Source organism: Leptidea sinapis, chromosome Z (assembly GCF_905404315.1).
Source record: "Leptidea sinapis chromosome Z, ilLepSina1.1, whole genome shotgun sequence".
NCBI lineage: Eukaryota > Metazoa > Arthropoda > Insecta > Lepidoptera > Pieridae > Leptidea > Leptidea sinapis.
In genome coordinates this window covers 25,255,538-25,383,845 of record NC_066312.1, presented here as the reverse complement: position 1 = coordinate 25,383,845, position 128,308 = coordinate 25,255,538, and the positions used below count along the sequence as shown (strand labels likewise).

Below are 128,308 nucleotides of genomic sequence, written 5' to 3'. Positions count from 1 at the left end.
TATATTGAAGCCTCAATTGTTCGGGCTTCCCGAGAGATTATTCAAGTATACAACCACATTCCTTACTCGTTGTCGACGCATATTACTTGAACTCGAACCCCGTGAACAGTGGAGATTCCCAAGGCACAAGGATCTCCTACACTATTATATGTTGCTCGAGGCAAGCATGTATCGTTATGCAGATAACAGTACCGGAGATGCCATCTCTTATACCATACCATCTTATACCATCTCTCTCGAAAAAATTACCAGATTCGAATCTCTTCAGATGGTTACGGATTTGGTTGAAATTAACCTTCATCAATTGAACCCCATAAATTACTCAAGTTTGCACGTTAGTTTTGAGTTACTTAAAAAAATATTAAACTTAATATTAGAATACTGAATCTCCGCCAATTCTGCGTTCAACTGGTAAGCAGAATCGAATGGGTTTGAAGAACCTGGATTCATTAAAAGGGTAGGATATTACTTCAAGCCGACCCACATTCTAGCGCTCTATAAAGTATCGGCTTGAACAATTTTGCTGCATGCAATCCAGAGCTGTCAGAATGGGTGAAATCTAGTACTTATGTATGGCCCGATTACTTTAGGCTGCGTAGAGACGGCGTCGCTTACTCATGTTTCTCCTACCACATTTATTGGGAGAATTGTTACGAAACGCTGTTTGATTTGATCCCTGCTGCTCAATTTCACCTTCGCACAACTTTGGAGTGAACTTGGATAGTTTATTTACCTTCAAAAAACAGCGTACATCTACCTAAAAGGAAGACAACACTGCTCTAATGAAACATGAGACTGTAAGGTGGAGGTGTTCAGTACCCATCAGGTGACCCATTCTTATAAATTGCGAAAACCTTCACTGTCTCAAAGAATACTCCTACCGATTTATGCAGTTAATAATATCTTTAAAATAAACAGCAAATCAAAGTTTAACACAAGCTGTTCTTTGTTAAGTAAAATAGAGTGTGAACTGTAATAACTTCTGCTAAGTGAAGTACTTAATAGACAATAGTGCTATAAATAACTTTACTTCAAACCGTCTTACTTGAAAGCTTTAGAACAGTGTTAAGTTATACTTAAGTACTATCATTGTAAACTATTTTCTCGCAGGTCCTATTTATAGGAAGTATTTGTATTTCTTAGTGAATTTGCTATTTACTTCGAAGTTCTTTTTAAGCCATATCATAAGCTTTGTGATAGTTTGAATAGTATTGTGTAACGTTAAAAGAATATTTATTCTACTTTTCCGACTCTCGGTATACTTATTGAAAAATACAATGCAGAAATTGAATATCAAAACAATGTATTCTGTGTTTGTATCTGTCAATATCAAACACTTTTATTTAAAACAAGCAGATACCCGCGACTTCGTCGTTCATAAAATTTGTTTTTTCATTTTTTATTTGAGCTATAACTAAGTTTATATTTTACCTGCTGAGAAAGTTGGAAAGACATAAAAATTCTAATTAGTTATTCATTTTAAACTTTTCTTTCAATTTTTTTTCTGAACGTCGGGGGACACATCAAAGGATAAACAAAATTGTTGTTTTTATTTAATTCCAAGCATTCTCATATTAATTCACCTTTTAAATCTTCTCTGGACTTCCACAAATAATTCAAGAAAAAATTAGCCAAATCGGTCTAGCCGTTCTCGAGTTTTAGCGAGACTAACGAACAGCAATTCATTTTTATATATATAGATAGATTCGATTTTAAATTCACTTACTGAACGTCACAATCTATTCATTTGTATTAAGTGAATGGTTATATTAATTGATGTTTTATTCTATATCAGTCAGTGAAAGAAACTCATACGTCACATCACATCTGTCTATCAGAGGAGTGGGTTGGCACCCCGCTCCATATAAAACGTAAGCTTTTACAACATTCGGGGCCTTCAGTGTGGGCCGGCAAGAAGTAGAGTGCTATTGATCCCCAGTTCCTTCGAAAAAATTTTTTTTAGATGACAGCGGAATAAGCAATCGCTCGCTTTTAAGGTGCTCAAGAAATTGTATTAGAAATAAGTTTCTTTTTTATGAATATGTAACGACCAATTTCTACAATTCACATAAAAGCTGCTTATCCACCAACCGATATATGAAGTGAATTTATTATTATATTTTTTTTTACCTTGTCATGAAGTATATGATTGAAGTCGGACATTTTTATTTGTACATAAATGAAATAAAACACCATTACTTGTATTGTTCAACTCAAGTTTACACTATCAGCGTAAACAATTTTTACCTTAAAAATATATTTGATTTAATTTTTTAAATTGTTTGTTAATAAATTGTAATTAGAGTGTAAGAAGCTCGCTGAGTTTGATGCGCTCATTCTTCTCAAGTCTGAGGCATACTTCGTGGAATGGGTGGTAGTTTTTGACTTTTAGTAAGTGATATCACATCATATTTTGAATACAAATATTTGAATATGAATTTGTACATTTTTTATAACCCAAATCCTTCTGCTAAGCTTAGCCAATGCAGATCCAATTATTTTGTTTAAAATGAAGTTGACTTGGAAGTCTCGGAAATGTCTGGCTGATATTAATTCTGGCTTTAATTGAAGAAAGAAGCTGTATATATTTTCTAGGAGACTTCAACGCCCACCCGGGTACTAGATTTGGAGGGGAATTACAGTCTATTTGTTTGGACCATTCCTTGCTTTGTATATATCGAATTGTTATTAAAAGAATACGCATACTTACACCAGTGAGGCGCGCGGCAGTAGAATGTGACTCGATCATTGTGTGGCGACTGGTGCTGTCCGCAATACTATCAGAAGCTTCCACGTCGAGTATGAGGTTTACTGGTCGGATCACTTGCCCCTCATGATAACTTGTGAGATGAATGATATTATAAGTAAAGTTAATTTAACAAATACGGACTCCTTGGAATCAAATGGGGGGTGATATTCATTTTTCTCATATTGATATTTACAATAAGTATTTCCGTGATATATCGTCATTGTGATAACTGCCAGAATTAGATTAATTAATAAGATTGTATAAAAATACGCAATTATTTGTATACTTTTTAGTGCACATTATATCTATTGTTTTGGAATAGTGTTTTTGAAGGCAGTTGTTTTTGTGTTAATTTTTTTTATAGACCTGAAATTTGGTTGGAACTATCACATCAAAGATAGTCACCGAAGGCGACACTAAATGCCAGCGACCTTGAGCGATATAAGTTCACCGCTGCCGGTCCGCCATCTATGTAACAAAGCCAATATTTTCAAAATTCTTGCGTGGAAAACAGTTTATATACTTACAATCCTCGTTATTCACTACTAATCTGAATAAATGAACCTACACAAAAAAGTACAACCTATAAGAATAACTTTTATGAGAGAAGTACCAAAAAAATACGTCACGCCATGTCAAAAAACTTGTTTAACTTCAAAGAAAAGTGGTAGTTCAAAAAGGCTCGGCAGTGTTAACTATAACCAACAGCAAGCATTAGCAACCTACAAATAAGACTTAAGGATCTGTGTTACAGGATTAAGTAGTGTTCATAGCTCGAAATGCTATACTTTCACCACAAAACTTGTCTGAAAACACCATGTTTGCGTGTTTTCTGCTTACTCTTCGCCTTAAATATATTATGAGTGGTGGATCTATATCTATATGACAGTATGGTAAAAGTGCTAAGACCTTTAAGAACAAACTGAACTAACTCTCTGTCACACAGAGAGCGTTTATTAAAAGCTACATGAGATATTGTTTTTAATTAATATTTCTTTCCATCTATGAAACATTATGAACGTACGTGAAGAAATGAACAAAGAACTATTGATTTCAATACTATTTCATTAGAGAATTAAAAAAACATAAAATTTAAGCAGAGTTTTATCAAGTGTTTAATTGAATATTGGGCTATAGATAAAATGGTACCATAATTGTTAAGACATTTATAAAGTTACATTGTGATTCGTGTTATTCATATAATAAATAAAACTTTGTTGAAATGGCTATTGATGAGGATATTACCTGTAATAATCACGAAGAAGCTGATACAAAGATAATCTAACATGTGTGTAAGCTGCATGCATATGCAAAAAATAAACGTTCTTCTTAGAATTGCAGGTACAGAAGCATTAATTATCATACTTAGAGACATGGATCATCTTAAAAGCGATGAAAAACGCAGCGTTAAATTTTTTTTATGAAGTATGGGAGCACTCAAAGAGGTACATCAATGTAACAAAATTACACGTGGAATTAAGTTTATCTTTATGTTCGAGTTTACCTGGTTTTCATGTATTAACAGGATGCGTTACAATCCATTGTTTTTCAAAAAGGCACCCTTTAATATATTGATAAAAAATAAATATTATCAAAAAGCATTGCCAGACCTTCGAGTATATACGCGCATATTACGGTTCGCGTGATGAAATTTTGCCAATTTTAGAAGCAAAATTAATTCTTATTTTTCATTTGTTTGCAAAATTTATGGATATAAAAATATAAATGCAGAATGATTTCAAAAATATTAATATTGTGTTATCACACATTACAAGGCCAACACTGAAGATGAACCTTTTTAAAAACATTAAAATATTATATTTTATTATTTGCGATTCCCCAGCTCTTTGACTCGGGATCGGATGGACGCTTAATGAGGATACGCTAGATTTTCTTGGTTCGATGGAGACTGTATGCCGCAATTAGTATTCGACGCTGCTGTTCATGATAAAAAATAATGGAAAATAGAAAATGGATGGTTGGAAATGTTACTGCAGGTAAATAGAAATAGTTTTTACTTAATAACTGCTGCATTCGAATTTCTTTGATCAAATAAATAACTTATATATTACTTTTCGCAGATGAAGCAGAGGTAACCGAATCGAACACTGGTAAATCCGAAGAAGGGTCCTTTAGTTCTGATGAAGGAAAATCCACAGAAGATTAATCACAATTTATTTTTGACGTAGAATGAATTAATTTTTTTCTCTCTATTCTTAAATACATTTTTTATATTTTTTGCAAAATATTTTTGCAGGCGTCTGGCAATGTTAAGGCCCAGACTAAATCGTATGGCTTATTTTTTCTTTTATTCTTTAAACATAAAACAAATTATTATAAAAATTGCATTTTGCCTCTAACATACTGTTGGAAAAAATAAATAATATTTTTAAAGTTTTAGAGGTTCAATTAGCCCCGCTACTAACGAGCCAGGTCTGCAGATCCCAGTTGGGGTATAATAGGAGAGCTATGGAACAAGTTTTCAGCTTGCCTCGAATTCCTACTTGGTGCCAGCTTTTGAACCATAAAAAGTTTGTTAAGTTCTGGCGATCGACAAACTCTTTAAACTACAAAAAGAATGTACCTGTGACAGTCGAAGGTGAAAATGATAATGTAAGGTTGCGAACTAATTTTCACATAACTTCAGGGTCAACCCGATATCGGCCCGGACTGCTTGTACGCCCAGTGAGCGACTTACTGGCAATGTATGTTTAACTGCTAATGACATGGCTACGGTAGTTTGGAAGATGAAGAGGGGGAAATCATCGGGCCTCTACGGACTAAGTCTGGAACATATTCTGTATGGTAGTCTATAGGCATAGTCTGCTGGTGCGTCAATATAATGCTTGTATAAATTTTATATAATTTTATAATATTATCTTGTATATATTTACCAAAACAGCTTATCAATACTGTGGTAGTTCCAATCCCAATGAACAGAAAGTGTGACCTCTCTTGTGTCAAAAACTACAGACCGATTTCGCTGGGCACTGTGATGGGGAAAATACTGGAAAGTATGATTTATACAAGTCTGAAGTAAAGCATCGAGTTAAATGATGCTCAGTTTGGTTTCCGACCCGGTCTCTCGACGGATTCAGCAATTTTCAGTCTTAAAGCAACCATTAACCATTACGTCAGCAGAGCTACATCTGTTTACGCATGCTTTCTCGATTTGAGCCGTGCTTTCGATCTCGTAACTTACAATTTACTGTGGGAAAAATTATACGCCTCTAATGTACCAACGAAAATGATGAATCTGTTGGATATTGATACACAAACCAAGCAAACAATGGGGCGACGCGACCTCTAGCGAATATAGGCTAGAATGTGGCGTGTGCCAAGGAGGTTTGACCTCTCCCGACCTTTTTAGCCTGTAAGTGAACGACCTGATTGCGGAACTGAGAGACACTAGGGTCGGCTGCACATAGGCTCCACATGTATGAATAACTTTAGCTACGCTGATGACATTGTGCTTCTAAGTCCCTCAATTAGGGGTCTCCGTAAACTGTTAGGGATCTGCGAGCGCTATACACAGAATACGGGTTAAAATATAACGTTAAGAACCAAAAAACCAGTGGGAGACTCCTTTGCACAGGCTGCCGGCTAGATTATGAATACAACAACGGCGCCTATATCTGTTGTGAAGCAATTATGTGTAAGCATTACTGTGTTTCGGTCTAAAGGGCACCGTAGCTAGTAAAATTACTGGGCAAATGAGACTTAATGTCTTATGTCTCAAGGAAACGAGCGCAGTTGTAGTGCCACTCAGAATTTTTGGGGTTTTTCAAGAATCCTGAGCAGCACTGCATTGTAATGGGCAGGGCGTATCAATTACCATCAGCTGAACGTCCTGCTCGTCTTGTACCTTATTTTCATATAAAAGAAAGACAGTTGCGTTGGTGTTCCGTTAAGGCAGAGGACCGGAGTCGATCCCCGATGTTTTCTTGGATGGAGAGAAACTCGAGATAATAATAATAATAATAAGTTGGGCGAACTACACCAGGTGTGCCATCAACAACTTCAGGGTGCAATTCAATAATGCGTATCGTATCCTAATGAAGTTGCCTCTATACTGTAGAGCTTTGGCCATGTTCTCCTAGGCCAGTGTACCGGATTTCTATGCGATCATGAGATCGAGTATAGCAAAATTCTGGAGCCGGTTGCGAAAATCCAAGAATGAGATCCTGTGCACGCTGGCCGTATGTCTGGATTGCTGAATTCTCAAGCATTGGCGTTCGATACACCAGAAGGCTTATAGAAAATAAATAGACATGAATACAGAATGGTATATTAACTTATTTAATTTTTAAATCTAATTGTATTATATAATTGTTCTTTATTCATATATTAATGTACTTTTCACTGGATGCATACCTCTTAATAGAGATATTATTATTATTATTATTATTATGTTGTGCTCATTTTATTTGTATGGGTATGGCACTGTCCAACTTTATCAATGTTTCCTTATAATGTACAGGGTGGGCCAAAAGAAGTCATCCGATGTTGTTTGGCTCTGTTTTTTTCTAAATGAAAAACTTCGATTCTGTTTTTTGATTATGTTTATTTGAACCTTTATAATTGTATTGGTCAAGTCGAGAATATGATATCGGCCAAATGGGCGCCGTCACAATTGATTGCCCTACGGGCTCGTTTTATGACATTTTTCATCACTTCAGCGATAACTTTGGGCGACAGATTCTCGCACTCGTGTCGAATGTTGTCCTTGAGGGCTTCCAGAGTCTCGGGCTTGTTCACCTAAATACGGGACTTCAAAAAATACCACAAAAAAGTCTGAAACGGTTAAATCATGCGAACTTGCGGGAAAGTGCAAATCGCCAAAACGAGAGATGAGGCGACCCGGGAACGGAATATCGGTTATGGCTCGCGCAGTGTGTGCCTTTACTCCGTCCTGTTGGAACCACATGTCCTGCAGGCCTAATTCGTAAAATTGCGGCAGAAAAAACTCGGACATGGCCTTATAGCGCGCAGCGTCCACTGTTGTTGTTTGGCCAGCGGCGTTCTCGAAAAAAATGGCCCGATTACTCCTCCAGCGTGAACAGCGCACCATGCAGTCACTTTGAGCGGGTGTAATAACTCCTCGTGCATCACTCGTGGATTTTCGGTGACCCAGAAGCGATAGTTTTGTTTGTTCACGTAGCCGCTGAGGTAGAAATGAGCCTCATCGCTCATTATGAATTTGGTCGAAAAATCGTCCACTCCTTCCTCGAGATTGAGGGTGTCTTGGGCGTAGGTTACGCGCGTTTGACGGTCGTCAGACAGCAGGTGATGCACGGACTGGACTTTGGACGGGAACATGCGCAGATCTTTGACCATAATTTGCCTTACGGACGTCCGGCTGATGGCTGGAATTGCGTGGCACGTCGTCTGGTCGATGTTTCCGGCGACAGCTTGACACCCTCGGCAACAGCGGCGATATTATCAGCAGAACGGGCCCTCCGAGGCCGGCCACTCTTGGCATCGTCTCGTGTGGTTCCATACTCTTCAAGGTTGGTGGCCAAACGGCACAGCGTTTGCGCAGTCGGTGTCAGATGACCGAGGAATCAGCGACGGAATTCGCGCTGCGCCAACAACACAGACGAATTGTTACGCAAAAATTAGACACAATTATTTCGCGTTATTGGGGAGTGTATCGCTCCATGGCTTGTTCACTTGTATTCTGCATCTATCTAGTCCATAAATGTCAAAACAGATTTGACATTGGCGGCCATTTGCAAAACTGAGAGCATCTTCCAATAGGGTGGTTTCTTTTGGCCCACCTTGTATAATAGGTTTATCAGTTTGGTTTTGTTTCTATTTGTTGTGTTAATACTTTACCCGTCTTGTGGAAGTTCATATTCTGAACGTCAAACCGCACATGCATGCATACTATTTAAAATTACTATTTAAATTATTATTTTAAACATCGAATCATACTCATAGTGCAATGCAAATTATAAGCACTGATCGCAATAACTTCAGATTTACATTAAGGTACAGGTTATATTTCAAAGGCTGAGCGACAAGCGGTGCGTTTTTAAGCAATCAAAAGTTTTGAGCAATCCAAGCACTCTTACAACAAAACCTATGCATCAAACAGTTTCAGCCCGTCAGGAAAGTACATCACAGCCTGATATTGATTTTTCGAAAGAGAAAAACATCGGAAAATGAATTTAAGCCCCAATTCGACAATTTTCGAGACGAGATTTTAAATATAATAAAAGAATCAAGTAAAAAGAGTGAAAACATGCATACCAATAATGCCGACACATCAGCTATTAAAGAGCAGTTGAGTGATATAAAAATCACAACAACAGAAACAAAACAGACAGAAAACAAAAATCTAAAATCAGATGTAACCACACGGAAGGAAACTGTTAAAATGAATGAAGAAAAAATAATTGAACTCCAAAATGAAATACAGGGATTAAAATTGCATTCTACACCTACGCTACCCACACAGGCTTCTTTGCAGAGCAACAGCTATGATGACTTATTCTTAGAGCTACAGAAACGTACTGAGCGAAAAAAATATTGGGCATTTAGTTCAGGAGAACAACACTTAGAAAACAAATTAGCTAAATTCAAATGTTTTTAATATTTACACCTGTAAAACCAGCTATATATTACTAGCAGTTGACCGCGACTTCGTCCGCGTATAATTTCTGATTTCCTATGAGATTATTTTCCTGCCGGAAGGGCAATCAAACTTATCGAAAAAAGTCATACCTCAAGTAAAACCGTTCATAGTCCATACCTAAAGAGGTCGCTATTTACATTTATTTTCGGAATAAAGAGCTAACAGACTATTTTTCCCAACTTTTCCTGTTATAAGCCTCCGCATACGTACAATTGGTCGTGAAAGAAACAATTTCTGCGATATACACAGGCTGTTTTCAAGGTTTGATTCCGGCTTTATTATTATAATAAGATTATCGATTAGCATAATTTTTTAACCAGAAATTGTTGCTATGTTTAAATTGCAATTGATAATCCGATATATGGAAAAAAAGAAATGGCAGCCCTATTTTTTTTAAACTTCCCTGTAAACAACATTTGTTGTTCTTCTTTCGGGTTGAAGAAAAATCTGATGAACTGGAGCACGCCACATACAATTACTGGCAATGCAAGAAACAATCATTTCTGAGATCAATACAGGCTAGTTTCAAAGTTTTGACCTGTGCTTTATTAATTGTCATCGCGTAGCATTTAAGTTCAGCAAATTAAGCAGTTTAACCGGTAATTGCAACGTTTCAATTGAAATTGGTAATCCGATGGTATCAAGGGAATCCTAGCGATAAAGACTGTTTCCCCTTCGCTGACGCCAGTAAAAATGGTGGCTTCGATCACATGTTTATGCAAGGTCTTGACCTGAAGTCTGGTTGCATTCCAAAGTATGGAGGGCTTAGATTGCGCATTTAATTAATTGGAGCGCAAAGTTTGAGGTATAGGATGTGAAGTGGTATTCCTGGTGGCTCAAGAGTGTGAATTAACTCTATAGGATAATGCACAGTACCATCGACCTCCAAGACAGTGTCTAAGGATTTATATTTTATTTGAACTAACTAAAAAATTATTAATACTGTTGACTGAGTTGTTTCTTGGAGAAAGAATAGCTCTTTCTCTCAGCCACGCAGCGCAATTTACTCCAGATTGAACAATATTGGGGTAGATTCTGTCCGTTAAGCTAGTCAGATCTCTCACAACATGACCAATATCACTGGGAATGTTTATTTTACATCCCTCCTCCAAAATGTTTCCATCACCAATATCTAGCAACAAATTGGAGAACTCCTCCGTCTTTGAATCATATTGAAGATAGACATCCATATTTACTTTTAAGGACAAAATATTAACTTTAGGCCATAGAACTGATGACTTAATGCAAGCCTTCACTTCATCTGCACGTAACCCTCGTGAGACAACAGGCAACGTCTGAGGGAAGTCACCAGCCAATAGTACCGTGACTCCGCCCATAAGTCGGTTACAATTCCTTATATCTAGGAGAGTCCTATTTAGAGCTTCAATGCCTTTCTTATGGGCCATAGTACACTCATTTCATACAATAATTTTGGCTTCTCCAAGCACTTGTTCTGCGTTCAGTTGACTTGTTCCGTCTTGCGTCCATCAAGCCTCTTCTAAATGACTCAGTAAATTTGAAGTTGAAATAACTATAGAAATATAGTTACAACTTTTCAATACAAACATTACCCCCCTATTTACTACCCTTAGAATGGGATTTCCCAAAATGACTTATACAGATTATTATGATTTAAAGCTTATTATCCTAAATGTCGATTTTCACGTCTCTAACTTTCAAAATATAGGACCCGTTAGGGGTGAGCACCGGCGTCAACTCAGGGCCACACGTTCTAAGCACGATTGGAGAAATGCCTTTCGGCCCACTGGATTTCCTGACGTCCAACGAAAACAGAGCTCGCCGAACAGTTTTCTGTCTGAACTGTACTTCAGGCATTCTGCTGCTCTGCGTTACACGCGGTCAAATAGATCGAGCTGATACTGAGATGCGCCAGACCAGACCTTTGTGTCCAGAGCCGCAACCCAAGTTCGATACGCCTGTTTTTTGCATTCAGATGCTGCTTTAACTGAACCAGGGCTTTCATCTGCCACCGATTAGGCTCCACCGACAGGGCTCGATATAAAAATATCCATACCCTGCAGCATCACGTCGTCAACTGCAACGACGGCACTGGGATCATTCGAAGGCAAACAAACCTTGTCCCAAGGCTTTGATGCAAGAAAGGAACGCATCCTATCCCAATCTACTGACTGGTACTGCTAAAAAATCAGAAAAGAATGATAAATCATCGGGGCAGATCCAAGTCCATTTGCATTGTTCTGGATTCATGAAGAAGGAATTCCTTGAAGTCAGCCAGCATATCACCTCGGGCGTTCTGATTTCCATAACCAAATTGCCCCACTCTCAACAAATCGCCACTATGTTTCCCCAGTTTTGTTTCATTAAATCTATTCAAAGTACTCCCAGCCTCTATACAAAGTCTAAAAGTCAAATAAACTTTATTCAATTTCGCTTAAACTAAGCCCTTTTTCAATAGTCGCTATAAATATATCTTTTAAATTACTGAATTTACCATATTATGTTGGAACTCAACGGCCACTGTTTTCTATCAAATTGAGTATAGTATATTGGCTGTAATATACATAGTAAATTGTTATTATTATAACGGGTACTCAAGATATATATTTTATATATTTGATGCCGATATTTCGATCCAATTGCATGAATCGTGGTCACGGCGAAACTGCGCTGGCGGCGAGAAACACTTGACACATTGACAATTGACACTAATAGTACATCAATCTGTCCACTTGGCGCCTAGTTCGTTTTGGTCTTTGCTTCCCTAATCCACGACACACACTACTGACGACGCGGACGTCCATACTTCCGGATCTTTTTAGTGCATTCGTACTGCAAAGAGAGACCACGTGATTCCATGTTTGCGCTAGCCTAAAACCATCCTCCCTATTAAAATTGTTATGATGCTTTTTAATTTCTAATACAATGTTGGAGTTCCGCGATAATAACAGATTAAAAACATACATACATACATATTAAATTAGTTTGTATGGTGCTGCATCCCATATATGAATCGTGTTTAAATAATATAAATTATTTCATAAAAAGTAAAATTGAATTGAATTCATAGTTTGTGTAAGGATGTTTTGTGTACATAATGGTATTCGCAGTTTTCGAAACACTATTTCTAGTCTGCCGCAGACACCTCTTCTACAACCTTCTCGAACGCTGTTAGCGCATTTTCCGGTGAGGAAAACGGGTTCCCTTTAAAAAGAAGTCCTACCGTGCTAGATCAGAGGGCCTACCATCAACTTTTAATAAGCGATGCGATTCCGATGCAGTTTAGTTTAGGTACCTAAACTGAATTACTGAATGACGCTTGGATCGCTTATGAAGAATGAACGAAATAAATCGTCTGTGGTCCGCGGTGTGAGAAAGAGATGACGCTCTACAGTCGTTGCATAAGTTTGTCTCTCTTAATCGAACCATGATATGATCTTAGTTTTTTTTTGCGTAGAAAAAAAAAACATTTTAAAATTGCGCTTTATAGCATCATATTATAAACCATTAAGTCTTTTTTTGTACTTATTAAATAATAGTAATATAAATAAATATAGTTCTTTGAATTAGAAATTAAATGTTTGCTTAGGTATTATCGTCAAAATAACGAGTTATGAATGCACCTCCATTGATGTTTGATTTGACAGGACCACAGAGTACATTTTTTTTAATTCGTTCTTGCGAACAGGCTATAGCCCGGGCCCTTACTGCCTCGTCTTCAGTATTTTAATTTTTGATATTTATTTTCAGTATTTTGTTTTACAAAAAAGTTCAATAAAGTATTCTCATCTCATTTATCATCAATAAAATTTTCCTTATCTGTATGTTTTCACTATTTTTTAAAAGTTATTAACAACATGGCTCATTTTCCACTGAGGAAGTAGGAACTTTTTTCGAATCGCTCACTTTGACACATAAGCCATCCAGATTAGGTTGAAATATTACCTCATGGTACGAATGAATGAACGAACTAAATCAGTTTGCGATTCAGTTGATATCATTATCGACATTCAATTGACATCATTGCGATTTAATCAGTTGATTTGACGTCAGCCTACATTAGATAGCTCTAATCACGTCGTGGTACGAAATAGCAAAGTAGTTCATTTTAGGTTGTCAATTGAATCGCTCTTGTGATTCCTTTGGTGTTGCAAGAGAATGTGGGCGGCGGTGATCACTTAATCACCAGGTGACCCGTACGCTCGTTTTTCCTCCTATTCCATAAAAAAAGGCCCGCAAGGAAGGTGACCCGTACCTCTGATGGTGTGGTGTCCAGAAAGTGAAGCAGTAGCCCGGCAGTAGTGTAACTTAGGCCCTAGCTCTAAACCGGAGCTTTGGATAACACCTTTACGATGCGCTTTTGTGTCATCAACTGCCGACCTAGGTACTGGAGGGTTTTGTGAGGAGCTTTGCTGTTGCTCAGGGGCTAGAAAGCCTTGTCAAGCTCGAAACTGAGCATGGTATATTACCCATAGCCAAAAATGGATATCGTGGCGCTCATAGTTCTAAAGTGGTTTCCACTATTAACAATTTACAATTGGTCATGAGTTACCACACGATGATGACAATGGCAATGGCAGTATCTGAATGTAAATAAAAATTCAAAAAATCTTTACTGTAGACCATAGATTGGGAATCGTCTGTTTAATTTACTGAAATTACGTATGCTCATAAAAATAGAGCCCCTGATAAATAGGTACTTTCAAGAAACTCACATACATATTTTTTGAAACGGCAACAGGAAATTATACATACTTTTAGTCCTAGACACATCTGAGTCAAGATGTGAGGTCTTTTGTCAGGAGAGCTGCCATTTTTAAATATACAAAGGTTTCAAGTGATATTTTCGATATAAATAAAAGAAGTGTAACATTAATTATTTATTTTTATATTCAATAAGAATAATGTTATAAATAAAATCTCAGATCAAATTGTAGAAGTAATTAATTTAATTAAGACTAGTTAGACTAGTTAGTTTTACATAATATAAGTTAATAAGAATAAGGTTTGACTAATTAAATTTTATACCTTCATGTACTAACATTATTGTATTGTAATCTTTAATATTACTTTAATAAGGTTCATATTATAACACAGAATATCTTTAAATTGTAATACAAAAAGCAGTAAGCGTCTTAACAAGTATTTTTTCTATTCTATTGAGACCAAGTATAACTTTTATGTTTGTAAATAATTTTATCTTAGAGACTTTATACACTACACAACTTATAGTAAATGGCAGAAGAAGCCTTTAAATCATTTAAACTACTTAATCATACGTATGATTTCCAACTTTTATCTTCGTAACTTGAACATTAATATTTATTTGAAAATTTTTAACTGAAACTAATTTGTCGTCCTAAGGACAAAATTTGTACTTTTTTTAAGATATAGATAAAAATATTTTTTTAGCAAAAAAACAACCGACTTCAGAAAATACTACTCTAAAACAATAGATATAATATGCACTAAAAATTTTATTGCGTATTTTTTTTTACGGAATAGTAGGACAAACGAGCGTTCGGGTCACCTGGTGTTAAGTGATCACCGCCGCCCACATTCTCTTGCAACACCAGAGGAATCACAAGAGCGTTGCCGGCCTTTAAGGAAGGTGTACGCGCTTTTTTTGAAGGTACCCATCTCGTATCGTCCCGGAAACACCGCACAAGGAAGCTCACTCCACAGCTTTGTAGTACGTGGAAGAAAGTTCCTTGAAAACCGCACTGTGGAAGACCGCCACACATCCAGATGGTGGGGATGATATCCTAATTTGTGGCGTGTCGTACGTTGTATTTTTATACAATCTAATTAATCTAATTCTAGTTATAATTTGTGTTATGTTTGGAATCGGTGTCCTCCCGCCGCCGCCACACCCTCGCCTCTCGCCTCGTCACGTTGCGCATGCAACACAAGCACATCTCATCTACAACTATGTATGTTCGCTGACACCAACTGGTGTTCAATAATACGCTCTGCCTATGACGATGTAGTGCCACACGATTATTAAACCCAATGTTCTGAGCAGCATGAAGTCTAAGAAGGCGCAGCTATGGTACCCTCCTAGTAGTCATTACGTCTTCATCCCAAAGTCTTCGTATTTAATGCTATACAAATTACCAGATGACAACTTTGTTTACATGACGATCTGCTCAAGCAATTTCTATAACTTTTTAAATCATATTTCGGTCATTGATGGGCCTGAAAGAGGAACCGTAGAATACATTCCAGCTTCAGGTAAATTCTAAAGTATCCGGTAAATTTCGCTTAACTAGTTACATACTCAAATTCTCAAGGACACGCAATTACATTTTATCTTTTTTCGGAAACACAAAACTATAACTCCATTTCAAAGAAAACATAATAATTAAATTATTTTCTTATATAATCAGACTTATAACTATATCAGCCAATGTTTACGTGTCTTGGTTCCATATTGTTTGCACGTCAATCCCACTATTTATTGAACGCCACTCGTATTAGTGTCAAGTGTCAATATGCTAAGAGTTACTCGCATCCGAGTTCTGACCTAGCCTATCTAACTGGATCGAAATAATAGGATATTGTGTATACCTATCTGTTATATAATAACAATAAATAGAGAGATTATTAGTATAATATATACGCATATCAGTAAAGCTTATCAGTAAATGGAATAACATGAAAATAATCCGCAAGTCTATGGACAAAACGCTGAAAGGAATGAAAGCAGGGGTGGGACAGACGCCTTAAAGTGACGTTTTCAGAAGACTGTAGTGCCATCTGTTAGTTGGCCCGAAAATGAAAGCTTTGGCAGCTGTCACTCGCTTTGAAACCTTTCAACTTTTCTTTATTTGTGTTACTGCCCACTGGTCATAAAATGGCGGCTACGCCTAGCGTTTGCACATGTATGTAGCTCTCGTGTTCCATTTTGCATATTTACACTACTAAATCTATCCTCTATATTCTATGTTGTGACAAAATTAGATAACTAACTCTACGCGCAATTTCAACATGGTAAACAATTGCAATACCTACATTAAAAGGTACAGTTAGTTATTTAATTGCGTCAGAACATTAAAAATGAATTTTATAATTTGGAGCTTATATATAGTTAGTTTCGTGGCCAATCTACAGATGGCGCCAGCTTTCAAATAGACAGCTCATAATGCGTAGAGAGGGCTCTCTTTTCCCTACATATTATTATACTCTTTGAATGAAAGCCATGAACATTATAGATTATGTGTGTTGCGTATGTGCCATGAGAGCAATAAATTTATTACAAACATTTTTAACTCTTTTTAAATACAATTCATTACTAACTTACTTAACTGTGTTAAAAATTGGTAACAAGTAAAATTAATAGTTAATAAATATTGTCGACAAATTAAAAATATACTTATCAATGCATTTGATTTGACGATTCTCCTAGATTACAGCAATTTTCTAACGTTTACGACATTCGAACTTTTATTTCTCGTTTCTTCGTCCATTATTAGGACTTGCAAAGTGTTCAAGCTCATACACCCATTTTCGTTAATCTATAATAATTAAATATCAAAACCATCTTTGCAAGATTTTTAGATGACATTGTATGTCATCATCACAAAAATGTCGTTACTTTTATAGGATTAAATAATGATACTTATAATGTACATACAATATATTAAGAATAAAATATATTTTATAATCAATAAAAGATTCTATTAATAAATAATCTTTCCTTACATTATCATATTAATATACATAAAATTTAAGTTTCTCGAATTAAATAATTAAGCTTTTCTCGAGTTAAATAGTTCAACTTAGTTTAGGTTATCACTTCAGTCGGGCGTCCCGAGTCGTTTTTTTTTTGGATTGGATGGACAAGGGCTGACTTCCATGAGTCAGGAAGTACGCCTTTTGAGAATGAGTGCCGGAATAAACGCGTTAGCACTGGCGTCAACTTCTGAGCTGAGGAACTTCCGATACGTTCTGAGCACAATGGGAGGAATGCCATCCAGCCCGCTCGACTTCTTTACGTCCCACGAAAACAGAGCTCGCCTTTGGTAGACATTTTTATTATGATAAAAAACATTTTTTTATTATGAAAAAAACCACGTCGATCGAGTCATCTAGTTATTGAGAAGTCTCTACGTAGGTACTATTCAATCATAAATTCTATTCCACGTCAATTTTAATTTCGAACATAATATTTTACTAAAACAATAATTTAAATCTGAAATAATCGTTACCAATAATTTGTACACGGCTATAGTAGAATATATATCAATAAAATTATACTATTTCATAAAAAATACATTGAAGAATTCCATACTCTTGAATTTTTTTTCAATGTGTTTCTTGTGTAGCGAAATTGACCTCCCCAAAAGATTCTATCGTGTTCAAAAGTCCTCCAATTTTATTGAACATTACTTACTACACAATACCTTAATACGCTTAACATTCTATAAAATAGTTTTCGGAAAGAGTAGAACAACTTCAACCCTATAAATTATATAGAAAAGTAAATGATTGTTAACCGTATAATAAAATCATAATTAATTAGTAAAAAAATTGTTGAATTGTAAATATTATATTAAATATTATATTATTTATACTGAGTTTCTTTTATTATTTTTTTTAAACAGCTTTCCAAGTTCTGATTAAATAAAGGTTCTCTCAGATAATTAGATTTCTCAAAGTTTGATTATATTATAAGTGAAAGTTGGTATATCGTAACATACAAAGACTCGCAACTTTTTACAATGGCCACATACTTATCTAGTAACTTACAAAAATATTTTTCTATTACTACGTGTTTTTTGCCGTCGGATTACTTTAACATTCTCTTATTTCGAATGGAATTGATTTTAATCTTATTATATATTTTTGTACACTGGCTTTCCTCAAATGTTCTTAGTTGACTTAGAACGTTGCACAACAATTTGCTCTTATTCTTAAATATAGCGCTAAAGTAAGACTCGTTGTCGAGTCATGTAAGTTCAACGAAAGCACTCTGTATATATATTCTAAACAGTTGATATTCGTTAATCGAATCGTGTATTGACAATATGAAAAAATCTGACAGCGAAATAGAGATCAATCATCATTATCCAATCCGAGGAGTTCTGCTTGTAGGCGGCCTTTGGAGCGACAGCACGCCGTCAAGCATAGAATACGCATCGCAAGACGGAACTGCGGACTCAACGATATCAATATTAAGATTTTCCAAAATGAATTAAGTATTCCGAGCCATACCATTCCAAAATGCAACATGGGTATCCTCAACTCCTCTCCGGTAAAGAACTCGTAGGTTCTAACACCGGCATAGGGCGTCCAACTAAGCCAAAATGTAGTGACCATTACAAAACTCATACAATGACTCGGGTTGGATAAATTCTCTGCTAAAGCCGTCGCGTACTCTTTGTCGTGAATCGGTGTGCCACTGTTCAACTTACGTTTCATTGCAAAAATATAAAAATAGTTATGAACTATAGAAATAACACTGGGACCCAGAACCAGCATACCTAAAGTAGCGGTATACGCGTAAGTCGTTCCCCAATCCAGCATACATATGAGTGTTTCTTTATCAAAGCTCGCATCCTTCTTGTATCCAAGAAGTGGAGGACAGCAGAGCATCGCAGCTGATACCCATGTGAAGACCATCCAACATTGACTTCTAGTACGCGTTTGTACCTGGACAATAATTGTATTTGTTTGTATTAACTCACGAAAACAATGTGTGTAATTTTAGGAATAAATATGAATACCTATCCGCATAAATATTCTAAGCAAATTGTAAATAAAACAGTATTAGGGAAAGGCTACATTAAAATATTTTTAGCATACTGTGATCTGACAAAGTTTGTTCTTAGTTTCACTTTTAAAACTTATATCAAATTAAAATAGAATAAAATACCCCCAATAACTCGTCTCATAAAACGTAATATTCATTCTTTTTAAATATGCGTAACTATCAATATTATATTACATCAATAGAATGGACATAAATTTTGTTACAATTTATAAAGATCTACCGATGTTTGTATGTTTCTGGATTCAAATTTCGAATCAACTTGAAACTTTGATAATGTCCCGCAAATTTTATAGTACTTAAATTCAAATATACAAAAATATTTCCTTAACCGAAGCCCAAAAAAGATCTTCTGCGTGCTTTTTATTTTATCCGGGCAGGATGTGTATAATTGCATGAACTGGGATTGTGCTGTACATATAATCAAAATGAAATCCATGTCTTCATCAACTAAACAAAATGAATATAGTCTGATAGACAGGTGAGAAAAACACAAAGATCAAATAAAAACAGTCGGATAAGTCCAATACTCACAAAACCGACGATAAGACCGACAGTGGCCATTCGTCGCTATGTTTGTATATATTATGCGTTGTGAAATGGCTGAGCAGATTCTCTCATCTCATGGATGCTTTAAATTACATTTGACCACGTCCTTGCACAAAATACCCTCCGCTGTTGTCATTGAATGACCTCAACGCGCATAATGCTCGATGGTTTGGGTCATGCCCCAGTGTTTTCGCAGGGCAAACTCTGCATATTTTTGAATTGAGTAGTTCCCTGGCGTGTATAACCAGAGACATACCTCGTGTTCCTATTATTCATCCATCCTACCCTTTGGGGCAGAGTTTGTTTCTGTTCCAATGTTTCATAGCAAAATCGGTGGCACATCAAAGTTCTGGTCAATGTGTGAGTTAAAATTATTAATAGTAAAGCTGTCACAAATAATCAAAAAGGACCAAAATTGTTAATTTTAGATAATTTTGTGGCATGCCCATCTGAGTGAAATCTATGCATGTCATCAAAATAGGATAGCAGCTTGGTAGTAACGCAATGGCGCTAGCCATTAAAAGCAATTGAGGAAGCATGGGACATGGAAACTGTCATCATACTGACATTTATATATAAACAAGAATAATTTTTGGCGAATAGCTTTCTAAATTTTCAATAGTAGCAATATTTATGACCAAATAAGTAAATGAAAAATTATTACTTTTTGTATTTATTTCATAATGACTAATATTTTACTTATTTGAGAATTTTAATCAAGGGTATAATAAAAATCATGCATCTATCTACGATTATAACCTTCAAGTAAAAACACGTTGGATTCCCACACAACAAGCTGTGTACACGGCACTAACCTTTTAAAGTTCAAATCTTTATCTTCCTGTCTAGCTATAAGTACATCTACAGTAAGGCTTATTAAGGAAGTAACATAAATCAAATACGTGCCAACAATGTATTATGCTTTTGAAATATTATCGCCACAATAGTCATCAACTGTTAATTTAAAATGAGTTGAATGACCGCGTGTCTCAATTTGATTATCCTTTAAATTGCCTAATTATCTATTTTGTCTTAAGAAATCGAATGTGTTTCCAATTATGGATTTAAGGCATTCTGGCTCATATGACAATGCAAGCAAAATGAATACTTATTATGTATGACCAGTCTGTGCTTCAGAATACATTTGGATTTTATAATAAGATGTATGAATGATAATTACTGCATATTAATTTGCAAATGACACTACATAATAAATACACAATGCGTCTCTCTACTAATCTGTATACAAAAATGCAAAGTTCAATTAAAGAAGATTATGATGGATGTTCTAAAAGATGTCATGTCTCTGCTAGGCCTAAAAACGAGCTTACACTTCATTTGCTAAGTCTCCAATATGTCAGTAGAACCAGATAACCGTTGTAACCAGTTGTAACGTGCTCATGCATAATAAATAAAATGATATATACCGTCGCACTAACCGTCTCATAACGGAGCGGTTTCCTAACTGCCAGATATCGATCAACCGATATCCACATGAATGTATATACAGAGACGGACCACAGAGTGACCTCAAGATAGCCGACGAGTCTGCACATGAGATCCCCAAACATCCAGCGTCCTGTTATCGCAGGGTACACGGACAATGGGACTATGAATACGCCACACAGCAGGTCTGCGATTGACAGCGACAGCAAGTAATAATTAATCACTTCGTTTGATAAACCTGGAAATACATTTTACATAACTTAGTAATTTTTAATAAAAGAGTAAAACTGCAGATTACAGCTTTCGGGTCAAAACTATCAATAAGAATCATACTCATATGTAACTGAAATATAATGTAATATGTCAGAGTTATAACTATAACTCTAATTCAAACTTACATTATAATTTACTAAACCAATATTTTGAAAGTAATGATATAATAGTGTTAAGCTTAGAGTTAAATATATCAAACGTGTTGAAGTCAGGAAAGTCAATTAAATTGTAAGAGATACTTGCAGATCGTATAAAGAATGAGTTAATTCTATAATTAGTTGAGTTATGACTAATGTGTAGTGTAATTGGTTGTCTATTTATCCTTAGAGGAACTCTGAGGTTTAAGAGTGAAAGGAGATAAGGGGAATCAATTGTAGATTTAGCAATTTTAACTACCGTAGTTATATCAGCAATGCTCGTTCTTTCTTGGAGAGGTACGAGTAGTATGTGATGTTTTTTGCACCTTAATGAATAGTCGTATTCAAAGGATTTCACTTATATTGTAGAATTTTTAAAAATATGCGCTGAATAGCTTCTATTCTATTTATATAATTATTATATTGTGGATTCCATACTTGAGAGCAATACTCGAGGTTACTACGCACGTAGGAGCAGTATAAAATTTTAACAGTCGTTATGTTTGAAACTTGCGAGCTAGATCTTTTATAAATCCTAAAGCTTTATTAGCTTTCTGATTGTTGTGTGTCATGTTTTTCATATGTTAATTTAGAGTCGTGTACGATGTCCAGATCGCGTATTTCATAAACACGTGTGTATGTCGTTTACAAATATGTTAAAAATTAGTGGGCCAATGCGAGATCCCTGTGGAACCCCAGAAGAAATTGTGAACCACTTCGAAAGGTATCCATTTACCGCTACAGCCTGTGATCTTCTATCAATCTAAGAATATTCAATTGCACTACATGTATTTGGATGCAAATCGAGGATATATTCATACACGAATTATATTAGTGCGGCCCGTAGCGATGGTGTGTATGCCGTAATCACATTAACTCACTACTTCAATAAGCACTATTATTACGTGTAGTATTTCGCACTTTTTACGGATAACCGTCAATTATTTATCACTTCGATAGTACTCGTGGCACTTTTATATTAATATACTTAATTTACACGCACTACTTTTATTTTAGATAATCACATTTCACTCAAAACACTTAATTTATCAACAAATAACAATGATTTATATCACGATACCGTGAAATACTCCACACAGCAGATTTGATATTTATATTTGAGGAAACTTGCAGAATGTATGGATTATGTACTATGCCAATCGCCGAGTACATTTCATTAAAAAAAAGTGCAGGTGCAAGTGCAAGTGCAAGTGCAAGTGCAAGTGCAAGTGCAACTGCAAGTGCAAACGGTGACAACGGTGACAACGGTGACAACGGTGACAACGGTGACAACGGTGACAACGGTGACAACGGTGACAACGGTGACAACGGCGACAACGGCGACAACGGCGACAACGGCGACAACGGCGACAACGGCGACAACGGTGGCAACGGTGACAACGGTGACAACGGTGACAACGGTGACAACGGTGACAACTACAACTACTAAAATTTTATGACAAAAAAGCTTTCAAAAGTTTACTTAGATTAATAAAAACATTTCTTTAGGTATAAAAAGGTGTCAAACTATTAACGTGGATATTAGCAATTTTTTCTGTGTAATCCATAAAACTACATTTTTAGTCAATATAATTTTGTCAAACGTAAGAATACACAAATAACCAATTATTACAATTATTACACTCGCTTACTGCTTGTAAGAACACTCTGAAAAAAATTGAGCTAATGTAATTTGAGTTGCTCTTTACTATGACGTAAAAATCAATAAATCGACATAAGACTACTTATGCTATTGTTCTTCTCAAGCTACGATATAGAGTTTCAAATAGTCATTGTTATTACCCTTGAAGTTAAGAAACGCAGCAATGATAAGAAGGTTAGAGATGATGATAGCGACGCCAACAACAGCGATGATGGTTGCCTGCGTGAGGGACTCTAAAGTGATGAAATACTGGTCTGTCATGCTCACTTCCGCAACGGCCGCGAAGGCTCGGCCGCTTAATAGCCGCGCCGGCATTCTGAAACATAATGTATTATATACCTTAGTAAGTAAAAGATCTATAAGTAGTAAATTCAAATTCAAATATTTTTATTCAAAATAGGATGTAACATCACTTATTGAAAGTAAAAAAGAAATTACCACCCATTCCAAAATGAATGCCTCAGGCCTGAGAAGAAAAGGGTGCAACGAACTCAGCGGGCTTTTTTTTCATCAAAAATATGTTTATGACAGTTTCTAGCAAATTCACTTATGTGCCTATAAGTAATGTATGTTACATTACATTATCAAGAATATATTGAGAAGCAACAATCAAGATTTTAATTTCTTTGAATTTTGCTCTCAATTATTCTTTAGGACCTAGGTTTTAAATAGCGCGAATAGCCCTTTTCTGCATCACAAATATTGTATAAATATCGGCAGCGTTGCCCCATACCAATATACCATAGGACACAATGACAGAACGTCATTGATAGGAAATAATACTATAGAAATAATTAAAGTAGTACTAGTCAATCCGTATCTGTCAGTTAATTGTCTAATCTTTTTAACCGCGTATTCTGCAGAACTAAGTCTGTTCGCCAATCCTTCAATATGGTGGATTTGTCCATTGTAATTTGGAATCTAGTGTAATGCCAAGTAATATAGCAGATTCCACCGGTTTTATCACCTCTTCACTTAACAAAACAGATACATCTACAAAGTTATACCTACACCTTATTGATGAATAGGCGACACAAGTGCGGTGGACGTAGCGGGCCCTTGCCGGCGATCACTACGTTAGTGACGAGTAGACCAATCGGGGTTCATTTTATTAAATATTGCATTTATGTTTTTAAATCATAATCATTTAGCAATAAAATTATTTTGTTTCAATCTATCAATGAATTAATTATAAGTAATAAGTAAGAATAAGAAGCAAACTCTTTGAAAAATATTGGCTGGTAAGCTAGAACATTTATTATATAAAAAACTATTACAATTATTTTGTTCTTTTAAAAATGGAAGTCTTTTGTTTTCAGTTTGTATATTCGTGTTGTCGAAAATGGTAAATGTGAATTGAGAGCGGTTATAAAGCATCTGCTTGCAAGCAAAGCTTGAAAAATGTTAAAATTAACAGCATACTTTAGGTACAAATGCTCCACTGAATTCTACAGTTGGACGTTAGTGCGCGGAATTTAAACATGGAAGAACATACACCAAAGAAGAGCCGCACTGGGTTTGCCCACAAATGGTAGTGAACAACCAAACAAATATAGAAGTGGTACGAGTTGTTTTAGCAGACCGTCATGTCACACTACTTTTTATAGCCAAAAAAACAAAGATGAACAGAGTGGCCGCACGCTGAATTCCCGGATTCAGAGACCATAATCTGCAATCTCTAAAATATTTAAGGTGAGTCGTTCGGCCAGAAAGATCTCTATTTTCTGAAATAGTAAATGGGTAATAATGATTGAATATCTAGCATGGAGCTACTATTACTGGCTCTATACAGAACAAATAAAAAACATAATTCGTGAGAAACGGCGTAGCAAACTATAAATATTATTTGTTCCATGAAGACTATTCCTTGCTCTCAGGACCAGCGTTTCTTCTTTTTATCAATGATATGTTGGAAACCTCCACCATAAATTGCTATGCAGAGGACAGTACTACGGATGACACATACACTGGCTATGCAGGTCTCTCGGGAAATCCTGCCTCACCTAGTATCGGAATACTGGGTTTGGAAATCTCGAGCGATTGCAATTCCTTAAAAACAAAGCCAAATAGGCGAAGAAGCTGGGCGACATAAATAGAGTACGGTTGTACTTCAAGCCGGTGGTCCACTTTCTAGCGCTCTATAAAGCGCAGGTTCGGCCACATATAAAGTATTGCTGTCATCCAGAGATGTCCAGAGTCTGGCGCACCCCAGTATCAGCTTGAATTATTTGACCTCGTGCAACGCAGAGCTGCTCTAATTATCGGCTTAATGCCATGTGCTCTGTGAACGGCTAGATCACTTGGCGTTGCGTATCGCATTTATCACGGGGAGTGTTCCAACGAGCTGTTTGACCTGATTCCTGCCGCCGAATTTAAACTTCGCACAACACCCCAAAAATTAGGGAGGTACGTGTACAGCCATTTCGATACACGTTTATACATAGACAAAATGCGAAATAACATTGCTTCGCCATCGCGTACGTTTTGAATCACCTAGGTAAGACGTTATAGCTCGGCGGCGGCTATTCGTAAGTGAGGACATCTCATGACATCTTCATTTAGTAGCCATTAAAATGTGAAGTAAAGCATAGGACTTCCACAAGTTCATCAGCACTTGGATAAGATTAAAATTCAGTATCAAAATGTACAGTAGTCTACATCGTTTGGATATTACATATATAAGATCTGAAAGCCCTACATGAAGTCAGTATAGGGAAGCCTAGCATAGATAATCATTTTATTAATACGCTAACAAGTATTGGATTAGTGGCAGTATTAGCACGCTTTAAGCCATCATCAACTCATGAACCATAAATAAAGGCAACAAAACTAGATGTATCTATGCATCGTTGTTAATTTCGCCAGATGAATTTTATTTTCGATTATGCCGGGTGGTTTGTAGTTAGAGGATTGCAAGTCTTGTAATTAGTAAATCGCATGGTCTATGTTGACTTATTTAAATCAATTCGAAGTGGCTTCACATGGGATTCAGATTGAAATTTCTGAACTCGGTAATAAAGAACAGATTGCCAGATCGCTGGTGGGTAAAAAAGTATCAGTGTTGTCAAACGTCACTTTTGTAGTATCCAAAAGTCACTAAAGCAGGGCTTCCCAAACTATGCGGCGCCGTGGTGATAACTCAGGGGCGTCGTGAGGTGATCTCAATAGGTTGGCTGTCTGAGTTGATACGGCATCGCGACATCATACATGTGCGAGACAGGTTTCTCTGCACTAATGCAGTAATTAAGAACAAGTACAGATCGCTAATAAATTTAGAGACAGAGACGAGAGTGACAATTTCAGAACATGACCCCGTTTTGAGAATCTATGCTCAGAAAAGCAAGCACATCCTTCTCATTAATACCGAACGAAAAGAGATAAAAAAGGGTTTGCTTGCTTTTTGACTTCTTTGTTTGCTTTCATTTTTGTTTTTATGTTTTGTACTTTATTTTCTAAAAAAAATAAGATGCTATCTGGAGTTTTTCTGAATAATTTTTATTAGGCTAGAACTACAGCTAGTAGGTAAATGTATGGTAAGAAGGCCAGAGCGTCGTAAAAATATGGCAAATTCCCAGGGGCGTCACAGTTAAAATAAGTTTTCGAAGCTTTGCACTAAAGTATAGTTCCAACCTTGTTCCAAGTGATTATATTGTTTTCTTTCATTTATTGCTGTCCTATCGCGATTTGCTCTAGTATCTTTGGGAAAAATCTTAGCATTCTGCGACAGGCGAGCAATAGACGTGCGATCGGCTTGCGTAGTACAAATTCGATCGCGTAGTGGTTGCTGCCGCACTGCTACTGCTGTCGCTACTGCTTCGATTTACATAATCAGCCCGTCGAACGCTCGTCTAAGAACGCTTTCGCACTACGTCCGATCAGATTCCGATCCATATCCGTGAAAACTATATCTATAGAACTATTTCTTTGGTAGTTTACGCACTAGATTCGGCTTCCGTCAACCGTAGAAATAGTTTTGCGACTACTTCGGACCGTGTTTTTACGAATACGGATCGGACTATGATCGGACAAAGTGCGAAAGCGCTCTACCGTCCGTTCCCAATATACTATCTACAGATAGAGATAAATTACTACCTTCTACTGTCAGTAATGAGCTGTCAATAATCTGAAGCTGTGCCAATATACCCGATCAGTCATTCTTATCGCCTTATATTGGGACGCATGAATTGAAATTTCCATACAAACTTCTATTGCTGGTAAGCTATACGCCGTCCCATTGACAGACAGCGTGTACGGATAAGGTGAGTTACCGTCCATAAATTTATTGGGACAGAAAAGTCAACGATAGTTACGATTTTTATCTCAACTAAGAGATAGACTGAATATTGGGAACGGCCGTAAGGCTTCAAGTAATAATAGTCAAAATAAATTTTTATGATGTTCTTGCGAGCATTATAATCAAAACTCAAAGAATATGATAAGTATTGACCTCTTTAATACAAGTTTTACTCAGGCAATGCGTGTGTTCAGCAATAGCTTTTACAGTGCACAAGATTCCTTGGTGTTGTTAAATTGTCCTTTTATTTTCTTCTTTATTTTAAAAATGTGCATACTTGTATTTCTTGAACTTCTGAATTCTTGGTACCTTGTGGGTTAGTAACACTTAATTAACTTAACAGTTAAAATGCCAACATTATGAGGATAATACTTCATGCAACTGCACCAACAGAGTATTCATGGTTGTAAACCATAACCGTAAACGTAACCTAAGCTCATATATTATGTTTGATGATGCTAAAACTGTTGCTGTCTAAAACTCAAATAAAAATAGGTAATTTTCAAAAAACATGAAAAGTAATCTTTATAAAAGCTCTGGTACTCACCCCTATCGTCAATTGATCTCAAAAGTTTTTTTTATAGAAGAGGAGGACAAACGAGCGTGCCAGTCACCAGATGTTAAGTGATCATCGCCGTCCATATTTTCTTGTACCACCAGAGGAATTACAGACGCGTTTTAAGGAAGGTGTACGCTCTTTTATGAAATTAACGGTATAATGGCCTATCGGAATTGCTATTCGGATAACTCCGCGTGATAGATACTGTAGAAGACACAAAGAAGCGACGTATCTACGCAACGCCGAGTGATTGAATCTTTCACACAACACTGGATTCTCGACACTTCGAGCTGCTCTGCGTTTGCACGTGGTCGAATGGTTCGAGCTGATACTGGGTTGCACTAGACCAGAGATGACAGCAATACTCCATATTATGTGGCCGGAGCTCTATTTATAGTCTTCGTTTTTATGGAACAGGAATCCAAACGAGCATATGGGACATCCGATGTGACCACCGCCGCCCAAACTATCTTGAAACAGAGAATCGCAGGCCAGAGGAATCGCTCCTGCGTAATCAACCTTTCGGGAAGGTATCCGAGAGCAAGCATTGCTCGAAAGTCCCCCCTGATATCTTAGATAGTGACTCTCCCAGGGCCGATAATGCTTTTTGCAGTTATCTACTTCTTTAGCTGACACACCGAGCCAGAGATCTACCACCGATCGGTAACTACAGTACTTGGTACGAAAATATTCATGATCTGTTATCATTTCGTTTATTGCAACTGCGTCGTAGAAATCTGATAACTATCGTGATTTGTAGTCAACAGAAGATCCAATTATGATGACATCTGGCTATCCACGTTAGGCAACGGCTTATACTGAACAAATTGGGATAGATTATACGCCGATTCAAAATTATGCACAGATCACCCTGCGTAGTCTAAAGTACTTGACAACCATTCGGCATTATATCCGTTGAAGTCACCCAATACCACGATATCAGCTAAGGGGAGCTGTGCAAGCACTTCGTCGATTGCTGATGAAACACAATTCATGATATTTGAACGCGCGGAGAATACACTTCTCAACACCTGCACACAGCCAGATACTGGAACTGTCTCTACTCTCAAAATGTCCGAGACGATGACGAATAATATACTCCCTAACGAACACACATACATTACATGCATGCATACAGTCATTAGTGAAATACTGGCCCAGTTCAAGCAGAACCGTCCAACATCAAAATATTTTTTTACGGTGGCGTTTCAAAATTAAAGGGGAAAAAAGAAGAAGAATGGACAAGCAAGTGTTATGACGTGTTATCTACATTTTCAACGTGTGTTAATATTAAATTACCATTTTAGGTATGTACTTAATATGATATCGACCTCTACCAAAGTGAAATGACGGGATGGCCTAGTTCTATTCAAGAGAATCGGCCTTGTGCCAGTTATATAATAGTATTGATGACGTAGGTCCGTAGTGCGCAAGTTCGTTGACCCGCCCAGCCTCTTTAGTACTTTCCCATCACAACGTGACGCCTACACTGAAACCCTACAGTGTTCGAACGATTTGAGGAAGGTCATTTCTTTGTATTATTCGCTATTCCGTTCAAGTAATATGCTGGATTTAGTAATTTAGTTAGCCTGCATTGGAATGATTTAGTAAGGTGAATATTGCATACGATTTAGACTGGATACGATAATGACCTGCGTACGAAAAGCAATGTTAATATAGCTCTTTAATGTCCAATACAACTTATTTTTATATCAAATTAGTTGAATTTTCAGGAATGTTCGCATAGACGATAATAATAATTGCAAAAAGGAACTCACACTCAAATATAAGCATGCAATGAAAATACTTTATCCTTGTGATATGGTTACTATGCCATATTTCGCAAAACTGTAGACGTTTAAAATAAAATCGAGCATCTTTTCCAGCTTACTTACACATCAAGCGCAGTCCCAAACATATGGAAGACAACTCTAATTACACCCGATACCCAAAAAAGGCGCATTTCGGATCCAACTACCGCTTTTTGGCTGCTCGGAGCTTCAAGGTTGTTATGGATGTAGCAAAGCTGTTTCTTAGCCCTTACACTGTTTCTTCTACGTATTTTAATGATATCAAATCAATGGTATTGCTATGCAGATCTCAGAATGGTATATGCTTCCTACTTCGGCCGTGATAACATATTTTGAGATATCGCTGACAAAAATGGGAAGAAACTTGTGTCAGAAATCGAGATTGTGCTAACCTATGTCTCGAAATGAGGCCAGCTATTTTGGCCAATTTAACCTTACGCATTTCTTAAGAAAGGCCTGATTAAACATCGCCCTTCAATATATCTTCTAGATTAGTGAACTGCTCCTTTGATATATCGAGCGTCGAAATAATAAGCAGAACTTTAAAGAACAAACAATACCGCTCTGCAATTTTTCTAGCATTTGATAGAGTCTGGCAAGATGACCTTCTTTACAAAATCAAGTGGAATTTTCTTCTCTTCACTTGGGAAAAAGATTCTTTGAGGGTTTCCCCTCAATATTTCTTAAAGACGAATTATGCACGAGATTGTCAGATGTACGTCAGTCGTTCAGTCAGCAAATTGGATCATTGTTGAAAGACAAATTGACAAGACGGAGAATACAGAAAGAAAAAGAAACTTAGTAAAAACACATTAAGAGTTATTGAGTACAGTAGATTCATCAATCCACACATACCGTAAATAAATAAACGTATTATGCGATCGTTTCATTAAAGATAATATAAATACAATAAGGACGAGGCTTTAAGGGAGGTGTTGTCGAAGAGCGGTGATACGACATATGGGGATTTTTAGAGGTAAACGCGCAAACTTGAGTCTTCTGGGGGTTAAATTAGACAAGGTTTATTTTACCCCATTCTGCGACCTTCGACATTCTGCGGACTCGATAGAAGAAACAAGGTCCTCCGGCACTGGTCGATGATTTCCCAAGCGAGCCCTGCATGGCCAGTATATACGGCATCGCTAGGCCTTTATCTGCATAAAATGTATGTTGGAGGTGTCCAACATATCGTTGATATGCAGAAGAAACAGTGCAGGAGATAGCACACAGTACTAATTCCTATGCGATGAGCTGGGAATAAGCCGCCATGTCAGTCACGTCACGTCCCGGCATACACATATCAGACGAGTGCTTGCAGGCGTCAAATGCTAAGTTATTTTGTAATCACACATTAAAACAATTATTTTTGACATTTATAAGGTGACCGATTACAGATTATATTTACATAATGTAGTCGCAGCATAAAAAATAACAATAATTACTTTCGCTAAGCATAAACTAGAATTACAAATATTACAGGGCAGCCTAAAGCAAAAAACAATACACAAGAATATAAATGTACAAGATATAAAATTGACGGCACGACGAGATTCATATTATACCTACTTATTAAAACATAATTATTAATTCTACTTGGGAAATCACAAAACAATCATTCTGTGACATACTTCCATAACATATTATTGTATTATCTTAAAGCAAATCCACTATTGCATAACTATTAATGCAATTATATCACTGCTTACACAGTTCTATAAGACGTGCTCACATACGAGGCAGAGACGAGCAATATAGCTGACCGGATAATGTGAAGCCTTCTTTAAGTGCTAAAGCTTATCATGAAAGAGTTATTTATTCAATAATACTTACAATTAAATTACTTTTTGAAATTGTATTATTAAAAAAATGCTTTTGCGTTCATTTTAATGCCCAAACCGGAATATACGTACCCTATTTTTCAGTTTTCCAGATTCCAGTTTTGGCAATGTTAACGTTATTTCAACGATCGTTAAATAATATTTAAATTAATGACGTCTAGTTCTTAGATTGACAATTTATTTAAGGATTAGGCATATAAGTTTCAATTACTAGCAAAGTTACAAAACATGTGGCACATCATCGTCACACATTGTTCGAGACTGGCTCGAGTACGCCCACTTGGGCGTAGTATTACATGCCGCACTTTGCGACTACGCCTGCTCTATCTAATTGGAGCGCAACGGAGCTAAGGTCTAGTTTATAATAAGAAACAACCAAATTGACGCAATATTCGGATTATTAGGTTTTGTATAATTATTCAAGAATCAATTAATAACGTTCTTCCACGTACAATCAAGCTGTGGAATCAGCTTCCTTGTGCGGTGTTTCTGGGACGATACGACATGGGTACCTTAAATGGGTAACCATGGGTAAAAAAAGCGCGAACACCTTCCTTAAAGGCCGGTAACGCTCCTCTAATTCCTCTGGTGTTGCAAGAGGATGTGGCCGAGGTGATCACACACACATCAGGTGACCCGTACACTCCTTTGTCCTCCAACTCCATAAAAAATAAAATAAATGCAGAATTTTGGATACATAACGACTACAAAGAGATTAATTCAGTATATAAGACATACATACCAAATTTTTGCAAGAAAATTGGATCTGTGAATGTATAATTGAATAATTAATTATTCATAAGAAAGTTTTTGTGTGTGTATGTGTTCATTTGTTTGTTACTTCTTGACAATTTTTATTAAATTTGTTATAGCGGTATCTGTCACACTGAACTAACATCTAAACTTATATTTATACATAAAAACTAGCTGACCCAGCAAACGTTGTATTGCCGATATTAAAATCGCGATACAAAAGTAACTGTTGATCGTAGATGGGCGAAAATTTGAAGTTGTATGTATTTTTTAATGCTACATTATAAAAAAATAAAAAGAAAATATTTCGTTCAAAAATTAAAAAAAAAAATTAAGGGTGAACAACCCTTATTACTTAGGGGTATGAAAAATAGATGTTGGCCGATTCTCAGACCTACTCAATATGCTCACAAAATTTCATGAGAATCGGTCAAGCCGTTTCGGAGGAGTACGGGAACGAACATTGTGACACGAGAATTTTATATATAAGACTAGCTGACCCGGCAAACGTTGTTTTGCCATATAAAGTATAGCGGCCCGTCCCGGCTTCGCACGGGCATTAAACATTACATTTAGATTTGTTAATTTTAACACATTCATAATAATAATAATAATATGACACATATTCATCCCTTTTTGCGTCGAGCTCCTAAAAAGAGTAAATAAAAAAAAAATAAGAATAATTAAATTCAGATATTATTTAATGATTTTTTTGTATTTATGTGTTTTTTTTTGTATATTTTTGGGGTTTTTTTTCTTTTTTTTGATATATTTTTTTAATTTTTTGTTTTTTTTTTTCAATTATTGAGGTCATAACCCTAAAAGAAAATACATTTATTTTGTTAGAGCTTCTCTGTAAACAATATTTGATGTTGTTTTATTTTGTGGCAGCAAAATAAATTGATTTTCAGGGGCTCCGACTCGCGATAGACCAACATACAGTTGACCATGAGTAAAACATTTCTTTCGCAGATTGATCCCTACTAATTCGAAGGTTTGGCCTTGGGACTTGTTAATTGTTAATGCGAAAGATGTTTTTACCGGAAATTGAAGCCGTTTAAATGGGATTGGCAGATCAGTTGGGATCATCGGTATCCTCGGTATATGAGCTAGTTGACCACCTGCTGGGCCAGTGATAATAGTTGCTACTATTAAATTGTCCTTTAACTCCTTAATAAGCAGCCTCGTCCCATTACACATGCTCGGAGGGTTTAAATTTCTTAAAAGCATGATTGGGATTCCGATTTTTAACGTCAATTCATGGGGTGGCAGTCCAGAAGGGTTCAACGAATTTAAAAATTCCTGTGGATAATGGACTGCATCTTCAATATTCGTTACAGTGTCGATCGATTTGTATGTTTTTGTTTGGCCGGGGACTTTTTGAACAATCAGATTGTTTATTTCATTGACAGTATCATTCTTAGGTGATACTATAGCCCGAGAACACAGCCAATGGAAGTCTCTTTCGTGCAAATTCTCGATATCAGGGTATACAGAATCTATTAAATTTTCCAAATTATGGAGTATTTGGCCTAGAGACTCATCCAGAAGAATGTCACAATGACCGCTTAAATTTGGAGTTGGAAAAATTCCTTCCCCAAGTTTTAGCAGTTGCTGTGGGAAATCGCTATCAGTGATTCCATGAAGATGAGCTCTCATATTTGTCCTTAATTTTAATGTTTCAATCGTAGTCCATAAGGGAGACGATTTCAAGCATGCCTTGATGATATCTGCTCGCGTGCCTCTGTTAATAACGGGGAGAGTCTGTCGAAAATCTCCAGCAAATACAAAAGTAATCCCGCCCATGACTGCAGAGGAGTTCCTTAGATCCTGTAAGGTTCTGTTCACGGCCTCTATATGTGCTCTATGGCTCATCGTGCATTCGTCCCACATAATCAATGAGGCGTCTTGTAGTAATTTACCAATAGGTCCATTTTTGCGGATGGAACATGTAGATTGTTGTTCAAGATTGACGGATAGTGGAAGTTTAAAAGTAGAATGAGCAGTTTTGCCATCCTTCAAGAGAGTTGCAGCAATTCCTGAGGAAGCAACTGCTATTGCTATCTTCCCTGATTGTCTTATCTTAGCAAATATCAAATTTGCAAGAAACGTCTTTCCCGTTCCACCAGGTGCATCCAAAAAGAAAACTTTTCTTTTGTCATGAATGACGCTATCGACTATAGTTTCAAAAGCATGTCTTTGATCTGGGACTAACTTTGGCAGGTTTTCATTGACAAAAGCGGTCAAATTATTTGTATCATAGCGATGAGTCATAGTCTCTGCTGCATTGCTTTCTGTACGAACTGATGATGGTAATCCGAAATCACTTAGGCTTTTGTCATTTAATTGCAACAGTTTATTTTCTATTTGTATCAAACCTTCGTTATAAATGTCCTCATTGTATGGTAAGGTGATGTCTTGATTTTGCTGTCTGATTCTGTGTCTAATATCTTCACATAAATCGTCTTTGAAAATGTTCCATAATTTTAATGGTTCCGATGGCTGACAAAATAAAAGTATGACCACAAACAATTCTCTCAATTGTAATGGACATTGAGAAAGCCAAGCTTCTCTGAGAGTATTTTCCCAATGGTCATCGTTTTCTAGCAAACCTCTAGCACGGCAAGCAGCTTGATACGTTTCTTTCAGAACTCCGCCAACGGTTTTCAAGTACTGGAATGAAGTTGGACCGCGTACGTGGTGCAGCAACATCCTAAGATAGAAACACTCGGATTGAGAAGGATCGACACCGTAGACTCTACCTAAAGCGGAATCTTTTTTTATGCCTGGATAGCCAACTACATTCTCACCACGCTTCCTTCTGGTGAACTTATTATTGGCCCATGTGTAGTATTGCGGGACTTCGTGGTAAAGAAGTGTTTTTGCGAATTCATCTTCATTACAGAGCTCAAAAAAAGCCAGCAATGTTGTTTTACGTGGATTTTGGGCCACTTGTACAGCCGTTTCTGTGGTAAAATACACCCTTTGGCCATTTTCTAAGTGGACAGCTAACTGCAAAACTGTAGGATGCCGCTCATGGATCGGGAATTCGAATATTCGCCAAGCAGCTTCGGAAGTACTTATGTAACGGCCATTTACGTAGTTTTCCACTTCATCATTTGGGTTTCTGACGCCAAATGTAGCTTGGTCCGATCCTTTATTTATGTATTTACAAATGTATTTGATGGCTTGAACTGAGTGACAGTACTCTACATTTACGTGAGCATTAAACGTCCTGCACAAAAGTGGAGAATATGGGACAATCCAACTATTATCTATAGTGAAATTTCTGCCTCTGATATTTAGCGAAGCGCTCAGTCCTCCATTTGCGGCATCACGACGACGATAAACTGGATATCCGTCCTCTCCAGTCTGAGTTTCGTTGACTAAACGTCGTGGGTATTTTTTTGTGCAAATACCGTTTTTCATACATGGTGCTGATAAGTTATGTTCTCCGCATGGTCCGTGCACCATATTTTTTGTTACGATATCGTACAATATCGGATCGTTTTGTTGGTTGGGCAGTTCCGCAGCTATGACGCTATCAATTTCGTCTGGTTGGATTTTTGTTTCTAGCCAAAACAGCAAATGACAGTGTGGTAAACCTCGCTTCTGCCATTCTACACTTGCCATGTAACATTTCACTTTGCCGAATATTTCATTTTTAACGAATAAATTTAAGAATTTCTTCATTTTCAAATGAAACACCCTTGAAATGATGTCATGACGATCGAAAGATCGCTGATCAGGTAGTAGTTCCGCTTTAATTTCAGGCCATTCGGGGTTGCACGTAAATGTGACAAATAAGTCTGGTCTCCCGTAATTTCGGACATAAGTCATCGCGTCTTGGGTTTTTTCATGCAGGTAACGCGGAGAACCTGTAAATGAAGATGGCAAGATTACGCGTTGACCGATATTTGATGGGTCAACATTTCCGTCTTGATTTAAAGCATCTCTGAGATGAATGTATTCTTCAGCCCTTAGTCTCTGTTGGTTACGACATATGTAATTCAATCGTTCCGATATCATTTTTGCCATCATATCGACAATATATTGACTAAATAAGTCCCTGTAATAATGTGATGCATTAAAACAGTTAGCTCTAACCATCAACCTAAATGCATAAAATTGCATGCACGTCACAGTTTTGTTACGCGCTGTACCTTCCTGCGGAATGGTTAAATAATAACCGTCTTCTCCTTTCACGAACATTAAGGGATACTGTAGTGGATCATACGATCGGTGTAACTCAGAGACCCTTTTAAGTTGGCCGTCTCTTCCGTGGAGCACTATATCTCTGGGGCCTTTTTCTTCGTCAACCAAGAGAACGGCTACCTCGTTTACAGCTGGAGCATTATATCTACCCGGGTGTGCTGTCTGTGGTGGGCGGTCGGAATGAATAATTAATTTTAAATTATCCGAAGAATTGCGTTCTATGTTTTGTTTAAAGCTTCGTATATATACATTGTGGCTATTCAGTGCGGTCTGTAGTTCGTTAATTAAATCTATTTTCAGCGTTGGAGCTATGTTTGACCTCAATGATAGCTGATCTGCGTCTGAAATGAAATATACCTGCAAGTATTGTGGATTTTGGCCTGGTGGTGGTAAAAGGCTACCAATAAGATGATATACCTGTCCCTCTATTTTAAAAGTTGGCATAAAATTACCCTCTCTTATTTCTTTGGCGCCAAACGAAGTCATTTGAAATAGGCTATTGTACTTACGGATGTTGGTTATGAAATGTCTAGATAGCGAATGATTATTTGTCAAAAGATTTTTTATTGGCTGTGGTGGTTCCTGAATACTGGGGAGACTAACTTTTCCAGAAGCACAGCACATGCCATTAGTTTCATCGACCCATTTTTTGGCTGAACACTTAGGGCAGATCTTATTCATGTCGCCGATTTGGACGGAAGACTGTTGAGCATAATCAATCTGTGGATCGTATCTAAAAGCCGATCTTTTACTGTGGGCTAAAACTTGATTGCGACTTCTCGCTCTTGACGTCTGTTGTCGTTCTCTCTGATCTTGAAGGCGTTGGAAACGCTCAGAGCTTGATTCCCTAGTGCGAGATTGAATATTTCTGATATTTTGCTCTTCAAGCCGCTGCAAACGCTGAGTACTTGACTCTCGCGCATGCACATGAGAGGTTCTTAGATTTTGTTCAGTAAGGCGCTGCGAACGCTCAAGACTGGACTCTCGCGCGCGTACCTGAGAGGTTCTCAAATTTTGTTGAGCTAGACGCTGTAAACGCTCAAGACTCGATTCTCGCGCGCGTGCTTGAGAGGTTCTCAAATTTTGATCAGCTAGTCGCTCTGAACGCTCAAGACTGGACTCTCGCGCGCGGACTCGAGAAGTCCTCACATTTTGTTCAGCGAGCCGTTGAGAACGCTGCAAACTGGATTCTCGCGCGCGTATTTGAGCGGTTCTCATATTTTGTTCAGCGAGCCGTTGCGAACGCTCGGTACTCGACTCTCTAGCACGCGATTGTGCCACATATTGTCTATGAATTGAAAGACGATTTTCAGTTTCTGATGAAGATTCTTCATTTCGACGTATTTTTGATGCCCTGGCCTGGGAACTATTTCTAGAAAGTTGAGATCTTGATCTTTTAGGCATTTCAAAATGACAAAAGAAAAAATGCCTTTGAACTAAATTAGCATAACTGTAAGCTATATATGCTACTATATTACAACGTACACAACTACCTACTATTTATTAAAATTAAATTGAAAATCATGAAAAATATTCAAGTAATTTATTAGGTTAATAACTAAGTGAACAATATTTTATATAAATGGGTTTAGTTCTGAAAAGAACTTTTTAAATCGGTTTAGTTACTTACTAAACGAATTATTATCAAGCGTAAATTCCGCACACGTCCATCACGTAGGGAGCCGACCGCGCGAGTAAGCCGCGCGGCAAGTTTATTTCGTGATCTTAACCCCCCTCCCGTACCCCTGCCCGAGTGACGCCTACAACGCATAGCTAGCCGAATACAGTTTATTTTTTAATTTTTTTTTAACTCGTGATATCTTTTGAATGGATTGTCAGAATCGAATAATTCAAAAAGTAATATAAAGATATTGAAGCAGTCTTAAATAATACATCATTTATTTTGATAAGGGTTAATACCAAGGTACAAATAAAGAGCTTTTTGTAGCGGTGGTATTTTAATTTCTTTTTTTCAATAAAAAAACGCTTATTGTGACATGACTGTAATAGTTAGAGATATGCTGCCGCTGATTTTTTGTAGATAATGGTGTGTTCTAAAAAAATGTAGTATATCATTTTGTTCTATCATCAATAGTTTTCGCAGCGCACGCGATGTAAGGTAGTTTTTTGATATTTTTTTCACACCTTGGATTACGTTATCGTAATTTTAGTAAGGATGCCTATTTTTTTTGAAAATGAAATATAGCCTATGTCACTCAGAAATGATGTAGCTTTCCAACAGTGAAATAATTTTTCAAATCTGCCAAGTAGTTTCGGAGCCTATTCAATTCATACAAACAAACAAAAAATCAAACCTTTCCTCTTTATAATATTTGTATGCGTAAATTCCGCACACGTCCATCACGTAGGGAGCCGACCGCGCGAGTAAGCCGCGCGGCAAGTTTATTTCGTGATCTTAACCCCCCTCCCGTACCCCTGCCCGAGTGACGCCTACAACGCATAGCTAGCCGAATACAGTTTATTTTTTAATTTTTTTTTAACTCGTGATATCTTTTGAATGGATTGTCAGAATCGAATAATTCAAAAAGTAATATAAAGATATTGAAGCAGTCTTAAATAATACATCATTTATTTTGATAAGGGTTAATACCAAGGTACAAATAAAGAGCTTTTTGTAGCGGTGGTATTTTAATTTCTTTTTTTCAATAAAAAAACGCTTATTGTGACATGACTGTAATAGTTAGAGATATGCTGCCGCTGATTTTTTGTAGATAATGGTGTGTTCTAAAAAAATGTAGTATATCATTTTGTTCTATCATCAATAGTTTTCGCAGCGCACGCGATGTAAGGTAGTTTTTTGATATTTTTTTCACACCTTGGATTACGTTATCGTAATTTTAGTAAGGATGCCTATTTTTTTTGAAAATGAAATATAGCCTATGTCACTCAGAAATGATGTAGCTTTCCAACAGTGAAAGAATTTTTCAAATCTGCCAAGTAGTTTCGGAGCCTATTCAATTCATACAAACAAACAAACAAACAAAAAATCAAACCTTTCCTCTTTATAATATTTGTATGCGTAAATTCCGCACACGTCCATCACGTAGGGAGCCGACCGCGCGAGTAAGCCGCGCGGCAAGTTTATTTCGTGATCTTAACCCCCCTCCCGTACCCCTGCCCGAGTGACGCCTACAACGCATAGCTAGCCGAATACAGTTTATTTTTTAATTTTTTTTTAACTCGTGATATCTTTTGAATGGATTGTCAGAATCGAATAATTCAAAAAGTAATATAAAGATATTGAAGCAGTCTTAAATAATACATCATTTATTTTGATAAGGGTTAATACCAAGGTACAAATAAAGAGCTTTTTGTAGCGGTGGTATTTTAATTTCTTTTTTTCAATAAAAAAACGCTTATTGTGACATGACTGTAATAGTTAGAGATATGCTGCCGCTGATTTTTTGTAGATAATGGTGTGTTCTAAAAAAATGTAGTATATCATTTTGTTCTATCATCAATAGTTTTCGCAGCGCACGCGATGTAAGGTAGTTTTTTGATATTTTTTTCACACCTTGGATTACGTTATCGTAATTTTAGTAAGGATGCCTATTTTTTTTGAAAATGAAATATAGCCTATGTCACTCAGAAATGATGTAGCTTTCCAACAGTGAAAGAATTTTTCAAATCTGCCAAGTAGTTTCGGAGCCTATTCAATTCATACAAACAAACAAACAAACAAAAAATCAAACCTTTCCTCTTTATAATATTTGTATGCGTAAATTCCGCACACGTCCATCACGTAGGGAGCCGACCGCGCGAGTAAGCCGCGCGGCAAGTTTATTTCGTGATCTTAACCCCCCTCCCGTACCCCTGCCCGAGTGACGCCTACAACGCATAGCTAGCCGAATACAGTTTATTTTTTAATTTTTTTTTAACTCGTGATATCTTTTGAATGGATTGTCAGAATCGAATAATTCAAAAAGTAATATAAAGATATTGAAGCAGTCTTAAATAATACATCATTTATTTTGATAAGGGTTAATACCAAGGTACAAATAAAGAGCTTTTTGTAGCGGTGGTATTTTAATTTCTTTTTTTCAATAAAAAAACGCTTATTGTGACATGACTGTAATAGTTAGAGATATGCTGCCGCTGATTTTTTGTAGATAATGGTGTGTTCTAAAAAAATGTAGTATATCATTTTGTTCTATCATCAATAGTTTTCGCAGCGCACGCGATGTAAGGTAGTTTTTTGATATTTTTTTCACACCTTGGATTACGTTATCGTAATTTTAGTAAGGATGCCTATTTTTTTTTAAAATGAAATATAGCCTATGTCACTCAGAAATGATGTAGCTTTCCAACAGTGAAAGAATTTTTCAAATCTGCCAAGTAGTTTCGGAGCCTATTCAATTCATACAAACAAACAAACAAACAAAAAATCAAACCTTTCCTCTTTATAATATTTGTATAGATAAGGCAGCTCTTTATTCACATCTGCCAATCATACAGCTCTTTCCGATGCTCAAATTTATTTATCTATATTATATAATTATTGCAAATACCTATCAAAATACATTGTCACTTTCAGTATTTGATGCATAGGTATAAATATTTTCTTTAATACTAAATATTTGGACGAATATTTTGAAAGGAACACGATAAGATTCACTTGATTGGACCACCAATTAGGGCCTACTACATAAGACGGCAGCGTGACGCTGGAGCGGCGGGATATGGATAGTCTGAAGCCTAGAGAAGGTGGCTTATATTGTAACCTCAAACCCGTTCGAATATCTAAGAAGAACAGGCGCATGAAACTCAATGTTATTGTCTTCACTGTGCTTACTGCATTCCCAAGGCTTTTATTTATTAAGAAAGTCATTTACACATTACCACATCATCATTTTTTTATTTTATTATTTTCTAATTCATTACACATTTGTTTTATATTTTTTCTGAGATCATGTTAGTATTTTATATTGATTCCCGCAAATGTTACATATTAAAATAAAATACTTTTTAAAGGATTAAATCGCATGTGAGTAGATTATAACTATATTCTTACAGAGCAGAGCGTCCCTAGAAATTATATTTTGAAGACATTGAACCAGGTAATAACACTTGAAAACACATACAGTAATAGCAATATCGAAGCACTTGTCTGGTATGTGTATGTGGACGTAAAGTCACTGGCGGCGTATTACCAACTCATCGCATAGGAATTATACAACACAATAGTCTTATTCAATTGTAATTCGAGAAACCATTATAAACAATATGCATGGAATCACTGTGTCCGACCCTTATTCATATAGGAAAGTATCCAAATATGGACATATATCTGTATTATTAAAGAAAGAAATTGGTCAAATTGTAACAGAGGAAGAAGTGTTAAACAGTCAGTAGACAGAAGAGGCTGCGGCAGACCGTACATGCTACGGAATTTTTTTTTTTTGGCTGTCAGCCAACCAATTTTTTGCGTCCTTGGAGCCACAAGCACATAGCTAGATAGCGTGAAAACTCATGGAGAGCATAATTAACCGACAGCTCTTGGTATACCTAGAGGGTCACCAGTTGATCAACGGCCAACAGTACGGCTTTCAGCAAGGTCAATTGTCAGCGGGTGCTCTTCGGGTATTCCTAATACATACATGGGATCGGCAATCGAAAGTAACGGTGAAAGCTTGTCGTTGAACGTGTATGGCACAAGGCGCTTCTCTCAAAACTTATATCATTTGGACTTCACAAGAGTTTATGCAAGTGGACCTACAGCTGCGCGCATCATACAGGTCGTTGTTGATGGTTATTGCTCGAACCCAAAGCCCATGCTCGCTGGATTGCCTCAAGGCTGTGTTTTAATCACGGCTTTGACAACATACCTGCGACATATGTCGTAATTAAAAAATAAATAAATTTATTCGTACATGTATTCAATTTTAAACGGTAATGGCGTTACTGAAAAGTTATCTGGAGGCTGTCATAGTTCTTTTAATTCAGAGGTAAACTAGAGTCGGCCCCGAGCATCAATTTACTTAGTTCGATATCATACTTACCTGCAAGATTTGTCAAAGATGTTTGCAAATTGACATTTAATTTCGAATTCAACGTCATCGCGACGGATATTAAATAGAGGCCAATCAAATTACTTTATTTTTCAGAGATGTGCAAAATGTTGAATGAAATAATATCATCGAAATCGAAGTTTTTATTTAGCAATAGTAATATTGTCACAGATAAGAAATTTGGTCTAACGAAAAAGGCCATTTTTATGATGGTCATAATGTGCGGTTCATGAACGCATTATGGAGGGTTTATGATGTTTGAGTATATAAAATTATTATATTACTAGCAAATACTCACGAATTTGTAAGGGGCAAGCATTTAAGGAATAAAACTTAGAAGACTTAATTGAAATCATTCAGTAGTATAAATTGCGGAATGCGCGCCCAAATGAAAATCTCTATCTATCATTTTATTTATAAAGATGTTATTATAATATTAAAATTATTATATATAATATTTTCTTAATTGTTATTAAATATTACGGCCCTTGCTTAGCAACAATCTAGATTTACTTATTATTAATTTTGTGTTCAATAAGAGCTTAATTTTAAGCTTTCTGCCAAAAGCTTTTCAAACTGTTTGTAGAATATTTCACTGCGTTATAAAAGTATGTTTGTTTTGTGAATAATGATTTTGGAGTAGGTGTGATGATATACATATTAAATTTAATAATTAATACACTGTCAAAAAGAAAAATCTGAATAAAATATCCAAATGAATTAAACATATCACAGCTATTGAAATATCTTACTAAACAATTCGCAATACGAATAATATTCCGCCTCCAATCAAAAGCTCTTCATCTGTCATTGCTTTCAAAAAAAAATTCAAATGACACTTGCTAGAAGTTCAGAGAAACAGTATCTTGCTCTGTTATTAAGATTTAATCTACCTACTTTAAATATCTATAAGTTGAAAATGATAAGCACTTACGGGATATGTTGTTATTTGTTTTTATGTATAGAACATCATTGGGTTTCATAGTTGATTTATTTTTGTCATAAGGATATATTTATTATTATGTCAAAGTTATGACTTACCTATTATTTATTCAAACCTATTGTTATTTTAACTATAAGAAAAAAATTGCCGATTACTTACCGATGTTATGATATTATCATTTAATGTTATGTTATTATTATCGATGTTACTTAAATTGATATTGTAGTTTTTTAGTTTAGTTACTAACAGATTTAATTTTTTTTTGTACCTATATATATAATTTTATTTTCACTGCCAATGTTTATGGTAGCAGAAGACTTGGGGGTTTATAAATGTATAAATAATTGGTTCTCGAAGTCTGTGTCTTGGTGTCTAGAGATTACCAGCGTTGAGAAGTAAGATTACCAGCATTAAGCTGACTAGAGACCATTTTGGTTCTGTAATGTCCATAGTATTCTTATTAGTTATAAGATTTCTGTATATTTGAACCAAATAAACCTTTTAATTATTATTATTATTATTATTAAGTATACAAAAGTTTTCATACTTACGACACGGCGTGCGCGACACTACAAGCAGAAGTTTTCGCGCGCACTTCACCTGGGTCGTGATTGGGTGTCACTTGTTGTCATACGACTTTCAGTGTTGCTACTGTGTAGCCTACTGTCGCACTCACTCGCCGATCGCCGGTCGCCGCTCCCTAGCAGAGAGGCGCGCGCAACCAACGATGTTCCGCCGATCTTCATTCCAACCACTAATTCAACATTTGGACACTTCGCCGTATATTATATACCAAATATAGGTCATTTGTCTAATTTATAACAACGTGCTTAAATCATCACAGTAAACAGTAGGTATCTATTTTCAACCAGTAAAACATCATGAAATGATATTACTTCTGTCTATCTATGCCTTTCATCATACAGTCATACTTTCATCTTATCATCCCACACATTTTGCCCACAATAGAATATCGGACTTCGGAGTACCTCGAGTATGTAAGCTCCCTTTGATCAATAATTACTGTCTCAATAGGTCACTGGGGTCACTACATCAAAGATGTCTTGTCCGTCTTTCCTATATGAGATTGAATGCGCTTTGTTATTATTTTCAGTATTCTTTATGTAGCTCTTCAAGGGAGAAGCGTGGACCCACTAGGTAGGATATCATTATTATTATACGCCCGTTCTCAACACCCCGCAAGGAAGATCATTCAAATGTTTGGCTGTTTGAGGTTAAAAGTTAATTAAAAACCGCTAGACGTGTATTTATTATTATTATTAAAGCCAAAAAGGATAATTTAAAAAAAATCGCTGTAATCATGTATAACTAACTTCAACTAACTGATTAAATAAACTGCTTGTAGTCTTGTACAGACCCACAAACTGCAACTACAACACTAATTCGGTATGACGTATTGCTATTGGACTACGCCACATGGCCTAAAAGTTAGCGCTTATGAGATTTCGAATAGATTTTTGAACAATTTCGTTTTCATAAAATAATGCCACGTGTTCCTGATATTAACGATAATAACTTCCTATCTCGACGCCTCTTCGTATTGGGGTTAGCAGCGTGTTAGATGAATGTTAGATGGATTCTGGCCCAGGAGCATCAAACAGTTAAATCAATTACTTATCCATTTATTGCTTGCTGGAGATCGAAATTTGGTTGGCAAAGATCAGGTCAAACAGCTCTTCAGATCACTTCCCATATAATTGCATAGAAGACAGTGACGGATTTACCAGCAGGCTGAGTAGGCTGGAGCCTAGGGCGGCAAATTTAGTTCATAATTTTTTAAACGCCAGAGGTCCCGCATTGTTCATAAAATGTTGTTTTTCAAATTTTATTTGTGTGTTAATCCTAGAAGTGAGGGTTATCACTTTAAAAACAACAAATTGGTTATTCATATTATGAGGGTATTGTACAGTTTTAAGACATACATTACCTTACTTTAAAAGTGGTACATGATTGAGATATTTTATGTATAAAATAATGTTTTTTGATAATTCTTTGCTGTTAAAGTAATCAAGGATCTAACACGGTAGTTGGTACCATAGTTCTCAATGATACTAACCATACGGGAGAAGTTGATGTAACGAGGATGGAGCAATAACAAATCATAAAGTTGGAATTTTATTGATATCAATTTTTTATTATTTACGCAAAATTTGAATAGCGGCACATCTGAAAATCTGCCACTGATAGAAGACAATGCATCGCCAAACGACCGTTGACAAAATAGATACTGTTTCCCCGACGATGCGAGCAGCTCGACTCCATTAATAATAAGGCTGCCTGATTGTGCTATCATAACCCTGTAGTAATTGTGAAACAGTTTTGTAATATAATAAAGAAATTTTAATCAATTATTCATTTCATTTAACATACAAGTGGATGTTAAGCGATAACTGCTGCCTATATTATTCTGCAACAATTACGATTTCTCTTATCCTGTCGAAATGTGATCCAAATTCCGCGACCGCGATGTACTTCAACAACACACTCAGTAACCAAGATTTGGTTACTGAGTGTGTTACATTAAAATTCTACATTCGTTTGGTTTTTAAGGAGCATCATTTTCACCTTATAACAAATTATGATTTGCAACAAGTCGAGAAAAAGAAAATTGATGCTCTGGAGATATGGTGCTGGAGGAGAATGCTGTTAGTTTCGTACCAACATCTCCATTCTCCAAGAACTTGCCATAAGACAACGCCATTCGATGTTAGTACAGAGTCGCATACTAAAGTTCTTTGGACACGTCTCACGGCGCGAGCGTGAATCCATCGAGCGCCTTATCGTGCAGGGCAAAGTGGAGGGCACCGGAGGGCGAGAAAGTTCGCCTATGCGATGGACCGACCAAATTAAATCTGCTGTGGGCGATTCATTGAAGGAGTGTACCAGGCTGTCGGCCAGCAGGGAAAAGCGGCGAATGCTCGTGAGACCAATCACATCTGCCTCTAAAGACGTCATTTCGTGATGAAGAAAGTTGATTTAAAATCCAATATTGTGAGCAGCATCGCTATAACTGTAAGAAAGATGGCTGATGAGGACACAATAAGATCTTGAGCCTCAGTTGGCCAGTAATTGCATTAGCTACGGCGCTCTTCAAAACTAATAAAAAATGTGCTTGCATACTACGACTTGTCGGCAGTACAGTTCATACATTCAGTGCATCATTTGAAGTGTATGCCAATTGAACCAATACTCTGGGTTAAACGACCGACCAACTCATCAAAAGCGGCGCTATTTTACTTGTCACTTTGAGATTACGATTGTGTGTGTTATGGGGCTATAAAATTCCTATGAATGGCCGACTATAATGACCCTGCGAAATATAATTCTGTGCAATTTGGTAAATACCAGCAATTTTTCTGCACACGAACACAGACCCAAAAGGTATTATTATTAAGGTATAGAGACAAGTCTTACAATGGCTGTTAGCAACTCGTCAAAGTAAAAAGGATAACCGCTTCGTCTTGCACGTCACTTTATTATTATTCACAGTAGGAGCTTACTCTTTTTTAATAAAACTTCTTAATAAATAAGCTGAGGGCGGTCGCCCTTTTACTAAAGTTTTTTATAAAATTCTTTTGAAGTTCGCAACATATTTGTTTTGTACATTTTCTAGGATCATGTTTTAAAAACATATACTTCGCCCACCAAGACTAACTGGACACAGCCGACTAGTGGGCATAAAAATATCATGTTTATTTATGGTGTTAACATACAGAAACAATAAGGTATAGCAAGGAACAATTTAATATAGAATCAATTAGTTAATTTAACCTTTCACTACATATCTACTGATACTAAAGTTACTATGGAAATAAAAAATAAAACAAATTAATATAAAAATACAAGATTTATTTTTTCAATAGCTGAGTATTTATACAAAATGAATACCGATGAACTAACTAATCAGGGTATTCCCATAGAAATAATAATAAACATAGCCTCATAATTATAACAAGAAAATGTAAAACGAAACAAAATAAAACATTACCATAGGTAATATAAGAATAATACAAATAAAAAATATGTAATATCGTAACTTAATATAACTTACAAGTTGACATGAAGTCGAACACAATGTAGGCACCCAAAACATTTTCAACAGGCTGTATAACAATCAAATCGAGCGAGCGAGCTAACATATGTATACAATTGAAAATTGGTAATCGATTCACTAAATTAGCTTAAATTAGTTATGCGATTTTAATATGATCACTATACTTAAAAATTTCACGATTTTGCAAGTTTTATGATCATCGCAATGAAAGAAAAGGGAACTCCTAGTCAAATAGCAACAGAATGGTTGTATCGGCAAGTTTTAAAAACCAAATTTAAACTGAGTTTTAAATAGCCATCCGTAACAAACGCGACGACTATTACGCATTTGAAAGGCAAAAACAAGATGCTATAAATGAAACAGAAAGAGAAAACAACCAAAATACGACATACAAACATACAAACTCGAGAATATCGGGGATTTAAGTTTATAATGGTGTGTGGTCATGCCATTTCACATTTTTCGTGCACTAAAAAGTAAGAGAGCTAGAAGTGACGTAACAGTTAACTGTCGATAGTTAAAAAAAATGTATGACTCCTTAGTTGAGTAGTGGAGCAGTGACACGCGCGAAACTTTAGGCAAAATTGTAACCATTATATCTCGATTTATTTCTGTGGTTGCAACCGTTCTGGAATATGTAAAGCTTATCAAAAATCCCCACCAGGATATCTCGTTACTATTTTAATCTAACAATTAAGTTTAGCAACCATAATAAGTTATACAACAGTGTTAATATTTAAAAGTTTTTAATGCAACTCATTGTACATAAATGTAGACTAAGAGCTGCTGAAACATCATCCTAAAAAATTAAAATTGATATATCTTTCATTAATTAAAACTAACTGTCGTGTAACCTTCAAAGTAATAATTAGTTTATATTCAGAGCGGTGTAGAGACAGATCTACTTGTGATGTAATTTCTTAATTACTTTACATATATATACTGATATATTAAATATATATAAAGAAAATAAACATAAGACGTACCGATTCTCGTCTTTAAGCATGTAAAGTAGACGTGCTTATCACTTTTCCGTCCAAGTTAGTAGTACCATACATCGTAGCACTATAAAAGACCAAATATCTGTTCGGATAAATTTATTTAATTCAGCGACGGTTTGAAAGATACACTTGTGATTTCGTAAATATAACAATTATTCGAGTAAAGAAAGACATGGATTCAAGTCTTTAAAATAATGAGAACATAGATTCAGTACACAGACTTACTGAGATTATTATACGTAACTTACTTACCTCAGGCCACAAGGTTTGATAAAATTATAAATTATGTTATCAAACAAGGTCCATATCGAAAAACGGGCTGATACCTGATTAGGTGTGATGCGTGTGCGGTTCGTGAACAGCTGCTTTCGAGTAACATCACTTAATTGTCTCAATTGGCGTTCTAGAATAAGTTAAGGAATAATCTCAGTTACTAAGTAATAAGATCTCCAGAGATTCATGATCTATGATCTAAAATTCAGCACGATCGCCTTAACTTAAGCGACGCTGTGGTTGATTATGATTGAGTGCAATAAATGTAAAAGATTTTGCAAATTAAACGGAGAAATATAAGATTCACAAATTCATATTGCTGTATCATTAGTGTACGGATATGCCGCTCGTTGAGGTGACTCTGTAAGCAATTTATATTACAAAGGTTCACGCTACATTGGCGTGACTTCGAACGATCGAATGACCGACGTCGATTCATTCGGCGCAAGCGTCTTTAGTTAATATACTTGAATTGTACTTCTTTTTCTTTGTTATATAATCATTAAGATCTTATATATTTGAGAGAAATTTAGAGAAAGAATATTTAATTATCTTTAAAATTCTAATATTCATTTCGTTTACACTGAGAAAGTGATACAGTAATACACTTGAAATAAATTTTATAATTAACTTATACATTTAATAGTACTTATGTAACATTTCTTATTCTATGGCAAGCACTATACAAACAATTATATAATATAATAGACAGACATGTCTGAATGGAACGTCACGAGCTATATACAAGTCTTATTTATAAAAACAGAGAACACTGAAACACGACCGATACGAATCACTAAACTATCTCATAATAGTTTTAATAATCTTGTATCAACTTGTATCTTGTATTATTGTGTTATGTTATGGAATTAATAGATTCAGTGTAAGTAAGGGAATGTTGATTTGGTTTGATCATGTAGAGGTAGAATGTAGCTTGACTGGAGAAAATTCATGGAGATTGTCAATGGAAATGTTGGGAATGTTGAGCTACGCGTACGCGGGTACATATCATGGGTAACGGTATTAACTGGTACAAAAAGTTTGGTGTGATTGCAAGAAGCCACGGAAGTGTATCAGCAGAGTGGCAAGTGGAAGTTTAAAACCTTTGCCTACCAATATGGAAGACATTTGTATTTATATTTAAGTATATGATAAAATCTAGTCATTTTAGTTGAAAATATAGCTCAAGCATCAACGTTCTTGCTCGGTCCATGTGATTGATCGATGCATAGCTCGTAACCCCATACAAAAAGTATGAATAGTAATAATTAATTCGATCGAGCTTGTTATCAACGGGGAATAGCGGAGCGCAGTTAAGTATCATATTAACAAAAAATAATTCCCTGTTTATTATAGACTATGGTACAGCTAGCTGTGTTGTTCATAGCCGTCACTTTTCTGATATTATCTCTTATTTGATTTAATGTTCTCTTTGTTGAATATTTTGAATAAGTTCTATAGTTCCCCACACTAAACTAATAACAAGTCTCCGGATAACCATAAATACATTATAGAACATATTATATTAATTATCATCGCTTTTAATATCAACATAAACAAAGACGTTTCAAGGTTGTCACGAAATTTAACCTTAAAAATAAATAAAATTATTTCATAGCTATAATAAGATTTTACTGAAATTGTACTGAAAATGATTAACACAACAATAGGGACGCATGAGTTTAAAATTCATTACTGGGTAAAATCTTTTTTGTTTCGGTAAGGTACCTACCGTTATAACGTCTCAAGCACAATACATAGATGCACCAATGCGTTAACTCTTTCCACCTGGAGTACCTTTCTGTTAAAACTGTAATTATGTTTTTGAATTTAAACTGAGACGTTGTGTGGATTTGGTACCTATTATTATTATATAAAATTAACCAACTGTTGTGTAAACAAAATAACCTGTAAATTGATGAAGGAAACAATGATAAAATATATAACGAAGGGTACGTCGCACGCACGTCACTCGAATGACATGAGATTCCCTGGCAAAGGTTGCACCATCCTATTCGTGATGCTGTTAAGCTTCATCACCCATTGCTTGGTGGTTGTTTCAGATCCAGTCCTGAATGAAATTTAAGGTTACAGTTACTGTTAAAGCAATTAATAGAAGGCAAAAAATAAAAAAGAGGAAAGTTTAACACCGATTTTTTTGTATTTTCAAATTAGTTATCTCAAAATTTAAACCTTAATGATTTTTAGTACGGTTTTTAAATCTACAACCTGTAGTGTAAAAATAATACTCCAAGCAACAATTATTTGAATTATTTGTTGAAATTGAAATAATGATTTTATTTTTATAATTGAAGTGAATACTTCTTTATCGCGCTAAACACTTTATTTTATGACTATTTAATTAGTCTCTCCAGTGGGAGGCTCCTTTGCACAGGATGCCGGCTAGATTATGCGTACCACAACGGCGCCTATTTCTGCCGTGAAGCAGTAATGTATAAACGTTACTGTGTTGCGGTCTGAAGGGCGCCGCAGCTAGTGATATTGCTGGGCAAATGATATTTAACATCTCATGTCTCAAGGTGACGAGCGCAATTGTAGTGCCGCTCAGAGTTTTTTGGGTTTTTCAAGAATCCTGAGTGGCACTGCATTGTATTGGGCAGGACATATCAATTAAGAGCCGAACGTCGTTCTCGTCTCGTCCCTCATTTTTATAAAAAAAAAGTCTGTCGTCATCGAGACTGAGTTGTACATCGTTATATTAAGCTCGCCTTGATCGAAAGCTACACGCTGTTTTTATACATCAGTATTTTGATGAAACATCTATTTAAACAACATTTGCACAGACTTATATTGTTTGAAATTAAAGACTAACCATGTCGTACCTACCATAGGAGACTATTGATCTTTTTGGTAGAGTGAATGAACGTAACTCACTTGAATTTGTAGACGGTGGCCGCGCGCTGGTCCTCCAGCTGAAAGAGGTCAGCCGCCTCGTTCTCCAGCCACGTGGCGCGCCATCCATCGTGCAGGCTCACCACCTTACAGCGCTCCTTGCTGAAGTCACCGCGACTTGTTCTGAACAGCATGTTTTCTTATCGTCATGGTTTTATCAAAAGCAGACCCATCACAGAGTAACAACAATGTACCATACGACGACTGACATGGCCCTAGTTAGTGACCCTGTCTACAGAGCTATAGAAGCCCCGGGATCGAATCCCGGTAGGTGCAAACATTTATATGATGGATATGGATGTTTGTTTCCGAGTCATGGATGTTCATTTGTATTAATCCACGTTTAAGTAGGTTTGTGTGCGTGTGGTGTCGCACCAGAATAGCACCACACCGTATTCCCCTCCTGTAGGTATCGTAAGAGGCGACTAAGGGTTACATAGAGGATGGTCGGCAGAAATCTTCCAAGTGAACATCAACTGCGATCGCCAACTCGCCTGCCAAGCGTGGCGATTATTGCAAAATCCCCGAAAATAACAAGACAGACACTACGAGGCCCCGGCGACTCCGCTCGTGGTGACCATGGTAGCAGCCACACAAGCAACGGAGCAGGGGGTGCTAAGAATCCCCGGCTTCGGCAAAGCTAGCATACACGAAGACCATTGGCCCTGGCAACATATTATGGTAAGACACTGCGGACCGACGAGAAGTTGGAGAAACTGGGATAGCTTTGAGCAGACAACTATTAGACGTCGTGAGGTTATCTGAAGTCCGAAGACCCTGTCTTCAGGAGCACAGGATACAGGACACCTACTCTACTTCCGGGAGGGCGACAAGCAGCCCCAAGGTGGTGTAGTGTTCCTCGTGTAGAAGTCTCTCGTCAACAACGATACTGAGGTGAGGTGGGTGTATCGAATAGGGTAGCGTACCTAAATACTCAGAATTACTGAACGGTATTCGTTGAAGTTCATTCATGGGAGACCTTAACGCAAAACTAGGCAAACGTAACCGCGATCAGTTGTGAGTGAGGCAATTTGGTTATGGAAACCGGAACGCTCGAGGCCAGATGCTGGTTGACTTCTATTTTTATGGAAGAGGAGGACAAACGAGCGCACGTGTCACCTGATGTAAAGTGATCATCGCCGACCACATTCTCTTGCAATACCACTTCTCCTTCACCACGTCTTTTCCACAAAAAAAAGTCAGATGCTGCTTTTACCAACGCATCGAATGAGGGCTGTGTTCTGCCACCGATCGGTACTACAGAGCTTGGTACAAAAATATCCATGCCATGTAATATCAAATCAGCTACAGCAACGGCACAGGTACTAGGATCATCCGAAGAGAAACAAACCTTGCCTCAAGGGTAGGATGCAAAAAAGAAACGCATCCTATTCCAATCTGCTGACATGTAGTGCAAAACTCAGCGGATCGCTGGTAGTCTGCGACGTGGCCGTTGGATAGGGACTACACTCCTGATATGGCCAATCCTGGTAACTAAATCTATCTAAAACTAATCTTAAACTTTCGGAATGTTCGCTACCCACACCAGGGAGCCGCGTTGGCGACTCAATCAATTGAGACAGACCATACGCTAATGCAAAATTATGCACAGATCGCCCTGCGTAGTCTGTGGTGTGTGATCCAAGCCAGTCGGCATTGTGCCCGTTGAGATCTACACGCAGCCAGTGAGTATACAAGACCCAACCTCAAAATTGCGGTCCGGTCCTCGACACTAACCTATGCGAAACATAGCGGCACTAGGCCGCTATTCACGCTGGTATTCTGTGCGAATGTGGTATTTAACCCGGTTGAGTCTGGCCCGTACGTGCTGACGTCATAACACGTCAACGTGACTCTACCACTTCCTGCCCTTAGTCGCCTCTTACCACTCGCTTTGGCCTGGGACTTATTTTTTACATTATTTACCCTATTTATTTTACGCCCGGGAGAAGCACAGGGCAAAAAAGGATCTCTTTAGGATTAACACCTTCTGAATGAAGCCGGAAAAAAGCAAATGGTCTCAGATTAGTCCCGATGGTGCCATTAAAAATGAGATTAACTTTATTATGTCTACCAAAAGACAGATATTCAATGATGTTTCTGTGGTCAACTCAGGGAAACCTGGGAGTGATCACCGCACAGTAAGTGGCACATTGAATATCAATCCAAAACTGGAGCGATCTAGTGTACGCTCCGAAAGGGGAGACAGACAAGGCTATGTATTATTATTATTAAAATTCTAATTTCTAATCTAAATAATGTTATTGCTTTTTAAGAGATCATTCGTACAAAATGTATATAATATTACAATTCCAAAAATAAAGGACTTAAAAAATTACAAAATTGTTCAGACTCGAAGGAAGTGCATCTCAAATAATTTCATTATTTGCTATTAGGTTAAGCAGGCTATCAACTTTAAAGATTTTTTAGATGAAGCTACGATTAAACAGTTGCATATTAGAATTTAAGAAGAATGTTGCGTCACAGGACGTTTACCCTAGCGGTAACGCACATTAGGTGAAAGCGCTAGAGGTGTTATCTCTAGAGACCAAATTCGAATTCCGCATAATATAAAAAAATAGACAATACATAGCCCGGCTTAACTAAATGGCAAAGACGTTTGTCTTTGTCAAGTTGTGGTGGTAAGTCATTATACGAACCCTTTGAAGGACTTGGCAGCATAGAATATCATGATGTTTCCGGTGAGCTGCAGCCAGTACCGTTGCCAGGAGGACAATGACGTCTTTCGACCTTCCTTCATCAGGGTCTTCCGTCTTACGTAACTTTGGTAATCACAGTTCATCGAGCACGACGCGTTACTGTCCCTGTATACGTTACCAAAACAAATATAACATTGATCTCCGAGGGGTCTGTATATATATAATATACCTTATTTATAAAAGTTATAATTTTGTCTGTTCTTACAAACCGAGTCTGGTATCATTATCCGCACTACACTGAAATAAGCCAACAATTTTGACAACAGCAGTTACTGGCCAATGTTTCATACTTATTGGTATACTTTAACTAAAATATGATTTTTAAAACAGCTACTACATGTCAATAACTATCACCTATTCGAAAATGTATGGCTCAGACCTGAGAAAAACGGGCGCAATAAACTCAGTTGGCTTCTTTTTTAGTAAAATTTATTATTTTAATAGCCTGACCTCTTTTGCTTATGTAGATTTATCTATCCATGCTAAAAATTTGTCTTAAACAACGTCGTGAATGGGCACCCTGTATATAGGCATTAACCTATATACAGGGTGCCCAAGTAGATCAGTCTGTATGGGCAAGTTTAAAACTATTAGACATAAATCTGTTCTTAGGAACCATGTCATCGATTTAAGTGATAAGAAACACTGCATTCATAGATTGAAAAAAAAAACTAGGACTCGGTTCGGGAATCGAAACCTGAAGTATTGCAAAATAAAACGTTCATTATAACTATTTATAAATCGATTGTGTCGGTTTGAAGCAGTAAATGTTACTATGATAATAATTGATATGTAAAATGAATGACTTGCACTGTTTTTCATATCCTTTATTTTAGTAGTAATTCACAATTGCTATGCTCCATAAAATGTGATTGCACGATCACGGGCCTCGGTTGGCAATTATTTTTGATGTAGTGTCGAAACAAACACATGTCATCATCTTCACGCAACACTTTACAAATCAATTTTGACCACAATTGAAAGTTGAGCTAAATGAATCTTTTAAATTCTCAATCGGTACCTCTGATCACGAAACCAAAATATTATGGACCTATTCGCTCACACAAGGATACGCAAATAATAATAATTGAACTTCTAGTATTAAGGAGAGCTTAGTACTTACGGAAAGGGCAGCGATTGGGATGCCTTATCCACAACAGCACTCGGAGATTCTAATAACGTATCATCCAGCAGATTGACCGAACCAGCCGGTGTCTTGCCGTCCTTATCTTCTGCATTACCCTTGCCAAATATACTAGAGAGAGAAGACAACTTAATAATACTAAACTTGACATTTCTTGACATATCTACATATAAAATGTTAGATTTTGTTTACAAAAAATATATATTTTACGAGAATATCAATATATGCGTAATTAAAGCTTATATTCTAGAGTAAATTATAAAAGTGTTAATCCTTTTTTATTAGCAGTTATAGATTAGCAAAGAATCGATGTTCATACCAAATATAAGTAAGACACACAAAAACAAAAAGAACGCGGCGTTTATGAGAAGATACCCACGTCGAATCGGTGTGGAATTGTCGGAAAACTAAATTATATTCTACCTTCACAATTCTATACCAACGTAAGCCATAAATAGTAACTTTTTAATTGCGTATGCAGAAATCAAACGCGGTCATGTCAGACTCAGTGACGAAAAATTTTTCATAAAAATAAAAAAACCGTATCGTTTTGCGCAACGATAATGCCCGACAACTCCCGACCGGGCACCTTGTATGAAATATCATTAGAGATTACCACAAACAGAGATATTGTAAAACAAATCATTCATGTTAGACCATTTCTAGTATTTTTGATTTTCATTTAGTTTCAGTTTGAGTGCGTCCCACGTAAAATATTATATGATTATACGAGCTGCGAACAAAACATATCCATGCAAATTTTATGCATACGAACTACACAATACAGAAGCTAAAATACATCAGATTTAATGCATTAAGCGTAATACATTATGCAATCTATTGATAAGTCCTCGTACGTAATGGGATTGTCTCAAAAACAGACTTTCAGCTAATCAATGTTGATATAGCTTAGACTAACTAATGTTTACCACAATACAACATAGCAAGCAATTGTGAGAGTAATTATAAATACAAGTTTCTCGAATGCATGATTTCTTCACACAGGGGTTTAAGTCCCTCATCGTCTATAAATTTAAATACAAATTTGTATTTATAATCCCAATAGTAAGAGAACTCGTATAAAAATAACAAACTGTTATGAATGTATCTATGAACTGTTTATTGAAGTAGGCGTTACTTTGCGGAAATCCATAATTATATAAATGATTTGAGTTTTCTTTATTGTTAATTCCGCAAATATTTGTTCTAAACAATTCGACACGTGTTTCGCCTCTACACGAGGCATACTCAGGAGGTGTTGTCTCGCCAAAATCTTACGATTTACGATTTAAGAACTTTATTTCTCAGAAGAATATTACAATATTTACTTATAGAGAAAATATATTCTAATTACTATATAATATAATATATGAGCCGTGAGAATCTTGCACGAGACTGCAGTCTGCATCAGTCGGAATCGGAATTAACACTAAAGAAAACTCAAATCATATATACAAACTGTTAAGTAAAACCTAATAGCATCACTTCCTTTATACTTTTTATAATCAAAATTTTAATTAATCTATCTGAAGAGAAATTTTCATGCGACAAGCATACTACGTACTACATAATATATACTACTTTTAAATTTAAATTTTAGGTAAAAATATGGATTAGTAATGACAAGAATGCATTGAAATGAAGAATATGGTGTGTAACCCGCGTCGTCTTCATCAATTATTCAAGAAACACAAGACATAACCATATTATTAGCATAATATTAGTAATAGAGCATTCCTGTAGTAAGGCGAGAATAATTCAAATGCCTCAAAATTATCTACATTGATTAATATTAAAATATATTAAGGTACTGAAGGCGTAAATAAAAGACCATACTTTATTATGGTGCGGTGTACCGTTAACTACATATTAAAAATAATTTTCTCAGTTAACCAACATTTTATTTATAACATGGTACATGCTAGAGAATCTAAAGCAAAGTTTTCATTGAAAACGTTTGTTGGTATTGAAGCTTCTCATCATTATTACCAAACTGCACATTATATCTACATTACTTTGTGTCAAATTTTTCTCAAATCTCATAGGTGAACATTGATGTCGTACTATCATCTCCATGTTAAGAAATAAATAGTGACTGAAATTATATTATCATACATTTCAAACAATTAGGCATCGCCAAACAACGAACAAGCCTGTCTATAATATAATGTACAATTTTATATCTTAATATATATAAATTACGTGTCACGTTGTTTGTCCGCGATGGACTCCCTAAACTAATGAACGGATTTAAATGGGGATTACTTCATGGAGTGCAGTTTAGTCCAACTTAAGACATAGGATAGTTTTTATTTCGATATAGGACCAATATTTATTTTTATTTCCAAAATTTGTTTTGTATGGACATATTCGGCACGGTTTGACAATCTTCTGTGAAAGATTTTCACTATAACAACAAGGAGTATATTTTACGAGATTATTCTTGGTGTTTTGAAATATTATTGACAAATTAATAAAAATATTATATTATTTACCTACTGCACAACGTCTGTCGGGTCAGCTAGTTCTATATAAAGATTCAAGAATGTTCAATCACAAGATGATTGTGCAAATTATGACTTCACACTTTTTTTTGTCAGCATGTGCGGCATGAAATATACGAAATAGTTAGTTTCAAACATTCTATATCTAATATCGTATATGAGTACATATGTATATGAACTACTCCAGACTTAACAATACTCAGAAAACAACCGAAAATGTTTCCGTACACAACATTGAAATGATGTTAAAAAGTGTTGCTCAATATATTAAACTATTATAAAATCTTGCGCTATGGAGCGTGTGTGTAAAGATGTTTCATAATTTTTTAAAAAACTTCAAAATTACAACTTCAAGATTCGAGTCACAAATGAACATGACAGCATCAAGTTCATGTTCGGGAAATTAACGCATTTACATATATGAACAACAACACTGGTCCAATGAAAACATAAAAGCAATGTTTGGACTTACTTCAAGAACCCTGTTTCGTCTAATCTACATCTAATTCAACGTATTTATTATATAGTGTAGCCGTTTTTATATTAAGCGATGAAAGTGCACAATGCGTACATTTAACAGCGGGAAAACTCACGGCGATCGCGCATGTTTCCCCCGTACCTTCCGCCAACGAGACCGTACTTTATATTCTGCGTGTTCGATTACGTATACCAAAAAATAACCAGGGCCTGATCATTAACAAGCATCTATTTATGGTATGGTTAATTCTTATTATGCACAAAAATACTTAAAGCGTAGATTAATGCGCTCGTCCCGCGAGATTTAAACACAACACAGCGTTACATTTAGTTCCTAGTTAAGAAAAGAAATATCTATAATAAGAAATTACTTTTTTCGTTAGTTTTCGATCAGTGCCTTTAATAGGGCAACCAAAAACAATGTAAATAATATAAAACAAGCAATCGTTTTCCTGTATATTGATGCTCCTATATTGTTAATATTTTTTACGTTCCAATGTAACATTCCATTGCAATTCGCAAATCAATCAAGCCATAGGTGGATTTAGAAATAATGTGTTTTCTCACATTAGCGGTACAAGTCAGAAATAGCAACGAAGGCTAAATTCATAAATAGACGATAGGAAAATGATAGCAGGAAAATCAAATAAAAGGTTACTAACAAAATTCAAACACTGGTTCTACTGCCTGCGTATTTTCTTCAAAATGTATCAAAACCGGCAGTGTTAGGAAATCAGAATATATGTATATTATATACAACTTCTTGGAAACTGTCTTCGTAATGATGCAAGTATCAATTTTACGTACAAATATGCGCGTAAACATTAATTTTTATACAAATATAAAATTTTCATACAAATTGAACGGACACACTGCTATGTACTGGCCAGTTAAAATATACATATAGAATATATCTCAGCATTATTTTTTTCAGCTCCGCGCATCGAAGTTTATTCTACAGTTTCGTTGTACGTGGTTCTTCCACTTCGATCACTTGAAAAGCGCACTATGAAGGACCACACTTCACTAGACTTCGAGTTGGCGAGAATGATAATAAGGAACATTTTAATTATATATTACATATATTGATTCGACTGTTTATATCGCTATAATGTAATAATACTAAAACAACACCAAACAAACAAGTGAAGACGATTTGAAGAAAAGTTACATTTTTACTCAATTTCGCTGTCGCTTTCTAAATATTTGAATTCTACAGATTTATATATTATAGATATAGGCACAATGCTAAAGCAATAATTTTTAATAAAGAAGATTTTTGCCTCAGTCTAAATCAGAGTCATATAATACCTTATTATATTTATGGCGAAAATAATCAGGTCAGGTACCTCTTTAGAACACTCCCCGTGATATAATAATAATAAATACCTACGCTGTGCCAAAATATCAAACCGTTTAAAAGCTAATGCATCCCGACAGTTAATCTTAACTTCAAATCCGAATTTTAAAGCTTACTTTTTAACCCTCTCGTTGAGGGTGAAATATAACGAGTGTTGCATTTCTACTTCTAATGTACCGTTAATGAAAAAAAACACATTATATGTCCGGCATAGCACGCTTCATTCCTTACTCAACCACTATGTACTGAAACTAGAACATTCTATAAACACCAAATATACCGTAACCACTCACCCAACACCGAAATTGACCTTGTGAAAGTTTCTTGGTAGGCTTGCGCTTCGAAACCTACGAGGCGACGTATTTTGTTAAACACTTTTTCAGAATACAAACAAGTTGTTATGTAGGTAATAATTTTTTTCACTTAAAAATATTTTCTTTAATAAATTGTCAAAATTTACCTACATTTGACTGCGTGTTTACAGAAATATTTTTTCAACACACTTGCTCGTAAAATTAACCTTATTACATCGTTCTCAGGGCAATTTTTTTGTGAAAACAAAGAGGTTTTAAACCGCTGAAAATGCCTAATTAAGCCAAAAAAACATTTATTATTATCAAATTATTTATAATTCACAATGATTTATTATAAAATATATAGCTGTATGTAATCACCTTACACGTGGCGCGTGCAAAGAAAATCTTGCGCGCTATTTCTCATATTTTCATATTTTGTTTGTATCGCATTTGTTCCTGTGTGGTAAATAATTGTAAAAAAAATTGGCAAGTTTTAGTACAGATGATGAACAATTGATAGATTTAACCCCGCTAAAAATACTAAATGTAGCACAAAACGCAAAGGAAAGGAAAGCCTTAATGCCTGCAAAATCTAGGGAAAAGTACTTAAGTGCTTTCGGTAATTTCCTACAATGGAAGGGGAATTGTTTTTATAATTAAAGGATTTATAGTGTTCGTTTTTTCCTCGCAAGTGTGTTGAAAAAGTGCGTATGAAACTCGTGATCAACTTGCTCACTAGACACTGGGCTTATTTACGCCGTTTTACAACCCACAGCCTCGTGTATAATGAGCAACTTAGCTCATTTGTATCAAATATACTATTAATTAGTTATACTCATTCATTCCTGAACAATATTTTATGATTATGTCTCGGCGGTCTACAAAACATTTTAAAGTATATAACAATATTATCGTTTGTTTGTGAACATATAAATTATAATAATCAGTGTCAGTAATGGCTGTGGAAATAATGGAAGAAATTAGATATATATAGTTTTAGTTTTAAAACAGAAAAACCAGAGGTATAGAATAAAACTACCCTAGTATAATAATTATTTTTGATGACTCGAGATTTCCAGATGTTAAAAACGTGGAAATGTATGTGTGTTGCTTATATTTAATTCACTATGCACAGCAGATATTTTAAATTACAATACAGCACTGTGGCGACAAATCAATAATTTGAGATAAATCAAATTTAAAACACACACACATTCCCTTCAGAATATGTGACACAGTGAACGCATATAAAACACATTAGCAGTCCTGTCATACTATCTACCGTTGATTATTAGCGCCACAAATTCACTCAATTAAGTAACAATATAGTAAATTAATTATGTCAATCGATGTTAGGATGTACTTTGTCAGTTACTTTGTCGTGCGCCCAACGTGAATTACGTGATTGGTTCTCAGCATGTTACGGTAATTAGTTCGCGCGCTTGACATATCAGGACAATGTTTGTCAAATACGTGGACGATGTATGCATTATGTATGAGCAGATCAGTCATAATAAAAAAAAATTATTGAACTATACATATTAGCTATATAAGTGTATACCTTCAAAACAAGCGCATACACATTTCTTAAAGGCCCACCACGTTTATAAGATTCCTCTGGTACTACAGGAGAATGTGGAAGGCGGTGATCCCATCATCAGGTGACACATTAGTACGCTTGTTTGTCATCCTGTTCCATAAAAAATATTTACCTAAATAAGAACCTTTAGAATAAAGTATTTTTTACTAACGCGAACTTTACATATTCAAATAAAAGTTTCTAAAGAATGAAAACGTGCTCCTGCAAAGGTCAAGAGACGACGATTTAAAAAATAAATTATAAAAAAAAACTAATACCGATTTTTTAAGGATTTAAGTATATCATTGAAGAAAACTGTAGTGTCGTCTATATAAATACATACTCACATATTGGTACAGTTTTTAGAAAGCATTGTGAATTTCTTCTTGGATAAATGACAATATTCATTTTTAAATTGAAGTGAACACATTTTATATGTCTAGTTAGGTATCCAATCATTTTCCTGTCTCTAATTGAACGGCTTTTATCAATAAATATTTACGACTTATGTCTTGTGGGCATCTATATTTAAAATAAAACGTGAAATAAGAAAGGCACAAAGTCGGATAAAAATGAATATTACCGAAAAATAAAAAACCACCACTGAATACCATTCTACAAAAAGGCAAAATTAAAAACCAAATCTGTTTGTAACTAAATAAATATTTTAGTTCTATGATTAAAAATGAGTAAAATGTGGTACTACAGTATGCATAATGCCATCCCTCAAATAAAACATATTTATTGTATTTTTTTAAGTAAATGGTGTAGTTACACGTGAAAAGTGATTATTTAATTTTAATTATAGAACATGAATGTATTTTAAATCTTTGTTACATCCGTTTTAAAATCCTGTCCAGAAATGCTTCCTTGTTTTATATGCGTTCATTGTGATATAAGAAACTAGACGTCATAATACAGACATTGATGAGATCAAAACACGACACCAATCATTCTAGTTTACGGGTATTAGAGATACTATTTATATAATTGGCATTAGCAACCCTACAGTTAATCGTGCTTATATGTCCTTACCCTTCAAATATCAACGTTACGTTGAGAGGTCTGTGCAATAAAAGTTATAATCATTTAAAATATTCATATGCGTTTTAATGTTACATTGTATGAGAGAATGAATAAAAAACAACCAGGTTTAATTAAACTTCAAATAGAAATCGTTAAAAGCAACCGTTATTTTTTTTTTAAATCATTATGTAAATTGCCATGATGTAGACGATATTTTATTTAAAAAACAAGTGAACGAAATTTTTTCCTAAAAATCAATTAAAAATAATTTAATTAAAAATATTAGCGGCCAAATTTTGATAGGCAACTTGGTAGATATATATTCTCCTAATTATAAATATACATAAAAATTTGTTTTTTATTTTTTTATTTTTTTGTGATTTATCTGTGATCTAAGAGTTACTAATGGAATCGGAGCGAATGCAAAAATTTTGTGCATAGCCGTTCCATTTAATTTGAAATTACTCTTAGTTTTTTTAGATATTTTAATGAAACTAGAATGGTGAAGATGTTAATGTTTTTATTGAACAAAGCCTTTGTAAGGCTATGTGATAGCAGGTTAATATAAGCGAGTAATAATATAGTAGGTTACTTACTTAGAACCTAACGATCGACATTTCCGATGGGTCGGTATGAACTTGGCCTGGGAGTAGCTGCCGTGAATGCGAAGGGAACCGGAGCCGTGGCGGTGTGACGGTGACAGCGAGTAAGGGGTGCACGATCCCACAGGAACTACATCTTTCACCGACTCCTTTGAACCACAGCAGCTGCCTACAGGAGATGGGGGCTCCAGCTTTAACGATAATCTGAAATATTTTGTCGTTTGGTAATAAATAACTTTGATATATGTCTTGATAACGTCACGTAAGTATATAACATATTATGCACATTAGCAATTTTTTTTAGAAATGGTCATTATCATAATTTTAACACCAGGAACAAATATAAACTTGTTATACCTACTCATTTGCTTAGTCGAGAATTTTAGGAAGGATTTTTTATAAGAGATAGATAGTCAAAGCCCAAGTTCTAGGAATTATTGAGAAATGATAACTGCACCCAAAGCTCTGTTGCAACAGTAGAAGGGTGTTCCTTAAATATGCTAAGACCTAGCGGTTTATGGTACGCTCCATTATTTTTTAGAGTGCGAGGTTGATAATGGGTGTATAGCTAGCCAGATTCCAGCTATCGCTTTTTTAGGAATCGGAGAGAGAAGGGAAGTCCCACGAGCTCGAGTCTTACAGGTAGTAGATGAAACAACAGTGAAAACTGTAGGCATTGGAGTCCTGACCAACTAAGACTCAAAAAGAGAGCCCACAAGATCGGCTATCTTCTGTACCATATGAACCAAGATATACCTATGCGCAGCGGTGGCAGCTACAGCTGGTAGGAATTAACGAATGGCAGGTTTTCCCCACGCCTACAACAAGCGTGCTACGGACAACTCAAAGCTGTTCATCGAATATGATGACGTGTAAAGCTTTAAGGCGATTGCCGCTGAAAGTGCCAGCCTATATCCATTAGCTTTCGATCAGGGTCATTTTCTATATCCATGCTCTGTGGTACCATATCGGCCATTGCAGAACTAGGAATATCAGAACAAAATTAAACCAGAAGTACAAGAACGTCATCAACTGTCGCTTGAACCTGCTCTATGAGACAATTCGTTTCTGCATTACCACTATGGGACCCGTAGATAAACACGTATCGCATAGATGAATACGTTATCACTTGGGGTAATAATTATGTAGGGGTCACTGCTATATTCTGGCGGAGAGATGTGCGAGGTTGGGGTCCACTTCCTGACACAAACCTATGGGAAACGTAACGGCACTAGAAGTGTGGCCTCTTTGTAGACGATCATAACCTGGACATCCCTATTATTTTTACTCCACGGTTTTAGTACAGCGAGGTATTCATTTAGCAATTTTATTTAGAGTCAACTCTTAGAGTACGTTACATACATACACTAACTTACTGTACTCACTTGTACTGATCGTCTTCTAGAAATTTCTGCAATTCTTCAATATACCGCACACTGTTGAGATAGTTGGCGACGTGGGGCAGCGGCACAATATCATACTGTGAGCTCTGGTACCTCTCGATAGCTCTCAGAACCACCGCGATTTTGGAATCGCGATGTGTTGACCCGACGCGGGCCGGGTGGGCCATGTCTATGTACACGAGGTCCGTGAGGAATATACCTGCAAATTATACAGATTTGAACAAATCAGGTGAAAGAGCAATCACGCCAGCCATTTTCAATTTACTTCTGTTATTAAATATTAATAAACAAAAGTACAGTTGATAAACCAGACTGATCGGCAGACCGGATAATGAGAAAAAATATGTATACATAGTTTAAAAGGTAAGATAATCATTGAAAAAGCCGCCTAATTGTGTTTTTGGTCACTGCCCCCGCCCTGCTCTCTATGCATATAGGTATTATATACCGAATTTCTTGGAAATAGCTGTCACGACTTTAATGAAATTAACTACACCGTTATTTTTGTTAACGACACACTGACTTGTCCAGGTGTCTTCTCTACTCTCTCATCTTTACATATTTTTCAAACACGATATCATCCAGATATCTCTCTCTATTTCTTCCCATCAAGCTTTCATCTGTTTCACTGTGTTGGGTAAACCTTTTGTTTGTAGCAAGCTCGTTAAATCGTAGGTATACAACAGTGATCTTAAGAAGGAAATTTAATTAAAATCACCACATTTCTAATAACCTTGACCGTCAATGTGCAATACCATAAAGAATGAACTTAATATTGAATCACACTGAATTAATGTTATTCCTGGTGACACTAACACTATAAGGGCTTCAAAATTCTGGCACGAGACAGAACTGAATGATCCGGAAACTGCTCTTTTACACCCTCGTAGCGTGAATTGGTCGGTTCTTATTACGTATTACCTCCGGAAGAGATATGTAACAATGGTGAAGAGACCAAATTTGTTTGATCATTCAACAATGTGTTATTTTAGTGTTTTATTATTACTTATTCGTTATTTCCTAAATAAATTTCACACGAACTAATTTACGGCGCATTAATACTCTTTTCATTCCTTTTCTGCCTAGCATTCATTACCATAAGTGAGGTAAAGAACCAACACTTTATACATAGTCTAGTCCAATTTCTATTTAACTTCAGTAAATTCCGTAAAAGATAACAAGAAACGGTTCCGGTTGAACGGAATGTCAATGTTATCAATACAGAAGCGTTATCGCAAATTATATATAAACTGTTTAGTGACGCTTCATATTATATATATAATAATGTGGCGACTATATTGTAGTCATAAAGGATTTCAATGCAAATAAACATACGAATTAAAACAGAGTTTATGAGTATACTAGTTATATCGATATTTAGACATAAGCCAACGTGATACTCACCCAATGATCGACGACGACGAGCACAGATGATGATTTGATGATCAATTACAAAAACCTGACAGCGCGAGATGTATTAAACTTATCTTATGTTTCTGATATTAAGGAAAAACGACTATTCATATCTGTAATTCAGAGTTCCTCGACCTAGATTTGTTCTGGATTACACGATGCATATGAATGCGTTGCCGTTGCCGTATGCTCGAAGCTTAAAGATTCCCAAGGCGTATCGAAGTGACTGCGAGGCAAAGGTGTCTGAATCGCGCAGTTCTCAAATGGCAGACATATATATTACATTCCAGAAAAACTCTTCAGACTTTCTACTTCCAAAATGAATTACAATTATCGAATGGATTACATACCTAAATGAGGTATGCATGGCAGTGAAACCAATCTCATGTATTCCCTGAGTGCTGTCCAGTTATCCTTTTCCCCAAACAATTCAGCTAATTTATCAAACTGTTGCTTGTCCTTCTTTGAGAGCAATATCCATGTTTTGGTCAGTCTGAAAGATATTAAAGTAAATTATCTAGGCCCAATCTATGCATATCCTGTAAATTGGCTGCCAGACAATATATTTATAAATATACATAAATACATAGAAACATTCATGACTCGGAAACAATCATCCATATTCACCTTATGTTTGCACCTACCGAACCCGGAACTAACTCTAGCTCAGGGGCTAGAGCCACTATCATTTGGCTATACGAGGGCGGCACTGAAAATTTCGGGAATCAAGGAAGTGACACAACATTACTGTTTAAAAATGTATTTATTGCTTTTCGCAGTATTCTCCGCGAAATTTGACACATTTTTCCATACGATAGAACTAATCATTGAAGCAACTATTCCATTCGGAATTTGGGGTCTCCAAAATGGCCGTTTTGAAGGCGTCCACAGCGTATTCAGGTGATGAAAATCTCTGACTACGCAATTTATTTTTTATTTTAGGGAAAGTATAGAAATCATTAGGGCTTAGGTTGGGGCTGTACGGCGGATGGTGTAATAATTCTATGTTTTCTTGCTCTAAAAACTCTTTTGTTCTGTGCGCGGTGTGAGAACTCGCATTGTCGTGATAATGTAACTCTCTTGACGGAGTTCAGAAACGACCTGTGGCAAACAAATGCTAGCATACCATTCTGCATTAACCGTTCTTTGTCACTCAAGAGGAATAGTCGCAACATGGCCGGTTTTGGAGACAAACGAGGCCACCATTTTTTTTGCAACACTCCGTGAACGAACAATTTTTGCTGGCTTTAACTCATTTTCGAACACCCAAACTCGTGACTGGTTTTTTTTTTCGGGTTCCTACACGTATATCCAGGATTCCTCACCTGATACGATGTTGTGTACAGCATTTGAGGATCCTGCGTGGAATCTTTCGAGAGTTCTGACGCAACAAGTAACGCTAGCCGCTTTTTGCTCTTCACAGAGCAAATGCGGTATCCATCGGGAAAACAACTTTTTTACACCTAATTGTTCAGGCAAGATTATTTGTATTTGACTCATGCCAATGTCTAAAGTTGCCTGAATTTCGCGGTATGTCAATTGTCGATCTTCCTCAATCAGCTTACGCACAGCATCAACGTTTTCTTTGGTGACTGCAGTTTTTGGACGACCTTGACGGGGATCATCACTGAGCTTGACACGTCCACGTTGAAATTCAGCAAACCAGCGATAAATTGTGGTTTTGGATGGGGCTTCATCACCAAATGCAGAAATCATCCGGTCAACACACTGTTTTTGTGTTGAACCACTTCGAAAGTCATAATAAATCATCGCTCTAGAATTTTCTCGAGTCAATTCCATTTTCTCAACGACTAAACAAGTTTGACAAGACCTTGTTACAAGACCGAGAATATTTTTTTAAATAAATAAATGGTATTCGATTTTTAAAACCAAGGAGTTTTCAATTAAAAAGATTTTAAAATGACAGGAACAGTGGAAATATTCCATTCCCGATACTTTTAGTGCAGCCTATGTAAGGGTAAATGAGTGTTGCGCTTTTGTTGAAATTGAATAAATAGTAGATTTTATTTTTAGAAATGAGTGGTGTTAAAAAGTCCTTATTGACAACGTGACAAAATACTGAAAGAGAGTAATAAAATTTAAGTTTGAACTATTAAAAACAAAATGTGGAATAATATGGAAATTTATCACAAGTTGGTCTTGTCATTGGTTGATCTGTTGATTTAATTTATAAATTAAATAATAATGATATGGTATATTAATTATACTCTCTGATCTTGCATGGGTATATCTGTAGTGTAGATAGATACATGGCGTGCCATTTTAGTTCTGTCGTTTAACTATTTATTAAAAGAATTGGGATTAATGTAAATGTTGAATCACAGCGTCGTTTTGAACTCTATTGGTTGATGGGTATACAATGGTTTGTTAATCACAAATCATCGCCCATCTTCGGAAATCTAACTCAATTCTGAACCATCATCGTACACGCACGTACAACGCAAGCTCACACAGCCCTAGCCGTCAGCAAACGTCTAAGTATTTGAAACAGGAAACGTAGTCCTGACCTACGCCCTAACGACTGTTTTACTTTAAAATATAAAAGTTCGGTCTGGTGAAAAAAATTCGGGTGAATATTTGTTAGTGATAGTTAGGTGATATTAAACAATATGCAGAACTTATTAAGATATATATTTACCTGTATATACTGGCGCTATGTAGGGCTGAGATGACAGCATACAGTGAATGAAGATTATTTAGGTCATACAATTTTTTTGCGACTTTTATAAAATGTGCCAGAGTTTCTGCACGGGCTTTAGCAGTTTGTCCATTTAAAATCTCCTGAACTGTCCAGAAACTTACCTTAAAGTTAAATTGTATTGAAATTTCTGTAGAAGTCCATAAGTAATCATAAATGTAATGTGATACAATAGTTATGACTTAGTATTTTTAATAGTACATTACAACAGCGACCAGCGAAAGAGGCATTGATGGACAAACGTGTAAATGTGGGCCGAGACGAAGCCGAAGCAGCAGATAGTTATGCGATTTTCCAAGAAAATTGGTTATTTGTTATGCACAACTTCACGAAGTGGGCGTCACCCGTCAATAAAATACGACATTATTGTAGTAAAAAAACAGTAATTTATAAGCGTGAGCTGTCAAAGAAATGAAACGGTTGGACAGACTAAAACTCGGAAGCATTACAATATATTATATTTTATTATGCATAGTTTATTTTTGTGTTGATGATTAGCGGCCGTTCCCAATATACTATCTACAGATAGTGATAAATTACTACCTTCTACTGTCAGTAATTAGTTGTCAATAATCTGAAGCTGTCCCAATAAACCCTATAAGTAATTCTCATCGCCTTATATTGGAATACGTGAATTGCAAATTACCATACGAACTTCTATCGCTGGTCGTAGCTTATACGTCGTCCCATTGACAGACAGCGTGTACGGATAGACGGCTGACAGAAAAGTCAACGATAGTTACGATTTTTATTTCAAGTACACATGTATTGTATTAAATTATTACTCTTCACTTACCCTATTAAAACGTTTAGTAAAGGCAACAACATTAGGTGCAACTATAGCTTTATTTGCCTTCATCCAACCACAGGTTGTCAGTTCTTGTGGTCGAATAGCTTTAAAGCATTCTGAATCCAGCAGTGACAATTGGGTGGCAATGTCCTCAGGATTTACCCGGAGTGCAGAACACACTAAATTGTCCCAGTGATGGTTTATTGATGCTGTTGCTGGAAGACTGTTGGTTTTATACTGGTATGTCCGATCAGATTGACAATTTGGGACCACCTCACCATGCCTGTGTGTATATTGTATTTTAAACATTACATTAAATTTGTTTGATACGTATAATTAAAATAATTTTTTATAATACTGAGCTAAAAACATTGTGTTTCCTCTTTTATATTCTCATTTGAATTTGGATTTAATAGTAGTAGAAATCATGTTAACATTATATAATATTTTATATGTGGGTAATCTATTGAAGTATTCTAGTATTTGTTAACTAACAAACATTATACTCATCATTAAGCCTTTTGTGTATTCAAGAAAGACTGATATGAATAATTATAACTATTGAGAATAAATTCAAATTAAACATAAATTTCAGGGTAACGAAAGCGGGCGGTGGCTTTTTAAGCATTGTCAAGTGTTGTCAATATTTAAGCAAATTGAATGTTCAATACTAAAAGAAAATTATTATAATAATAAATTAAAAACAGTCATAGATTACTCCGTGTATACGCGCGCTGTTTGTCTAAATTGGGTGCACATGCCTCGGGCATCCAATGCGTTCGGTGAAAGAACAACAGCTTACATAGTACCTAGACTGATTAATAAACTGCCATGTGACTTGACTGACTCGTTGACTGAGACAAATTTAAAACAGAACTTAAAAAAATACTTTTTAATACTTGACTGACCACCGATCAACTTATCGTGCTTAACTATTATTTGTATCAAGTACATTTACTTTTATTTGTAAAATTATAAGTATTATCTGTATAGCTAAGTTTGTAACGATTGTGAATTATCTTTTCTTTTGTTAATTTTTAACTCTGTTGGTGTACACAAAATTTAGCAATTGTACAGACCTCAGTGGTTTTTATTGCTTTGAAACCTCGATGTAAAAATTGTTTTATACTAATAAATAAATTAAAAAAAAAAAAAAAAACAAAAAAAATAAGTGCAATATTTACCCATAATTGTAGTAGCAGGCAATATCATCCTTGATAAAGCTCTGAGAGTTGGTTGTGTTATTTATTTTATTAACAACTTTCTTGTTTTGTTTATCAGATGTCTTCTCTTCAAGAGGCCAGTGTTCTTCATCCTCATGCTATAATAATTAAACATATTGAAAGGAGTATTATCAATAAATAAATGAAGTACCTATTTAATATTTGATGAGACTGTTGATGTATCAACAATGTGTATTATTGATAGGGTTGATCCTGCTCTGATGATTAACAATATGAAGACCCCTAATTTGATACAAACTTTGATAACTGGTCGTTCGAATTTGAACATACAACATTTATTTCATGTCCCTGACTTCAAAGTGCCTATTGGCAAACACCTGCTCCAATTCTCTTCAGTACTTCCGGTTCAGAAAAACCCTGGTCCAATATGAGCTTAGTGTCAGCTGTATTTTATGCTATTTTTTTTTCACTTCAAGAAGAGATAATAAAGGAAATATCTGCTATGAGAAACAAGGTTGTCGGTGATATAAACATATCGGTCCAGAAAGAAAACCAACTTCAACCTTTTTTGTCAATTTAGAGCCTGGCTCTTGTAACAAAAGGCTAAAGAAATCAAGTACATGTACCTTATTGCAGCAACAGTACAGGACCCCAAAAAGCCCATGCAATAGGGCATGCTAGAATCAATTGCCTAAGCTGCCATATCACAGTGTCAAGTATGGTTTTGTAATAAATCACTTGTAAACAACAAATTATTCAATTCAATGAGCATGTATTCAGATAAAAGAGCAATAGCCCTCCCAGATACTAATTGTTTGTAGTTTTTTTTTATGTCTTTTTTTTTACCTCCAAGTGACCAATACCTATTCTGCTTACCATTATCATGATTTCTGTTATGATACAGTAGTTTCTCAGAGTATTTTATATCACACTTTTCTAATGGTAGTCCACAGTAGAATACAAGGTATTTATTTTAATTTGAAGGATACTATAGCTTGTGAAATAACAGGGTAACTGAGACTCAACATCTCAAGTCTCAAAGTGACCAGCTCAAAATCACAGTCTGGTTTTAAGAATCCATATTACTTTCTATGAGATAGCACAAATTTTTTATTAAAAGATATTTTCATAAAGAATGTAGGCCTTTAATTTTTTTAATTAATATAATATAATAAATTTCGATAGGGTTCCAAAAAGAAATAGTAATAGATACAACTGAACATTTAAAATATTTAGGTAATAAACACATTTTGTAAATTTTATGCACATTCGGATAACTATAGGTACAACTATGAATATTAGAATAACACTCTTAAAATATGGTGTATATAATTCATTGTATTTCTAGGGACAAACATTAATACATGTTGGGCCTAAACACTATTACATTAATTGCAAATCTCAGTAAACTAAAAAATAAAGAACAATAAAGTTCAGCTGTTTAATATTTAAACAACTTCTGTGACCAACTCCTAGTGTAGTCATCTCCATGAATATATTACAAGCCTAGATTTTATATTTGGGATGGAATCTTGCTATTAAAAATCCTTTTAAACATGATTTATCTGTTATCAAATATTTAAATAAACGAATGCAAACACAATACCTCTACAATCTTCAGAACATCCAGCCTACCACTCAGTAAATCACGGGGCATCTTGACTTATTTCTCATAATTCAAAAATATGCTTCTAGAATAACAAATTGTTACTGATCACCAGTGCTCTGTAAGAATTCAATTAAATAGTTATTCTATGATAGCACTGTAGAATAGAATGCATAAGCAAATATTTTTATCAAACAGATAATTATATGCCAACAACATTAATGTAATTAAATTGTATTATATATATAATTATCAGAACATTTATTCAATGATTTCATATTTTATTATACTGGAATCTACAATTTTTTTTTATATAGTATCACTAGCAATTAATATTATTGAATATTGATTAGTTCCATAGAACTCCCATAAGTGTACTTAGTACTTGAAACTACTAATTATTTCTACGCCCACTAAAATGCAACTTACTACAAAATTACGTTTTAATCTAATATAACATCTGTTTCAAGTAGATACCTATTTCTTAAAAAAATATTATTACAATTTTGCAAGATATTAAATTAATGTAAAATGTGTTATTTGATCGTAATGCAGATTTCAGTACATAATAAAATGTACTCTGTGAATTATTGTAATACCTACCTATCAAAAAGTCAAAAGAGTAGATAGCAACCAAAGAGAATTAAAACACTACCTTAGAAACCACCACAGAACATTACAAGCTATTACTCTAACGCTTCTCTAACGAGTACAAACCAAACCTTATATACCCTTGGAATATTAACGCTACAGAAGTAGTGTCGGTAACTTCATTACAAATAGAAAGGACAAGCGATATACAACTTAGGCTAAGGTAGAACGGGACAAAGCTGTTGATCTTGCATCTCTATCGCGTAACCCATTTATTTGTTTGGGACAAATAAACAAAGATCTGTCATGTCATCGAGCTTGCAAATAGTATTTTTGTGATTTTATTGTTTCGAAATATATTTGATGTGAGATAGGAATGCCTTTTAACTTATAAAAGTTAAGACCATGGTTGGGTGTTGTGTATCTGGTCAAAGAGAATTTAAACACTACGTTCAAGAGACGGGAGTGTCATACAAAATGATGAGAAATATAAGCTTGTATTGTATTGAACTAAATCTTGATACCAACATTATCAACTAATGACGTAATATCAGAGCTGCCAATATAATAAATATATAGGGTTGGAATCAATCCATAATTTTTATCGATAATTAACTAATAATAGTATACATATATAATGTCTAATTTTAAGGTACTCTTTTGTTAATTTTAATATGGACCTAAGCAAAGTCTTACTAATTTAAACTAAGGGATAAGTTTTAGTTTTCACAAAGAAAAAAACACTTAACATTAATATTTTATTAAGTTTCGTTTTGCGTTGTAGTTTCGGTTTAGACAGTCTTTGGTCTTTCAAATCTTGCAATAAAGTCGTAGGCGTGGGTACTGAATCTGAAATTATAACAGAATACATATTAAGTTAGATAATCCAAATTTTTAGGCTTTAATTTTTTTTTCACATCATAGCCACAACATAATATAATAAAAAGGATTTTAAAGGTTAATAAACTTATAAAATATTTTAAGATTATCAAAAACATATAATATAACATATTAATCAAAAATATAGATACCATAAAATGAAATAAGTAAAATAGATTTAATAATAATTTAAAATAAAATTTCGACAATCGATAAAAAAGTGTCAAACACTACATATATTATAATATTATAATTATTACTCTAGATGAATTAAATAAATACTCCATCACTTTTAATCACTCTAAGCATTCTTTATTAGCTTTTTATTTGTTATTAAGTGCTTACCTTTCTTTATCCAAAAAGAATTTAGCCATGCAAATTCTCTGCTTCTTCTGCCATTTGGTCCCATAGTAAATTTTATGTAGTTTGGCCCAGTAGTTTCCATTTTATGTACATTTTATATGAAAATTTTCGTCTATCTGCATGATATGTTTTTTGTGTATGGCTTTTTTAGGAGATTTCATTCAGGTTGATGGTATGTTATTATTATTAACTGACACTAAAAACGTCGTATCATTGAAACCTTAATTTATTCAATTTTATTTAAATAACATACAACAGTTATCCATTTGTAATATTAATAACTTACAACGGTATATTTGTATAGAGTAAGGAAATTAGAATAACATTTGTACGTTTTCCTGATTGATAATAAAACAAGGAACGTGGTGTAAGAATGTTGGATAGTGTATAGTAAAATAATAAGCAAAATGATCTATTTCTGGTTTCCATCTCTTTTAGATCTAATCAATCTGATCAATACTAAAAATATAGGTAAAAGCAACAGGACGAACAGATTTATGGCAACCAAATTAACATGCAAGAATTTCTTCAGTCCACTTTGATGAATTTGAATCCGTAACTAGAGAATAATATGCGTTATTGAAAAAGGCCGTGTAACAATATTGGACATAACTATGGATAAATAATATATTGTCATTAAGCGGTGACAGCAATATATCTGTAACTACATATACGTTATTGAAAACGGCTGTAAATCAAATAGTAATTCATATTTAGATATTGTAGCTCTCTACTAACTGTTTTTGACTTTCGGTGATGACTTTCCACTGTCTATAAGAGTCAAATTTAAGGCAAAGAGAAGATATGATTTCTTTTTTGCCGTTCATGCCAGAGATTCATTGTATAAGAATAGAGGCGGCAGCAACATCTCGTTGAATTTACCTAAGGTGGCTTGGGAACTGCTTGTCAATTTTGACCAGGCATGGATTTCGCTCAGGCGTTTTGCCGCTTACTGAATCTCGAGACGTGGTTTTATTTCATCCTTATAACTATATAGTTCAGCCCCTTTGTGGCCTGCGTCGTAATGTCGATATGCCTGTTGTTCGCAGTCAGCTGCTGCTCTAACTAACGCATTTGAGACAGGGCTATGATGTATATCTCTTCATCAGCATTCATCTTGTACTTATCTACTAGTTAGTTTTTACTTGTAAAGTAGCGGTATTTAAATAATAATTTAATACGTAATTACTTTTGCTTTTTTCCTGCTCTTCAATTATACGAAAGAAGTCAATAATTTTTCCTACACGTAAGTCAGACCCATAGTGTAATAATACTATAGACTAGTCGCCAGAAACTATCATATTATTTTTATTTCACACTTCCGCTTTCAAGTGGGTCATATTATTGCTTTAATTTCTTAAATATGAAATAGGTATTAGTTGTAATTAATTTTAATTCATCAATATTCATTTAATATTTGTTGCTTACCTATCTTATCACAAAGTACACGTAGTATTAAGAATATAATTCCTTTACAAATAAAGTGGATTGAATTTGAGTTTCTTGTAAACTGTTATGGCGTTTGTGTTCTACAGTACACAACGCATAATTTCTTGTCTTTGATGAAGATAAAAAAATATTCATTTCAAAGTGATACAATCATTCCAATTAACGGGAAGGAGGATGGAAACGCAATTTGTGTAGCAAATCGTGTTCTCAAACAGTGGATAGGTTTAAGGTTATGTTTCCATCTTAATCAAGATCTAGGTGGAATTCAGTGAAAAAAAAAAAATAAGTTTGTGCGTAAATCTAGCTAAACATCCCTGAATGAATTTCTCACGGTTTCTTGATATTCAATCATGGTGGGAAGTGCCAAGCATAGCATATTTCTGTTCTCTATTTCGGACTGCCTTCAATCTTCTGGATTTTGACATTGAAGCAAGTATTATTTCAATCAAGATGTTTGATTATACATATGTTTTTTTTTGTTAACGTGAATGTTAATTATATCGTAGGAGCTAGAGGAAGCTCTACTGACAGACGGTACAGAAGACTGCGGAAGTTCATTGTTGACAGAATTGATCGTACGTCTTCTGAACGGCTGCTTGGGCAACAATGACATCTCCGCATTTAATTATCAGGTAAATAAACAAATTAGTTATGTTTGCCATATACATTTTGAAAACTACTTAAAAATATTTTTTCACTTTTAGATGTATCTGAGGCGCCTTTTCCGGCAAAAATGTCAAGAATCAGGCCGCTACAACCCATTCAATACTGACATTGACTTCCAGTTTCTGCCTTTGCGCAGAAAAGTTGAGATATTGTATGCTCTTTGTGATTTCCGACTTGATGCTGAAGATGTTTTTGATCTATTTAAGAACTTGGAGGCAGAGAGCTTAAGAGTTGAGCCACTGGGGTATGTTCAGTACAATATTCTAATGGTTTACATGGTGTTTAATGTTATCATACCCCTTTGTCAGAGGGATAAGCATCAATCTCATTAACTTGTAAAAGATTAAAAGGCTTTGGATTATCAGAGTTTGGTGAGGGAACTGAAAGAAGAGTCCATTTGCTGGTTGTTGTTTACCATTGATTTCTTTAAATGTGGACCAGGCCGTATAGTCTGCCTTGTATTCCCATCATTCTCCTTAATTTTTAGGCTTGCATGTATTAACATTGAACATAACTAAAATATATAATTTTTTTAAGGCCTTTCCTGGATTTCAATAATTCCATTTCATTACTACAAAATTAAGTGACTGAAACACATTCAATTTAGAGCATTTTTGAGACATTATACCTGGAGTCAGCCCTTGTGATGTTTGTTTGCGAACATAATATAGAATCCATGTTTTATCACACATCATAATTTACACTAAAATCCCAACATTTAATCAATTCCCTACTATGCCAGTACAATATGGTAAAGCAATCTTCAAGTGGGCAACACTGTAGGTCAGTTATATCATGGGGCACCCATTTTTCTTATTTAAATATGTCATGAAATGGGGCTTGCTAACATTGTCACTATTTCCTTTGTAGTTTGATGCAAATATGCTTCTACCATCACTATCAATTCATCATTATTAACCTTAGTGGTTGGTCTTTCTTTTTTCATGTTATAATTTTGGTTAAAACTTAGTATCTTGTAGCATGAATCATCTGTCAAACTGTGAACATTACGTATTGATCGTCTCCACATTTTAAATAGTAACAATAGTACAAAGTGATTTATCAGGAATAAACTGCACTGAAAATAGTAAAACAAACAGTGTTGAACAATATAAACTAAAAATCCTTTTGTAGGAAGTGGTAAGTACAGTGAAATAAAAATAGAAAGTTGGCAAAATAACTTAGAGGGTAATAATTAAAAAGTTAAATACCACAGAGTATAGACTAAAATTGGAAGGCCAACTATTGTCAAAACTCACAAATGTGTTGCCAGATCAGCCCTAGACCTACCAATTGGTAGAAAAACGGCACAAAGTATGGACCAGTATTGGCCAATAATAGTTTTAGATTTAGATTATAAAACAAAATGATAAACAAACCCGAGCATTAACTGAGAATATCAGCAAAATTATTGAAGAACAACAGTTGCCAATTAAAGAAGAAAAAGAACCTATGAAGTCTGAGATTTTGCTACTGAAATCGAAAGTAAAATATCTGGAACTTGAATTTATGAAAAATAATGTTTTACTGCATGGGGTTGAAGAAAAAGAAACTAACAATCTAGAACTAATTAATACTGTAATAGAACTCTTCAACATGCCCAGCTCAACACAATAAGCGGGGGAGGAGGAACACAAATAGGATAAATGGGAACTGAGCAATTTACAGAATAGGGAAAAAGACAGAAGGCAAAACAAAGTAAATTTTTGTGTACCCTTGCATGGAGAACAACTGAAATCCTGAAAAAGATGAAAAAATGCCCAGAAGGAGTCTACATAACAGAAGACCTGTCAAGAGAGGAATTGGAGGAAAGAAAAGCTCTTATCCCAAAAATGAAGGAAGCCAGGGAATCTGGAAAGTTCGCAACAATAAGGAATGGCAAACTAATTGTACAAGACAAAACAGAATCTGAAAAAAGAAAGATAGATTAGTGGGGTAGAGGATGTTCTCATCTACCCCACTATCTACTCCCCCAAACAACTTTAGCAAAGCTCCAGGAAAACCAAAGTTACACCAACCTGCTAAAATATCAAAAACCAACCCAACAGAAGGATTAATAAGAACCAAAGTCAATTCAAATACAGAGGAGACATTGAAAAACTAGAAATAGTTGTTAGCCGAAATAAAAACACCACAGCAACAATTATCAACAAAACCAAATTGACATTCCCCAACCCGGCTGGTCCCTGTCCCAACATAAAACCAAATCAACATAACATATTCCCACTTGGAAACAACATTAACAACAAAGAAAAATCTAATACTCACCCCATTAAAGAAAACATCCATATTGCAGCACTTAACATTTTAATCCTAAAGTCGGACGAGAGTCTAACAGAACAAAATAATTTACTAAATGATATGATATGGGACATTCTCGGTCTGAGTGAAGTAAGACGAGCTGGAGAAAACATACACAAATATGAAGACTTTCCTCTGTATTACAAATGCGAAAAAGCAGGCCAAAACAGTTTAGGTTTTATTCTTAAAAAGCACATGATACAATATATTGATGAGTTCATTGGAATTTCGGACTGTTTACCAGTGCTAAATATAAAATTACCTAATTACATAGACATGTGGTCTATCATGCAAGTTGAATCTCCAACTGAACAAGCAGACAAAAAGACAATTGAAGAATTCTACGAGAACCTTGATAAAGAAATATACACACAAAAACTTAATCATGATTGGAGATTTCAATGGCCAGACAGGTGAAATCCTGCCAGAAGAAAGACATGTTCTTGGACCTTTTACATATGGAACTCGACAAAACAAAAATGGAGAAAGACTCATTAATATATCTTTAACAAAAGTTGTCTAAAACAGCCTCTTTATCCTAAATAGCAAATTTAGAAAGAAATGCTCAAGGAAATTGACATGGGTATCACCAGGAGGCAAATACAAAAATTAAATTAATTTTATTCTCACCAACAAACCAAAATATTTCACTGATTTAAATCTTGTAAACAAATTTAATTTAACACGAACCATAGAATAGTTAGGGCAGATCTCACAACACGACATACAAAGACCCAGGAGGAACTTTGATGTTAAACTGAGTATCAAAAACGTTGAAGAAGCAGCACACAAACTGACCTAAAGATGTGCAGACTTTGACAAGGAAACTAGGAACCTAGATATCCAAAAGAAATATAACTGGTTAGATACTTCAATCAAACTAGCAAAAGGAACAGGCACTAATAATGAAAAGAAGGGAAGCTTTTCTCTGCAGTTCTTGAAATTATATTTAGAAGACTAAAGTGGGACTGATTTGGAATCAACATTGATGGAACCTGGCTAACAAATTTAAGATTTGCAGATAACTTAGTTCTCTTTGCAAAACCCCACACGAATTGAATGTCATGGCAAATGATCTGGCATTAGAAAGTTACACTATGGGATTAAAAATAAACATGGAGAAGACGAAAGCCAATGGACCTAAGAAAGAGACCATCAGAGTTGGCCAAAGTGAGGTCGAATATGTGGATGAAAATGTCTATCTAGGACAAATTATTTCACCCAGAGAAAATATAGAAAAAGAAATCAACAGGAGAAGGAGAAGAAAAAGAGAAGAGAAGAAAATATCAAATGGATGGAAAAGATATTGGAGCATGAAAGAAATAATGAAAGATAAAGAACTGCACATTTCAATTAAATCTAAAGTATTCAACACATGCATTCTCCCTGTATTGATGCACGGAAGCCAAACATGGGCCCTTACCAAATTAAACATATGCCAGCACTCAATGGAGCAAAGCCTTGCCAAATTTGCAGGAGTCACCTGGAGCCAGGTGGCCAAGGACAGAAAGGAGTGGAAAAGGTTGGAGGAGGCTTATGCCAAATGGCAAACAGCTGAAAACTACATGTTATTTAAGTTAGATATAAGATATTGTATTGTTTGTTTTCAGTTGAATAAAAGGCTTTATTATTATTATTATTTTATCCCGTAGCATGAATAATAATGAGGCAAACAATATTGTAATTGATAGAGTCCACAATTATAATACTACCACTCTTCTTACAAAGTAATGCACTGTTCCAGAGAAAATAGCATTCAAAGTCAAATAAACTTTATTTATACAATTAGGTTTAAACTAAGCACTTTAGAATCATCACTATAGATATTTTTTTTTAATTGTTGAATCTACAACATGTTCGGAAAAAGTTGAGCTTGTGAGAAGAACATACAAGAAACTCCACAACCACACTTCAATCAAATGAGTATTTTGCAATGGCTATAATATACAAAACAAATTAGTTTTTAATGTGCTGCATCATAATATATGAATCATGTTTAAATAATATAAATTATTTCATAAAAAAAAAAAACTGTATAAATATAAATATTATCATATATTGGATGCATCAACGTTTAGAGCTTGAAATTATTACTTGCGTTAGGATGCTTCATGAACATGATGATCATTATCACTGTCATAATTAGTAATTGCATCCAACATATACATATATATAATAACCTCAAATTGTGATATTTTTAAGGGTTGGGACTAAACCTCTATCAACTACAATATTTTTACCTCCTAATTGGTGCTAGGGGATACTAAGTCCAACTTAAATTTTCCATGGAAGCAATAAAACCAAAAACATAAATCTGAAAAATTCAACATTTTCTATAGTTTTCCTTGGTTTTCCCTTGGTTTATTACAAAGTTTTATTAATTAAATAAAATTAAGGAATTAAAGAGCTTTCTTAATTATAAATATATTTACAAGTGAATATTTTGCTCACTAGGTGGGATGATAATGACTCTGCATATTGGTATTTCTATGGCACACGGCTATATAGAGAGGATATAATAAGGAAACCAAAAGGAAAAAAGAAAAAGAAGAACAAAGAGCGCAAAAGAGGCTGGCTACATGGAGATGATGGGAAAGATGAAGAAACTGAGCGAATCTGGCAAGTTGTCTGCTTCACAGAAGAGGATTGGAAGCTGCTGACATTAAAATTTAGTAAGGCTAACAGCAAGGTTGAGAAGGAGCTTTATAGATCGCTCTCACAGAATTTTATGCCAGAAATACCCAGATTATTCCAAGAGAAAGAACGTTTACAACGGAAAAGGTGAGTTTGTAATAAACTTTTAACATATTTTACTATTGGTGATCTGTACAAAAAGCTGTTAATTCATTGTACATTCATAAAACACATACAATGATGAATGACAAACAGATTCCAAGTGTTTGTCCACATGTCAAATATGGGGAATGAAAGGTTATCTTTCTAACCACCCTTATTTTGATGAGCCAGGCTAATTTTACAATCAAATTAGTAATTTATGAATACATTGAATGCAAAGCGATTTATGCCATAAAATGCAGTGCAAATTTCATTTTATCTTTTAAGCAAGATGTTGGCGCGTAATTGAAACTATCCTGCTACAATATCTATAAATAGCTGCATTTGATTATTAAGTTGGTATTTTAACCCTTGAAAGATAACCTTACCTTACATAGAAGATAACTGCACGCTTCGGGGACGCAAGTTATATTAAATGATTTATATAGACTCAATACCTTCCTATAGTATTAATTTTCCTGACTATTTTAACATTTAAAATAAATCAATAAAACCTATACATAAAATGAACCATACAAGCAATTATTGTCTGTTTATAGGAAAATATTTTTTTTCCTCAAAACAAATTAAATGTTTTCATTAACTAATCAAATAAAAAATTATCAGGCAAGACTAATTATTTGTCTCAAATTGTTTTAATGCATTTGGCGCAGTCCTTTTCGACAAACTTTTTTTTACATGTGCAAAAGGTGAAATATTGTCTTTTTTTCGATGGAGTTTCTCCTTTGTTTTTTTGGTGGTTTTGGAATAATATTTGTGATAACTGTCTCGCAAGCGCTTTGAAATAGTAGGAGCTTCGAGTCTTTCTGTCTTCCATTGCTCAGATAAGAGCATGCTCAACTTTTTTATGTATTCTTTTCTTATTAGGTTTTAGGTTTCGTTTATCGTAGATAGCATTGTCATTGTTATGTCTTCAACATGACATTCTGATTCAAATATTTATATTCAAAATAGGATGTGACATCACTTATTGAAAGTAAAAAAAAAACTACCACCCATTCCAAAATGAAAGCTTCAGGCCTGAGAAGAACGGGCGCGACAAACTCAGTGGGCTTTTTTTTCATCAAATAATATGTTTACAAAGTAATATTGTACAATTAAACTTATTATTGCAGCCCGAGGGCGGTCGCTCCATTCCTAATCTGTGGTATCAAACGTTTTTTAACAATTCTTTTGAATAACGTAATACTTTGTTTTGAACATTTTCTGGGATCTTGTAAAAGCATATACATCGCCCCATAAAAGACTTACTAACTCGACTTAGCCGAGTAGTAGGCATTATAAGCTTATGCTTGTTCCTGGATTTGATCGATAAGTGTCCACACCCCGCCTTTAGTCTCATTATAATAGATTATAATAATTTCAAGCTTAGCGTTTGTTGGGTTGATGATTCTTCATGACACAATGATGAGTGTGAATGAGCAGGTAAACCTACGAATCGAATCGTAATACTGAATTATTCAGAATCTCCCTTGTTTTGGGATCGTCTAGTGTTCATCTGGGCTTCATGTTTGTAGGGCTCCTGAATTAGGGATTTCGCGACAGGAGCCAAAATAAACCGATTAAATCGAGTAATATTTCGGTTTGGGCCATGCAGGGGCTAAGACAACTCATTTACATAATTGACTCCGGTATTCTTTTCTCCGTTAAGTTTATTGAGGATGTAGATGCGAAATGGGCACTCTCCTGCTATCCGTCATGCTCGTAGATAGTAAGTAGTAAGCTCTACCAGCTTTGGAGCGAATCACAAAACGTCAAGATATGGTTCTTACCACGTCTCCCACGACACTGTGTACCTGTGACTTAACAAACGATATAGGAAAACACTAGACATGCGCTCATTAGAAAAAAACAGACCGACGCAGGCGCCTGATGCGTAGGTTATTGTTCTAAGGTTAATTTGATCGGTTGTTACATAAATTTATTTTAAATTAATTCGTCTATAACACAATTGGCTATATATCTATCAATTATATATATATATCTAATATATAAAATTCTCATGTCGCGGTGTTTGTAGCTAAACTCCTTAAAAACGGCTTGACTGATTCTCATGAAATTTTGAGTGCATATTGGGTAGATCTGATAATCGGACAACATCTATTTTTCATCCCCCTAAATGTTAAGGGTGGTCCACGCTAAATTATTTTTTTAATATTTTTTTTAAAATTTGCTTGATTATGAGTCAATAATAACAAATACATACAACTTAAAATTTTCACCCATCTACGATCAACAGTTATTTTGTATCGCGATTTTAATATCGGCAATACAATGTTTGCTGGGTCAGCTAGTATATATATATATTTATCTATGTTGACACACTTTTACACAAATTATCTTGCCCCAAACTTGGCATAGCCTGTACTATGGTTACAAGACAACAATATATTTAATACAATATACTTACTGAAACATATACACCCATGAATCGTATACAAATATCGTAGTGGTTTTTTGATGTATAAGTGTTGTTGTTTCGACAGCATTCAAAACTTTAACCAAATAAAATATTGGAAATTTCGTACCTACGGATACCTATTTTTTTTCATGTGTTTTGCGTGCGGATTATTTATGAAAGGCAGTCCTTATAAGCAGAAGTTATATTTGGCTGATAGAGTAAAAAGAAATGACATTCAAAAAGTAAAAGACAAGAACAGATCTCCGCAACACCGAAATAGTATTTTATTCATCAAGGGAAAAATGCTAGCGATTTCTACAAGGGTATAGTTTGTTGGCACAATGTATTATCATATATCGTTTCTCCCCGCATATTTTTATGAAATGAATGACGCAGTTTCAGCCCAGATGTCACTTTTTGAGAATATATTATTTAAATTACATTGCTGCATAATGCAACATCATGCAACAATGTATGTATGATAATTATTCAGCTTTGCATATCAACAATAGACTATATTATTGACAGATATGTTTTAACTTTTAAATAGTAAAAAATTTGTGTTATTTCTAAAATCACCGCAGAAAACGAGGTTTAAACAACACCGTTGTGATATTTTTTTTCTGTGGCACACGTATTTCTCCCTATGAAACTGAATACTACCGAGTCCTTGTTGTTGGCGGAGTTTAACCTGCTCCTTGTAGTGCTGGTAGCTATATAATATTATGTTCTTTTTTTTTATCGAATAGGAGGACAAACGAGCGTACGGGTCACCTGGTGTTAAGTGATCACCGCCGCCCACATTCTCTTGCAACACCAGAGGAATAACAAGAGCGTTGCCGGCCTTTAAGGAAGGTGTACGCGCTTTTTTTGAAGGTACCCATGTCGTATCGTCCCGGAAACACCGCACTAGGAAGCTCATTCCACAGCTTTGTAGTACGAGAAAGAAAGCTCCTTGAAAACCGCACTGTGGAGGACCGCCACACATCCAGATGGTGGGGATGATATCCTATCCTTGTGGCGTGTCGTGCGAAGGTGGAAATCGGCAGCAGGAATCAGGTTGAACAGCTCTTCGGAACACTTCCCGTGATAAATGCGGTAGAAGACACACGATGAAGCGACGTCTCTACGCAACGCCAAGTGATCTAGCCGTTCACAGAGCACTGGGTCCCCGACAATTCGAGCTGCTCTGCGGTTGACGCGGTCAAATGGATCGAGCTGATACTGGGGTGTGCCAGACCAGAGATGACAGCAATACTCCGTGTGTGGCCGGACCTGCGCTTTGTAGAGCGCTAGAATGTGGCCAATAATTAGTTAAATTAGTTAGCTAGTACAATAATGAATTCAGTTTTGGCAAGTGTCTGACATTACTTGTGCCGATATATCTATTATATCTAATATGTCGACTCTTGAAATTAACTAAGATATGATAAGTATCAAACCTATATAAGAATGTAGATATTAAAAAGTCTTTGATAACATCGATCCTATTTTAAGAGTTAATAAAGAGTTCTCTGTGCCACTTACCATAATTTATATATTGTATGTATTTATTTACTAAAGTATAAGCTGTATTTTATTTGAAAAATTCTATTATGCTTCTCGACTGTCATTTATAAATGTGCGACTACATTTACTTTTATATGTTATCTACCGATGATAGATTATTAAAATTAAATATGTATTTTATGTAATTATTATGTTTAAAAATTATTTTAATAATATGGTAATAATACCATCTAAAGTTCTTATGTATGTACCTACAACTATTTAGCTGTGTCATAGATGGCGTGAATATTGTAATTTCTTGTCAAATATAGAATCCGGGTGGGTCAAAATGAACGATGTCTCAGTATTATTTCAACTACTATCATTTTAATTAAGTTTCATTTCGTTGCATTTAAAATTTAAAAGAATTTTGACAATCCTTAAATGAGAAAAAACATACGTCAGAAACTTGTAAATTTAAATATTTCCTAAGTTAGACTTACTTTTATAGGGGTTACCTACCGCCTACCTTGGGGAGTCCTTACGCTTTCACGGCGCTAAAGCAACATTTAAACAAGCTGTCGTCCCTGTCACCAGATCGTTGTTCTCCAGAAACAATCGGCAATGATGTCATATTGGTTCGATTTATACAAATACACACAGGATTAGTTTTTTTTGCGAGACGTCCTGTGGTGTACCGCTGGTTAATTATATGCTTACGATTTTTCCCGAAACATATATTGTATGCATAATAAATAGCGTCATATAAATACTTAAATCATAAAACTATATTAAATGTTGTAATAATAATTCTTAACATTTTTCCTTTTAACCATATCGATCTGGTGACAATTCATTCTTTTATTATTAAAGTAAAAAATATAATAAAATTAATCTTAACTTATAATCGAAATTTATTATTTTCGTGTTGTATTTAGTACCTGCAAGCCTGTCTAACTCCCCGTGTACCTGCTAGGTATCGAAATCGTAAGTACGTGCGGCGACCTCTATACAGTACGCGCGGAGTTTTTTACGGACCGATATTTTAAAAATGGAGAACCATAAATAAAGCAAAGCATATTAAAGGTCATTGCGACCCAAATTAATTTTTTTAAGCTTCTTAAAGACGCTGAAACAATCTAATTTAAAGTTATTATTATTATAATGACATTACCATTCATGATAGCTGCCTATTTATTTCCTGAAGTAAGTCTTCTAACGCATACATTACTATCTGCAACTAATGTGTGTTTGATAACTAAAGAATATTGATTTAAAATTACAATTACATACCTATATATTTTATAGAAAAATCTGTGCTAATTTTAAAAGATGACCTTATACTAGGTAGGTACAGTTTTAGGTAAAGAAATCAACCTGTCGTCAGAAGAGTCATGTGATTGAAAGAGAGGCAACTTCTATGCGAATAAAAATGCAGGCTAGTAGCGCTGTGCGATCTGAATTACATCTTATTGTATGACCACAAGAGTCCCTATTTCTTTAATTGATAATGCGGAGTGAGACTTCCGTACTGGTACTAATAATAGTATATATAAATAGTCTTTGGTACCTGTCTTTTTCCATTGAAAAATACTGAAATGAACTTTTTCTTTACACATTATGATAAACATTGATATAACAAATAACTCAAGACAAGTGATGGAGATTCCAAACGTGAGACTGTAAAGAATTGTTTAGTAGTTGTTCGTACTTCTTTGTCAACACGCTGCATGATAATTTAAAACTGAAAAATGATGAGATACACATATTTAATTACAGAATAATTTTAATTCAAGAAACACTTGAATCTCACACTTTAAAATGAATATGAAAGATTTAGGTATTTTTTTTTATGAAAGAGGAGGATAAACGAGCGTACGGGTTACCTGATGTTGAGTGACCATCGCTCCCACATTCTCCTCCTGTAGCGCCAGAGGATTTGCCAACTTTGAAAAAAAAAATGTACACGCTTTTTTTTGCATATACCCAAGGTATACACTAATAATAATAGCTAATATGTATAGTTCGAAAATCCATTTATTTTATTATTTCTGATCCGTTACATGCGATACTTGCCCACGTATCTGACAAACATTGAACAATATTTTGTCAAACGCACGATGGAATTACCGTTATCATGTCATAACGAGAACCAATCACGTAAATCACATTGTGCCAGCGCGCATGAACAGACGAATAGCTGAACTTATAAGCGAATTATTTACAAAGCCACGTAAGTGACACAGCACGTCCTAATATCGACCTAGATTCAATTCCAATAATACTATTTTTTATGAATTTATAGTTTACTGTATAGTGACTTTATTGTGCGACCTTTTGCGCTTATAATCATCGATAGATTACGTTTTCACCATGAAAACTTTCAGTGTTTGGTAGTAACATTTTAATGACTGAATTATTATTTTCAGTTTCAGTATTTGGTTCTGGTTGCTAGACTAAGCAATTGGTCATTACAAACTCACTATTTTCTGGTTGCTGTGTGAAAGATTGTTATTGTATAATTTTATATATATATATGTCTTGCAACAATCGCCGTTCTGAATGCTGATGGTCCATAACAGTAGTAATATTTACGATGTCTATAATTATATATTTAAAATTACTTTGATTGATCCTATTTCCTTAGTCGACTCGAGCCAACTTTGACTGAATGAACGTGACAAATCAAATCGTGGTAGCACAAAATAACGCGCTTTCGAAATTGAAATTCTACGTGGCTTTCGAAATTGGAATCTTTAAAAATTATTAGTATTATGGATTATAAGTATTAAATTGTATTTAAGATTGCTGGAGCTAGCCCCGCGGCGAACATCGAGCCGCGTTTTGCAGAAACTCCGACAAAAGGAAGAGGAAGAGAGCAGCAAGACTAATACTAATGACGAGGCGTCGAAGGACGAGGAGAGCAAGGAAAGCCAAGATCTCGCCAGGAGGAACAGAGCGAAGCGAAGGAACCAGCTGAGGTAAGTCGATCTTAGCGACGAGTTTCAAAGATCGTAGTCACTTGCCACGGCAATACAGTACAACAGACAAGAAATAAGAGCACTCTTACAGCTTGTGCTTTTAAAGCTAAATCAAATCATTGTCTCTTATCGTTTCTCTAAAATTGCATTTCAATCGCACCTCATTTCATGAAAAATTGTGTACAATAAGGAGCAACTTCAAATAGTTCCTTAATTAAAACTTAAATAAAAATCTTTAAAATGTATAGGATATGTCTGAACAGGGGCTGATCTTATTACAAAGGTTTACATTTACCCTCAAGCTATTATCAATGTTATGGAGCCCACTAGGTTTTAACGGGCCATTTTCCGCAACTTGACGTCTAATGTGAGATGTTGCCGATGACGCCATTTCTTGAATGACATGGGCGGCTGTTTCTTCTGCCGCTAAACAGGCTCAGCAAAGTCTGTAACACCTAAGTAAACGTTGTTTAATATTATATATATTACAGAGCATGACAGGTTAAAGCCCCAGTTAGTAACCCTAACTTGCTGGCTCCCAAGCCGTCGCAGCTTTTGTTTGTTGTTTGTGAACTACAAGTAGTATACATGTTTATGATCTCACGTATTTATACTTGTAGCTAATCTTGTAGAATATGACACGTCCGTGCGGAAGTTTAAATAATATTTCTGCTCAATTTACTGTTGACAATGGAAAAGTGCTGAGAACTTTACTTCATAAGTGCAGTATACTTGTAGAAACTTAATGCAAAATGAAGCAAATTCAAGGAAAACACCCAAGTATTGTTTGCGATTTATTTTCAGGAAAAGACGCCAAAGAGTGACCTATAATTTTATGTTAATGATTTAAGAATAGAAGACAGAAGTGGATTCAGAAATTTTGTTAGGATGACACCAGTATCTTTCGAGAATTTGCTTCAAAAAGATTCATCATATAAGTTTTTGTAAGCAGAAATAATATGATGAAGACGCCATTACTCCAGCAGAGCAATAATTAGCTGTTTGTTTGAGGTTTCTACATACTGGTGATTCATATTCTTCTTTAATGTACTTGCATCGGATATCAAAGGCAGAAATTAGTCAATGCATTACCGAAAGCGTACATTTGCTAGGCGATTATAAAACTACTATAAATATCGTAATGTAAGCCAAGATAAATTTTATTCTTTGACGACTCCTCCATTCTTCTTCTTTTTTTTCCACTCGTGAAAACAATGCGGTTTGTAAGAATTTACAACTTTATCCAACAAACATATATACAGTCTTCGATTCATAAAATATACTCTTGATGGAACGCGCCGAACACAAAGGTGAAAGGCCACCGAAACAAATACAAATTCAAAAGCAAATACAAACTCATAGATAATACACTATATTACTAGAGATAGATGTGCAACTCATGTTTTTATTTTGTAAGATCAGTGTACCGAGGCCAAGAGATGGCGCTGCGTTATTTTTACGCTCTTAGCGTACCGTCGCTAGATGGCGCTAATTATGTTTAAAATTTTTAATTTTTACTATTGTTATAGTATTCAAATCAAATCAAAATATTTTATTGCAAGTCATATTTTACAGTAGAGGTGGTAGGTACATTAATGGGTAGACAATATGTGACACAGCAATGTTATACATAAAATAAATATGTCTTATACATTTTACACATTCTTATACTAATTCTCACATTTAGTGTAATTAAAAAATTCGGGTAAATCGTACAAACATTTTGAAACTAAAAAATTTTTAAGATGTCTTTTAAATAGAGGAGGCTCCTCTTTATTTTTAATATCGTTTAGGATGTGATTATAAATTTTTATTGCCATGTAGTGAGGGCTCGATGACACTAATGACATATTTGTTTGGGGAATTGAATGCATATTTATGTTTGTTTTGTGTGGGTGGAAATTATTATACGTTTATTAAGTTCAGCAGTCACCTTTAAATAAGGAGAGCCATTCAATGATTACAACACGATAGTCAAATCTTTAATAAGTAAGTTAAGTGAGTTTTTTGCTATCACTAGCTCCATCTATCCATCTATCATGTATGTTATATTATCGACATCGTGGTGAAGTTGCAGCGTACCTAATAGGTGGCAGCACTTTCAATGCAAATTTTTTTCATGTGCCAATGTAGGGAATTTGCACCCCCCTGTACAAACTCGCGTCAGTAGTACACCACGCGTCGTATTGTTTACACGTTACTAGTAATTAGTTTTATGATTGTATAAAATATCGCCTTGTATCTTCAATGATTGCAAAAGCTGTTTCCAAAAATAAAATAATCGGATACATAGGACGGACAACTCACTGGCGTCGGCGTCGGCACGGATATAAATAAATAATAAAATAAAATTGTTTGGTGACCATTATTCTGATTAATAAAGTACTACTTGTGTACTAATATTGAGAGACAAAAGCCCCAAAAAATATTGCGCATTTTTCCTAACATCTAGCAACGTTATACAAATAAAGATGTACATGTCGCTGCAATGTGACCACACACATAAATATTACACGACCTCACGTTGTTTCTTTAGATTACTATTTATCTAAGTATAATTTATGAATCTGTCGGATACAGCTCAAAACTCTTTTTTAATGAGTATTATACATTATTTTTAGTAAAATAATTGTTGTTTAAAACATGTCTTTTTTTTCGGTTTGAAAGCTGTCAATGTCTCAGACTGGTCCGAACATGTTATAGACCAAAATGTAAACGTAGATGCGTTTTAGAGTTGTAGATTTTTTTTTATATTTTAAACTGTCTCAAACCAACCTTTAATAATTTTGATGAAATTTCAGATCAAAATCAGCATCATCGGATTCATCCGACTCTTCAAACAGCAGCGACAGTACGGAGCCCGAGATGCCGCAGTTGGCGCAACCGTCCAAGAACCAAGGGAAAAAGTCAAAAAACTCTTCGGCTGTTCATAAAGGCGAACCGCCCCCAGAGACGCCCGTACGAACCGGCCGGAAGACGAACAACTCACTGGCGTCGGCCACGGGCCAGATATTGATACCAGACAACGACGAGCCAGTCAGCAGCACGCGGAAGAAGCTCAAGACGTCGCAGATGTAAGTTGCCGATAGATAGATGCATTTAGTAGTAGGTCGTTTGTGATACGTCACGACTGTTGTCAGTGTTCAAAACATCTTTACACATGCCTAGTTAGTGAAAAGTAGATTCAATTTTAATATTAGTTTCATAATGCGATCGAATATTATTTATTAAATGTATCCTGAAGACAGGCGTTTGCGTTCGCGGCTATCCAAGGAGCTTGCAAATCCTCAGATACGTTACGACCTCTGATGCCCTTTTGCAACACCAGGGTGCACAATGAAATTACGCGCGCGGTCAAATGGGATGAGGTGATGTGGGGTGCACTAGACTACAGATGAGAGCAGACGACTATGAAAAGACACAATCAACTGTTTAGCGAGCTATGTTTTCCATGGACGTTAAGAAGTCAAACGGGCCCGAATTTATTTCTTCTATCGTGCTTCAGAACATGTGCGAATATGAAAATTAGGCTTATTAGCTTACGCCTACAAAACGAGACCACTCGGATTCGGCTCATTACAAGCCGATTGCTATAACAAACTTCCTGCTCCAGACAACAAATCTATCAACAACTGGCAGTACGCCTTTCGGTGTCGATCGGCTGATAATCTCTTCTTATGATGAACGGCGATGATACCTTACATATATATGAACGTCGTCGAAATTTTAAGTGATTGCCAACTCTGCGGTCGCCTGAAAGTCAAATCTACTTCGAAAAAAAATATGTCAAAAATGAAGCCAGCTCATATTATTGTGCTCTAATTATCGAGTTCTATTCTCATCTCTGGCCTAATGTAACCCTGGTCGATGCAGAACTGGTCGATCGTTAGGGATCCGTTATTAATTGCTACATGCCATAATTGATGTAATGTAAATTTTAAGTTGGTTGAAAAATTTAGGATGCCATGTTGTTTTATACTCATGACCTCAGTTGATCATGTAAACAGATGCAGATGATGATATAATAAATAAAGGACAAAAGCAAACTGAACATAATACATGTACATTTTTCATTACAGATTTAGCCAAACTGACGAAGACATACAAATTGATATGTACAAGGTTCTCGAACAATTGACCAATCATGAAGATGCCTGGCCATTTTTGGATCCCGTGGAGGAAGATTACGCACCGAATTACTACACAGTGATACGACGGCCAATGGACTTACATAAGATGGAAGAGCGTCTGGACGGTGGCTTTTATACAGACTTTTCCACTTTCAAAGAGGACTTCAAGCTAATTGTTAACAATTGTCGGCTCTACAATGGTCAAGATAATGGTGAGTTATCTGAGAGTGTGATTGTTTTTTTTTTATTTATTTTATAGTTTCATGTAAACTACAGTGTCATAATTTGTATACATCATTCTTATATAAAGTAAAGAACAAGGCCGAAACTATATACATACATAGATTGAAAACTCATGAATAATTCAATAACCCAGCCTTCTGCATGCTCTTCTTTCGCAGGTGTTTTTATGTTTGCTCACGGTCTTTTCCTTCACTCTAAGAGCGTTGAAGAAACTAGAACATACATAGTATACATTAATTAGAAGTATCGAAAACACATTGGCACGTGGTAGGCGGGATATAACCGGCGCCTTCGGGATGAGAGGCAACTGCAATAGCCTTTGCGTCATCTACGCTCATAACCATCCCAATATTAAGGCAAACAAAATATTAGAAGAAATATTTAAATCGGTCGAACCGTCTTTAACTTTTAAGTATATGTCACAGTAAGATAGATAAAGCAGGGAAAATACCATATCTCAGTAACTCAACAAGCAGTAGGGAATTTGACTAGCATATGAGTGACCACTTGTTAACAAATTTTAAAATGAATATCTGATATAATAGTGACTTTTTAAGAAGATTTGTAGTGTTCACTCAAATCCAGCTGCCACCCGGATTTAATTTAATCACTTCCACAATTCTTAAGAACTCCCTAGAAAATCATATTTTCTATCTTTATATTTTCCTATAATCTGGACGTATCAGAAATTCTTAGTATTCACAAAGCTGGAAAGCCTCCTCAAGAAGCTTCATCATAACGAGATCAGAGGCTGCTTTGCTTTAAAGTAAAACTGTACTGCTCTGGGGCATTCCTAGATCTTCAGCAAGCATTGACAGAGTCTGATATAAAGAGCTTTCTCTTCATTATCAAGACCTACCACAAAGACAGGCTTTTGCTACTGACACATAGAAATGTATGATCTACACTACGAAAGCCGGCGTTCCACAGGGTTCAGTACTTGGCCCCGTAATGTATAAAATATTTACTTCAGACTTATCGGTATCTGAAGACTTGACTTTAGCAACATATGCTGATGCCATAGTCTACCATGCAAGCGACGAAGACCCAGCACAGGCTAGTAATAAGCTCCAACAATAAGATGAGACCCGTGCTTGGATGAGTAAGTGGCGCATGCGGGCAAGTATTAAAAAAGCAAACCACATCACATTCACTATAAGAAGGGGAATTTGCCCTCCTGTTAAACTTGTCACAGATGTTCTACCAGGTTATAAGAAATTAAAATACCTCGGCATTAAGTGTCACTAATAACTTGCGCGGTATATCACTAAATGAGGATTACCTAGTTTAAATACCAAATTTCATGACATTAGCATCATTTCATTATTAGTGATTGACCCGTAAAGGTCATCACGTCTGAGTCATCTGCACATTGTACGAAATTGGACCACTGAGCCGTTTTAAAATACGTCACGAAGAGGAGCAAAACGCCAGACATATTTGAAGAGGAATTCAAGCATGGCTCAGAGTCACTGTAAGATGATCTCAGGTCAGGACGTCCAAACACCGCCGTTACCGAAGAAAATGTGAAAAGAAAGTAAAGAAACTTGCTCTAAAAAATCGGTCAATTTTGTTGTGGCAGATAGCTGAAGTTAAAGGGATTCGCAAGGAACGAATCGGCATAAATCATTTGCTCATGCAAAATGTATGCACGCGCTGGACATGCAGCTTCGAGTCACAACTTTGCAGGAATTTTGAAAAATAATTAGGAAACTAACACACTTTAAAAGTAATAAATGTTATTTGCAATTGAATTTTTTTTTTCTTTCTTTCAGTATTTATGGCAAGACTAGGTATATCGACAATTACAATAATATATTTTTTTAATTTAAACCCTTTTCCTTAGAGTTGCCAATAGTGTTTCAAGGTTTGTTCAATTTTTCTAGAATACACTACAATGGTTGACAACCTTCAAGCGGCATTTGATCGTTTAACAGAGAAGTACATGTACAGAGTATCATCTTCTGATGAAGAAATAGCAGTTGAGTACCAAATTCCAACACCATCCCGAAGACAGAAGAGGAAAGCCAGCCAATCTCCAGTAAGACTCTCTTCAGAGAAGCGGAAAAAACAATCTATTTCTGAGGATACTGGTACGCTAAATTTAATTAAAGATTATGTTAAATTAGAATAACGAAGCATGTCTCGGCTTATACTTTTATTTATATCAAATTGAGCACTTAATACGTGAACTCTGTACCTTCACCGGAAAACTTCGCTTGCAAGCTGTAGTCTTGCGCTTGGCGGGTAACTTATCGATAATAACCCACTGTTCACATTCTTGCATTGCTACGCACTGTTAGGCTTCATCCACAATATAAGTTCGATTAAATGTGTGAATTCATACCATTCGTAACGTTTGAGTTCCGGTCGAATACTATTCAAGACGCGATCAGTCTTGAAGAAATTTTGTTTAAGCGAGAACTTGTCATGGCATGTATTGTGTCGATAGTATGTACGGTCTTTTGTTCCCGGTTCAGTCAGCTATAGAAGCGACAATTGCATCAAATGTAATTAATGTACATGTAAAACTTTTTTACTAAATTCCTATTGAATAATTGAAAAAAAAAAAATAATATTTAAAATTATCAGTAAGTTCAAAGCATCAAGAATTATTGCTCCCTGTTGTTATAATGAAATTGTTTCACAGTAGAGCTGTCAAACCGTGCGTCAGTAAATTCTTGGAAAATATGTCCCTACAAAACAAATATTGAAAATAAAAATAATTATGGGCCCAAATCGAAATAAAAACTATCCTATCTCTCAAGTTGGACTAAACTGCACTCTATGAAGTAGTAATGCCCATTTAAATCCTTTCATGAATTTAGGATTCCATCGCGGACAAACAACGTGACACGAGATTTATATATATTAAGATTAAGATTATAAGATATATATAACAGCTTATCTGCATGATTTTTAAAACACAAAAAAAAAATTGTTAGGGTTATAAAGTGAACAAACTATAAGGTTTAAGAACCCAACTTTAATTCTCGGATGTTCAGAGTAATTTAGATGACAGCAATGAAGCACTATAAACACAAAAGTGAATTTATTTTTTGTTTCAGAACCAAAATCAAGTTCATCAGATATAGTGAAATCGACAAATAATCATGAGATTAACAAAAATGCTGAAAAAGGTAATGAAAAAAATAAGAACATTGAAGAAAAGAAAATCGAATTTGCTAAGAAGTCAGATCATCAGACTACAAAGAAATCCAAGGAATCTCATAAGGAGAAGGACAAGGTTAAAAAGAAGCGCAAAAGTCACCATCATCGACATGGAAAGCATTCCAGGAGCCATAAGAAGAGTAAACACAGCAAGAAAGAAAAACATACAAAACATAAAGACAGAGATGGAAAGAAGTCGAAAAAGAAAAGGAATAAACACACTGAATCTCCACCGGAGCCTGCTGAACCGAAACGTAGTGATTCACGACATTCAATGTCAAGCTCGAATAGAAGTAGAAGTGCTAGTCCATTGCCTTCTATACATACTCCGTCGCCGTCCCCAACAGAACTCGATAAACCAGAGTGCAGTACAACTGAATTTGAAAAGATGCATTACGAACAGCCGACAACATCATCAAAACTTCAGGATTGTGAATTCCTCAAAGATAAGTATGATAAGATCAAAGAACGCAGACGTCACGCTGCACGGGATGCCTGGGAGTCTCTATTCGATTATAAACAAAAGGTTGATAAACAAAAACAAAACTTTCAGACTCTAGGAAAGGATAAAAATCAAAAGTTGCGTGAGACAATCGAAAAGTTAAAAGCGAAAAATGAGAAATATAAGGATGCATCACTATTTACTACTTTATTTACTCCACGGAGTACAAGAAGAACAGATAGAAAAACAGATTATAAAGAAGACGACAGTGAGGATGAATCGGGCGATGATGATGATGAACCTTTGGAGACTGTAAAAGGGAAGTGCATCAATAAAAAATTGCTTAAGAAGAGTTCTGCAAAGAATGAATCTGCCTCCGAGGCATTGGAAGAAGCAGTAAAAGATATAAGCAAGTGGTTGGATGATGCACCAAAGAGTTCTGCTTTAAGTTCACCTAGTGATAGTCCAGCACCTACAGTTTCTGTGGAAGAATTAGATACTTGCAGCCGCCAGGATGATGAATTATCACAAGGAGAGCGACCTTTATCTAGCAGAAGAGAGATATCACGAAAACGGCCGTCATCTCGTGAACCAAAACTCATAAAAAGACGTGAAGTACAACGAACTATTGATAGACTTCAACCCGGTAAAAGTAAGGGCAACTTAATAACAAATGTTGCTAATAAATCCAGTGAGAAACTTGAAGATACAATCGCCAGTGGGCTTGGTAATAAATTAAGTGACCCTGCTAAGAATGAAGGAATAAGCCCAAAACTGAGTCTTGGCTCTGTGCTACCTACAGTGGAGTTTGCCATTAGTGAGGAACATAATTTTGCTGACGAAGAAAACGTAACCGAACACAAGAGTGCTGAGAAAGCAGAAATAGAAACAGCCAAGACTGAATCTGTTATAGAGAATAAGCGAGAAGAAGAAAAACCTATTATCACCAAAAAAGATGTGCAAGTAGAAACAGAGGCAGAAATTATTATGAAACCCAGTCAAGAAAAAGCAACTCCCAACCTTAGCGCTTGGTTCAAAGCATTTGGTGCACCAAAAACGACACCGACTGTGACTACGGTGAAAAAGAAAACTGAAGAATCTGATTTAGAGGAAAAAACACAAGAGCAGAGTAATGCCGAGATTAAATTAACAAGTCCAAAGGTTGCCACGGCCAAATTCGATTCACCTAACGATCCCAATTCTCCACACCAAGATGGCGGAGAAAGTCCGCATCCCGTATCGTTAACACCGCGGCAACGACGAACAAGTACAGGAAGCTCAGTTTCGGAAAGATCTTCATTCAGTCAAGATTTAGATTCGCCGCGACATCAAATGTCGCTGACGTCACCCTTGTTGCGGTCTCCAGCATCACCTAGGAATGACGATTTCCAAAAGATAACGTACCCAATAATAAACGGTTCTGTTCGCGCTGGTTTCTACCAAGATACAACGTCGCTAAAAAGTAGCCCCGACAAGAGTAGTAGCCCCCGCGAAGCACCCCAATCACCATACTCTGCTTATAGCCAGCACGTGTACGCTGCGTCGTCAAATATCACTGGATCGGCTACACCAAACTATTTCGTCGACCAAAATAAAAGTCCTTTACCAGCATACAGTCAAAGTGCTGTATTTTACGATTCATCAAAAATCTCATCTGTCAGTAAAGCAACTAAGTCCCAAGACGAATATCCACCTGATGTGTACCAACAAAATCAGTTCAACAATTCATATTCGCCTTCTCCCACTCAGTATTCCCCAGTGCAAACCAATTATTCTCAGCCACTGGTTTCCCCACAGCCAACAGCTACAAACACCCAACAATTACCGAGATCGCCACAAACGCAAGAGTCTAAAACACCTTTATATCCTGTGAAAAAGAGGTGTTACAATGAACAAGACTCATTATTGACTCAAGAGAAACCAAAAGAGAAGGAACTAAGTAATGAATCTACAAATGAATATCCAAAATTACTGCCGAATGCCTGCTCGACATCTGTTGATGAAATAGCAAACACCTTAAGCGAAAAATCTCAACATGCGAAAATGACCAATATACGTGACCATAGAAATGTGGATATTGAGATAACCGCTTACGATAATCGTAGTATTAACGTATATGAGAACAATGAACCGGCTCACGTCAATAATAAGAGAGATGTAATTAATATGGAGAAACATAAACCGCTTGGGATGAACAAAAAGGATGTAGACATTGACATGATAAATATGGGTTATTACAATACCGAAGATAAGAGAAATATTGAAATCCGGGAAGCAGAATATATGGCTCGTGATCCAAAAGCGAACATGAATCACACACAGAAAGGTCATGAAATAGAAGCTATCGCCATAAATTTGGGCATCAATAGCCAGCAACTACAGAAACCACCGTCTAAACCGATTATTACGTCAACATCATGCAATATGACACCGGCCCATTGCCACGAGCGACCACATACAGACATTTCCACTAGCCAACCTATTGCACCTGCACATCAGCACCATTACGACACTTTAACATCTCAATCAATAAATAGTTTCTCGCTGAACGATATTGAACAGGCAAACAAGAAGTTGTATAGCAATACACCACCACCTACAGCACTGGACTATTGCAACTGGAAGAATACTAACCAATTGCGTAAACAAGATCACGTGACAGCTGACTATTCAACATACGGTACTGAGGAAAAGAGCAAACCTGATGCATCTTTAGCTCATAATTATAAAAACTTACATCAGCAGGACAACAATTATGCGCAAGATATGTCTCAAAACGTAACTTCGGAATTGCGAATACCGAATCCACGCGGAGGGCACAAATCCGATAATTCTGTTGTCACACCTTCCATGGCTGAGGCATCCATAATGGCAATCGTTAAAAATATCGAAGCAATGGCAAAATGCCAGAAACCTGAAAAGCACGCACAAAATCATCCACTGGCCTCATCTATTCCTTCCTATAAAACCCCTTATAGTACTCATTCTTCTTTGCCTTTAGATAGTCTACGTAACTTGCCCAGCATACCACAAATGCTTGAAAGATATTCAACTGATGAGAGATACTTGTCAAGTTTAGCGTCAAGTAGCTCGCTATATCATGACAAGACATACCAGATGACACAAATGTTCAATAAGGCTTTGGCATCAGATGTGGCCACACCTAGTTCACATAGTGTTATTTATTCACAAGCAAGGGGCCCCTCTACTGCGGACAATGAACCTATTACCTACTACCCACCATCTGAGCCTAAAGCCAAGCCTAAAAGAAAACGGACTGTTGACGCGGCTAAACAAGCACATCATGATTCTGCCACTGTCTATCAACATTCCACACAGCCTACTAATAATGATGCGCTCAACTCAGTAAAAACCAGCATCATGCCAACATTCAATTTCAGCCCCACATCCAACATGTCTTTAAGCGGAATGTATGGTGACAATGGAGCCTTTTCTATAGATGATTTCAGAAATAGTACGAGTCACCTGATGGCTGCCAACTACATGGCCGCAGCCGTCGCCCATCAGCAGCAACGAGGAGAGAGCAGCACTGAAAAACTTGTGAAACCAGCTCACCAGAATGCCAACCATAGTGCAAGTTCATTCCCTTTCATCACTCACTCCCAGGTTAGAGCCGGCTATCCGTTTGTTGGAGCAGAAGCTCAATCACAGATGTACCAGCAATATCTACGGTACCAAGAAGAATTACAGCGACAAACAGGCGCTCAGATTATGGGCCTGTATCCTCCGGCGTATCCGCCTCCGCTCGGCATACGCCAACCGTACGACTCCATAAATCGACCGTCGTGGATATAATATTGGCTTTACAACAGGCCGTTCTACCCGTGGACTTATCCTTGTGGTGATTACTGTTGTAACGGTTGTTATAAGAACACATAACACAGTGACAGTTGATTCTTCTATTTATCAAATATTACAAGTACATAAAGTTGTGTAGAATGTCATGACAATTTTCTCCAATAATAAAGCATAATATTTATATTTTACTGTGAATTATGTTTGTGTTTATTGATGTAGTGATGACACTATATTAATGTTGGCAGTGTGTGGATATGAATGGCTATTTGTAACCTATTGTAAAGTATGACTCAACATCAATACTGCAAAATATTTTTAGGTGTGAACAAAATAATATAAAGTTTTTGAATTAATATACTTTACTTTACATTCGTATGTAAATTAGCATAGCTAGCATATATATTTTATTTTTAATGACGCAAAGTACTCATGTTTCTTGAGCAGGCCATGCAATATCTATAAGTTTCTTATTCAAGAATTTACTTTATTATTAATATTGTTTTTAAGACATTTTAAACTCTTAACATTAAATAACTCATTTTATATTAAGGTCGAATCAAATGTAATTGTTATATTTAATTATTTTATGTTATATTTTAAAAATTTAGTCTTGTTATGTAAATATCCTATAACATGATTATTAATACTATGTTTTAATCTTATGCTTATTAAGGATAAATAAAAGTATAAACAAATTATTATAGTCTTAAGACGAAATTGTAATGAACCCTTGAATGTTGGTCTTATTGTGTATAAAGATATTATTATGAATAAAGATTTACAAAATTTATTTCTTTAAAAATTAGTCATTAAAATCTGTCATCGCGTGGGCTGCAGAAACTATTGATGATAGACCAAAAAAACGTTACACTGTTGTTAATGCTACAATAATATAGAACGTCTATCTACAAAAAAGTCCGCGATACCATGTGACCAAATACTAAAGTTATTCCAGTACTTTTTTACATTTTAAAAGTTGATATAAGTGCCGACAATAATCAAACCATATTATTTATGTATTTATCCTTATCCCATTAATTTTTGTTTGAATTTGAATTTATTGAATTTTTGAAAAAAACAGCAATCCTGTGAATGAGTGTTTGAAATGAGAACAGACCAACAAAAGTAAGGCAGGCGAGAAACGTTGGTAAAAAAATGATCGCATTTTTTTACCAACCAAAAGATCGCATTTTTTTACCAACCAAAAGATCAAAAGGGTGTTAATGCCGAGTGGTATACTCAGGGTGTTAAAAAAAAAGTTCGTGAAAGACGACCAAAAAGCCTCGTTCTCCTACATCATGACAACGCTTCTTAACACAAGGCCAGCAAAACTAAATCATTTTTAGCTTCCGAAAAAGTACAACTCGTCAGCCATCCTGCACATAGCCCCGACCTAGCATCATTCCCAATCTGTGGTTATCATTAAGAAAGTTATTTAGGTTTACTACATAAAAGCTTTTTTAACAATTATTTTGAACTTCGTAACACAATGGTTTTGTACATTTTCTGGGATCATGTAAAAGCATATACATCGCCCAAAAAATTATTAAGTTTTAACTGAAACAAGTAAAACTATGTAATAGTTATTTATGCAACTGTTGTGTAATAAGGGGTATTAAAACACGAACGTGGATTTATCATACGAGGCGAAGCCGAGTGTGATAATAGTATCACATGAACTTATGAACAGTTGCATACAAGACTTTATCTACACCCAGAATATGAATCCTCTAAAAGATTCTGGAACAGTTAGCTTACTGCTAACATTAAAACACCAGTCCTAGTAGTAGCCTATCGATATCATTCATTACTGATTATATACAAATAAACTAAGTATTAATGTATCAATTATTTATTTTAGTAGTAATTTTTCATTTTGTATAGTGCAATAATTAAAATTCACTCGAATATTCAGCGTGAATCGCTCATTGTTTGTAAACAGAACAATAAAAATATCGAAGAATAAATGGCGAGGATTCGAATAACCTACTTTTTTTACGGCGCGCGATGTTCTGGTAGTGTGGAACGCGCATAAACGAAAATGTTCTTTTTTTGAAATTCATACAGATACCACGCATCGAGCAAGTAGAATGTGGCTGTCTGTTGAAACTTTTTGCGCATGAAGGGATCGAAAAAAAACATAGGAGTGTTGTTATGAAATTCAGTACAACATTACAACACTCGTTTGGATGATGTAATGGTTATTAGATAGAACATTGGGTGTTTTAATGTTGGCAATAAGCTAACTATTTCAGAACTTTTAATAGAGGATTTAAAGCATTGGTGTAGATAAACCTACTTCAGACACCAGCTCCGAACAAATATCAGCTGTTAAAACTGTAATATTGTAATATCTTTTGTGAGCAGAATAGATATATTATTATTAAAGAGTGAATAAACTAATATAAGATACATTGACCCATTGCCATTATAATAATTGTAATAAATTACAATGGCAATGGTCCATTTAAAGGTATATCGCAACAAATAACTTGATAAGAGATGAGCGATACTTTAAAATACAAATGATTTGAGTTTTCTTTAGTGTTAATTTCGCCAATATTTTTAGCGGAATAATTAATATTGGCGGAATTAACACTAAATAAAACTCAGATCATTTGTATAATTATGGATTCCCGCAAAGTAAGGCCTACTACAATAATTTTTCTGATACTTTAAAAATCAAAGCTATAAATAAAATGTAACCCACGGGACATGATTCGTTTGAACTTTTACAAAATGCTTCTTTTTAATAGACACAAAGGTATTTCACTTTTTCGTCAATAACGGCATATATAAATTTCATACTGGTGTTTGTTTCATCTAATTTTAATACTTAAATAATTTTGGAAATTAAAGCTTTCCAACAAAAAAACCTTAGAGAAATAGTTTGTTTAATATATTTTTTATTCAACTATCCAAATAATCTTGAAGAGCTATTCTATACATATTATAAAAAATGAAAAAACTGTACATAAAAGAAAACTCGCTTCCACAAACAATAAAGAAGCCAAAAAAGTATGTTATAGAATTTCTGTCTGTATGTCCGGACTAACCGAAAAATTTACTACCTAAATAGATTTGTTATTTTGCATGAATCGGACCACATATAGGCTCTAATTGTTATCACAGCAGAAACAGGAATAGTATTTTTTAATACAGTTGCTCAAAAAGTGGCGTATTGCAGGGACGTATAGCGTCCGGGATGTGGGCTATTACATACTCGTGCTTTTTCTTTACCTTTTCCGAACTCGTGCGTTCTCTTTCCGAACTGTCAAAATAATGTCTATAAAAAAGAAAAAACCAACCACGAAGTTTTTATGATGCAAATATTTCTAAACAGAAGCTACTAATTTGTTTCAATATTAATGATTTGATTCAATGAGTTAGGTTAGGTTTTATTTCATTTCATCGCATTAAATTTCATTTCATATCAATAAAAAAAATCTACTGAAGACGTGGCTGTATGGGTATAGTTCCCATTGCCTACCCAAAATGGGTGAAGAAATCAAAACAAAATCTCTGCTTATATTCTTTAACGGTTGGCGCCATTTTAGGTAGTGAGTTTATTGTGTTATTATTATTCTATTAAATTGCTTAATTTTTCGCAACTATTAAAACTAGTTGTTCAGTACACGTGCGGAACCGTCATTGCAACTTGTTCCGACTGTCAACCCTCACCTTCGGCTGCGCTTCGGCTCGGGTAGACATTTGTCGGAACAGGCTTTCCGCACTCGTGATGAAATATACTATTTTTCACTTCTCATGCTCTGAAATTGCTTATTTATGCACAAGTGCATTCACGTATGTATTCATAAATGTATCTACCGGCACAATTAGCGGAACAGAAAAGTGAGACTATGAGATAATAACGCATATATTTGACGAAAATGTAATTAGACACAAACTAACAAATTGATTAACATCTTTTAACAACGACTTTGAAAAGTCTTCGTTATTTTTTATTGAAAAATAAAGAAATTTGAAATAAGTGAAATTTTTAGATGATTATGAACCATCACAAAAAAAGTAAGCATTAAATGATTTAACAATAAAATTAAAGCAAAATAAATAACGAGTGTTTCCCCCTCTTGCTCTGATTACGGTTTCCATTCGTCTGGGCATGCTACAGATTATGTTATCGATGATTTCTTGAGGCAACCGCTCCCACTCCTCAAGTAATGCGTTTCCAAGTTCATTCAAATTGTTGGGGGGTGGCATTCTAGATTTAACCCTTCTTTTTAGCAAGTCCCAGACATGCTCTATCGGGGGAATTTGCTGGGCACTGCATCACCGGTATACCTACGTGGCTCAGATATGCCTGTACCGATTGTGCACTATGAGCACGAGCATTATCTTGCATTAGAATAAAGTCGTCACCAATAAATGGGGCAAATGGTACAACATGTTCTTCTAAAATGTCTCTGATGTATCGATCTGCTGTCATAGTCCCTCCTGTGACTATCACGAACTCCGTGCGAGCTCCCAAACCATAATCGAGCCGCCACCATAGGCCACTGTGTGTTCAAAATTAGACTGTATGTGGCGTTTTCCTTTGCGTCTCCATATTCGCTGTCTCCCATCGATCTGTTTTAAAAGAACTCTGCACTCATCAGTAAAGAGAACCTGCTGCCATTCGTTCAAATCCCAATGACGATGTTCTCGCGCATAGCTTAATCGGTTTACGCGGTGACGTCTCTCAAGTTTTGGGTCTTTGGCAGGTATATACGACCCTAAACCAACTTCTTCAAATCTCCTACGAACTGTACGCTCACTTACTCGTACTCCTCGAACGTTGTAAAAAACTGTCATCTCGCCTCGATGTACATCTTTTTCTACCTTGACCCCTCCTCCTCACAAGAGAATTAGACGATCTGTACCGCTGGATGCTGCGATGAATCGTTGATACTGGTCGACGAAGCCTTGAGGCAATCGATCTGTAGGTATGGCCATTTCTTCTCATTTCATCAGCCCTAATGATTTCCAGTGATGTTAAGTCAGGCATAATAAAGAGCTTTCAATAAAAAAAATTGCCTATAGAATAACAAATTTATAAAAAACCATTAAGTGCAATTTTTCAAAAAAATTACAATTACGTAGTTAATACTCGAACAAGTTGACAAAACGTATTGTTCGGGAAAATAAAATAAATGAATGAAAAAAGTGTATCTCATCTAATTTTCTATTTTGAAATTTGACAATAAATTAAAAAAATGTCATAACTGGCCAGTTCTTTTCAAGATTTTAAAATCCTGCTTTTTTTGTGTTCCGCTAATTGTGCCGGTGTATATATTAAGGCAAAGAAAATGAGCCATACAGACCAACACAGTAAAAAGTTCAGAGATAGATTTTGTTATTTTACAATATTTACTTTCCTATTTATAGGGTACCAGTTCGTTACTACTTTGGACCACCTTTCGTCTTTTGTTCTTTGTTTAAGTCCAGCCCATTTCCATTTTAAACGTAGAACAGATAAGGCTACATCTTTTGTTTTGGTTTTATTTCTTATTGTGATATTTTTAATTTTGCCTCTTATTCTTAGCCCCATATAACTTCTCTCAATTCCTCTCTGACAAACTTTATTTTTTTCCTAAGTTTATATAGGTTAGAGGCCATGTCTGTCAAGCGTAAGTGAAGCATGGCATTAAACAGGTCTCCATAGCTTTTGTTTTAAGCTTCGTTGGCAAATTTGATTTGAAAATTTCCTTCATCGACCAGTATCTATTCGAAGTGCTTTTAGCACTTCGAATAGTATATATATAAATAGTATAGTATACTAGTTCTACGTTCTATTTCTTTCTCATTGCAAGCTTTAATGGACATAACATGCCCTAGGCAAATGTAATCGTCAACATATAGGTACAATAAATTTTGCATTAATACTCATAGGTACCTGTTCTCTGTTAGTCATTATTTTTGTCTTGTCTTGATTTATTTCGAGGCCCACTTTATTACTTTCTTGGCAGAGTGAGTTTTATCATGAATTGCATTTCTATTGGATCTTCTGAGAATAATACAATAGCATCTGCAAAACTGAGGTGTGAGAGAACTTTGCCGTGAAGTTGGAGCCCTTTATCTTCCCAGTTTAGTGCTCTGAAGACTTCCTCTAAAACAGACGTTAAAAGCTTCGGTTATAGTGGGTCTCCTTGTTTTACTCCTCTTCCTATTTTGAATGATGGTCCTGGAGTATCTACTTTAATTTTGGAAGTACTTGTTTCATATATCTCTTTGACTATATCAATGTAGTTTGTATTTATGCCTTGCATGGACAGAGCTTTCCAAATTGAGCTATGAGGGATTGAGTCGAAAGCTTTGCTGTAATCTATGAAGCATATGTATTATGTATAGTGGTATATTGAGTCTCGTGCCAGATTTTGGCGAGACAACACGTCGTGAGGATGCCTCATGTAGAGGCGAAACACGTGTCGAATTGTTTTAAAAACAAATATTGGCGGAATTAACACTAAAGAAAACTTAAATCATTTGTATAATTATGGAATTCCGCAAAGCAACGCTTAATTCAATATTTTTTTTTATGATATTTTGTATTCACAGTATTTCTCTATGATAATTTTGACTGTGTTGATATGGTCCAATGTCGAAAAACTTTGTAGAAATCCCGCCTGCTCCACTGATTTTCGTCCAATATTTTAGTTAATCGTCTTAATAATGTTTTCGAGAATAATTTGTATACACACGAACTGAGGCTGATGGGTCTATAATTGGAGATGTCTTTTGAATAGTAGTACTATATCCGAGCTTGTCCATTGTTTTGGTATCTTTTTCGTTATTAAAATAAGATTAAATAGCTTAGTTAATGGCCTAATCAGTGTATCATCTCGTTAGTAATGCCATCTGGTCAGGGGTTTTTATCCTGTTTTAACGTTTTTATTGATATTTCTACTTTACTTTCGAGGAACAATGTAATTTCTTCGCATATATTTTGCTTTAATTCGAAATATTCCTTAGCAGATTCTGTCGGCATGTAAAGATGTAAGATGTAGTTTTTGCAGTCAAAGTTGTTTGAAAGTTTAGTATTGCATTTACATCTTGACTGCTTTCTAACATTTATGTTGGTAGTAATCCTTACTAAGCGGTGGTCACTTGGATGTTTTAAGTTACTGATGACATTGTAGTTTTGTATAATTTGCGGCTTGTTTGTGGCAATGAAATCTATCTCATTTTTAACTGTATTGTCAGGTGATCTCCATGTCCATCGTAGCTTATTTGGTATCTTAAACATTGTGTTCGCTATTTTCAGGTTGTTTTGAAGACAAAATTTTCACCTCTTTTGTTGTTGTTTTGTTCTCTTGCCATATCCGTATTCGTCCATTATGTTAGCTTCTCCATTTCTACGTGATCCGATTTTCGCATTCATATCACCTAAAAGTATTAGGTTTCTTTTGCTGTTTTCAATAATTGTTATTAGATCTTTATAAAATATTTCTATTTCTTGTTCGGTTGAGCCCACCTCTAGGGTACTTGTGCTATCGGATATAACTTTCCATGAATATTACTGAATTATTTGTATTTATACTTTACCTGAATTATTGCCGCTCTTTCGGATATTTCAATGAAGTTTACAACCAGTTTTTGAATATTGGATCTCTTTTTAACCATGAATCCTGCTCCGTTTCTGCCTATTGTTTCTCCATAGCAATACAGTTGGTATTCTTTTCGATCTTCAATCGTGTAACCTTGTCGTCTTGTTTCATAGATACCTATTATGTCCCATTTAATATTTTCTACTGCGTGTTCTAATTCTGTTATTCGAACATCGTTCACAAGTGACATTACGTTAAAAGTAGCGATGTACAGTTTGTTATGGCTTTTATAATATTTGTTGGTTAGATTGTCTTTATTTTTATGTTTATTAAGATTGGGGAAGTCTCTTATTGTTGGAGGGTTTTGGTCTACTGACCCCGCGGTGACCAGCCGTATTGGGGTCGCCTGCTTCCTTAGTATTTGTTATGTATGAAAACATATAGTTTTTGGTCGTTTTGTGTTTTTTCACTCCCGTTTTGGGGTTGATCATTTTTTGGAGTGTCATTGTTTACTGTAGTTTTTTGCCAAGGAGATTCTGATAATTGTCTTTTTTTGAAGTTATTTCCTTTCTTGTTTTCTTTTATTACAATTTTATCGTATTTAATGTATGCCTTATTTCCTTTTTCCATTTCTTTTTGTAATTGTATCTTCAGCTCTTTTCTAACCTCCAAGATTTTGGGAGGAAATTCTTGCTTAATATATACCCTATAAATAGGAAACGAAATCGAGGCAGGCCTAATATGAGATGGAGCGATGACATAGTAGAAACTGCTGGAAAGATGTGGACAAGAATTGCAAGAGACAGGAACAAGTGGAAATCAATGGAGGAGGCTTTTACCGCTAAAGGCGGTCCTTATGTCGAAAATAATAACAAATTATACCTACTAACAAAATAGGTATTTTTTAAAAAAAAGTGAAATACTAACACATACTAACAAATACAATTTATAAGTAAATATCTAAATGTTATAGATGTAAGGAAATAAAGCTATAAATAAATAAATAAAAATATTTAATTTAATTTATTTGCCTCCTGTGTTTCTTAAGATATAAAAGATATTAAAATTAAAATTTAAATACGGTAGGTTATTTAATTAATTAAAATATATATATATATATATATATATATATATTACAAAATTAATTTAATAGTAGGCTGTATAGGTCTGGAGCCCCAAGCCTAATATCAATGTCGTAAGATTTAAAAAAAAGCGGCGGGAAACAGGTGTTGTTTTTCGTGCGTTTATTTATTTTCTTCAAATTTGCTAAATTTTGTCCATGTTATACTACTGTTTTATTTCCTCGCAATCGAAATGAAATGCAGAGTTTATAACTCGTCCACAAAACCATTTTATCCTCGACATTAGGTACTATCAGCCTGCTGAAAGTCTCGCATAAAAATGGTTCGTTTTGTGCACTCGTATTTTTTTTATAGAGGAGGCAAACGGGCAAGAGGCTCACGGGATGGGGAGAGGTGAGGCAACCGCCCATGGACATCCGCAACAACAGGTGTGTCAAGAAATGCGTTGCCGGCCTTTAAGGTGGAGTATGCTTTTTTCTTGAAGGTCCCTAAGTCGTATCTGTTCGGGAAGACCGCTGCCGGTAGTTGATTCCACAAAGTGGCTGTGCGAGGCAAGGAATTTCGAACAAAACGCGCGGTTGTGGAATGCCAGACGTCTACGTGATGAGGATGGTACTTTGCACGTAATGTCCGGTGGTGGAATTCGGCCGCTGGAATCAACCCGAACAGCTCCTCTGAGCACTCCCCGTGATAAATGCGGTAGAAGATGCAGAGAGAACCCACATCTCTACGGAATGCTAGAGAATCAAGCCGATCGGAGATGACTTGATCGTCGATGATTCGAGCCGCTCTTCGTTGTATGCGGTCAAATGGAAGAAGCTGGTACTGGGGAGCACCGCCCAGAGGTGAGAACAGTACTCCATGTGAGGTCGAATTTGCGCCTTATAAAGTTGCAGGCGGTGGCTTTTAGTGAAGTACTGTCTCGCCTTACTGAGTACGCCAAGCTTTTTAGAGGCCAGTTTGGCCTTGTCTTCCAAGTCACCACGGAACTGAACGTCGCTCGATATATCGACGCCAAGTATGCCAATACAGGCTGTGACAGTTAGAGGAGTGATCTCGAATCGAGGGGATACGACAAAGGGAGACTTTTTAGTGGTGAACGCACAAACTTGTGTCTTCTTGGGGTTGAATTGGACTAAATTTTGTCGGTCCCATTCCGAGACTTTGCAAAGCATAGTCTCGATTTCAGACACAAGTTTGTTTCGGTTCTCGTCGACGCTATCCCGGGACATGTTGGCACGGCCGGTGTAGGAAGCATACCCTGTGCTGTCGTCTGCATAACAATGAATATTGCTGATTTGCAGCATATCATTGATATGCAGAAGAAACAGCGCAGGGGATAGCACACAGCCTTGCGGGACATCAGCGTTTATGGGTTTTTAGTCGGAGCATGCACCGTTGATAACAACCTTGATGCTCCGATCAGCCAAGAAGCTAGTGACCCATTTGCTCAACTTCTCGGGAAGCCCATATGATGGCAGTTTCGCTATAAGCGCAATCAAAATCTACTATTACAGCATGTACACGGACGACGTCGCGGGCAGCAGCTAGTGTAGTCCAATTATAGTTCTTGCTCGAAGTGATTATGCCGCATCGCATTTGCTGCGTTTATAATACTTGTTTTGAGTTCTTCCGTGGATGACACAAGCGAGACATTGTAAACTAGGGATTCCATGTGACCTCAGACCTAGAAATCAACCAGCGTTAAGTCCAGACACCTCGCAGGCCACATAATGGGTGCTACCCACCCAGCTTGTTTTTAGAATCTTTCGCTGTCTTTTATTGTGCATGGACTGGTTTGTGTTTCGAACACTGTGTTTCAATAAATCCCACATGTGTTCAATAGGATTGAGATCCGGACTGTTTGCAGGCCAGGGCAACACCTGTATACCAGCCTCCTCTAGGGCGTCTCTGGTGGCCCTAGCTGTATGACCGCAAGCATTATCTGAATCTAGCGCCGATTCTCTGTACATATGAGACCACATGAGGTCTTATGACATCCTCGACGTAACGTTGAGCTATTATTGTGCTTCCGTTTAGAATTACCAGCTCGGTTCTGCCTGATATAGAGATTCATGCTATGGGGATACCATAGCATTGGGTCCCCCAAATCTGTCACTTTCATGGTTACAAGACTCCGAAAAACGCTCACCTTCACGCGTCCAGACCATAATGCCACAGTCACCACTAAAAAATTTAACTTTGCACTCATCCTTAAACAATAGTGTGCTCCGATCATTAATATCCCATGCCAGATGCTGCCTTAAAAGCGATAATCGGTTTGCACCATGAACACTTGTTAATGGTATCCGCACTACGCGTCTCCTGGTCCTCGTGTCAACGATTTCTAACAGATTGATCACTAACGCGTGTATTGGTCGCCTACCGCAAACGGTTTTGTAAAGAGCGTTCTCTGTGCGCTCAAGCGCATGTAGCAGTCCTCCTGTAGTTGTCCGGTAGTTGCTCGAACTCTGCCAGACCCCCATCTGCTGGTTAGTCTCTCAATCTCTTGAATATTAATCCAAGCATTCTGGATCACTCGCCGATAAAAACCCAGCTGCAATGCCACAGAACGTTGCAAATGGCCTTCTTGAAGCAATGTTACTGCCCTAGTTATGGTTTGTAAGTCAATGTGAAGTCGAATTCTTGGCATCCCTTTTTTATAATTTTAATTTAGCCACTAGTTCAATAAAACTTGCAGAGTTGAAATCCGTCTTAAAATCAGGTACAAAAAACGTAGTGGTGGTTGTATTATCAGAAACTACCCACTTAACAATTTTTATAAACAAATAAGGTACCACCACAATAAATAATCAGCTACTTGAGAAAAAATAAATTATCAATGATGAGGTCAAAATAATCAAGTGGCCCTTATTTTGTTTTGACTAGTTTATTTACAATGAAAATATTGATTTATGTATTGTATATATAAATATCCATACTAAGAGAAATTAGTAAAAATATCACCTTTATGTATGTAACATTAGTGTGGATTATATGTGCTTACCTAACTACCAACATGCCAAACTGCAAATCTTGTATCATCATTTTCCAGTCGGCTATTTTTGTGATTTGGTAACATCCCTCAAATGATCTATATATATAGAATAGAAATTCTATAAAAATCCCTGAGTGTGTGAAGACCTCATCCAAAGAAACAATAAATAACAATAGACTAATCACCTAAGCCTATGTATTATTAAAAGGCCCTTATTATTAAATGTTTACTATATTTGATACTATAAGTATGAGACACCCACCCACCCACGCAACATTGTAGGGGTGGGTGGGTAACATATTGGTATTGGTAAAGGGCTCCTGTTTCCGCAATTAGACCGCTTGATTGGGTCCATTTTGCGTGCAGTGTTGGCCAGTTATTCCAACCAGCCCAGCTCCTTCCAGAAGTTCAGAACACTCCTGGGGTGTTCGCAGACTTCCTGGAGCGACCTTGAATTTACTAAGGTTTGTGCCCGTTGGGTGGCCACCCCAGCACATTCCAGGATTACGTGAGTGACCGTTTGATCTTCGGTTAGACAGCCCCTGCACTTAGGACTGTCAGTAACGCCGATTGTTAATAGGTGTTTGTTCAGTGATGTGTGACCCGTTAGTGTGCCGACCATAATTCGGATGTCATGTCTGTTTAGGCTAATAAGTCGACGTGTCAGTTTGGGCGATAGTGCAGGAATCGCCTCTTTCGACTGTCTGCAGCCTGAGACATTTCTCCATCGGGTTCTATGTAGATTGTTGGTGAGAGAGCGTATCCATGACCGCATTTGGCTGAAGGGTAGCGGCAGGACTAGCCCTGGGCCAGCCACTTGCGTTTCCGACCCCCGCCTTGCAAGTTCATCCGCTGCATCGTTCCCCAACGAACCGCTGTGTCCTTTGATCCATTGCAGAGTTACCCAGTTGTTAGAGGCAGCTCGTTCTAAGGATCGGTGACACTCATATATCAGCGCTGAGTTATAGGTGTTGCTCCCCAGCGCAGTCAGTGCTGGGGAGCAACACTGCACTGCCACTGCCATACTATCGGATAAAATACGGATATAATATCCGTGTATTTTCCTTCTTAGTATCGCATCTGCAGCTTCCTTGATGGTTATGTATTCACATTGGAATATGGAGCTGTGTATGCCTAAGGGTATAGAGGTGTGTATATTTAGTTCCTGTGAGAAGATGCCAGCTCCAGTTTCGGCTGCCATTTTGGAACCGTCTGTGTAAATTCTGAGTTCATTTACACCTGACTGGTCTGCTCCTACTTCGAACAGTTGAATACAGTAATTCTTTTGAAAGATGAGTGTTTTGGGTATTCTATCACAGGGTGCCTCACAGAGTGGGAAATCCTTCCTTACTCTGTTCCAGAGGTTTCCTGTGAGGCAGTCATCATTCTTGCATACACCCATCAGCTTCAGACAAGGAAACCGACATTGTAGCCTCATGCCGGATATGTATGTCAAGCGGTGTGAGCCCTAGAATGGTTTCTAGGGCAGATGTTGGCGTAGTGTGCATGCAACCAGTTATGGCTGTGCAGGCCAGCCGTTGGAATCGCTGCAGCTTGGTTTGTATGGTTGTTAGCTCTGTCCTGGGCCACCAAGCTATTGCTCCGTAGGTGATAATTGGTCTAATAACTGCTGTATATAGCCATTTACATATCTTTGGAGCAAGACCCCAGGTTCTCCCTACGAGTCTTCTACACTGCCAAAATATTATACATGCTTTTTCCAGCTTGTGGTCTATGTGTTTATTCCAAAGCAGCTTACTGTCCAGTATGACCCCCAGGTATTTAACTTCTTTAGTAAGGCTTATCTCGGAACAACTTAGGTAATGTAAGATTGCCAAAATTGTGTTTGTTAGTGAAAAGTATAAGCTCAGTCTGGGTAACATATTACATTATGAAAATAATTTAAACAAATTGTATTATGTTTTAATATAATTTATTAGGATCATGTTTTACATAATGTATTTAAAAAAATTATTAATGTTATTTAATGTATCATAATAGTTCCATGTAATATGTGCTTAATATTACAAAACAAGATGAATAGTCAACTAGTCAAAAGTTAAGTTTAGAGATGTTAATAATTGAAATAAACAGTTCATAATTTTTATTCAATCAATTAATCATACTTTCAGATAATATCTCAGAAAGAATAATGAAATATTACATCGTCATATACGTCATACTTTTTTATGCAGTACAATTTGGGACATTTCTATGTTCAAAACTTCATTTTTAAGATTTATAAATATATTACATTACATATAAATATCATACATTAAGTTAGATTTATTTTGTTTGTTGTTTCCATTGTTCCACCATTTCTCTAATATTATCTTGGCTTTCTTTTAAGTTTTTCTCTAAGTAGTTCTTATTTTCCTCGAGTTCTGTGATTCTGGATGAGAAATGGTTAAGTTTATTAACAAGGTTTGTTTTAACGACCTCCATGTCTGTTAATAGGAACATTCTGCCGACAGAATCATATATTCTTGTATCAGGTGGCATTGCTCCAATTTCTCCTTGTGTTATTTCTACATGGCGCATCACTTGTTCAAACACTTCTAGTTGAGTATCGATCATTTGAATCTTTTTACTAGTATTTAACACTTTAACATGTAGCTCCCCAAAAGCTTTTTTAAGCTCTAGATCAACAGAAGTAGACATATCTAGAAACTAAGGTTATGTTACTTCAATACTATAAAACTAAAAGTATTTTAAAATGTATCCTGTGACTTCAATGATCAATCTAAATTACAAAGAGGATGTACAGTCCGTTCACAGTTATTTTACCTCTGACAGAAGTCATTATATGTTTTCTTTATGTTGGTGTTCCTGTCGATTCGTTCTATGAAGTTCCTAGCGTTTCTCTTTCATATTTGTGATATATTACATCTGTTAGCATGCCGAAAAGAATTCAAATTAGCGGAAGACATATTATAGTATCGGTGCGTAATTTTTGTGAAAGAGAAAAAGAAAAAATGCTCCTTTAAATCCATTTGGAAATGTTCGTCAACGAGTGGCTGCCATGACGGGTATGTAAATTAGGGTCCCATCTTTAAAAAAAAATCCCAATTTTAGTGGAAACTTGATGTCCTAGCGTTACCACCATCAATACATAATATATTTCTGTCACGTGAACTTTGATTTTCTTCACCATCGTGCATTTTAGACTGCTTCTTGTTGTTCTTGCGAGTACAGTAACTATCTTGTGATGTTTTTTGTATGTTTTATTTTTATAGTAATATAATCAATCATTTGCTACAATTTGATATACAAGTTCTATGTCTTTTATATTTGTCTTTTTAATATATTATATGATTTCATAATTTAATAGAATAATAATGGTCAATTAGTTTAAGTCGCCTTGAGTGGTTTTTATTTGAATAAATAAATATTATAAATACCAAGCCGATCTCTATTTTTTTTAGTTAGAATTTTCGTTTGGTAGCATTTGATACATATAGATAAAAATATAAATAGGAACATTATTGGTAAGAAAGAGCTGTCTACATATATATACAGCTATTTTTAATTTAAAATAAAATATTCTTTATAAAATAAAACTTTTTTCTTGTTTCAGGAATATCTGAAAAAACCGTAAGCACCATAACTAAAGAAGGCAAAGTTGCTGCATCCACTTTTCTAAAATTTCTACGCCCAGAAAAAAACACATCCAAGAAAAATATTTTGGATGATATTGATCTGTGTGCTGCAGTGCAATTCTCTAAGCAACACGACCTCCAGCTCGACGCTGCGGCAGCGGCGAGTGTCAATTTCATATTCACTAACTTCGCTCACGCAGCACGTCTAGCGCAACGAAATTTACGGCTTTTTATGGAACTTATCAAGGTTGAATAGTTTGACAATTAATTCTATGACAATCGGTATTCGCTAAGCAAAAAACGCCTAGACTTCGACGACCGCCTCGCCCACAGCCTCGATTTGACTTGTCTAAATCAAAAGCTACTATTTTGTAGGCGATTCGCTCAAAATTTAAACAAACTGATGAAATGTTAGATGCTAGTTGAATATTTGTTAGTACATATTTGTTTAAAATGACTGCGCGTGAATTGTGCATTGTGTATATATGTATAAATTAAGACAAAAATCAGACAATTTACGAAATTGTCGTGAAATAACAATTTCTCGGGATGCTGAATTTATTTCAAACTATTTCTCTTTTATGGAAGTTACTTAAATTAATTAGTTCCTCTGCTGTACCGCTACCAGTAGGACGCCTCGCTATGTTTTGCTGACTGACCTTTTTTGTGAGAAAAATTCTTGTTCTACATCAAGACATCATCTAACAGTAAAACATAAAGGTTGGACGTGGACCTCCGCGAGACCGTAATATTTTTGAGATAAGAAGCAACGGTGACATTCTGCAAAATTTATCAAAAATATGAAATAAAATGATAACATAGACTTTGTTTTCTATTCTACCTAGAAACTACAAGTTATTATTTGCTAAAACATTTTTGTGTGAAGAATACTTATTAACATAGTAATTTTAATATAATTGCCAAAGAAAAAAGAACGGTTTTTTATACCGATTAGAAGTTTAGTTAATCCCTATCTCGCCTTAGCCTTAGCAGCGACGAATCGAACAACCTCCAGTTCGACGTCGAGCTGTCGTGAGTTTGTGAATATAAATTTGAGCAGCGGCAAGCTCGACTTCGAATTGAAGGCTAGCTCGACGTCGAACTCGCTGTCGAGTACAGCCACGAATTGTTACCTTAGAGAATTGCATAGCAGTTCGAAATTAAATACTTGAAATGTATACCGTCAGAAAAGAGGTACTGACTTTGGGGAAACCCTTAGTAGAGTTAAAAATTGATATATATTTTCGTGAAGGTCGTACTACATTATGGAAATCATCCGACAAATTGGAGAAACTGATTCCTAACTCGCCAGCTAATAGTTTAGTAGTAATAGATAATGCCCTCACACGGTAAAGTTAAATAAAGCACATTAAGCTCTACCAAAGCAGAAATGCAAAAATGTATTCCAAATAAGGGCTTATCTTATCTGCCTACCATGGTAAAAGCTCAACTATATGAAATTATAAAAGAGCATAAAGAAGCTCCAATATATGAAGCCGATCAAATTCTTCAAGCTCATGACCACAAGTTAAAAGGCGAGTAGCGATTAAAAATGTAGGGCAAGAAAAAAACAGCATCGTTAATTTAACTGAAAATGCTTTTCAGTCTATCACTGCAGAAGACCGGCAAAACTATGCGAACATGTGCACCACATTGAAGACCAGTTTTGTGAAAGAGATGTGTGTATGGATACTGCAATGGACAGATTCATAATAGAATTAAATGCTGAGTCTGATTCAGAATCTGACAGTAGCTATGATGATTCATCTGATTGTGATTATTCATCATCGGCAACCCGCATGGATCATGCTTATTCAAAATAATTATTGTAAGACAGTGAAATATCGTGAAAAACGTTTGATAGCTATGAATGACTAGGTAGGTAGGTAGCCTAAAACGCAAATAGATTACTTTATTTCCGATTAAGATAATTATCCGGATGAATATATTGTGGTTATTACTGAGAATGGGTGTAACTAACTAATACAATAACAAATGACAGCTTACAATTAATACACTAAACGAGCTATTTTAAAATACAAAGTAGCAACTCATAAATGGGTTGGTAATTCTTTGGTACGAGTAAAATACTTTTGATAAGCTTATACATATTTCTGAGTTAATTTCATATTGTAATTATTATCATTTCGTTCGTTCTGAACAGTTTATTACATTGGAATAACGAACTTCGCTCATGACGCAAATCTCCCGATCGCTTAATTGTTTTTTATTTTGAAATAATATTATAAGATAGGCATATTCTTATAGTTATATAATTGTATAGTACTACATTAAATTACAAAGCGAACGGAAATTAATATAATAAGATAGGTATAAATAATGTTATAAGATCATGCTTCCAGGTCTTCAAAAGAGTTATTACTGACGCGAAGTCGAAGCACATTGGCAGAATTGGCGAGAGAATTGCACGCCTTCCCTCGGGAACCCTTGCGTTGTGGTCGCTCGCCAAGGCTGTCCAAGGAAACTTCTGCGAGCCAGCCATTCCGCCACTGCACAGGGACGATGACTCACTGGCCCATGACGCGAAAGAGAAAGCTGATCTCCTGGGCTCCCTCTTCGCGTCCAACTCGACTATAGATGACCAAGGTGCACCACTACCGCATATTCCGCGCTGCGAAACATACATGCCGGAGGTAAAAATCCGGCATGGTGCTGTGCTTAAGGCGCTTCTCACCTTGGACATTCACAAATCGAGCGGGCCCGATGGCATTCCCCCGATAGTGCTGCGGACATGTGCTCCGGAACTGGCGCCGGTCCTTACCCTTCTTTTCCAGCTCTCCTACTCATCAGGCGTAGTCCCGAAATTACGGAAGGCGGCTTTAGTGCACCCGATCCCCAAGAAAGGTGTACGCTCGGATCCGTCCAACTACCGCCCCATTGCCTCCAAAGTAATTTAACGGCTGGCGGTTGATGATGAATCGATCATCAACCGCCAGCTCTTGGGATACCTAGAGGAGCACTAGCTGATCAGCGACTGCCAGTACAGTTTTCATCAGGGTCGCTCAGCTGGAGATCTTCTTGCATACGTCACCCTTAAATGGGTGCAAGCGGTTGAGTCGAAAGGAGAGGCGTTGGCGGTGAGTTTGGACACGGTTTTTCTATTGGTTTGGTACTCGAGTGAACTGTTAGCTGAATTGTTTAGTGTGCCAAACAGTACCTTTAAATAGTTCTACTTTGCCATTTCCTCTAGGATTATATGGCTTATAGCCCAAAAAGTTTTTGACTTCACTTGACATAAGAGGTTCCGCGATGTGGGTCGAGGTAAGATGGAAAACTAAATAGCACAAATATTTCATTTGAATGCTTTATGACCTCTCACCTCATCGATTGCAGTAATAATTTATTTATTTCTTGTTTTGGATTATAAGGAACTGGACCTTTGAAGTCGATACTAAGTATTTCCATAGGCGACGTAGCTTTGATAATTATTGGGTCTTCTTGTGCCTTGTGAAATATTGGTTTAATTTTACAGCATATCCGACATGAATTAGTCATATTTTTTATTTCATCATTAGAATAAGGCAAATTCTTTGAGTTTACTCAGTGGTGCAATCTTATAATTCCAGGATGACATAAAGCTTCATGTTTGACTTGAACGATGACTTGAGCTTACAAGCTCGCGTTGATATGGATGCACGAATTCGTGATAGAGCGTCGGCAACGTCATTTTGTTTTCCTGGTCGATACACAATGTCATATTTAAATGGTGCTAAATCCAAACGCCAACGTTGTATTTTTTCGTTCTTAACTTTGCTTGTAATTCTATTATCGAACATGAATGATGCAGACCTCAGATCAGTAATAACACGAAATGGTTTGCCAAGATAATGGCGCCATTTTCTCAATGACTCCACTATGGTGTAAGTGTCTTTCTCTTTAGCCGAGTGGTTGAGTTCACAAATGTTCAGCATTCTCGTAAAAAATGCGACAGATCTGCCAGCTTGAGACAAATTTGCTGCAATGGAATGATTTGATGCGTCAGTTTCTACAGTGAATGGCGAGTTGTGATCGATGGCATGAACAGCTGCTTTTTCGATGTCAGCTTTTAGTTTTTCCAAAGCTGTAATCAACTCCTTTTTTTAGTGGAAATACATTTGCTCTGTTAGGAGACAGTAAATCTTTTGGTGGGGGTAGGTTCAATATTGGACGTGAACGATCACTGTCTGGCTTTATTATGATCTTTCACATTGTATCCCAAAACGTATATTGAGTTCTGAGAAAATTTACTCTTTTCTTTATGTAAAGTCAGACCGTATTTTTGACCTGATGCCATAAATTTATGCAGATTTTCATCATGTTCTTCCTGAGTTTTTCCAGCTACAATGATTTCATCTAAATAATTGTATGTCCCTTTAAGTTACTTCCTTCGAATGATCCAATCTATGGTTCTTTAAAATTTAGAGACTCCATTGGTGATGCCAAATGGGATTCTTTGAAATTGATATAAATTTCCTAAGGCTAAAATGACGTACTTTCAGCAAAATTAGCACCTGATGATAAGCGCTCTGTAAATCAATTTCACTGAAAATGCGATATTTAGAACTTTGAGAGACCAATTCCTCAATGGGTATGCATCTAATAGGGTATATCTATTAATGGTCCTAGAATAAGCGATTACAAGGCGTTTTTTGTTATTAGAATTCTTTAAAAAACTTGGAGGATTTGAGAGTGCCAATGATATGTCCATATGTACATAGAACGTCATTGATTATAAGTAATTCTTGTCCACCACAGTGTATTCAAAGATCTAACGTTGTCACATAATTTGTCTTTGGTTTAACCTCTCTGTCTATTTTCCATTGGCTCCTACTTGCACTCAAATATTTAATATTGAAGAGTGAAGTAGAATGTGACATGGCGTCCATCAAGTTAAATCACGGTCTCTTTTAAATAATTTTTTTAACAGTGGTTTGGGACTAAATTTTATTACTGAGGCCGTATAAATCGTACATTAGCATTGATGGTAATGCATGCAAGGAAACCTCACCGAATAAGCGATGGGTACGAAATAATTTCAGATGTTCGAGGCTAAGCAATCTGTATTCTGTAGATGGCGATAGCCGATTTGGTTTTTCTATATCTCGGACAAGAAGACTAAATTAATTTATTTATTTACAGGTACTTTGAGAAGCATCAGACCCATCCGTATCAGGTAAGAGATGAGCTTGATCATAAAGAGTTACGTCTTATCAATACAGAGAAATATAGTCTTTAGCAGACTGAGATGCTTCTGTACGTAATATCACATAGCGCACATTATTTTCCTTTAACAATCGACTCGAGTGGATCCCCGCTTGCGTTTAATTTGATTTTTGGGTGCTAAACACTCTTATGAGTAACTCATAAGAGTAAGCTTTACATGTTTTAATGTTACCAAATACTAGTAGTTGTACTCAAAATGCTCAATATTATTTGTCATGTTTTGTATCGAATTTGTCAATAAACTGTATCCTACACTTGAAATCATTTGTTTTGGAGGTTATGTGTTAGTCAAATGAAGAAATATTTAAATTGTTAATAATTATTATTTAAATTTATCAACTTAGAGTTGTGTTTGTAATAACAGTATTAAATGCTCATCTTGACCTTTTGAGTCATATTGTTGTAAATAATTGTCAATATTATGAGAATGTTTTTGAAACAGAAGTATACATCAAAGAGAGGAAATGAATATGTGGCAACAGATAATCGCTACACACCACTCAGATCGCCCAATGGAAATATTTCGACACATGGACACAGTGCCCATGGACATCCTGGTCACTCTGCTCACTCTCACCACCACTACCACACAGTTGATGAGCGAGGAAATGTCACAACTAGAAATTCCTATGTTCAAAAAACTTCAGACAAGGAGAGAGACAGAGACTATAAAACTAGAAATAAGTACACAGGTAAATATATCAATATTAAGTATCTTATTAACATCGTGAATGAAAATTGAATGGTTAAATAGTTTTAATAGTTGTATGTATGTAAACTATAATATCTTAATATTAAAGTAAACAGATATTATTTATTTTTCAAATCCATTAAAGAAAAGTTCCTGAATATGTCATCAAATATTTTTATAAATATTTAATATAAATGACTAATACTGAAACTATTTTCTTTAGAACATGGGAGTATAATTATTATGTGAAGTAGTAATAACAAGTTTATTTAATGCATTTGCGAAAATAGTGATAAAAACCATAGTGACATAACTCTTTAATGCAACTTATGAACAAGTTACCTTCAAGAGTGCTTCATTACTTCATACTGATTAATAGAAAGTTGAATAAACTGAAACATTGCAGTCTGAACTACACAATATTTATAAATATACTATATTCATTTGATTTGATTTAACATGCATTCATTCAACATGAATACTAAAAACTTACCAGTATTATTAAAATCAAATCACTTGCAATAATATTGCGAAATTTAATTTTAAATAAATTAACTAATAAAATTAAATAACTTATTTATTTGTGGAAACATTAGAATAGAACATAAAGCAATGCCACTCTTATATATATTTCATATTACTTCTCAGAGTGCATCAACTTCATACACATACATGAGTTAACAATTATATTTTTTCTGGGCTGCTACTTTCTACATTCATAGTTTTATGTTAATATTGGTACAAGCTCATGCAACTTGTATGCATAGCAACATTTATATGATGAACCAGAAGACTATATTTTTTTGTTAATTGACTTGGAGAAATTTCAATAACATAGAAATATTAACAGCAGTTCTTACAAGACTTTGTATATAAACATAAATAACTTAAATCTTTAATCGCTAAATTCCACCTTCAAACAACACGCCACAAATTAGTATATGAGCCCCACCATCTGGATGTGTGGTGGTCCTCCACAGTACGCCTTCCAAGGAGCTTTCTGCCACGTACTACAAAGCTGTGGAATGAGCTTCCTTGTGTGGTGTTTCGAGTATTATATGAGATGGGTACTATAAAAAAATGTATGTACACCTTACTTAAAGGCCGACAATGCTCCTGTGATTTCTCTGGTGTTGCAAGAGAATGTGGGCAGTGGTGATCACTTAACACCAGGTGTACTGTACACTCATTTGTCCTCTTTTTTCCATAAAAAACATCTTTATTTATATACTTCAACAGATCATATTAATACATTTACCAATATAAACTTAACACTATGTACAATTCTAATATAATATACTTTTAAGTGAAATGCACGGCATTGACTAATAATAATTTCAAGTAGGTTTTTTAACTTATTACAAATAAAAGTTAATGTAAAAATTAATTTAAGTTACTAGGTTTATAATTTGTCTTTAATATTTTATTTTTAAGTGAGCCAAGAGAGTCATTGAATATGTTTTTACATATATATTTGAGTGTTTTCTAGCAAGCATGTTATGCCATATTTGATCTGATATTAAATTTGATTTCTGCTAAATGTATTATGAATACTTTTAGTATACTTCAGTAATACATAAATTTAATCTCAATGAAAGCTTTATTAATCTGACCCCTAGGATTATGCTACAAATGTTGATGCTTAAGTGTACAGTTCTAGTTGATTTTAGATATTCTGGAGAAATATTCAGATTTAAATTTTTAAAGTTAAAAGTAATATCAATTTAATTAATATTTTTAACAAAATCCCTGTTGCATTCATTAAGTCAATGTCTAGGGTCACTTTTGTTCCTCAAAAGAAGTTTTGGCAAACTTTACTCATTCTCCAATTATTTTCATTATTTTGCTAGTCTGTTAGTCAGTCTAACTGTTTGATCTAGTATTAGTTCTATTTTAAGTAAAATATTCCATACATTTAGTTTGAAGTCTTATAAGAGTGTAATACCTGTAATTTTTATTTCAGAAGTCAGATCACCTAAGGAAAAGCGCATCAAAGAAAGTGAAAGGGAGAAAATTAATTATGAACGATGTGAAGCAGAAAAAAAGAGTAGGATTAGTGGCATGAACAGTAGTGTAAATTCCAGTAGCAAATATTATAAACGGAGTGCAACCACTTCTAGTGTCCCCTCCGGTGGTGAGTGGTCAGAACACATTAGTTCTTCAGGGAAGAAATATTATTATAACAGTGAACTTGAGGTGTCACAGTGGGAGAAGCCAAAGGAGTTGGACTCTAGAAAGAACTTGGCCAAAGAACACCAGCCAACATTTTCGTCATCATCTAGAAGTAGTAAGTATTTTTTGATGTCCCTTTTAGATAGTTTAAACTAAAGTATTATATTAATGATTGACATAAATTATTTCATGTAGTCAGACAAAAGCAAGCTACAGTGAATCTTCATGCGGATTAATGTTGACCATGTTATCATCATTCATCATCAGCCGGAAGACGTCCACCGCTGGACAAGGCCTCCCCCAAAGATTTCCACGACGATCAGTCCTGCCCTGCCCTCATCCAATGTATTCCGGCGATCCCACCTACCAACACTGCATCGTCCGTTGACCATCTTACTTGATATTAAGTCAAGTCTTCTCTATTGTTACAGTCAGCTTGCTTAGTAGTTGGAATCACTTTCAGAGAGCATTTCCCAAGGTTATTAAGTATAAAACAGCTCTATTTATAATTCTCAAATGTCTGAATAGGCAAGGAAAGTTGCCCCCTAAATTCAAATTCCGCTTTACAACAAAGCATACATTATAATTTTTTTAAATATACCATTTCCTGTGTCTCACATATTTTTCGTGATTTAAAGAGTAGTAGACCGACTCACTCCCAAATTCTTCATTTCCGCTTGAAAATATTATTAGCAAGCTGGACTGGTACAAATTGCCGCCTCAATGCAATTTCGTCCATTTTCTCCAAAGTCTATAACTTTGGATAGTCGATAATCGACCGACAGCTTTGATCTGATTAGCGACTGTCAGTACGGTTTCCATCAGGGTTGCTTAGCTGGTGATCTTCTTGTATACCTCACCCATAAATGGGCGCACGCGGTTGAGACGAAGGCGTCTACGGTGAGTTTGGACATAATGTAGGCCTTCGATCGGGTGTGGCTCAAAGCGCTTATAGCATAACTGACATCCTATTGACTTAGCGAGAGGTTGTGCAAATGGGTCACTAGCTTTTTGGCCTATGGGAGCATCAAGGTTGTTATTAACGGTGCATGTTCCGACTCATAAATGCTGGTGTCCCGCAAGGATGCGTGTTATGCCTTACACTGTTTTTCTGCATATCATTGATATACTGCAAATTAGCAGTATTTTGTGCTATGCAGATGACAGCAGAGGGTATGCTTCCTAAACCGGCTGTGCCAACATCTCCCGGGATAGCGTCGACGGGAACCGGAATAAACATGTGTCTGAAATCGAGACTATGCTATGCAAAGTCTCGGAATGGGGACGAAATTTAGTCCAATTCAACCTTAAGAAGTCACAAATTTGTGCGTTAACCGCACGTGCAAAGTCAAGGTGACTAGGCGTCAATATATCGGATGATGTTCAGTTCCGTGCTCACTTGGAAGAGAAGGGCCACTCTAAACAGCTTGGTGGGTACAACTATATAATGCGCAAATGCGTGAGGCCTTCACGTGGAGTACTGTTCTCACCGCTGGTCGGGCGCTCCCCAGTACATTTGACCGGATACGACGAAGAGCGGCTCGAATCAAGTCGCCTATGATCGGCGTGATTCTTTGGCTTTTCGTAGAGATGTTGGTTTTCCCCGCATATTCTACCGCATTTATCACGGGGAATGCTCAGAGGAGTTGTTCGGATTGATACAACCGGCTGAATTCCACCAACGGACATTATGTCAAAATGCTAAATATGACCCGCATCACGTTGACGTCTGGCATTCCACAAACACTTGGTTACCAAGAAATATTTTTGCCTTGTACTTGTTAAAGCCACTTTGTGGAATCAACTACCGGCTGCTGTTTTCCCGAACCGATACTTCTTAGGGACCTCCAAGAAAGCATACTACCACCTTAAAGGCCGGCAACGCTTTTCTTGTCCCCTGGATTTGCGGATGTCCATAGGCTGCTGCCTTACGACTCCCCAATATGTGAGCTTCTTGCCCGTTCGCCCCCTCTTATTGTTATATGTTATAATCAAGGCAACTGATGCCTTGATAATTACTTATTGCACAATTACTTAAATATTCATGGGCCGGCCATGTTGCCAAGAGCAACAGATCAAAGATGGACTGAAAAAATCAGAAAATGGTGTGGTCCGCCTGGGAAAAGAAATACAGGCAAATACTATGACAAGTTGGGAGGAGGAACTAAAGAAAATAGCCGGACCTCTCTGGACTCAAACAGCTCAGAATAGAGATATTTGGAGTTCTTAGTATGAGGCCTTACATGATAGGCGTTTTGTCCACGCTGTGTTAAATGATTGAATTCTCATCAGCCTTTGATAAAAATGCAAGTTTTTTGTTTTATTTAGATTCAATATTATTTTGAAGAAGTCTAAAATCACAATCAATAGACCAAGTGAATAAATGTGTGTAAAAGAAAATTTTCATTTTATTGGTTCCACTTGTAGTTTAATGGAACAAAGTCAAAGTCAAAAATATTTTATTGACATAAAATCAATAGATTGCTCGTCAACATCAATCACTAAATATACATTTTAAATACATACATATTAATTACACAAAAGTTTAAACATATACATATTTTTAAAATAATGCAGTCTAGTAAAACAATACAAGGCTGAACCATAAAATCCATAAAAAAAAACAATTATAATACTATTCAATTCCATATTGTAATATTGTTTATATAATCTTCAATACTGTAATAAGCCCTCAACGTAAGTCTGAGTTTAATAAAATAAAAATAAAAAATAAATTTAATAAAAGATTTCAATATATTTATTGATAATTCAGATACATTTTTTGGTAATTTATTGTGAAACTTAATACCATTGCATGCAAAAGAATTGTTTATTTTACAGAGCTTAGTAGAGGGCACTATAAGCTTGTAGGTATTTCTAGTGTTTATATTATGTTTGTCGCTTATTTTATTGTATAAATTATAATGTTTATGTATGGGCAGGAGATTGCTTAAAATATAATGGCGGTACATGGTCAAAATATGAATATCTTTAAATTTTTCACTTAGAGATCCTCATGGGCTCATTTGGTATATTATGGCATATACAGCTCTTTTTTCAGAAGTATGAAGACATTATTTACTTCCATTAATTTGAGACCAGCATCAGTTGCTGATGAACCATTTTAGACACAACTGTTAACAATATGTAAATATTTATAAATAGACTTTTCACAGTAATAAATTTAGCATCATACATGAAACATATTTTGGAGGTAGATAATTAAATTTACATCAACTCCCACATTTATAATTACAATATTTATTCAGCAGTAGAATTATCAGCATTAGAATATGTGTGATTGAAATTTTGTTTCAGTTGATGAAATGTGATTTGTTGAGTGGCCTTTAGGTATTATAAAGTAAATCATAGGCCCTTTATTATAGATGCATAATATAAATAATGAAAAGGGAAAATATCTTAATTTGTTCAAGTCATTATTTGTATAAATATCTAAAATACTTTCAAAATGAAAATAGGAAATTAGTAGCCACACTTACACTACACAAATGAGAGTTCTTTTGAAGTGAAGTGTTTGTGTGTCTTTCATAGCTTTTCCCCCTTTACCTTTCATCACGGCATTTTTAGATCCAGGTCGCATTCCTATTCAGCATGGAAGTGAAAAGGTTTCTTGTAATGAATTACATTTTTGATCACCTCCATTGCAAAGTTCGCAAGGAAGTCGAAACAATTTGTGGGAAAAGTATAAAAATTATAACGATATTCTGCACAGATTACAATAAAAGAATCCAAATACTTTATAGAATCATTTAATTTACAATTACGCGCTAACAAAGCTTGAAGACCAAGTGATAACTATTAATAGAAAACATTTATCTGATTTTTGCATTATTGCTAAAGTCTTTGAGAGGGTCATATATAAGCAATTGTATGCTAACTTAAAAAACACCTTTAGTCCCTTCCAACATGGATTTCTGAAAGGTAGATCTACTGTTTCTAATCTTTTACTTTTCAACAATTTTATTACTGACGCTATGGTTTGATAAAATCGACCACAATACATTAATATGTAAGCTATCTCATTCGGGAATACGGGGTGACTTGTTACGGTGGTTCTCGTCATACATAGATAATCGTTTACAAGCTGTTGTACTAAATAACTACATTTCTAGTTGGGTTCCAGTTCCTAGTGGTGTTCCCCAGGGATCACTACTTGGTCCACTTCTTTTTATTATCTATGTAGGTGATATAGATTCCTATTTTAAGTCTTCCAATTTACTTTCCTTCGAAACTAGAACTTATTACATCAAAATGTTCAGTAGTCACATATACCCGTAAGATTAACATCCTACAAACAAATTACACATTAAGAGGTCAGGTGCTCTCTAGATGCAATGGTAGGAGGGATCTCGGCGTTTACCATGACTCTAAGTTGCTATTCAATGATCACATTGATAAGATAGTTAATAAGGCTTCAAAGGCATTAGGTTTTATTAAGCGAATTTCAAAGAATTTTAATAATATTAAGACTATTAAGATACTTCATTATACTTTTGTTAGAAGTAATCTGGAATATGCTTCAC

At 35.7% G+C, this 128,308-nt stretch overlaps 5 protein-coding genes and 1 pseudogene across 10 annotated transcripts in view; 3 read left to right on the top strand and 3 right to left on the bottom strand.

Annotated features, from left to right (window-relative positions):
- Positions 1-14,378: 14,378 nt before the first annotated feature.
- On the bottom strand, positions 14,379-44,300 carry LOC126979115 (G-protein coupled receptor 52-like). 2 transcript variants are annotated; one of them, XM_050828326.1, is made up of 4 exons: positions 44,202-44,300; positions 23,349-23,524; positions 21,117-21,373; positions 14,379-19,022 (listed from the first exon to the last, which is right to left on the bottom strand). In XM_050828326.1, exons 2-4 carry the CDS (start codon positions 23,521-23,523, stop codon positions 18,426-18,428), a joined length of 1,029 nt encoding a protein of 342 aa, XP_050684283.1. In that variant the 5' UTR covers position 23,524; positions 44,202-44,300; the 3' UTR covers positions 14,379-18,425. The 2 variants fall into 2 exon arrangements, with proteins under 2 accessions (XP_050684283.1, XP_050684284.1); XM_050828327.1 differs by having other exon boundaries at positions 21,129-21,373.
- A 3,203-nt stretch (positions 44,301-47,503) lies between these two features.
- LOC126979011 (ras-specific guanine nucleotide-releasing factor RalGPS1) lies at positions 47,504-73,327 on the bottom strand. Of its 5 annotated transcripts, none has more exons than XM_050828152.1 (13): positions 73,213-73,327; positions 72,736-72,854; positions 71,130-71,266; positions 69,952-70,228; positions 69,096-69,259; positions 66,787-66,929; positions 65,006-65,222; positions 63,615-63,824; positions 60,411-60,464; positions 55,756-55,887; positions 54,573-54,737; positions 51,895-52,035; positions 47,504-51,070 (listed from the first exon to the last, which is right to left on the bottom strand). In XM_050828152.1, exons 2-13 carry the CDS (start codon positions 72,784-72,786, stop codon positions 50,968-50,970), a joined length of 1,794 nt encoding a protein of 597 aa, XP_050684109.1. In that variant the 5' UTR covers positions 72,787-72,854; positions 73,213-73,327; the 3' UTR covers positions 47,504-50,967. The 5 variants fall into 5 exon arrangements, with proteins under 5 accessions (XP_050684109.1, XP_050684111.1, XP_050684108.1 ...); XM_050828154.1 differs by lacking the exon at positions 60,411-60,464 and adding an exon at positions 63,028-63,057 and having other exon boundaries at positions 73,165-73,304; XM_050828151.1 differs by having other exon boundaries at positions 73,165-73,304.
- A 2,764-nt stretch (positions 73,328-76,091) lies between these two features.
- Positions 76,092-101,245, top strand: LOC126978904 (uncharacterized). The gene is made up of 9 exons (XM_050828025.1): positions 76,092-76,446; positions 76,524-76,649; positions 76,722-76,927; positions 81,439-81,765; positions 88,474-88,650; positions 91,452-91,724; positions 92,730-92,992; positions 94,910-95,116; positions 96,092-101,245. The coding sequence occupies exons 1-9, from the start codon at positions 76,336-76,338 to the stop codon at positions 100,450-100,452; spliced, it is 6,051 nt and encodes a 2,016-aa protein (XP_050683982.1). The 5' UTR covers positions 76,092-76,335; the 3' UTR covers positions 100,453-101,245.
- Positions 101,246-114,168: 12,923 nt separating this feature from the next.
- On the bottom strand, positions 114,169-114,835 carry LOC126978874 (prefoldin subunit 1). Its single transcript, XM_050827989.1, has one exon. It carries the CDS (start codon positions 114,738-114,740, stop codon positions 114,366-114,368), a length of 375 nt encoding a protein of 124 aa, XP_050683946.1. The 5' UTR covers positions 114,741-114,835; the 3' UTR covers positions 114,169-114,365.
- A 2,016-nt stretch (positions 114,836-116,851) lies between these two features.
- Positions 116,852-117,501, top strand: LOC126979008 (uncharacterized; annotated as a pseudogene).
- A 3,039-nt stretch (positions 117,502-120,540) lies between these two features.
- Positions 120,541-128,308, top strand: part of LOC126979004 (WW domain-containing adapter protein with coiled-coil homolog) — a 20,137-nt gene continuing 12,369 nt past the window's right edge. The window contains exons 1-4 of the mRNA XM_050828145.1: positions 120,541-120,700; positions 120,818-120,851; positions 121,344-121,593; positions 123,556-123,879. Of these exons, the coding sequence (XP_050684102.1) occupies positions 120,660-120,700; positions 120,818-120,851; positions 121,344-121,593; positions 123,556-123,879 (649 nt within the window). The 5' untranslated portion in view covers positions 120,541-120,659. The remainder of the gene's footprint in view (positions 120,701-120,817; positions 120,852-121,343; positions 121,594-123,555; positions 123,880-128,308) is intronic.

What these genes read in the sequence shown, in the direction of transcription:
- LOC126978874 (XM_050827989.1), bottom strand. Translation starts at nt 114,740, where the DNA reads ATGTCTACTTCTGTTGATCTAGAGCTTAAAAAAGCTTTTGGGGAGCTA.
- LOC126979011 (XM_050828152.1), bottom strand. Translation starts at nt 72,786, where the DNA reads ATGCCCCGTGATTTACTGAGTGGTAGGCTGGATGTTCTGAAGATTGTA. An exon ending in CTAGAAGACGATCAGTACAA is followed by an intron (nt 63,825 to 65,005) that starts GTGAGTACAGTA and finishes AAAATATTTCAG; the next exon opens with ATTATCGTTAAAGCTGGAGC. An exon ending in TCCCAATCGCTGCCCTTTCC is followed by an intron (nt 54,738 to 55,755) that starts GTAAGTACTAAG and finishes TAACGTATACAG; the next exon opens with GGACAGTAACGCGTCGTGCT.
- LOC126979115 (XM_050828326.1), bottom strand. Translation starts at nt 23,523, where the DNA reads ATGCCGGCGCGGCTATTAAGCGGCCGAGCCTTCGCGGCCGTTGCGGAA. An exon ending in TGCGTTTCTTAACTTCAAGG is followed by an intron (nt 21,374 to 23,348) that starts GTAATAACAATG and finishes ATGTATTTCCAG; the next exon opens with GTTTATCAAACGAAGTGATT. An exon ending in ATGAGACGGTTAGTGCGACG is followed by an intron (nt 19,023 to 21,116) that starts GTATATATCATT and finishes ATTATTGTCCAG; the next exon opens with GTACAAACGCGTACTAGAAG.
- LOC126978904 (XM_050828025.1), top strand. Translation starts at nt 76,336, where the DNA reads ATGAATTTCTCACGGTTTCTTGATATTCAATCATGGTGGGAAGTGCCA. An exon ending in TCTCCGCATTTAATTATCAG is followed by an intron (nt 76,650 to 76,721) that starts GTAAATAAACAA and finishes TTTCACTTTTAG; the next exon opens with ATGTATCTGAGGCGCCTTTT. An exon ending in AAGCGAAGGAACCAGCTGAG is followed by an intron (nt 88,651 to 91,451) that starts GTAAGTCGATCT and finishes ATGAAATTTCAG; the next exon opens with ATCAAAATCAGCATCATCGG.